General features: G+C 39.9%; 3 protein-coding genes across 4 annotated transcripts; all 3 read right to left on the reverse strand.

The window, feature by feature from the left end:
* Positions 1 to 582: 582 nt before the first annotated feature.
* On the reverse strand, positions 583 to 57,356 carry PLOD2 (procollagen-lysine,2-oxoglutarate 5-dioxygenase 2; the record flags this gene model as incomplete). The annotated part of the gene is given in 22 exon segments (XM_059822853.1): positions 583 to 1,790; positions 1,997 to 2,122; positions 2,348 to 2,494; positions 3,406 to 3,510; positions 4,388 to 4,453; positions 4,856 to 4,969; positions 6,350 to 6,412; positions 7,622 to 7,763; positions 8,962 to 9,087; positions 10,381 to 10,485; positions 18,238 to 18,359; positions 19,881 to 20,006; positions 24,358 to 24,459; positions 26,952 to 27,049; positions 27,834 to 27,897; positions 29,917 to 30,029; positions 31,217 to 31,380; positions 38,087 to 38,223; positions 39,740 to 39,831; positions 56,955 to 57,135; positions 57,137 to 57,220; positions 57,222 to 57,356. Coding segments are annotated over 22 exon segments (2,568 nt in total), but the record flags the coding sequence as incomplete, so codon positions are not given.
* Positions 57,357 to 77,397: 20,041 nt separating this feature from the next.
* Positions 77,398 to 86,914, reverse strand: PLSCR1 (phospholipid scramblase 1). 2 transcript variants are annotated; one of them, XM_059822430.1, is made up of 8 exons: positions 86,886 to 86,914; positions 85,956 to 86,057; positions 83,703 to 83,872; positions 82,591 to 82,633; positions 81,277 to 81,425; positions 80,285 to 80,446; positions 79,063 to 79,224; positions 77,398 to 77,838 (listed from the first exon to the last, which is right to left on the reverse strand). In XM_059822430.1, exons 1-8 carry the CDS (start codon positions 86,890 to 86,892, stop codon positions 77,779 to 77,781), a joined length of 855 nt encoding a protein of 284 aa, XP_059678413.1. In that variant the 5' UTR covers positions 86,893 to 86,914; the 3' UTR covers positions 77,398 to 77,778. The 2 variants fall into 2 exon arrangements, with proteins under 2 accessions (XP_059678413.1, XP_059678414.1); XM_059822431.1 differs by lacking the exon at positions 86,886 to 86,914 and having other exon boundaries at positions 81,277 to 81,497; positions 85,956 to 86,062.
* A 21,714-nt stretch (positions 86,915 to 108,628) lies between these two features.
* LOC104261423 (phospholipid scramblase family member 5) lies at positions 108,629 to 120,411 on the reverse strand. The gene is made up of 7 exons (XM_059822638.1): positions 120,399 to 120,411; positions 117,647 to 117,798; positions 113,057 to 113,099; positions 112,002 to 112,222; positions 110,839 to 111,000; positions 109,621 to 109,782; positions 108,629 to 108,667 (listed from the first exon to the last, which is right to left on the reverse strand). The coding sequence occupies exons 1-7, from the start codon at positions 120,409 to 120,411 to the stop codon at positions 108,629 to 108,631; spliced, it is 792 nt and encodes a 263-aa protein (XP_059678621.1).
* Positions 120,412 to 144,179: the final 23,768 nt, after the last annotated feature.

Below are 144,179 nucleotides of genomic sequence, written 5' to 3' on the forward strand. Positions count from 1 at the left end.
TGGTGAAAAGCCATTCCTTTTCAAGCCAGCCCACTTCAGTACATTATTGAAGTTACCGCATTTTGATGTATTTGCTTCAGCATAACTTTAAGTACAGTTACAACCCACTTCTCAAAACAGCAGAACAGGGAAATAAGCAGACATGCTTATTTTCAGTAACAGAATAATCTTTAAATCCTCTCCCTATCCTTTCAGCTCCAAATAAAGCTTCTGTTTAGGAAATGTGGTATCAAGTTTCTTCAAATATTAGCAGGTAAAAAGTGAACTACTGTTTAGATCATAAAAAAGCCTCTATATAAAAAAGGAAGGTTGGTATAGAAAACAAGAAACAACCACCCTGCTGGGGTTGTTCTGAAAGTGCAATGCACTTTCTGTAATGTACACAGGCACCAACTCACATGAGAAATAATTTCAATAGTAACAAAGTAAATAATCCACAAACCTCGCTTAGAGAAACCTCCAATCTACATATATCTACAATTCCTTTTAAAATATTCATCAAAAAATATAATTTCTGTAAGAACAATGGCAACATGCAAAGAAACTACCTAATACAGTCAAGTAAAAGCTGTTAAATTAATTTAAAATTACCTTTTATTTTTCACAAGTTTTTCCAACACGTTGTGCATTTTGGCATGGTAGACTTCGAGAGAGTTTGCTTCAAGTTTCTTTAAATTACAAACAGTAGATACAGTAGGAATATTTTAAACCAATCTCTTTAAAATAAATGGCAAGTTAAGACCCTTAGCTTTAAAAGAAAGACTGCCACAATTTCATTTTCCTGATACAAAATTCAAGTAATTTTAAGTAAGAGTAGAAAATTGTCTTTATAAAACAACCTATTATTAAAATTTACCAGCATTCTGAAAACAAACATTAATTTTCCAGTATCAGTTGGGTGCAATTACACATTTAGAAAAATAACTCATTTTAAATGAAGGTCACTTGGTGAAGAAAAGTAAATTTTCAACAGGATGAGCTTTTAAAACAAATGATAAACCATTTTTTCATAGCTAAATTATTTAATCCTTGCTCCATCTCTGTGATTAATTTGTTTTTTCTTCTAAAGGTGTACATTTCAGTATTGAAAATGAATTAAGAAAACAGGCTTCTGAGATGTTTTCCCTTCAGTATATACCAACATATGGAATTATTGCTTATCCCCAACAACTGTATACAAGATTCACTTGATTTTGCTTTTATGCTGTGGTTTTTAATTGGTTGGTACCAAATATACACACCACAAAAACTTTAGCTGTGTCACTTTAATGGATGAAAACCACAACAAATTTTTCAGATAATTTTGTATCTAGGGTTGTTTGGGCTTTTTTCAACAAAGAAATGGATTTATTATAAAATGCTTTTCCATTTTCCCTCCTTACCTACTCTTTAAGACAGCAGAATGGAAAAACAAGCAGGACGTTTACTTTGTGACTCAAGGCTCAGCGCAGATATTGAGAAATCTCAACATTTTTTGAACATTTTCTTTTTTTCATTCTTTTAGCCCAAAGTAACTTTGCTGTCTAGGAACAGTAACTTAAAGTTTCTTTTGTCACCATCTTCCAGAAGAGATCTATAAATAAATGTTTACATAAAGAATCAAACACTGCTGAAGAGGGAAAAAAAAAATAAAATTAAGGATCAATAAATGATACTGCAATGTATCTTGTGCCATTCAAGATAGGAAGTCCTTCATGTAAATGAGTAAGTCTTCCTGGGTGCATGAAACTCCATCCTTTCCTGGGAGACTCAATGGAGCAGTTGTACCTAAGAAATTTACATCCACCTCCCTGCAGCAAAAACACAAACAAAACAAATACTCAATTAAAATACAAGGTAAATGTTTGGGTAAGTTCCTGTTTACTTATCCACAACTTAAAATATTAAAGGCCATATTTTCAACATGGTCTTTAAGTATATCCATTTGGGCTCTAGTTTGGAAACAATATTAGACACTCAAAGGACATTTTTTTAAGTCAGTAAGTTGTCAACTTACTTGAAAGTCCTCCCCTACTTTGTTGAGAGCGATGTTGATTGTGAATGTAGAGGAGTCATGATGAGGTCTGAGCGACCGTTGTCTGTCGGGGCTATATTTTACAACAAAATTCAATAAAGCATACCCCTGAAACAAAATATACAGTCGGACTTCAACACGTGAACTTCCAAGTCATACACATGGTTCTTGGGGTTTTTTTTGTTTGAAGTGGAGTTAACAACAACATTCATCTATTACTACTGCTACATCACGTATAAACTCCCCAACCAAACCATATAGGGTATATTGAATAAAATACTAAGAATTACTCGTGCCATGCAGTAATTATCTGCAAAAATTTTAAACACATACCTTGGTATAATAGCCAGCAAACACTTTTAGCGTTACTGGTGCAATGAACTCTCTGATGAAATGCAGCCATTCATTATCCAGTCCGATTTGCTTCATATGAATATCATCAGTTGGGACATTTTCATAACCTCCAGAAATACGGCTGTCCTAATGAAAACACCATCAATAGCCTTGAAATATGGACATGGAACACTTCGGACACTTCTACAAATATTTATTTGACATCTGCAGAATCACAAAACTGCAACAAAGCAATGCTTTAGTGGGCATATGTGAGCTTGCTGTACAGCAATTTCACAGCTAACTAGCACGGAAAAATAAACTGCTGAGCTATCAATGAGCAAAAATTGGAAATTTTTTTTAAAAGATGAGTCAATATTTGCATGTGTTGCCTGTAAATAAGGGCTTCCTGGGGTAATAGTTTTACTTATTGAGATGTAGATGCAACTGAAATTACACCAGATCAAGAGAGTACAGACCTCGACTTGACATAGTAATAAATGTTGAAATAATTTGAAGATAAAAGTATGTTAAAATCCTTTCTGGAGGCTCCTTCCTGCAGTAAAATAAGGACTGTAATTTATCTCGTTTCCAAAGTACCACATTTGTGAATATGACAAACACTCTGATTTTAGCAGCAGTTAATGAATACCTGGAACTTTCTGCAAACACAAACACAACAGCTCATAACATTTGTGGGTAACTGCTTAGGGGGACAAATCTGACAAATTAGTACTGAAAAGGTAAATGAGTAAAACTTCTCTGTACACTTATCAACAGCTCTCCAAGATCAGCCTTGGATAACTGTCGGATAGCTACTACAGCAACTGCACCACTGTTAGTGTCTGGATTTGCTAGTTCAAGGTTAATTGAGGAATGTCTCTAAATCTACTGGACAACAAGCTACGTGGTAGACTAAACTCAGCATTTTATAGCATGAAGCAGATGTCTCCAGTCATTGGCAATTGTTGGAATGTTTGTTTGTTGCAGTACGCTGTGACTTATTATCATAAAGGTGCTCACTCATTAAGGTCATGTTTATATAGGCTGACACTTACTTGGTGTTTTCCACCAGACCATTGTCCAAAATGTTCCATTTCTTCTACCAATTCATCACAGGCAGTGTCAGAAAATATGGGAAACCAAAACACATCTGGACATGGCTACAAAAGCAAAAAAAAAAAAAAAAATTAATCTCTTTCAGTGGAGTTAAACTTTAACAGCTATTTTTTATTTTTAACTGCTAAAAAAGTACATCTCCACTTTTCTTGGTCACTAAATTATTAATATCAGTTGTTCTCATCTGAGCCATAATTTAGATACATTTAAATAATTAAGTTTTGTCTTGATCCACAAGCACATTCCCAAAGAATGAAGCAAAAACTACAAGCTAGCTTGTAAGCCATGACCCAGCATTAACAGCTGCATCAGTGTACCCACATATCCTGGCCAATTTATCCTGGCTTCTTAAAGAAGCAAAGTTCATTAAATCACTGTCCCCAATTGTCACAGAACTGATCATCCAACACTGGTACAACAATTATCATCTTAGAAGTGCTCTGTGCAGATCAGTTACATGAAAGCAAGCAGCCAGGCAGAGAAAAACAAAACAAAACAAAAAAACCCACCTCTTCGTATCCAGCAAAAGGCTTTACCTTGGATTCATGGTTGTCAGACCTTAGGAATCCATAGGGAAATGCACACCCCAGGGAAAGTGTCTCAATAAGCTTGCCTTTACTAGATACCAGAAAACACAGCAGTCTGCTACGGAAATTTTATTAGGCCTTCTGCTAGTGGTACTAGCTAGTTCAAATAAATAAGCTAAATACATCTGTATTTTGCAGAAGGCAATTACTTGGACAACTGCATTATTCTGAGCAATCTAGCAATTATTTTTTTGATTCCTCATCTAGCTTTCAAAATGGCAAATATTCAGTTCTGATCCAAAACATCAAAAAGCTGTTCAGCCACAGACCAAAACAGCATTTGCATGGAAATAGTTACTGTATGCCAAATTTTAAGAAAACTACTTATACCCACCTGTTCTACTATATTATCAGTGAAAATCTTTGAGTAGTTGGGATTTATATAGGTTTCCTTCCAGTCCTAAAAAACATGATTTTAAAACATTAAAACAGAACAAATGAATTTATAAGTGACAAAAAATAATTTCTATTCTACTCTTTTGCTCTACTGAAAGCACTGGAAACAATTAAACAATTTCTTATACCCATAAATAAACTGGTTCTCATCATGTCAAAAATCATGAAACCTATTACATCATGGCCATATCTACAACTCCTTACTTTGGTTATCATCTGGCTTCTTGATATGATATATTGTCATTTGCTTAATGGGTGGTAGAGAACACCTTTCAGCACACAACCAATATTTAGTGCATAATAAACAAATGTTCTCCATGTAAAGTCTTTAAATCCCAAGTCCTTTATAATACATAAACTTTACAATTTTTTCAAATAACTGTTTCATCAATAATTAGATGCATACCACAGGATTTTCAAATATCTGCCAGAGGTCATTGTTGTAGTGGGAGGTATTATAATTGGCTGTAGAAATAAGTCTTCCAAATTCATGTCTGTTGGTAATATACATGAAAACACCCTATACCAAGTAGAGAAAATGTCATTAGCAAAACTGTCCATCTTAACAAAAATGTTTTTTAAAAGTCTGTTTGTTTATGCCTGCACTTTCATAAAAGATATCACACAATTGTACATACATATTACACACGTGCTGTTCCTTTAGCATCTTTAGTTTTCGAATGGTTGATTCTAGTCAACCATTCGAAACCAACCAGTGTTCATAATTTCTTCTTTGCAAGCATTTGTAAATTTATTTTCTAAACACATTAAACCAAAACATATATTGTTCATAACATAAACCCACATACAGTTATAGAAAGGAAAAAACAGAGAAGTGGATGGTTGATTTGTTTTCCAGAAAACCTAAGCAGACATATTGGAAGCACCTGTTCTCAAACCGAAAATACTCATACCAGAAAACCAACATCTAGGGTTTAGTTTCCGATTAAAAACTGAAAGAATAAGCTAACAATAAAAGGGCTAACGGAAGTCAGAACAAGAAACTTATTTCAGCATGTTCACTACATTATCCTCTGGTGAATTGGCCTGAAATAAAAAGATATTGGCAAATAACAGCATAAAAGAATATTCAGATCAGGGTACAAAACAGCTGAGCACTGTGAAGTACGTTCATCTAAGCAAACACTGTAAAATATGTGCAAGATATCAAGTGTGGTAAGATACAGCTTTATTATCAAGCTATTAACAGAAGATATTAACAAAACTCTTGATTAGAAACAGTAGCAGAAAATAGTTCTTTTTAAAGAAATTCAGGTTTTGTTGGGGTTTTTTTCTTAGTTTACTGTTTTTCAGACTAAAACCTCACTTCAAAAGTGTTTGTGACTTTTAGATTTGCAGCAGATGAAGACATTCTTGTTTAGATATTTTGGTATTTCTGTCTATGTTTCTGTCTGAAAAAGAGTTAAAAGAAAGACGAGAATTATGTTAAACATGTGCCCAGTTTTGGGCACATACCGAATCATAAAATAGCTGCAGCAGGGAGAATAAGGAGGGTCTGGGTCAAGAAAAACAGCTTAAAATGACACTGATTTCACATCTACCCTGTGTGGTCACCAAGGTGGCCTGGCCGACCTGCTAGTGATTTGAGCTTTAGTCCTTCCTAGAACTGCTGAAACAATTTTAGCTAGGGAAGCACAGCTTCAGCACACCTTGACCTCAGAAGCACTGAGAAACCTCCCTGAGGAAACAACGAGCCTCTCTAAGATGTTTTGAGCTGGTCATGAAGAACCTGTCCCTGGCAAAAACTTGAACTGTAGAAGTCTGAAGAGAAGGCTAGAGCAGTATTTCATTAGAGCAAGTGGACAGAGGAGAAGTGTCTTCCTGTGGTAGAATAATACTGCACGTAATAACTAATGAATAAAAAAAAATAAAGCAACACCTTTGGGGGTCTGAGCATATGGAATGTTTCCGAAGAAGGGGAGTCTTTTTCCCTTTGTAAAGTCTAAAATGAAGGAGAATCATCACATCAGTTTTCTGATACATAATCTCTTTCTCTTTTTTCCGCCTACTATTAGGTTTCCACAGTTACATTAGGGAAATAGCAGCCTTTGATCAAAAGCTGATATGCCTTTACAGACAACATGCATCTCCAAGCAAAGCTCATAATACACATGTCAAAGCTGTTTCCACCAGCCCCTTCTTATCTGCTGCAATACGAAACAAGCACGTACCAGACCATCTTACAGCACAGACTGAGAAAAAGGAAAAGAAAAAGCCATTTTCTGATGAGCCAGTCAGATTAGTTTAATGAGCGCATGAGAAGCACAGGTTTGCAATAACTGATGCTGAGAAGATTTGAATACAACAGAATTGGACGGGGATGTTCTGAAGAATCAGTACAAACAAAGGAGATCATGCCTTGTTATGAGGAAATAAAAAAAATTAATACTTGCCAACTTTTCTTGTTCAATTCAGCAAAATTATTTTTCAATGCTATAGTGTCTGGAAATAGGTCTGGTTTAGGTCTTATTTGTTTCTGTGCTGAAACTAGCGTAAATATCAGTAGAAATGTGGATTTACATATTCATATTTTACAGTACAAGTAAGTTTTCTCTCATTACTTACAGCTTAATGCAAGTAACAAATTTCTGATACAGTTTTAATCTACCTGGAAAAATTAATGAGTAATTCATGCTCCCCAAGAAGATTTGTACAATTTCATAAATCACTTAGGCTTTTTATATCAACATCATCACTAGTTCAAATATGTATCTATTTAAGTATAAAATTGCAAAATATTCCAACTTAGTCTGCTAGAAGTTTCACAGTGTATAAAAAAATGCATAATAGAGCTGCTCTAAATGCACTGATAATTTTACAGTCATACACAGCAGAGAAGTTGAGCCCTCTTTCATCCTGTTGAGGTTGTGCCAACGAGAAAGGTATTTTAACCTCAATAGGTATTTTCAGTGCATTTAAATAAAAACCATCATGCAATCAGTGCACCAGTGCACTGGCCCTGCAAAAACCTCTGTTTTCAACAATTTAAAGAAATACACCTAAAATGTTGTATGTCACAAAAATTGGCCAGTACTTTGAATTAGAAGTAAAAATATAATATCCAAGATCAATCAAGTAAAGCAGTCAAGTGTAGGAGGACACAAAGAAGTCTGTGTGAATTTAAAAGCAAGCTGTTATAGATACACCTTACCATTTCTCTGGCATTCCTGCAGAGAGCCATATCGGGATCCAACTTATCACGCATAAAGTAGTTCTTTTCTTTCATCTCTGATCTGAGAGTTTGTCCCTTAATTAAGTATATATTAGCCATATAAGGAATATTCCATACTCCTCTGTAAAAAAAAAAAACAAACAAAAAACAAAACCACACACACACACCAAATAGTTTAAAGCCATGAAAACTAATTTGTTGCCTATTCTCTCAAATCAGCATCTCTGTATTTGCTGACACGACTAAGCAAGTCTCAAGGAAATGAAGCTGAAAGGTTCCCAAGACATTTGAAAAACTACAGCTGGACATTGTGGACATCTCAAATGTAGGCGTAGGCAGTAATTCAACTTTTATGAAGTATTGTTATAAAAAATAGAAAGGTCAAATTCTCTAAAGAGTTTTAACTGCAATGTACTTCATGTTTCCATAGTTAAGTCAAAAACTCTTTTATAATATTATTCTACACTACCAGATGGAGAAAGTAGTTCTAAAACAGATTTTTAAGTGAGTTGAAAGACTTCACTGAGGCTTCACACAGCTGGTCTGACCTCCTCACACAAATACCCATGGACCACAGCAGGCCACGTATTTATGTCAGTTGGGCCAATATCAACAAAAAAGCATTGGTGTCACAATGCTCGCTCCGCATATTTCCTCCCTCCCAGCGCCACGAGCACATCTTTCAGTGCGATTGAAAATGAGCCAGTCCTATTCAAGCAGCCAATCTGTTTCAGACCTTTATGTCCTTCCAGGGCAATGAAAAGGCATCACCGCGTGGGAAAGTCAAGCTTAGAACAACTTACATCACATTCCTTTAGGGGAAGGACAAACCCAAAAGGCTATGTGACAAAAGTATTTCTCAAGAGCTCCTCAGGATATATCTGACATAATATACAGAAAGAAACAAATGAAGAAGTTATAGCTGTTCAGTTGATTAAACATTTGCCCTAAAGAGATGAAGAAGTCATTTGTCGAATACAAAAATAACTTCTTTTGACTGAGGTCCCTGGGATACAGAGTTTTGGGTTTTCTATTTGTTTTTCTTGCCATTTTCTGTATTATCCACTGCTACAGTAATCAGACAGGTACTAGCAATGGCTATGCCCATTACTAATACCAGCTCATCGTGTTAAACACTTTTCTTTTTTTTCAAGCTACGAATGGGAAAAAAAAAATGCATTCCTATGAAACAGAAAAAGCTAAACAATAAAACTAACTGAAGCTCTTCAGGAGCAGTAGATTGCATGAAAATGTAAGAATATGTTGCTAATAATCATACTGGGTGCCTCGACTTTAAATATTAGCTTACAGTTACTTACACTCTGTTCCCTTGGACAATATCAACATAATCTTCTGAGCGAGCATAATAGCCATCTGGGCTCAAAGCACCCCAGAAATTGGACCAAAGCTTCCCATGACGAGTTACGAGCGGAGCAATTATCTTTCTGTGAAGTGACATATTGAATAAGAAAATATGAACATAGACTATACATCAAAATATACCACCTTTCCTCAGTTTGGAGTATAGTGTAGTTAAAACACCAATGATGTCAAATCTCGGAACAGCGATTCTGAACTTAAGCTGGAAGAAACAGCATCCAACTACTCACTGCCCAGAAACAACATCAGTGTAACAGAAGCAAAGATTCCTACAAATCAGAGGTGGCTTGATTTTCAGTCAAGCAAAAAAATACTGCCCATAGTATAATGACAAAAAGAATCACAAAGTCAAAGAAAGGGGGGGGGGGGGGGCAAACCAAAAAACCCACAGTGAGACTTCACTTACCCAAAATTTAATAGAATCAAAAGGGGAAATCTAAGTTGACCGGAATAAAAAGAATGAAATGGCACTTTGTTTCAGAGGGTGCCTACTGGTAGATATATTTTGCAAAGCTTCTGTTTCTTCCACCTAGGGTATCTGGCTTTTAGCCTCTTTCTACAACAGCAAATATTACAAGGAATATAATGCAAAGGACCAACAGCCACATCTTTACTTAAGCTCCATCCCTTCTCACTAGTAGGTCAAAACAGACATTTATAATTTATCTTTCTGTGATACACCTGAGATTCCCAGATTTGTTATGAAGAGGCAAACACCACCTACCTACCCTACATGGGAAGTTACAAATTGGCAGGAGTGAAGTGCACAGTATTCACAGCGGGCCCAGTGTGCTGAAGGCTGCTGCTGATAAAGTCACAGCTTTGTATAACTTACGAGATCATATTAATACAAGGAGAAACTGGTCATTACAGCTGCTTCATCTCCAATACCTTTCCACTATTTTACTGCATCTATGAGTTAAAAAGAAAGTAATAATACTACAATACTAGAGTAATAAACCCTACGGAGTTTTTGTTTGATTTTGTTTTGGGGGTTTTGTTGTTGTTGTTTGGGGTTGTTTGGGGTTTTTTAACTTTTTTTTTTGTGACCAACTTTGAAATCATTAGTCAGTGAAATCTTAATTCATTTCATAAAACCTGCTTACACCATACCATACTTTTCAGAGGAACTTTGAAGCATTTGAAATTCACACCAGGAATTGTTGCTTGACAGGAGCAAAATGCTTTGTGAATTGTTGGCCTCTGAGCCTATTATGAACTATGGCAATCAAACACCACAGGTAAACAAAGGGGATCTAACTCTGCAAGAACAGACAGGATCTTATTTTCTCTGGATGAGCCCCAGAGAATACCTTCAAGTTGGAAAAAATTCTGTAAAATCAAGAGATATACTACACCTGTTCTGTTCTATCAGTATTCTTAAAGTTTTCGGGTTTGTCAGCACAACATCTGCATCTATGCTGAAGTAATATTCACACGCTTTATCCTGGCGACAAAGGTCCCTAAAAAGACAAAAAGGAATGGTTAACTCACATGTCCAGAAAAGCTTCACAAAAAACAAAACAAAACCATGCAAAAAACCTAAACCACAACCAAGTGCTCTACTCAAACATTGCGGCAAAAGCCTTCTGCAGTGTAGTACAGTAAAAGAAAGGTCCCTTTAGATTACAGTAGTGTGATAAACTAAACAGAGATTTAAAAACATGGATCAGATGCCTTATATTTTTCTTTTAATAAACTAAGCGATCTTCACCAACTTCAGTAAGAGCTACTATGTGCTGTCCTAATGGAAAATGGGTGGGAGGGTGGGGGGGGTGTGGAAATCAAGCCACTAATTTATATCATTGGATATCAGTACAGTCACTTAATAATGAAGTATAAGCTTATTAAGTAAGCCTCTCTAGTAAGTAACTGCATGTGGCTATAACACTGTCTTTGGGCAAAGATGCTACAGATGTGATCTGCTGATCTGAATAGTAATTGAAACCTTATGGAGAGTGTAAGACAAAAAGTATAAAGAAATTAAAGAAATATATATTTAAAGACCTTTTCTTAGTCTTTTTGTGACCTACAAGAATAACACAGTTGATAAAGAGAAATATAAAACCATTGCACAGGCGGTGAATGGAAATTAGAAAAAGGAATTGAATTTGTCCCACACACTATTTCTATCAGAATAAATTACTTGCATAGATTCCCACGCCTTCAAGAGAAAGCTTCAATCAAGCAGAAGACACATTCTACTATAAATATAAAAGTAAGATACACAGACTACATTTGTATGTTTCTGGCAGGGTACACTTGCTAGGCTAAGATCCGGTATAGTGAATTCAGCTTTCCTATGTGAAGAAAATAGTAGGAGATTATAGTAAATCAAATATACTTTTAGAGGAATTAGAACAAGCAGCAGCTTTCCTATCATGCAGGTGGTATTATTGATGTTGTCTATTTTCCCCACTATTATCACCAGAACTTGCACTAATTCCATCTTAACAGCTTGAAACATTATTTTACTTTCTTGCTTTAAAATGCCTATAAACAGTGTTTTAGTTTAAGTTCTACATGATCTGATTGTTTGTGACTGTTTTCAGCAAATGAAAAGATCTCTGTCACTTCAGAAGATCTCATACATGGTGGATGTGACAGGCTACATACAAGTCAAGGCAACTGCTGGCATGGCTTCCTGCCCGCTCCTCCTCCGTTCCCCTGCACTACCTAACACAGCACTTCACTCAAGAGTTTAGTCTGTCTCCCATAAGGATTACTACTGACCAACACCTTTTGGGTCTTTTTGTTCAAACTTTCTTCTGCTCAAAGGACTTTAGACATATGACTTTACTGGAATCACAGTAGAAGGCAGAGCTTTTTTATTCCATAAATTTAAGCAATCTTTCCTCTTCAAACTTGACCACTAAAGATGTAGTAATGATTTGAGCCAATTTTTAAAATACCAAAATAACAGAAACGGTCTTCCCACTGCTGCTGAAGTCACCATATTTGGACACACACCCATAGTTTAAATCTTTGGTCAGTCTCTGGTTTTGCTTTAACCGACACCTCCCTCACTGACAGTCTTCTATGTTTTTATGACAGCAATTCCTTAATCAGCACTTTCTCGCATAATTGCCCCAATTGAAACCAGCAGGTTTTCTTTTGGGCATAACACAGCCCAGCAATTAAGTCTTTATGGCATTTTCCATTACTAGCCTATCCTGTTCAAAGCTTAACAGCTACTGAACACAATTCACATGTAGCTTTATCATTAGCATAATTACAATTATTAATAGTAACCTGACTTTTCTATTGCACTTGACACTAGATGTTAAGTTTCTTCCAAAAATATTCAGTTCCTTTATCCTCATTCTACTAATGAGGAAACTAAACCTGAGAGACCAACAGACTTGATGCCACTCCAGGGTCCCAACCACAACACTGGCCAGCACCTCCCCAAAAGCAGCTAAACCTTTTGCTGCTAACAAAAATATTAACGGAATTAATGTTTTTAATTATGAAAATGTAAAAAAACAAATGGAACACATTTATATTTAGTTGTAGGCAAACATGACTGGAAAACTGACTACATAATTTCAAAATGTATGGTCCTTCAACTTTTGCCTTTTTTTTTCCCCCCCTTTAAATCCAGAGCCAGAGAATTCTATTAAAACTGGTCCAATGTTTTTAGTGTTGAAAAACTTTCTGTTCTTCATTCACATAGTAATCCAAAACACAAAATAATAAATTAAAACTTTTGGTCTAAGTCACACTCAGTCATTCAATAATCTATTGAGATCTCTTTGAAATCATTACTGCCTTAAATAGTCAGGAAATTCAGCTGTAGCACAAATCACCTACAATGTGAAACCTCCAATTTCAACCTCTGTAACCAAGAATATTAAATTTATTTATATTACATATATATTTATATATGCGTGCTTATACATATATATAAAAAGGCCAAAAAATCAAGGCTACTATTCTGACCTGACTTTGACTCATTTTTCCCCCCATTTCTTTCTATACAGCATTGAAGACTGGATAACCAAAAGGCAAAACTTCATGTTTAAAGCGTAATTCTCTTTGCATTTCCAGGTACAAGTCACTATGTCAAATGTGAAGTGTAAGTTTTTCCTTTGCACTTTAAGGTCACTAGCAAAAAGCCTCCACAAAACACTTTCTGTATATCTGAAACTGGAAAAGAGTTGTAAAAGTTATGTCAAAATCAATAAAGCAAGCCTACTCTTAAAATTCATGCATCTTCTCTTTAGGCTTTCAGTGTTGCCAAGTAGCTTTCACAAGGAAATAAAAGTAATCCTGGATATTCTCATGCTTTAAAGAATTACCTTCTTACAGTGTATGCTAACCTCTCCAGATGTATAAATTCCAGATTATATGTGAAACTATTTACTATGTATATCCAGGTCGCAGCAAGGAACAAATGGAAAGTGCTTTCTAGCGATACTCATATTTATAGTAATATACTTCCTAATCTAAATTCAATGGCTAAAACCTTTAATCTACTTGCTTTACACTCCACATGCTTATAAACTAAGACCAACCATTGAAAAGAAAGCTATATTTTTGTACAGAACTTAAAGCCATTTCAGTGTAACAATTAACAAAAACTTAGTAGAAGGGCAAGATTTTTTGCTGGAAGCGTGAAGCTCAGCAGATCAGTTTACAATATTTTGCAATCAGAGAGATGTTGAACTTTGCTTACAAACCGCGAGCCCATCTGGAACAGTGACCTCATCTGAAAAGGCAAAGTGTCACTGCTCTTCTCTTCATCAAACTTTCCACTGAGATATTCCAAGGAGCTACTTCTTTATAGGGCTAAGCCATACAGTCTACTCAATTTCTTTACCATTGAGTAACATACTTTTTTTTTTTGACATAATTTGAATTTGCAATTAATCAATAGATCATTTTTATACCCCTCAGAGTTTGGAAATACAATTCCAAATGTGGACTGTGAGCCCAAAGGGAGAGCACATACACCATTTGACAGACCTCTGAAATAAAAGGTGCCCCAGATACAAGTCTGCAACACTCACTGAAAGACTGGGAGACATTGCCTGCCATTTAGGATTGCATTTTGCATCTCTCCAGATAGCCACAACAGTATAAAGAAGCTCTTATCACCCATCAGCAAAAAACCCAAATGCAGCCACGAAACAGATAAAGCACTAACGTTTAGTTTTGCATCTCAGGCTGAAGTATTGTTAGCACAGTTACCACACCTGGAAGCTACTGAAATCAGATATAGGTGGGAAAGTTGTTTTTCCTCTGCAACACTCAAAGTTCAAAATGTTCCTCCTCCATCTGAGGCTGAAACCCAAAATGGCCGAAGTCTTCAGGAAAAGCAGTTCCAGAAAATCCAAGTCTCCAACAGAAATCCCTTGACATCTGGGAGACAGAGATACAATCCCTGCTCTTCTTTTAACCACAGCCAAGACACTTGCCCGACTCGCAGGACTGAAAGGGAGGCCTCCTGCGTCCATGTCATTTATTAATACCAACGGGAGCTCGGAGACATTGACTTAGTATCTTCGGACTTTCAAAAAGCACATAGGAGACCCCAAGTTCAGCTCAAAACTGAATAGTGAGGTCGATGAACTCTAACTGATACTGATCTCTCTACTATTCTACCTGAAACTTGAAAGCTTTCAATGTAAAATTTCATTAAAGTGTGCACATTCCCACTAAAAGTTGAGGTAAATCACATTTTTAAAAACGTTCAGGAAAAACCCTAGCTAGTTCTATTACTAATATTTTTGAGGGAGGAAAAAAACCAACCCCCCAAAAACGAAACCCTGAAGTCTGTAAGTACTGGGGAAAAAAAAGATTATAGAAAATAAGCTTTTCATAAATAAAACCTCAGAGAAGAAAAGGAGATAAATTCCCGTATTTCCTCTCCACTTTCTGTTATTGCTTGAACATATTTCATATTGTTATTTTACATTTTCTGTCATAACAAGTTCTGTAACAGCTGGCTGAAATCTCATCTCCAAACAAGGCAAAACCACAAATGAGTTTTGTCTTAAAGAAAAAAAGAACCAACTGTAAGAACTCTAATATATTCCTTGTAGACAAAGGCTTAAAAAAAAAAAAAAAAAAAAAAGGGACATGGAAATGCTATTTTAGGGTTTCAAGGGATGTACGGGCAGAGAAAATACTCAGACAACATGCAGCTGAACTTTCCTTCTCTTTATTCTACTTTATTTTCCTCCCTTTTTATTCTGTTTCAGCCCACGATAAGGAAAGCTGTGCACTCCTGTTTGCCAATATTGTTGAATTGTAACAAGTCTTTGCTGACTGCACAATTTTGGGTCCTTTCCAACACCTATCCAAATTTCACAAGCGCAGGAGAGGGCTTTCCATGTCAATTATTCTTTATTATGTGAATAAGAAAAGTAGACAGATGTTTGCTGCATGGCTATGAGTGAAATTAAAAAACGTTATTTTCTCACATTTATATTGACATAAGAGTCTCATTTACTGAGAACCTCACTGTGATTTATCACCATTTTTTACTGAGCCAAAAAGGGAAGAAAAGAGGTAAGGAGAAAACTGACCCAACCGCATTATATACTCAAAAGTATTCTGCTGAAAACAAACCAGACCTTAAATGCTTAAGTTCACTCTCTTTTTTTTTTATTCTATCACTACACACTGAACTGTATTAATTGAAGCCTGTTTTGCTGCTTCAGATAAATAGACTTTTTGTGTGAAACATGCAAGTGAGGAGAACAAATTAATTCTAAATCTACTGGAAATTAACAGAGAGATACTAAAATCAGCTAATTTGGAAAAAGAGAGAAAGCAAGTGTTCGAGGCAGATAGAACAAAACTATCAGTCAATAATGCAGACAGAGGCAGGAGAAAATTAATCAGAAGACTGACTATATCAATCTCTGTAAATCAAGCCATTAAACAGGTTTGAAGAATCACTCTTTTCAAGTTATTCTCATTGCAGTATTAGTGAGAAACAAATGAGGTTATTATGTTGGAAGCCAGCTGAAGGGTTGAAAGCAAGTAGGTTTTTTACAGTATCTGCCTTTGCCATGAATATACCGTACTTCTGAGCTAGATTTTTTTGAGGAAGAGTAAAATGCAGTTGTTGCAGAGGAGTTGGCGACGTTCACAAGAGCAGCCAAGCAGACCAGGAGTGCAAAGGAAGCCGCAGATGAATTGAACCTGCTTCAGTCAAACTGAAAGGAGCCATCAAATTCTATCTACATTGTTCACATGAAAGATCCTACTACTTACACTCACACTTTCTGAATGTTTCAGTATTTTGGCACGGTCTCACTCCACATGCATTATACTTCACGTTTTCTCTCCATGCTATGTATCTCTTCAGGTCAGAATCTTTGTCAAAGAGGCCTTTCAAAGCAGGAGCAACATCGGTCAAGTTATATCCAGACAATGGCTAACACAGTGTAGTGTATCCAGTGGTACACATCACAAGTATGATTATCTCCCTGCCTCACATAACAGAATTTGAAATGATTTTGTGCAAATATACATTTAAATTACTACTTTTTATTCACAGATCAAGCGAAGACCATATATCATACTAAAACCTCTGTCATATTGTAAGTCAGCAGGTTCTATCAAAAGATGACAGATTTAAAGATCTTTGGGTGAGATTTAGTAACAGTATAGAAATTGTTTACACTAAAGATTCTGCCTTATGGTGTCTATATAACACCATAGAGGAAAAGGCAACTCCAGAAATTCCACCCCATTTACACCTAACATTACTTTGAAAAGTTTGCAAACATAGTACATTTGCTTTAGAGACTATTGGAAATAAAGCAAGAATGATTTAGAAACATGTGAATGGCTGCTCACACTACCAGTGGACACCTGTAGTGTTTCCTAGGAAGGCTACAGGAGAGGCTTGGACCTCACCCAAATACCAGTTTCCCAGGGGCTTCAGCACAACAAAACCCCATTCAAACCAATTTCCAAGAACACCACGGAGACTCAGGACTAGTCCTTCATTCTTTCAGTTGATGCCATGAACAGCCTATGCTATGCTCTGAATACAAAAGAAAAGCGCCTTTTGGAAATAATTTCCCTGATACTCATGGAAGATTTGGGAGAAAACAGAGTGGAAGAATTATGCAAGAATGAAGCCTGCTCAAGGGCCACAGCAAGGTCTTGGTGGGATCCTGGTCTGTAAAACTCCATAAGCTGACTGATGGACATACTGGGAGAGCCACAAGCAACTCTGTGGTAGTAGCCAGTGCTGCAGTCACTAAAGAGATGCCTTGACAGGCAGGTCTGACACGGAACACAAAGTTCAGATTTAGGCCTGGCAAGTGCCAGGTTTAAAAGCTGAAGAGTTGGATTCCCTAGTAAGAATGAAAGGAAAAAAAAGAAAAAAAAAGCAAGACCAAGGATAAGATAAAGTCAGTTGCCTTTGCAAGTCCTTTTGGTTTTTTTATCCTGAAAGCAGAAACTTCTGCTAGAGCTCTTCTAAAGGGAGAAATATAATTCTGTCACCTGTATGCTCAGGTCAAGCTTTAATGATATTTTCACTTAAATGTAATGTCATTTAAAGAAAAAAAAAAAAGTAGTCAGGACTAGGACAACAAACATGCAATTGTTAAATGCATATCCAATGCAAGAGGTACTTCTATTCTGTGAAATCACTCCGTGATAAGTTAGCTTGAAAAGGTTTTGGATAAAAAAATAAAACCAAATACATTTTTAGAAGATACACTGCAACTAAAATTTTTATTTATATTTGAACCTGCTTCCACCTACTTTTTTTTTAATTACTGCTACATATAATTTGCTGCACAAACTTTTTATTAGTTTGTTGTATTGTACCATCTATTTTATTTCAATAGCATTTTTTTAAAAAATTTAAACTTTACAGTTTATGCTCATGTTTTAATATATACCCATGTTTGAGATAACTATGATGTAAAAATAATCTGACACCTCTTATTTCTTTGTAGTCTACTATTGTCTATGCCTTCATTAGAAGATGACAGTCTATCAAAGTAGTCCAAACCAGAGAGATGTTTTCACAATGATCAACAGCTTTTTATATTAGACAGAAACCATAAAATACTGAGCAGTTATATCTTTTATCTAGATCTTGTTCTACCACAAAACCTCCCACTTCTCTATCTTAAGATGTAAAGTGTTAGTGTTTAAGATGCAAAATAATACACATAAAAGATGAAAAAAATGTTAGTGTATGCATTATTATAACAGATTTATAAATTAGAATTTACATTCCCATGTTCCGGGCTTCTGCTTGACTCAGATTTTCTTCAGGTCCAACAATTTTAATATTCCTGATAATGTTCTTGGCTTTTTCCCAGAATTTCTTGATGTGCTTTTCATGGTAAACCTCCTGCAATCATGTTAACATTGTTTATAGTGAATTAGAAGTACAAGTTGCTGTGAAATCATAAACATAGTGTCCAAGAACACATTGTATTCTATCCTAAACAAACAGATGGCAAACAGCATTTGAAGATATTCCAGTATATCTGTCATTAAAATGAAGGTCTTCTGTCCAAAATTTTAGCATAAGAATCCAACACATCAGCAATATAAATCAAAGCTGTACCTCCAGACCAATGATGCAAGATTCACAGACTGTTCATGCAGTATTTTTTCAGGATATTTATTTTACGATCTTCAAAACCCATCCTACAACCTCAGTGGCACACAGGAGTTTTTTATGCCACTCCAGAATGGCTTTAGAAGGGGAGCTGCCACCTGTACCCCGGTGTACAGTCACAGTTATCATTTCTTTAAAATGTAGTCACAGTGATTGTCTCTGTAATTTCTAATTACCCTTCCTCTGATTTAAGAAATCTCAGCTGCATGCAATGGTTCCAACCCCGTGCCCTCATTTATAGCTTTTGCGTATTATGGCTGACAGTAGAATAATTAAAATATTGGGTAGGTTTTCCCCCCTCTATGATAAAAAAGCTTTTCAGTCTTTTATATTCATTTCAAATACCATATGACTTCTGGCTGAAGCAGTGAACCTAGCATAACCTACAATTCCTATGTGCATATCACATTTATACCTTTTAATATCCCCTTACAAAAGCACACTGAAGACTTTAAAGATAAGCTCTCCTTCTATTACTCAGGCTTTTTGTGCTATGATATCAACAGTAATGCACGCCAAGTGAAAAAGGGCAGAATTATATTGTCCTCCCATTCCTCTTGCAGCCCAATTTTTTTCCAAAAGACTTACACACATCTGTCACCTCACTCATGAAAATAGCAATACTGAAGTCACTGGTGGAGTATCAGCAACACCAGATCATTAGGTAATTAGCAAAAAGTATTAAAAATATATTCAAAAAAGCAACTTATCTGTACTGCCACTCAAAACATACCAGGACACACCAGTCTTTCCCATGGCACCCAGCAGGAGCACCAAGACAAACATAAACGCACTGGGGTATCAACAAGATGAAAAGCAAATCCAACATCAACCATAGTTACTAATAACATGCTATAACTTTTGGTCAGTCCTGAAGTGGTCAGGCAGTTGGCCTAGATGATTGCTGTAGGTCCCTTCCAACTGAAACTATTCTATTCTTACTCTACTCTATTGTTTTATGTCAATCAGTACTTCCCCCAGAAGCACACACTTTAAAATAGAATCTTTTTCATTACTAAAAGAGAAAGAACCTAAGCCGTATCTTTAAATAGACTTCAGCAAGCACTGCCACAATTTCATTTAATTTGTGTATTTTTTTGGCTTCTGAATACTAAATTCTGAAAGATTTTCTCTTCCTACGCAGTTTAACTATGTACATGTATAGAATCCATATGCTCCCTCACACACTTTCATTCACACCATAATTTCCAAAATTGAAGCTTTGCACAATAGTAACATCATACTTACATTATTATGAATGAAGATACCAAGTGCCTCCTTTGGGTACTCCAGTGTCAACAGTCTGTCTAAAAATTTAGGTAGGAAAGGAGTGGGTTGTTCAATGAAAACACCAATTTTTACTCTTGGATATTCCTTTTAAAAAAAAAAAAAAAAAAAGGTATTTTGACACAACCAGTAAGACTTGCCTCCTTTCTAAGATTAGTTATATTAAAAAGCAACTAATGTCATGTTGTAGTAACATAGGCTGCACAGCTTTCAATCAAAACCAACTAGCTCAAAAGTACTATGCCCCCTGTTTATTTTCACTGACTTCACTAAATAAGCAAAGATAATGGATTCAATATTCCTAGAAAACTCTTTGAGTTCCAATAACAGAAACTGGAAGTAAAAAATAATGTGTTATGGGTTTTTAAATTCTTACTTTAAAAAAAATTTAAATAGCAAAAAAGTATTTAAGGAAATACACCTAGAACTGCGTAACAAATTCATTTTTTGAAAGTAACAGACATATTTATGCTAAATTTACAAGAAAATATAGGGAAGAACAGTTTTTTAAAAGGAGTTAAAGAATAAATACCACAAAATATTTTACTCATCTGTACTTTAAGCCAAAGACTGCAATACCCTTCCATATACTTACATGCACTATTTCTCCCTGACCATTATAAGTGGGCTCCGTATTAATTTTCTATTCACTGATTTTATCAAGACCCTTAATGAACTAACTAGAGCTTCTCTCCTTGCATCCAAGGATACTGAAGTTTTATCCACCTTATTTTAATGTGAATTCACATCTTTTGAACAGTGGTATTAATGCCTGGTTTGTATGTGCTTGATATAGAGATCATGACCACTAAAACAAACCTAGATAGCATTTTTGTGTATTTCTAGAATATATTATTACATTATGCAAGACAAAGAAATTTAACCTTCAAAGGCCTAGACTGCTACACAAAGAAATGCACTGATTAAACAAAAATTTTTTCCACCTCTAAAACAGGCAGTATAAACGTCTAACCCACTACAAGGCTCAGAGAGAAACCTTATATCAGTATAAAAGGCTGCAAGTTAGCTTTCCTTAAGCAAGCCAACACCAACTTGAAAAGCATCTGGATAAAGCATATGTTGAGATTGCAGTGTCACTGTCTACATCAGAAATCCAGAAACATACTGTCAAGTGCACCAGATCAGAAACATTAGGCACCAATGTTTACCCTGACTACCTCCTATTCACAACTTCATCTGCAAACCTAATACACGCTCATGCAGACATCCTAATGACTTCAAAACAGCTGATGAAGACAAAGTACACCGATGTGTCTTGAAAAAAGCAACTGTCATATTCTCTGGCAACCACTCCATTGAGGCTGGCGTATGGTAGCTGGTACCACTGACCGCGAGCGATGAGGAAAGCAGCTTGTGCCATCGGGCTTGGTAAGCTGAACATGCACGTGTGCTACCAACAATAGAACTGCTGCAATAATTTACTCTGCGTATTTTTCTAATTCTAAGGCATTTTCCCCTTATTCTCCAGGACAAAGAGAAGCCAGTTCAGGCTGTATCTGCAAAGGTTATAGGGACAATCAGGAATTACCAACACTCCTTCAATACACCGATGTGTGAACAGCATGGCTCTAATGTCTACACTAAAATCTCAGGAGCGTGACCAAAGCAAAAAACTAAGAATAAAAATTCCTGCAAACTGCATCTCCTCAAAGCAGAGAGTTCATTGATCTAGACCCTGCTTTACCATACTATAAAAAGTTGTCACTGCATAATCTAAATCTAGGTCGGAATGAACAATTTTAATACCCAGCATTTTAAGTATATGAAGTCTGAAGTTTTGGTTCTTCCCAATTATGCTTCAGCAAAACCACTTTGGGAATACCCAGTCTGCACCAGGATGTTACATTTTCTCTGACAAATTTTCTCATTTTCACTAAGGTCATATGTTTGCCTTTTTAAGTTTCCTTTTTCACAACTAGTAAGTAAGCGTATGACAATTTTTGGAAAAAATACAGGACAATGCTCTGTGTAGTTGTCTGAAACAAAGTCCAGGAACCCTTGCCACAAGGGGCACCAGTGAAGCGAGAGGATGAGCGAGGACATCCTTTCCAGCTGCACTGGGAAGTCTCTGTACCAGTAACAAACTTTAGGATTCAAGAAGTAGCTTTAGGGTCATTAAGTTTGTTGTCCAATCTAATTTAGGTTTTAGCAAAAAACCCTTAAGAAAAATGGCAAAAATTTACACTTATTGAGCCAAAGTGTGTTCTTCAACTTATTTACCATTACCCTGCTTTGACTTGGGCAGGCAGCTAATTTGGGGGTGGCATGGGCTGCTGACAGCAGAGAAGAAAGCAGTTACTGAGTGTTTCCACACCTCAGCAATGGTCAGAGCACGGGAGGTCTTGCTCCTGTGAACAGGACAAGGACCGAACAAAAGACTCTTGGGTTTGTGGCTCTCAGCTCCTTCTCAGGAAACCCCGAAGCACAGCTTTTCACAGGCCATGCTCCCAGCACCTGCTCACACCAACCCCAGCAGTACCTCGGGCTCTTCTGCTCATCCATCACAGAACAACCTGCACAGCCCACGGCAATGCTTCCACCCACCTCTGCCTTGCATACACCTACCCCGACCTTCACAGAAGGAATGCTATCCTTGTGCCCATGATGGAAAGCAGTATTCTTTCACCTCCTTGTTCTATGCTGGAGTTTTGTACTGCTAAAGTCAAGGTCTATAAGTAAGCCCAGCCCAAAACATTGAAAGCACAACACCTAAGCATATCGAGTCAAGGACCCATTGATGCCAGAATTCATCTAAAGTATCTCAAAGCCAAAACATAGTTGGTATCAACAAATCTGATTCTCTACTTGCTTATGAGAAGAACAAGCAAAATCCTCAGAAGGTATGAGTGCATCAATGCAGACAGTTAAATAAAACAATATTGGACGAATGATTAGAGGCACAGAGTTGGTAATGCTGTTTTCAGTGAAGACTTCTTGTTAAGCAGCAACCGGCCAGGCCAGAACAGAAAGCACATTCAGAAAATGAAATATTGCTTGTACTCAGAAATGCCTGAAGTAAACACTTCCACTGAGGCCAAGAAAAAGTCTTGTTATTTCTGCTGGCAGAGTGAGTGAGGTATGAAGTCCAAAGAATGAATTACAGTAAGGAAGACACGTTCCAAGTAGATGTACGTACACTATAGGAAGCTATCCAGTAAATCATTGCAAGTTACTCCCCATTACTAGCTTTAAGATTTAACTGCTCCCCAACCATGTTTTAATTGCCAATGCCATTAGGAAAAACTTAGACAACTTCTTTTCCTCAGGTAAACTTCATGTTGAGAGGGCAAACACTATGTCAGTAGAACACCATTCGAATGTTGCATTTCCAAAGCAGAATTAAAATTATAAAAAAAAGATATAAAAAGAATCTGAAAGTTATTACAATTCCAATAATAAACTTTTTAAATTTATATTCCAGTCAGTAAGCTGCTTATTGTCCAGAAATTCTTTCACTTTGTCCTTTTACTGCAAAGGTAACAAGCCACTACTTCTTTCATGCTATCCTCAATATGACCCTCTAAGACCTTTTCTCATTCAAACCTTCAATACAGAACAGAAATTAAACAGCTGCTGGAAACAGCCTGTTAAGAATAATCAGAATGTTCTTTTAAGTACAAGCCTTATGTTTCCACATGGTAGATCTTAGCATTTACTTGGCCTAAAATTTACTGAGTACAAGCTGAAATATTTGTAAAGACACTAAAGACATCATGCTTGCAGCAAAAAAGCCAAAATAAGTTCCCAAATATTTGATATACACGTACACATGCATGTGTCCGTGTATGTTTGTCCTACGAGAATTCTGAAGACTGAACTGATACCCAATCTCAGTTACATCAGATTTATTCTACAGATACACATTTGCATATACAATAGAGATATCTGTACCATCTTTTACAAGGTGAAGCAGTTTTGACTATTTCTCTATATCTCTCAGAAAATAGTAACTGTAACCACGTTACAGTTAACTATTAACATCTATTTGTAACAGAAATTATTAAACTGATGCATATTCAAGTTTTTTTGTAGGTCTGCAGTTAAAAATCTGAAATATCTAAGGAGTTTTTCTACCTTCCAAAAATTCTAATTATTCACTTGAATCTTGCATGATTCAGAAATTATTCATTCACCCTCAGTGAACAGAAGTAAGGATCTGGAGGGCTTTTGGGGATGGGATCATCTTCAGTAATAGTGGGGAAACCTATATTAAAATGCACGCATAAAAACATTTCTAGAAGTATTGATATTTCCAGTAAATTAAAATTCCATCTTCACAGTTTCATATACCAGGAAAAATATCCTGAGGTGTCTGCAGAACATAGTATTGCATACTGAAGATGCTTTGCCTCAGAAATCACTATGCACCTATCAAATGCATTCAAAGGTGTTTTGTTCTTGTGAGAAGTATTCTTACCGTTACTGTTGACAGATCTAGCAAGTCTAAATCACAAATACTGCAACCAGTTTCCCGTGTCCAAGCATTGGGGATATAGTTTCCCAAATAATTCAAGTGAATCTGGTAAATAAATGAACAATTCAGATTAATGAAACGTGCATGCAAATGGTGATTTGTACCTTTTAAAGAATTCAGGATTACTCATAAAATCCCTTATACCTAACAGGCAATTGATTGTGGTTTTTATTAAAAATAAAAACAACCCCAGAAAAACACAAACCCAAACATACAAAAATAGCTGGTCAAAGCTTTTTCTTCTTTGTCTCATTTACAAAACAGAGATTTCATTCTCCTAGCATCTACGTTTATTGCTTCAGCTAAACCAAAAAGTTGTTGCAAGCACAACTACCAACTAAATGCTTGTATGACTTCCAAGACACAAACTATAGATCATTTAGCTCTCCAAAGCTGCTAGGCATGATTTCAAGCAAAAAAAAAGTGATTGTAATTTAATTCTTTTCCCAAATCTGAGAATCATCAACACTTTACACAAAACACAAAGAGTGACCATATGAAAACACATAGAAAATGTAGAAGATAGGTGCCCAGACGATGTATTTTTGACAATCTATGCCAAGATTCAGAAGCCAGCCAGTGGGATACGTTTTAAAGGAGCATCTGCCTTCTTAACACATTTTGCGTTGGCACTGAACAAAATAGGTACTTTTTCTGTTGATGGGCTGCCTGGGCTGCCCTGTCCTCCTGGATTCCACGGAAGTTTGTGCAGAACTTCACTCTTCTCTACTGCCATTTGCAACGGTTAAGGGATCTCTTACACCAGGGAAAGTCTGCCTGAGTGAAGGCTGCTATTCATTCCTGCTCTACTGCCCTCATCAAAAACCAGAAGGACAGAATATAATTTTGCATAGAAAACACACTCCAGCCCAATACTCAATCTGCATTTTATCATGTCTTGGGCATTTGTTTACGCATATTGAAAATCATTCTAGACAGATTATAAATAGAATTGCTTGAACTTAATTTCAGAGATGTACAATAAAGTCTACAAAAATGAATATTTCACAGAAAAGCCATTGCGCTTGAGCAAAACAAAAAAATTACATGTTAGGATATCAGGATGATTTAGTATCCATTTCAAAGAAGTGTCTCTGACCAATGCTACTTACTAATCTGCAAACTGAAGAGATTAAATACAAAACAGAATGTTCTTATAAACAAAAAACTTTTACTATTTGGAGTTAATTCTGGGAATTACTTTCATGATAGTTTATTTACTAACTAGTGAAAACTTTTTCCAATCCCATTATATTATCGTCCTCTTTATTCTATGTTTAAAACAGAATCATATAATCACACTGACAAAGCGAAATACAGCAAGAGTTTCCTCTGTTTTTAAAACTACATTACTACATGCAGAGATTGAGTTTTGTTTAATGTAGCATAACTTGTGGATTAGTATAAGGAGTTCCAACCTAAAACTGCTTGCCCAACTGTAAAATACAGTACCTTCTTTTCATTGGCAAAGTGGCAGCAAAGCCAGTTGGTGACAGATAATTTGAGGATTTAATTGAGGCAAAAATAACTGTAGCAATATTGAAGAAATTGGTCACATATTTCATCACTACTGAGTAGTTAGAAGCCAAACAAATAATGGCATTATATTCACTAATTCCAAAGATGAAATACAGTGCAAAAACTAAGAAGCAGTCATCGGGATATTAATGAGTTTCAAGCTTTATTTTGTTCTCCTGGGAGGCATTTTTCTGAAAAGAAGACGCTACAGTAAGGATCATGTATTCAGAAGAACTTAGAAATTGGCTGTGCCCAATCCTTCAGCAAACAGAGGCTATTAGAAATGATATACCTTTATGCTGCTTTGCCATGTAAAAAAAAAACATGCAACTGCCATATGACCAAAACATAGACATTTCTCCCAGAGAAACTTGTGCCAAGTCTTCTGAACCACTGAATCCTTACACATGGACAGAAGCTGCTGAAACAGCTGTTTCACCGGGCAGACAGTGCTCTACCATGAACCCAAAGCTCATGAGCCATGGGTACATTGCAGGCAGTGACCAATGACACCGAAGATGCAACAACAAAAGCCAGGCTGGTGTGTGTGTGTATAAACACACACACTTTTACCTACATACAATTTTTTTTATATGTGTATACAAACACACACACCAAGGTCTGCAGTAGGATCAGATGTGTTACTGTTTTGTACCCCAGCCTGTGACTCAGTTAGATTTTTCTCCCCCTGAAAACCTATTCTTCTGATTACCGTTTAATAACCAGATAGACATTATTCAATAGCTTCAAGAATTTTTTTGTGATGGGGAACAAATGAACATAAGCTTACTCGCTTTTACAATGAATTGGGAGCAGACTGAGTTGTTTCAGCAGTGATATCAAGTTACAGTGATAGCAGAATAACATGATGGAGAGTTTTATCCTTGCAATTCTTATTAACATTAATTGGAAATAAGCAGTGGTGGTGCGCTATGACTGTTTCAGACTCTTCCACCATAGTTTTTGCCTCTATTAAAATTGCCGTATTTGCACAAAAATAAAAACAAACTGTCACTCACTTTAGTTGGACCATTTCCATGAATGGTGATTGGTAATGTGTCATACACTGAATTCCTTGCTCTTACTCTTCCTTCTTCAAATTTCAAAAGGACTTCATCTGAAAATCAACAAAGATCGTACAGTAATAACAGTTTATAAATAAAAGCCAAAATTTCAGAGTTCTTTAAGTCCTTGCTGATACAATATACCCTGCTGTTGCTATCATTGTCAATGTTACTTATTTGGAAGCTTTTGGGCTTTTTAACTAGATCTTGAATTTGAAGCTCTTTATGCTAAATAAGGTTACATCAAACTTCACAGTTTGCCATCAGCAGCCTTCAGTACTTGAATAAGATGTGCTTTAAAAATAAAACTAATTTTGTGCAAATGCTATTTATAGAGAAATCATAGTTATTTCAGATATGATCTGACTATAAAAAGTTGTTCCATAATTAGAGGTTAAAGGTAAGAAAGGAAGTTTGCACAGATGTTATTTTTCAATTTAAATTCATGACAATTAAAGGAAATTCCACATTATTCCACATTCCATTTCATTATGTATAGCCATTTGCTTAAGAACATCTAAAATGCAATTTTAATTACCAGTCTTTGTCCTGTAACTAAGTTTGTGGAAGGCAGATGGGAAAATGGTTCTTAATTTGTATTTATTGCTAACTTTATTTATTGAAAACTATTTTTTCTATTTTTAAGTCAAGTATTTTATCAATGGGAGAAATCAATTAATGTTAAACCCAAAAGATCTGTAACTAATCTGGTAATCAGGTTTACTCATCCAAATATTTGTTTAAAACAAGCATATGTTTAGGGAATTATATTCATGGTTAAAAAAATAAAGTGTTAGTAACAGTTAATAAAACACACAACGTGCAAATCATACTTACCAACAGCTCCATTTAGGGTCTGGAAAATTGTACATTTGTGGTCCAAAGTAATGTTAATGCGTTCCTGAAATAAATGTAGAAAAGATGTTAACGCATTCTAAAAGCCAATGTTTTTACAGTAATGTTACAGTTACACTGCAGTGGCACCAAGTAATCAGGCAAAATGTATTCAGCTCTTAGATATAATTCTTAATTTTATACTGTTAAGTTTTTCTATATTCCTGAGTTGCGCAGCTGTATAGCAATCAGTTTTCTATATGCAAAAACTTTATCTAAACTTGAAGGATAAAGATCATAACTCTCCAGAGAAACTTCAATTTGGCAGTAGAAGCCAAAGAAAATTTGTGTCTTATCTTGAAGAAAAAATTAACAAGTCTTGGCCAAGCAACAAAACATACTGTGTTTCACAATCCAAATCTAAGTATCGTGTCAGAATAGAACACACCACTGGTTTTAAAACATGTTCTTAATATTGTATTATTAATACTACTTCGATTCTTATTTAAAGTACCTTGGTTTAAAGTTTTAACATGTTGATCAAAGTATATAACCTTTAAAACACACTTAAAAACCCTTATACCGATCACATACTCCGTTTCGGTCTTCCAAAGATTTTTGTTACATATTCTACAGCACTGGACATTGCCATACAGAAAAATTAGCACTGATGTATAATACAGTATCCCAAGCTAAGCACCATGGACATGTTTTGAATCACAGCGCAGTAGCACACTGTGCAGAGGTATGCATTTTTTTCTAGAAGACAATCTGCTCAGACAGCTAATGATATTACTTCCGACTTGGTGCAGAGTCAGCTTTAATGTCTCTATGCCCTGTCCTTTCAGTTGCATACCTAGCATCTGACTTAACTTGCGTAAAATCAATTCAAACATTAAGGGCTGGAAGGAATGGCCTACGAGGAGAGGTTAAGGACTTTGGGCTTGTCTACTCTGGAGCAACGGAGGCTGAGGGACGACCTCATTGCTCTCTACAGCTTCCTGAGGAAAGGGAATTGGAGAGGGAGGTGCTGATCTCTTCTCTCTCAGATCCAGTGATAGGATGAGTAGGAACGGTTCAAAGCTACGCCAAGGGAGGTTTAGACTGGACTTTAGGAAGCATTTCTTTACTGAGAGAGTGGTCAAACACTGGAACAGGCTTCCTAGAGACACGGTCGCTGTCCCAAGCATGTCAAGTGCTTAAGAAGCATTTGGACAATGCCCTTAATAACATGCTTTAACTTTTGGTCAGCCCTGTACTGGTCAGGCAGTTGGACTAGATGATCACTGTAGGTCCCTTCCAACTGAAATATTCTACTCTATTCTATTTCTGTACCTGTATCTAAACATGCCTGATTTTTCAGGCATAACTTAATAGAAATACATATATGTATTTCAGAAACTTCACATCTGCTTTAAGCATACAAATCCTCAAAATTAACCTCAAAATTCTGCAATATCAGCTTCTAAAAGTCTTTTTGCATCAATACATTGTTAACTTTCCTTAGCCCTCTTTTTCCAGCATCAGGACCATGCCTCTGACATCTATCATGCTTTAATGCTGCTACTCAGCAAAGTAGTTTGTTAAGCTAGGGCACGGAGAAGTCTTCACCAAAAATTTATGATGCAGCTTTATTGAACATATCTGCACAAAAAGCTGAAGAGTGAGAGGCAGCTGCAGACAGGATCTGAAATGGCAGCAAGCCAAAATATAAAACACTGGATCAGCAAGTAGTTCAGTGACACCCTGGAAAAATGCCACATTCTCTGGCCATCAAACTGCCAAATACATGGGACCCTCATTCAGATGAATGTGTCCAATCATATACCTCAGAGCTATTATTTCTAACAACGAAGCACAACCTGCCTGTGTGTGCAGACAGCCTGAAATAATATATCAAGTCATGACCCTTTGGAAGCCTGTTCATCACTCTGACAGTAGGAACCTCCAGAGAACAAACACAACCATCAACATGGCACTCAGGAATAAAGAGACAGCATTCCTTTTATTTTTATCTCCTGATGTTTTACGAGGAGCAGCATGTTATTTCAAGCAGAAAGAAATGAGAAAGCCAGTCACTACCTACCCTTGCCAATGGGTCAACATAGATTTTGGTGTAAAACAGCTGGTCATCGTCATTATCCTGCAGATTCCATTGCTGCACAATACGATTTATATATGGAGCATAACCAATAAATCCTGCAATATCACACACACATAAGTTATTTCCATAAAAAGCACTACTCTGCCAATGCTGTCCACCAGTCAGGGACTTCATTCTGACTATTTGGTGCCAGCAAAGGAAAAGTATGAAATTCATACAACTTGGCTCAAAATCCAGTTTTCTTCCTGTGATATGTACCAGTTCTGTTTAAAGAGTTCATAACCAAGGGCTATTTTTATACTAATGCTATTTTAAGGAAAAAAAACAGAGAACAGACATCTGTTTAGGATGGTCCTGAGAACTCCAAAGCATGACATTAGACTACTACTGTTCCCAAGAAGCCCATCTGTGGAAAAGGTTTCATTTTCATCCATCACTTCTTGCTGGCAGAGAAGCCTGAATCTAATACTGCCAGAACTACAAAGAGAATTCTGCTCAAAACGAATATACGTTACGTTTAAGCCAAAACAAAAAAAGATAGGGCAGACAGATGAGGTAAAGAAGGGAGGGAAAAGAACAGGGACACTCCCAGATCTACATGCTGCCCAGCATCATGTACCTAGGAGAAGTAACATACTGTGCTCTGTAGCAGTTAAATGATATCAGTGTAAACGCATGTATTAATCAACTGCAAAATTATTACCAAAGCTGGAATTTAAAGGACTCCAGAATTAACATGTCATTGAGATTAAAAGGAGTAACTCACACCTCTCTTGGAATGAGCTGCCTAAACCACGCTGACGGGCCAGGCAGAGCTACCAGCATGTCTACACTGTATGCAGAGATCCCCAAGAACAAGGTAGCCAGGTCAGGAAATTCTCTGACCCAGCTAAACTGTGCCTATAAATAGCATGTTCTGCTTTGACTGGGCTTGTACACTAGATTGTTTCTGAAGTAGATTCAGTCGGTGGCAATTGGGCCACCCCTGCACAGCATTTCATCGCAAGGCATAGTTGCTTGCTAGCCTGTTACTTTATTTACCTGCTTTTTACAAGTTACTGCCAACAAATACTATGTAAGTTTGAATGAAAACTATTCTTGAACACAGAAGAGGACCTATTCAAGTGGGGAGGGAGAGGGGAAGAGGAGGACAGGATGTCCAGTCCTTGATTTTATACTTGGTGAATTCAGGGACAGTTCCACATACAAATACATAAAACAGATAACAGAAGTGAGCCATGCTCAAGATCAAGAGTTTCATGTGTTCAAGAATCACACTTGCCTCCTGAATTCAGGAATCGTTTTCCACTCCGGACAACAGGATACTTGTCAGCTAGCCTTTTATCTGGCCAAATTAATCCATCGGCTGCAAACACCACTTTATGATTAGTTTCCTGAAATTTCTTTAGCAGTTCTTCAGGGCCCCCCGCAAAGATAACATCATAGCTGAAAATAAAGATATCCATTAGATTAGTTTAATTTTAATGCTTCTGTGTTCAAAACAAGTAGTTGGACTATTCAGATTTCAAAAGCATACAGACAGTTCTTATATTCTGAAAAATTACTCATTAAATCATGCTTTACCACCCTACAAAAATCCTATAACCTTCTAGGAGAAAAACTTCAATCAATACTATTTATCCAATACAGTTTCCCCTTCTATTTACATTCATTTTTTTTTTAACCTTCTACATTTTGGACATGCTTCTTCCTGCAGATTTTGTCTACCTGGAATTGATTTTCAGATTTCATGTATTTTGAGTAAAAAAATTTATTTTCCCCTTTAGAAAACTGTTTATGTGTTTAAGAAAAAAAAAAAAACACCAAATCAAAACTTAGCAGATGAAATAGAGTAAGACTGAAAGATTATTTAGGTGACTCTGACTGGGAAACTCTAGATGATCTTGTTCCAAAACATAACGACACTGACTTTCTTCTGAGAAGTCTTCTCAAGAAGGTACTTAGATATTTCTCAATGAAGTCTAGTCGCCCATAAATTGTATTGCATCCTGACAATATATAAACTTCTCCTTCAACCTCTTAAATGTGCCAAAGACTTCAGAAGGCTCTAAACTTCACAATATCTATTTATTAAAAACTTCACCTGCCTTTATGCGTTCATCAGATTTGACTCCCAACTGCTACTGAGGACAAAGGCCTAAAGGTGGAAGGCTCATCTCTAAAAACAGCCATTACCCACAGCCGAAGGTCAGCACTACCCCAAAACAAAAAGGAACATGCACAGGTTTCGCAAAGGTCATGTACAAATGTAGTCACAGAATCACAGAATCAGTACGGTTGGAAAAGACCTGTAAGATCATCGAGTCCAACCTGGAAAAAAAAAAAAAAAAAAAAAAAAAAACACCACCACCAAAAAACCCACAAAAAAAAAAAAAAAAAAACAAACCACAAAACCCACGCCACACAACAACAATAACAAGCCACAACCCACCCAACACCACACAGCACCATGTCCATCAAGCTACATCCCACAATGCCACATCCACACGCTCCTTGAATACCTCCAGGGAGGGTGACTCTACCACCTCCCTGGGCAGCCTATTCCAATGTTTCACCACTCTCTCAGTAAAGAACTTTTTCCTAATGTCTAGCCTGAACCTCCCCTGTCGCAACTTGAGGCCATTTCCTCTAGTCCTGTCACTAGTCACTTGGGAGAAGAGACCAACACCCACCTCTCTGCAACCCCCTTTCAGGTAGTTGTAGAGAGCGATAAGGTCTCCCCTCAGCCTCCTCTTCTCCAGGCTAAACAACCCCAGCTCCCTCAGCCGCTCCTCATAAGACTTGTGTTCCAGACCCCTCACCAGCTTCGTCACCCTTCTCTGGACACACTCCAGCACCTCAATGTCCTTCTTGTAGTGAGGGGCCCAAAACTGAACACAGTATTCGAGGTGCAGCCTCACCAGCACCGAGTACAGGGGCACGATCACCTCCCTGCTCCTGCTGGCCACACCATTTCTGACACAGGCCAGGATGCCGTTGGCCTTCTTGGCCACCTGGGCACACTGCTCGCTCATATTCAGCCGGGTGTCGATCAACACCCCCAGGTCCTTTTCTGCAGGGGAACTTTCCAGCCACTCATCCCCAAGCCTGTAGTGTTGCATGGGGTTGTTGTGGCCGAAGTGCAGAACCCGGCACTTGGCCTTATTGAACTTCATCCGGTTGGCCTCAGCCCATCGATCCAGCCTGTCCAGATCCCTCTGCAGAGCCTTCCTACCCTCAAGCAGATCAACACTCCCTCCCAACTTGGTGTCGTCTGCAAACTTGCTGAGGGACCAGGGACCTCTAGTATCACAAGCCTAGTGGTTTCTTCTTTTGAACCATATATAAATCAATGCCTCGGGGGGGGGAACAAAACAAAACCCAACCCAAAACCTCAAAACACGTATAATTTATTAAATTATTCAGAGTATAAGGTTCCTTCGTTTCTACTTGAGATCTACATATAAAAGCATTAATGTGCAAACCACTTCAAGGTTCATTTTACACAGCATGAATCCATGACACAGTAATATTGGAATCATGTCATAGATTAGTCTCTGGCTGAACAAGCAGAATATTTGGATTTAATGGCAGCATCTCTGCCTCACAGCCTTCTCATGTGAATGCAGGTATATTCTTATTCCACACATCTACCTTAGTAACTGACAATCATCAGCCCTGACATAGGGCAAAGGAATGGTACAGCTACGAAAAATCAGAAGGTCTAACCTTGACCAAGATTTTGTTCTTGCAAAGTCTTTTAGCTGGGCTAAGAAGGAGGACAGCAGTGCCCCCACCTGCAGTACACAGAACTTTTTGCATTGAAATGTATTACTCGGCAATAGTGCCAACAGCTCAACCGTTACTGACTTCTGGTACTTCTTTATTACAGTTTTGAAATTATTTTAAACATCCTTTCCTCAAAGGGGATTTCATGCAATTGGCCTAAGAGAACTGAACAACAGCTGGCTTACAAATGCAAAAGAAGATTTCCACCGCAGAGCAAAGTATGAACCCTGGAGAGGAAGTGTGTTGTGTAGCCTATATAAAGTAAGCAGGTTTCCGAAAACTCTCACTGTTTTTTTTTTCTGTAACTTTGGCAGAAGAATGTACGAAAAAAAATATTGTACATTTTGGAGCTTCCCCCGTTTTGCAAAAACTGCCTGTTTCTGCCCAAATAAACAGGAATACACTTCCCTCCCTTTTCCATTCAATTGGTGTAGCCCAATTCAAAGCCAGAATGAGCCTGAAGAACAAGCAAGAAACAGGAGACAAGTTGAAGACAGACAAAACCAGAGATTTGTCTGAGGCTTTAACTTAATAGCTTATGGCAGGCTGTGCTTCTCCTCTTTGATCAGGTTAGCGCTGCTGCTACAATGACTTACAGCTGCAGGAAGGAACCAAACACCCCTGGAACATTGCTTCCAAGGACTGTCATTCTAGAAAAGAAAGCCAAAGTTGAGCAACATGCTGGGCTAGCCACAGGCTCTGCTTCTGAAAGGGATATGCTACTTAATACAGCACAGTTTATAATACAAAGCCCAGTACAGAGCTGCTCAACTGCATTACCAATTATTGTAAACTTTACATACTAATGGATATTATGCAGGAGTATGAATCCAGCACAGAGCTATATTTTCCACTAATTTTCATGGCCCTCTGTTTTGTCAAGAGGTGACTTACTGCCACCACACCTCCTCCCAGGCAGGACCTCCACCAGCCTTCCGCCCCTCGCTGCCACTCTCCCCATCAGCTGCTTTATGAGGCTCCTGCTTTTCTCCCCAGGCAAAAGGAAAACTTCCAGAGTCAAACTAAAACCTATAAATCCATTATTTACCTTGCTTACCTGCTATGTCAGATGATGTTCAGTCTATCTAGCATTCAACTCCTACTGTAAGGGAGGATTCACCTCTAGGTCCACACCTAAGGTCCACCACTAAGACCATCACAAAACAGATCCCAGGACTACCCTTGGCAGTTTATACTGTTATTATGGGTGAGGCACATGACTTACTTTAAACAGGGCTTCAAAATTTGACAGGGGAGAAAAAGCGTGGATGTATCCAGGAAAAAGCAGGCTGCCTTGGCAAGCTGGAAAAGCTCAGATACTCTTTTATTCTTTATAAATCCTTCCGATTAAGTAGAAAGCAAGAGGAAAGAGAAGAAAAAAGAAAACCAAAACAGAAAGTTTCCAATCCCATTTCCTGAAGCTCCCAGATGGCAGATGCTTGGAGCTGGAATCCACCCATCCCTCCTCCTCTTTTGCAGCAGCAAAGCACCCTGGCTACGCATCCAGAGCTCCTGGCAACACAGGGAAACAGCAACGGTGGCTCCTGTCCTCTAGAATTGAAAATGCAACTTTTGCATCCACAACTTTTACAACAACAAGGACATGTTACTATTGGAGCTGCAGGTTAAGAGCTCAAAATACAAACAAGAGAGGGCTTACTAGTAACCTACAATTCAAGGCCCGTATTTCATCCTATTTGATGGGACTGTTCAGCCACACAGCCATTTTGTCATTTACACTGTATGCCCACCAGGATCACACTTTAACCATTTTGAGATATGTAGAAAATGTAATTATCCCTCACTTTCTGACAAATATTTGGAAAAAACCTGAGAGGCTTCAGAAGTCTTCCACGATACAAATAGATGGCCATGGGAGTCTGGATGAACAATCACAGCATCAACTATTTTAGCCAGTCTAAGCTGGCCATTAGCCAGTTCAATCTGAAATGGTCCAAAGTAAACCAGAGGTTAACCCTCGCAAAAACAAGCCTAATTTAAATAGCGTTCCATCTGCAGGCAAAGCATTTTGCTATCTGCACCTAGACACAGGCTGTCCACAGAAGAAGTTCAAACTCTATCCAGAATTGCGAGCCATATGAAAAAACTGCTCAAAAGAAAAAAAAAAAAAAGGCAAGAAGCTAAGTTTAAGTAAACAGTTCACTAGAAATTATTTGCCTGGTTACAGTAAGTAAACCAGACATTTCCGCCCCCCCACACCCCCAAGATTAATATTCCAAATGCTTCAGAATGAATATAATGAAAAACACTTGAAAAAGAAAGGAAGTTCACTATATTTGTCTTTTCCAAACTTACTGCTACATTGATTAACATTTAAATTGCAAACCAGGATTCCTGGAAATTAAAAAGCTCTTCAGAATTAAAACATAATGCTAGAATCAGCAAACTATTTTTTTTTTTTTCCTCCTATTTGGAATCAGTTCCACTGGCTTTAAGTCAACATGTACTTGGGATTATGGTCCTCAAGAACTTGGGAGGCCTTAAATCCTGTGATTTTTCATGGAGAGAAAGATTATGGTATCTCCACTTCAATACACATGGTCCTCTGTACTCTCTCACCCATGCCAGCAGACAGCCTGCCCCTCAAGAGAATAAATTATGTTGGAGAAGAATTTGAACAATACCCAAATCTGATAACAAATTTGCATATTTTACCGTATAGGGAGAAAAAACAGTGATGAATCAGGATAATAAATTTGAAAACAAAGAAATTCAATCTGAGTAGCAAATATTTGGGAAACACTTGATTCATCCAAGTGTTTAGTAAAGAACAAAATAATCTTCCAAATTAATCTTAAAAAGTTTCGGTTATTGCACGATCAGTAGAACAACACTATGAACAAACATGTAATATATTTACTTTTAGCAAGATACTTTTTCCACTTACCGAATGCAAAACTGATCAAGTCAGTAAGAAAAAAAATTCAAAAAACTGAACACGTACCTCCAAACTCTTACTTTTACTGTCAATTAAGTGTACAAAGAAAATATTCAGTGTAATAAGTTTCCTTTATAAAGCTTGTTCATAAATTGGTTAAGATGAATTAGACTTTGGCTTTCTAGCTCTATCTTCTATTTATCTCTAGAGGTAAAATTAAAAAAGAAAACTGAGTAGTATCTTTAAATTTGCTACCAGTTTACCAGGCAACTCCAACTTTCCTAAACTCTTAACATATACTTTCCAGCAAATACCACTGTCAGACCACTTTCTCTCTTGTGACGTCAGCTGTAAAAATCCTGCTGAATCTCTAACCTGCAAAAGGGTCCCTAAAATTCTTCAGCTATCAAATTTTAAAAAAATTAATAAATTTAAAGAGCAGGTTAAAAGATAAAAGAAAATTCTGGAGTGGACATTCCAACATAACTCAGTAACAGCAGCATGAACCCATGCACAAACCTCTCCAAGCTTGCACTCAGCTACCTCCCCGAGGCTGCCTGTCTGCAATCGGGGCCTCATGTCCCCAAATTCAGGACTTGGTCCTGTACCTTCCTTGCAGAGGTTCTTTTAGAACTGTGAGCCTGCTCTGGTTAATGCTAGCATGGAAGAGCTTGGCAGCTGCTGTGAGGTGGATTCTTCGCTGCTCTGATCATGCTCTTGTCACCAGGAGCAAGAGAACAGGGTGGGGGGGGCAGTGCGGGAAGCAATGGAAAAAGTGGGATTTGAACATGTTTGAGCTCCTTGTTCTCTGTGACAGGGAGAAACCTATCTGGCCTCCACGAGGATGTTCAAGCATAGCTGTGCTATGAGCTATAATCTGGCACCTGCAGCAGCACTGTCCGTCCATCCTTCCATCGCACAGACGGCACAGGCACCAGGGGTGTATCTGGCACCAAGCCTCTTGTTTCAGTTCTCTAATATGTAAAAGAAGTTTCTCTGTTAAGTGCTTTCCTCAGGGGCCCATTTTCCAGCTTCCTCCATATCACTGTTACTCCATGGAACAAGATCACGCTCTGGTCCCTGCTGGCCACTTTATTTCTGGAACTGCTTCTGCTCCACCTCCCATTCCACCCTCCCAGCCCACAGCCACGTCCTGCCCTCACCACAGCTGAACAGGGAGAGGATGAACGCTTGCCTAAAAACCTGTCAGCTCCCAATAACATTTTTTTACCCCCTCGAGGCAGCAGAACTATGAACAACTCTTACATCTGTAAATCCGTTTAAAAAGTAACAATTGCTCCAAGAGCAATCTACTATTTTTATGAATGGAGAAAAATGGAAGCAAAGTCTCTCAAATAAACAGTGAGGGGGAAAAGCAGCATGCAACTTTCAGCATGTCACAGCAGCTACTTTTGCATGTCTACCCAGACTAAAATGTAAAGGCAACAAGCCAGGTTTGCTCACCATTCAACAAACATTACAACCAAGTCCTCTTGATCAGCATAGCTTTCCATGCCTTCTTTCAGCAGTCGAACTTTTTGCCCTCCACCAATAGAGTTAGGCAGCTCACCACCTTTCCACTCTTCACCTTTTCCAAGTACCTGGAATAAGAAAAAAAGCACTTTTTGCTAGTACCCAAAAACAAGAGGCTTTTCAAAGCAGACCCTTATTAAAAACAGATGTTAAAGCAGAAGCAACACATTAAAGCATAGCAAGCCAGCATTTCCAGCATCATAAGTTTTCCATGTCTGAAGCAGCATTCAGCACAATGACATCACTGCAAAAACATGAGAGAGACATTTCTCAACCAAATAAGAATCGAGCAATTGCCTGCTACCACCATTTATTCAAATGTGTCTGCTTCAGGGGGGAAAAAAAAAAAAAAGGAAAAGAAAAAAGCTAATAATTGTTTCAAAATTTATGTTAGAAAAACACTCTGAATAAGACCTTTAAAAGTCAATATAACCACTTTTGGAACAGGAAGTGTAGGAGACCTTGGTGGATCAGGGTATTACTAACACAAATTGCAAGCTCCTGTCTTTCCCAAATCCCTCCAGAACACTTTTGTACAAGGAAGGGATAGGTTCCCCAATATGCAGCTGGCTGCTAAAATAAGTTAAACAAAATTCCTCCCTAGCCAAGCATTATGGTGAATTACATCTCAAAACCAGAAAAAACCCTTAAACTTTTTGTGGGTTTTGAGCATAATATTTTTGGAACTTATAAAACCTGGAAGAACTACGCTGCACGACGTTTTGGACAAATCTGCAAAGCTAATAGATGCGTCCAGAGCTCAGGCTTCTCGGGTGCTTTAGTACAGCATTATCACATTAGGAAAGGTTCTCTCAGTCTTCCAAGTTCAGTGGCAGAAGTCAAACTTCAGATATCCAAATAATTTCCTATGTATAGTGTAGACACTGTGGTAAGTAAGCAGAAAAATTTCGTAACACTATCTGAATTCCTGGATTTTGTCTTGCAGAACCAATTTGTGGGGAAAAGTTTAGAAGAAGGTTAGTGCCTCCCTTTTTCCCAAGGTCACATGGAGGCCAACCTCAGTACGTGACATACGGAGACGTGGAGCAAGGCAGAAAAAGCTGGCAAGAATGATAGAAACTTTTTGTCCTCTCAAAGAATTACAGGTTCCTGGGAAACATAGTGAAACTATCAGTTGTGACCCTCCCTCCTTTCCCGCAGCAGGCATCCAGCCTTGTTTAAGGAGGAAGGAGACATCCAAAGCCCTCCGAGTGCAGTGCAGCTTCCAGAAGTATTCATGCTAACAAAATTAGCTCCACTGAAAAGCAAGGCTCTATGCTAAATCATGACAGAACCTGCAAGTGACTGAGGACACTGATCACAATAGCTACTAATCTGTAAAAACAGTTCCTCAGGCAGTGGATGGAAGAAGCACCCTCCGGTGCTGGTTCAGAGGGGGACCAGCAGGTAAGCAACAGGGACAGCAGCAGGGCCACGGGCAAGTGCCCTACCCGCCCCCAAGCTCTGGAATTGTTTTACTTTGCCCCAGCACGCAAGGAAGCTCATGCAACTTCAGTTGCTATTGCACTGTTTCTGTCTTAAAGGCTGTATAGTATGAATATTTGCTATGAGAACATACAATACCTTTATTGTGTAGTTGAAGTACTTTGCAGTTTGCATGAACCGGTGAAAGCCATCGGTTTCTTTAGTTGCTACAGTAAAAACTAGTAGTTTATCTGAGGGAGAAAAAGAAGGAACATGTCTTAATAAGTTTTTAGGCCACAGTTTATAACAGAAAAATGCACTGAACAGCACTGGATCAGGGGGCTTTATGGCTTGCCTGCACCTCATTCAAAGAGAGGAGACAAATACACTGTCATATTATAAGCGTGAGACATTATCAAACAAGAATTGCTACGGACAAGGGTGCTGTATTTAAAATTATCCTCAGGAAGAGGAAGCAAAGAAATCTATCTACTCTTTAAACAACTAGCTCAAGACATGAAAACAAAGCTAGTATGACTACTGGACAGGAAGGAATCTTCAAAACAAAAATAACTTACTACTTTTCAGTCTGAGCTAATCTTTTGACCTCTTATCACAGGACGGAATGGTACCAGAGAACTTCACTGAACCTCAGTAAGTCCCCTGAAACCAAGTGGTTCATATTCTTCATGAAAACAGGGTGAAAAAAATCCACCATGGAAACCAGTCCCACAACAGGCAGCATTTAGTGCTTTTAAGTCCTTGGGCAGAGAAAAAAGAGTAACGTTGGGGTTTTTATTTTATTCAGAGCCTCTGCAAATTATGGCAGTGCTAATTTTGCCCTCTTACTGCATGCAAGCAAATGACCATGCAACCAATTTCCTTTTCATATCCCAGGGCTTCTGACATAGTTCAAATGAGGCCACGAATTCCCACTAAACAGCTTCCCAATTAAACTATTGAACAACATTCAGCAGCCTATGCAATATGCTACACAATCGACGTACATAATTCAAAGCTATGAGAAAGACTGTACCCCTATCAAACATCAAGTATTCAATCAGACCAGCCTGGATCCTGGAGCACATTGCAGTTCCCCAATTTGGTCTGAGTTCAAGCAACAGCTGCCCTCTAAACAGAGCCCATGAGATCAATCCTCACAAGAAAGTAAAATTAATCACCTCTAATGAGCATTCCAGTGCCTGTTGTTGCTTCACTTTCCCAAAAAACATCCTCTGGGTTTATCTTTACCAGCACAGTAACATGTGTTAGAAGTGGCTACCATGAAAAACATTCCTAGTAATCCTTAAGCCTTGTCCACCACCACAGACTTAGCAGTACTCAGACACCCAAGATGTCATCCTGAGTGTATTCAAATCAATCACCACTTGCCATTTTGTTTTATCTGACACCAGCAAAATTAGCACACAAGATGATGATCCACTTCCCACTTTGCAGAAGGAATGCACCTTGCTAGTTACTCACGCAATGCTCTGCAGCCAAGTACCAGGGTACTTGAAGTATACCTCTGCTCAGTCAAGCAAAAATACCTGTAGGAGCACAAACATAGTTTGCAGAGCAACATAGGAAAAAAACAGATGTTCTAAAGAAATTCAAGTCTGTCTAAAATAGCCACGGCAGGCAAACTATGGAGACTAGTCTCAGGAGTCACTGATATTTATTCCACAGAAGTAAGGCTTAGATCCAGCACTAGTCAACAGGTCACTTCCAAGAACACTCCTACCAAGTCAGACAGTGGTCTGGCTAATGCATCCTCAACAGCAGCTATAACAGCATACATGAGCATACATGACAAGCATATATGATGCTTTCTCTGCTTTTTCTACCAGTCTCGGTTTATGGGTCTTCCTGACCTGGATGGGGTTGCTGTATCTTCCAAAACACACGGTCCGCTTTGTGACCTTGCTCTTACCTAGTCGCTCCTTGAACTGATGTAACCTTTAAGCAGTGACAGCACCATGTACCCAGTACCTACTCCAAAAAAAAAAAAAAAAATCTGTGCCTTGAGCAGGGCTCCTACAGTTTTTATCTGACACAGCCCAAGTTCTTTAACTACAGACAACATCTCTACCTGCCCTCCCCACCATGCACAATTTTGAGAATTTCCTCTCACATCCTGCCACAGCTTTTTTTTTTTGGCTCCTTTTGCTCAACAGTCCTAGTGAAGATTTTTACTGCTGGCTCTACTGAACCAGACTGATACTCCTGCAACAAAACACAGCAAAGAAGGAACTGAAAATACTTGAAATGTTTCAATCAGTTCAACTTGAACACCCAAAAAACTTGGGAAAACAGTTTTAGAAGATTGATTGCTCCATCTTTTTCTCATTTAAATGCTAGCAGTCTTTTGTAGGAAAGAATCAGAAGAAAATCGCATGAGTACATCTCAGAAGGGCAGGAGGACCTCCACAGAGGATTCCAGTGCAATGCATTCACAGACACACTGACTCACCAATAGACATAAACACAGCAATAATGGTTCAATACCTTCAAAAAACATTTATTCTAAAGGCCATGCAATCTAAAGTAATTCTACAGGAGTCACCACAGAATGAATAAAGAACATGGTATCTTAGACTATGACTAAAACAGAACCGAAGACAGAGGATAGGATTTTTCTCTATGGAACAGATTAAGTTATGATTAATTTTTTGTTCAAGCGGTGCATTTTCAAATTAGGGGGAACTGGAAAAATCCCATCATACCAGATGCATCGCCAAGCCAAGTGAATCCATTATTGAAAGTTTCCTAGGTGACCAGTCCAGCACTGACTATAACCGTGGAATTTGGTTTGGGGTAGACATTTTTCACACCTACCCCTTCCCGAGGAATGCTAACAGCAAGGATTTCAAAATCTGTACTTGTCAACGTGATGTAAATGAAAAAGTGTGGGCTGCATCAGATGCCTCCCATAGTCACTAAGTCAAAGAAAGTATTAAATCAACGTACAAAAGTACAGTTTGGCAAGCAAAAAATAATCTACTGTTCTTTATGGGATATCGTTACTCTCTCTTAATGGAACCCACAGTAATTCCACCCACACATTGCTCATGTATTTCAAGATTCACTATGGAGCCTGGTATGTTACTTGAGTTTTATGGAACAGGAGGAAAGAGAATGATGTGCCAAATCATACGGGATTTCAACCTCAGCTATGTAAAATGGAGAAAGCTGAGTAGACAAATAATGCAGTTTATATTGACATGAAACCGCAAGAGAATCTGTATTACATTCACAGCCAATGAAGCAATCTAGTGTAGGCTGCCTGAGTCAGGTTTGCAAACAGTCACAGAACAAACAGGAAGCTATTTTTATAAAGGTATTATTCACATTGGAAAAGTTTTCTTTTTAACATACTTGCCAATGGTCAATTTTTTTTAAATTGCAGATAAAGAGGTTTAAAAGGCTTTATTTCCATGTCTCTGCTGCACCACAGAATTTTAAGTGCATGGGGTATTTAAATAATTTTTAAGTGCAGCAGAAGTGTAATTATAGCATTTAGAGTCCTTTTTTTTGTTCGTTTGGGTTTGTTGTGCAGGGTTTTTTTAAAGTAATCCGTGTCTGACCAAAGAGCAGAGAAACATGCTTTTATTCTGTCTATAGTGTGTATGGAGAGACAATGCAAAGTGCGGTAAATGACAGTTACCTTGGCACATTATAGAGGATATTATTAACCAAATGAGGAAAGCAACACCATTCTCTTCTAGCTAGCAAGATGTTACAAAAATATTAATGTAATTCCTGTAGGCTCCTGTGACTTTATTTAGATGTAACGACAACTTGCACCAGTTTTATTGGCAGAGTTCCACTAAGCATAGCATGGAAGATACTTGTTTCTTCCTGTGGAAGTGAGTGAAGAGAATGCTTCTGACCACCAAATACTTCTGCTAATTTATTTTTAACCTTTTAACTTCATTCATTTTGAAAAAATCTATTCCTTGTTTGCTACATTTAGGTACAACAACCCCTTAAAACACCTGTCCCATTTGCGTCTAGTAACACAAATCCAAAGTGATTTTCATGAACTTACAAGAGCGTAAATGTGCAAGTACAACACAGATCCCAAGGGAGTAAGTTTATCCAAGTGCGGTTTCCATTTCAGGATGTGCTCGGCTACATCTATTTTAGCTGCAGCCACCCACAGTGGCCCTGCTGTGCGGAGCAGGTTTGGTCCCATGAAGAGCCCTGCCAGGGCAGAGGTTCAGTGCGGCACCAGAGCCCTTACCGCAGGCCGAGTCGCATGCTAACGTCACACGGAGAGGTTGAGTGACTGGCCCAGAGTCCCCAGCAGCATCGCTGTGCCGGCTCCAGGGCTCCAGCTGGGCAATGAAGACCTAGGCGTAGCAGCGGAAAGCTGACTGCAATTACTCAGACCCCAAGTTACCACTGTGGCCCGGTACTCCCCAGCAAGCAAGCCGCAAAATTCTCAAGTCTTTGCAAAATCCCCACGATGAATTGTAGCTGCAGCAACACTACTCCTGCTTCACCACCTGCTTTGGCACAAGTCCCTGCCCTGCCCTCCACCCAGGTGTCTGCCCTAAGGAGCTCTGCTGTATGGTCTTACATGTAGATTTGAGCTATCCAGTTTCTTAAGTCTGACTTTCCCCCTCACACGAGGGGACAAATACACACTCTTAGTAATATTTCCCAAGGAACAGTAACAGCATCCTCAAAATGCAAACATATATGAAACCAAGAACACAGCAGGTGGTCACAGCCCTCCACACTTGCAGGGTACTGGGACACCGCAGCGGGTCCGGGCTGCCCGGCAGGGCTGGGCTCCCCCGGCACGCAGCCGGCCAGAGGCATCTTGGCAGTCACTGGAGGGGATTACCAAGCTTGGCATTTATTTCCACAAGTAAAGTCAGTTTGTGTAAAAAGGAAATATAAACCCTATACTGAAGTTCAACAGGAATGCATGGAAAGAAAAAATAATCTCTGAAGAGCTTCATTGCAGGTATAAGGTTGCTGAAGTTACTGGAGTGCAATTATGCCAGAAGACAGCTTTCCGATAGTTATGTTCACAGAACAGCTGTTCTGTTTTGAAAACAAGCCTGAGAGAGCACGTGTTTGGCCAAGAAAAGTATATCCAGTGACAAACAGAATTCATTCTTACATGCAAATTAGGAAACCCTTTAGCACTCAAGTTGTGAAAGACAGCACTGCATATAGAGCACACATGACATATTAGGAAATCTAATGAAGGTTTATCAAAATATCTCACTCTCTTACTCAATCTTGTGCTGCTACCATCAGGGATCTGAATGCATCATAAATATTTATTTCCAGAAATAAGAACTATAAACCAGAGCCTTTGTCTTCAGTGAACTGCCTGGCAAGGTCTCAGCCAGGAATTGCCATGGCAGGACTGCTTTAAGCAGCAGTGACCTCTCTCCGTGTACCTTGGCAAAGTAGTATGCAAAGAACTGCAGTCATTCCTCACACACCCACATGGTTCTTATTTATCTTGAGTGAACACTGACAGAGATTACTACATAATTTCTACCAGGGGTTGCGGGCACCAGTACAGTAGCTTCAGAGCAGCCAAAACTGAGGATATTGCTCACAGCCACACAGGAGCTGTGAGCTCCTGTGAGGATTCAAGTACCGTGGACTTCTCCGGAGTAGGAGTGAGCTGTAAGATCAAAGGACATCTGTGCATGGTACCCCATTACGCCATTAAAATCTATCTATCTTTAAAACGAGTGGCTTATAATGGTAAACAAATGATGTTTGGTTCCTGGAATACAGTTTTACCCATGTTCTAGTGTCTACATAAAACACTGTCTACTTTCCCATTTGCAGATTACGTCGCACCCAGAACCGCTCAACGGAGTAACAACTGTGCATCAACCTCTCCGTTAAATGAAAAGAGATGTACAATTGCAAAATAATTCACCAAAGGTTTCCAGCAAGCGAATAAACAAGTTGCTAGAGATCATGGAAAAAGCTTGGGAACTGGAAGCATACTAGGAATACCTCTGTGGATTTTAAAAAAATAAATAAATAAAAGAATACATACGCACTGTCAAAGAAAGGTCAGGTAGTAACCCTGGCAGTGATCTGCATAACCTTAATCTAAGGCATAGACTGGGCAGATACCTGGAAGAGAAGATGGATGAGAGGGATACCTGGAAGAGGCACATGGATGTAACCAAGCCCATTAGCTAAGCTATGTAATTGTGCCTATTACTATGTCTCCCCCATCTCTGGAGATGTGGGAGACCAACAGGGTACAGTTTCCTCCCAAAAAAAACCCACACCACACCCCCCAAAAAAAAACCCCACAAACAAAACAAAAAACCAACCAACCCACAGACTGGATTTAGCTTGCCTTTACACCACACAGGAGCATGCATCTCCATCATGGGAGAGATGCACTAAAGCACAAAACAACTGAAAAAGTGTTTTCAGCCTGGATTCCTCCCATCACACTTCAAGAGCACAATAATGAGGAATGTTCAAAAGTAAACTGAACTGAGAAGTAGCTGTCAGAGGGACAGTAAACAGCCCCAACTAACTGCAGATTTCGGATGGCATTTGAGATATTATTTACTGTTTCCACAGATTAACTGTTCAAAAAAAAAGAAAGAAAAGGGGGAAAAAAGGTTGTTTGGTTTTGGATTAACATTTTCAATATGCCTGTTTATTTCCAAGAGAGACAACCTACCCATGTATAATCTTCTCAAATTTATGAGTCCTGACTTGGCCATGCCACTTCCCATTCCAACTCCTGTACTCAGCCAGTAACGGGAAGGTGAACTAGAGGAACTCTCCTCAAGTTCTATTTTCCTTCCTTATGCACCTCACCTAAAGCACATACTCCATCAACAAAATCCATGTTCTGAAACTTCTAAAGTAGTCTGAGTTAGAAACAAAATGTAATTAGCAGTTTCCTTGACCTTCCTATCCACTCGGCTCCCCTAAAAGGGGAGTATTTCTGTGCCTGAAGGAGAAATCACAGTCCTCGGCTCTGCCCTCAGTGTAGCTGCTTGCACACCAGAAGCTCCTGGTGGGTGCTTTCCAGCACGTCACCAGCCCTGTTTGGAGAACATGCCATTTTAATATCATTGCCCTGATAAGCATATTGAGTACAACATGTTTGAGTCAGCAAATAAAAGGATAATACTGCAGGTTGAGCTGTGGGCAGGTCAGCTTACAGTATGTGAAGGCATGACCCGTATCTAGGATTCAAGATCTACAGTTTCTCATAACTTCATAATAAAACTGATAAATTTTGGAAGAACGAAACTTTAAATTCTATTTAGGAATACAGTGCCACTACACAACTAACTGCCTATAATTTCTCTAACAGATAAGTTTATTTCTGGAAGATATCCTGGAAAATGTAAAATACTCTACAATATCTTCTGAACAAGATGAAACTTCCTGAGATCCAAAAAAAATGGCTGACATAAAGCCTGTTGGAAATTATCTTATTTATAGGCTCAATTGCCATTTCCTCCATAAAACTGAACAACATAACAGTCTGAGTTCCCATTTAATTGCAAAACTGAAAGAGCTTTTAAAAGAGAATGCAGCACGAGGTTTAAGCCCACAATAAAGAAAGCATTCAAAAAACTGAAATGGATCATTGGGCTACACAATTACTGTACGAAGTCAATACAGTCATGAAAACCAATTCTCTTCCCACACAGTTTTGATAACTTTACTAAAACCAATTCTTCCATATGTTTCCAAGCTGTGTTGAAGCTCTGCAGACAGCTAGAGGGTCACCAATGGTGCCAACAGCAAGTTCCTTTTCCTATTTATATAGACTCAGACCGTATGTTCAAAACCCAAAAAACTGTTAAGCCAACTAAAAACCTGAAATATCAAAGAGCACTTTCAAAATCCAGATTTTTAGCACAACATGATCTTCCACTTATCACTCAAGAAGGCAATATTAGACTTCTCAAAAAGGAAAATTGATTTATCTTGCCCTCTATGAATAGGGGTTACAGCCTAAACTTAAGATTCTACGTCAAATGGAACTTTTGAAAATCCTCATACTCTGAGAAGATGTCAAACAGCTGGAGACAGGAGAAACCCATCATATAATCATGGTTACATTGCATAAGTTATACCTACATACATATACTTGGTTCATGTAATGCAGCAGCAAACAAAGACAATCTTAAGTACACAATGTGAAAAACATATATATCTACCCAGTGTCAGTTTATATGACGTACATATGGTCAAAGAAAGTAGTAAGCCAACAGAAGAATTTCTGGTCAAATAAAACTTTTGGCATGAAGAGGGGAAAAAGACAGAGCCATTGGACAGCTGTTTATTTTCCCCCAGAATTCTTTAGAAACACGACAATGTGTTGAAATAGCAAACATGGTCATCTTCTTTTCTCAGAAAAGAAATGTGCATTACACTCCAGGAGTGGGAAAGATGACTGGTGCATAAACAGTACTACTTCATATTTCGAAGTTCTGGGGTTTTTTTAATCTGATCTTTATATTATACAGTCAACTTCTGTTCCACACAGAACACTTTGCTGCATGCCTCCATTCATCCCACAGCTTATTGAGGCAGTCTGGTTTCAAAGTCCCATTAACCGTAGCCATGATCACCTTGTAAGATCGGATCCTCTGCAATTTAATAGCATGGTTGGATTGCTGTTAAGAAGTGTCCTTGGAGGGGAGACAAAATATGCTTGAAAAACTCATGTAAGATTGGAAAATGATAAGATTTAAAATAAAAGATTAAATTAGAATTAACAGATAGCAAGTTAAGAACAGTCATGGGTTACCAAACACATAGTACATACTGATTTCCTATACCAATACCCATTCTTGTGTGACAGAGAGGGATTTCTAAGAACCAATGCTTCAAATAAATTTTAAAAGGCCAGATTTTGAAGAAGCAGACCTTCCTGTACAGACCTCTTCTGAAAGTTTGGTCTGTTTTCTTCTGTATCACAAACCTCCTGTTAATCACTGCACTTCAATACTTATATGTCTCACTGCAAAATACAAAGAGCAGCACTAACTTTATTTATGTAATTTCCAAAAAAGTACGAGATTCTTCTTGGCTAGCTATTAGCAGACTTGTACCTTCTCTACTTTAAACCAGACATATTAAAGCAAACTAAATAGAAGTTTGTCTTTTGATGGTATAAGCATAGTTATCGCAGAACTAATGTAGGTACACAGGTATCACCTCTGCTACCATGTGATCCTCAAAATGGTTCAACCTGCAGGGAAAAAAAAAATACTGCTGCCAACAGTTTATGACCACAGCTTGCATTTATGATTATCAGGGATCACTCAGTGCATGTGCTGTCCATGCATAATCCTTCCTGTGATCCTCCAGGTTACTTGCAGACCTTGCTGAAATGACAGAGCAATAGCTATTGGTATCAAAACTCCCAACACTGTCCCGAGCCAGGGAACAGAACTAGTTAAGGCAGGAAGTTTTCAGAAGCGGGCTAGGGAAAGAAATATAAAATGTATAATTTCCCCATTTTGGCTACTTTTGAATAGCTGGTACTGTTGCAACTTCCTCAGCCACAATAAATGATGCCTGTTACAGGGTTCTCCCTCTTCTCAGGTCTTTTAAAGGAACAAAGAAGCTGTGTTAGCAGAAATGTCTGCTTATATGAAGCAAGAGCTGCTCTGAATTTTCTCATAATATAGAATTTATGCTAGATTAGCACTTGCTAACATACAGCCCCTGGACAGGACACTAAAATTTTCTTCTCATTTTTTCTCTTTTCTACTAACTGAATCCAAACTGAAGTTTTCCAAGACTTAGACTTACCATTCAAGAGTCCCATTACTGTTAAATGCCATCTGCAATCTAAATCCATTTATGAAGAGTTGAACAGTGCTGTAGCAACTGCGCATTTCAGAATCTAAAGTTTGTTATAAAAATACTGAAGATTTCTCATGCAAAGAAATTCTCCCGTGCTTTAATTCACAGCCCACAGGGATGTGAACAGGCATTTCCCTCTTCCATGCATACTGACTCAAACAGCAAGCCTGCTGAGCTGCTGCTCTTTTATCACATCATTTCTGATGTCACATAGATACAGCGTCTAAAATGTTTACATGGAAATCATCAACTGTTGAACAGAGGCAGTTCTAAAAAAAATAAGAAACCACCACCCACAAACTATCTCTCTGTAACTATTTTTCTGTATATAAACATATACGTACACACACTTTCAGACAAAGATTAGCAGTTACTCCCAATATTAATACACAACTGATTTCAGAAAACATTTGAAAGCTGATTCTGTCTCAAGTCCTAATCTACTTTCTTTTAATTTAGTAGTATTGAATATAGAGTCAACAATAGCTCATTAAGACCTGTATGTGCACTCATCAATCACCCACGTCAGTCCCGAGTGCAGTGCTGGCGGGTGCTCAGGCCCGCACTCATTCTAAAGCAAGATTTCCTCCTTTTGATAGCTGAACAAAACCAGATACAAGCAGCAGTAGTCAAGAGTTTTTCCATCAGCTTCAGTGGACTTGGACGAGACCCTGTTTACTGAATCAGTTATTCTGTAGTAAAGCAAAGATAAGACGCATTCCTTAGTTCCCAGATAAGAAAAAAATTAAAATCAACTGCTTGTAAATGACATCACTGCCATGCATGAAGCAACTCCTCCAACAGGAGCTGCCTAACTTCCTGACAAGTGGGGAACAGATCAGGTTACAGCTGTTTATTAGTGCCCAGATAGCAATCAAACCGCAAAAATCTTCTTGAGAGTAGGAGAGGACGGAGTCACGGCACAGGCTGGGTCTTGCTTGAACACGCCGATTGGATGGCCCTGCTGTAAACTGTCATCGGGCTGTGCAGCTGAGAGCAGGACACAATTAACATCAGCTGTCTAAGTGAGAAAGTTTACTCAGCTTCTGCCTTTTAGTAGCCTTGCCCTCTCTGTCTCTCTCATAAATATGTATCTAGAGAAGAGCATGCTTCTTCTTAAGCCGTTGTTTAGCAAATCCAGCTGTTTAAACAGAAGCAGTCACACACAGCACCAGGCATTGTTAAACTCTGTTTTCTGACAGCTAATCAATGAAACTCAGCAGTTAAGACTTGAAATAACAGTTTCTCCCTAGACTAGTCTTTGCCTAAAAAAGGAGAAATTGGAGCTGGAACTGAAGCCGTCCTGAAGATGCACAACTGTCCTTCATGCCTGCACCATGGTTCATGTTGTCAGCGGACGCTACCACCCTGATCAGTCAGTTGTTTTGAAAAAGCTGCCCTACAGCTTCACATCTGGCCCAATGTCCAGACACTGGACATGTAAAATTCTCCAAACAGAAACACGGGCCACGTAACCCTGGAAGGAGAAAAAACCATACTTTTCAAAGATGCCTTTTCTGTGTGAACAAGCAACTTAAACTCCACACTTGTGAGGTACAGGGAGTGCCCTGCCTCGAACGATTCAGTCCTTCAAATCATGAAATAGCATCAAAAACTTCTGTCCTACTTCTGACACAAAACATCATGACATGTCATGTATGACATATATTTCAAGATGCTTTTAACATCAAAAACCTGGGCCAGCGACTTCAATTATTAAGTTTATGGACCTGGTTCTGCTCTCACACCAACACGTGTACAATTGGTTTACAGTGATCTTAAACAGAATTAGTAAACTGCTTACGAGGATAGCCTACGGAAACACTTTGCTGTATTAAAGTTTCATGTGAACTACAAAACTAAAAGGTAAACAATCCATTTTTACTTTAAAAAAAAAAGTAAAAAAATTTACAAAAGTAATTCTATCAGATACTGATTATTTTCTGCAGAGCTGATTTCAGTGAGAACCCCTAATAGGCTCGTTCAGTACATTAACACTTAGACCCACAGGTACAGAATTAACTCTCAGAGGAACGGCACTTAAATGCCAAACCGACTTTTGTAAAAGATTTTCTGTCTTTTTTCCTTACAGTTTGTTTGCATTAATTACAAATACTGCATATGTCAGCTTTAAAAACATACTTGGAGTTACATTGCAAGAATCAGTACTACCATCAAAAAGGACTCCCCACCCTGCCATTTCCCCCCCCCCCCCATATGTATTTTCTAAGAAAATCCACAGTGGATCAATAAATTTGCAACTTGTCCAACAAGGAACCCTGGAATACTTTCAAAGGGCAGACCATAAGTGCTGGTGAGCCAACCACTAAAATAAAGGGGCGTTCTTCAGAATTGACCTATAAATTTGAACGTATGTTTTAAGCCAAGGCAGAGTTCTACTGTTTAGCCTTAAACTATTAAGGAAATTGGTCTGTAATTACTTTGTACTCCATTACAAAAATAGTAATGTCGTTTAAAAGAAGTTATACAGTAATCCACAGTATCTTTAATTTTGGTTCAAGCAAAACCAGAATGAAGTGATCGAATATGTCAACTATATAATTTGTCAATAATTTAAATATTTCAACAATTAGTAAGTACCTAAGCTTCTGCTGTCTCAATGCTCAGTTGGAACCAGTATCATTAAAATATTAGATAAAAAAAAGGCACACAGGCATGCACACACACTGAGAACATGAAGAAGCCAGATTACTCTGATCATGAAATAAAAGATTTACTCTGTTTCTTTAGTGGACTTGTCATTTGTTTGTTTTTCCTTCTACTACAAATTGTAAAAGGAGTTCTAGCGCCTGGAAGAAAAGATATCTGGGATGAAACAGTAACTTTACATATTTAGTCTCCTCGTGACCAGTATAATCCATAGTTTGAAAACTGAATTCACCTTAAGGAAATACTCCAGAAGCAGTTCTATTAAACCACCTAAAGCCACTGTGCGTGCAAGCACGTATTCTTTGTTGGTTAAGTGTCATTTATTCTCTAGAGCTACAACATTCCCACACATACAGACACATTCCTGCTCCTGATCTGTTTGGTCAAGTTGTGTTTTGTGCTGGAGGGAACCACGCTCTATGTTTAAATGAAGAGGGAAAAAAATATTCTTCACTTTCAAACTTGTTCGCCTTGCAACTGGTCCCTCAAAAACTATAAAAAACTGACATTATAAATGAACACAAAAATGCCCTTATTGTGACCATACTTACTCTTCATGACAAAGGAATTCACTTGAGCAGCATGTCAGGTAATTTGTATTTCAGACTAGCAGCTCTACACAAATTGAAAGATACTGCTTTTGATTACACAATGTGATAGTACTAATTCAACAGACAAATAAGACATTTCCCCATGAAGAGACTGAGTCACTTTTGCTTAAGTAAGCAGCAGTGAGGGGAAAAGCCAAGAACTTGGGCATAAATCATGACTCTCCAGAATATGCCACCAACATAAAGAAAACTTCAAGAAATAATCTCTTAGTTTAGATCCTTGACAGGAACACATTTCACACAAAGTCGCCCTAGCTTAGATAACCACGGTGGTCATTTCACTGTATGTTTACGCTGCAATTTACAGCATCATATATGATGATAAATGTCACAACTGTTTTATTTTTTCCTGTTTTAATTAGAAATGCATTTTACAGTCAAGGCAGCAGTGATTCTATCCAACCCCACTGCATATCGCAGAGGGAAGCAATGTCACATCCACCACTGTGGTCTGCCTCCACAGCCTAATTATTCCCTCCACCTTATGAAAGAAAAGCCTGGTCAAAAAAACCTCTAAAATATTTTTCTTTTATTTTGCAACAGAGACTGGCATTGTGCAGCCTCTAAACCAGATGCTACAAAGAACTCAGACTGCCAACTTTGGGTGTCTTCAAGGATGAGTATTTTCAAGGGAAAAATACGTGGCAGAAGAAAAACTTTGCCATTTTGCACCTCCACTGCCACGTTCACTTAACTTTAACTAATTCCCAAACACACACCCCCACCCCCCCCCAATTTATTATTCACCATTTATTTCAAAGCTGGAGCCTGAAGGTATCTACGCAAGTGATCATTACCCATCTGAAGTGGTGCACACTGATGCTGCACGAATTCCTAAATACCTCCCGGGGAGTCGGGATGATGGTGTCCCCGGGACACGGGTAACCCACACACTGTCTCCTGCTGGGTTGGGTCCTGGGTACATCACTCTGCGCCTTTACCCTTCACCCGTAAGGGGCATGGCAGCTTTTTCGTACAGCCCTCACCAAAAGGGCACAAAACTCCCAAGAGACCTAGAGGAGGTTTTTTCCCCAACACAGGTTTACGTAGCAGTTTTAGATACTGTAGTGACAAGATGGGACACAAGTAGCATCAGTGGAGAAGCAAGAAACAGAAGATCAGGCAGAGAGACAGAGGCAGGCATAGAGCGCTGTACTTACGGCCTCTCCTCCACCAAGCAGGCTGTCTCTCAGTACTTCTAGTAAGTATGTCAAGATGCTTCAATGACCAAATTCCCTTGTTTGTGCACCGCAGGTGCCTCAGAGCAAAAGGCCTATCAATCGCTCACTGTCACTCACAGTGACCATTTTGGCTGAGCCCAAAAAAGTCAACAGAAATGGCAATAGCGCATGCTGTATCTCCAAGTGAGTCCTTGCGCAGCCAGACCAGTCAGCAGTTACTGGTTGAAGCATTTGTGAGCAGCACCTGATGGGCGGAGGAGAGCCCGCTGACTCAGAGCACTCCCACAGCCCGCCCGGCTGCCCGCGCCTCGGGGACGGGCTGGCTCTGGAAAGCCACCCACACTGCCAGGGCCCTCTCCGTGACAAACCCCCTCCCACCCCTCACGTTTCAGGAGCGCATACAGACAGCAAATAACCACGGGACCCACCTCAAAACCTGCCTGTTTGACGCAGTTACAAGCTGCGGCCCCAACACCTCAGTGCAGCCTCGCTCCAGCCGGCCAAGTCCCCACAGCTGCTCTGGGGAGCAGACTCAAGGTGTCGAAGCCATTTCCCGTGCAAACAGCTGATTAATAAAACATTTTTGGTGGGAACATCATTTACATCTGTTGCCAAGAGCAGTGCCTGCTTCTAGCACAATAACAAATGTCTTTTCCACTCGCTCTCTGCGCGTTCTGGACTGCATTACATGATAAGCAACACGCATGCAGCAAGTATGGAGCAATGGAAATACTTTAACGCTGTTGTTTTAACACAGCAACTTTTGTATCTTCACCATACAGGAGTCAGTGTTTCAGAGCTCAACAGTGCTCTTCTCTGTGACTGCTTGAAACACAAAGCTGAGGCAAAGGAGCGCAGGAGGGATTTCTGCAAACATGGTTTGCCACAGGGCCGTGCTGACTGCTCGTTGCTCAAGTAACCACTGCTGTGCAACAGGCAGTTCTCTTGCTATAACTTTTCCAAGCCTTTCCCAGTAAAGCAGTTAAGTCTTATTAAGAAATAAAGATGCAGTTCAGCAATCAGTTTTAGACACTCTTGTTACAACTTATTTCTGAAGCAAGCAACATTAGCAGATCTCTAAAATCTGACAGTGGGTCTTTGCATGCTGCTTTACACCACATTGCACAAAGTATCAAGAGACCAGAAATTAAAAACCCCACCTCTAGAACTGGAGGCACCCTAAGGTCTGCCCCTCTTCAAGTAATACAGCACAGAGTCAGGGAAAACATTTAAGGGTTAAAACTGGAATAAAAACAAGTAACAGCAGGCAGCGTCTGGGGTCATGGAACTACTCAAGGAGCGGTTTCAACTCAGCAGAGCCTGCTACAATTCAGGCTACTAATGTTTAAATTAAAAAGAATTAAGATTTTCCTGTGTGAACACCTATATATAAACATATCAGTGCTTTCTACCATTGTAATTTGTGTAGCATCATTTTTATTATTTATATAGATGTAGCAGTCTGGTTTTGGTTTGCTGAATCATACAGTGCTGTCTGGACTACACACTCTTTGCCTCTCGCACCTCTGAACACCAGCAGGATTAAAGAAAAATCCTTACCATGGCAGCTATTAGCTTACATCAGCTTGAGATCCCACAACTCAAGCACATAGTTAAAAAAAAGCATTATTTGAATGGATATTTTTGAGAACTGCGATTGCGATAACTGATTTCCAAGGGAGCCTGACTTACAATCCCACTGCCCTGACTACAGACACAGGAGCCCAACATTTTACTCCAAACATGCCCCGGTAGGCTGCACCTCCGAGGGACAGTGAAGGCTCAACGGTAACGCTCACATGCCCCTGACAGACTGCGAACTACAGTGCACACCACAACCTTCAGAGAAATCCTCTGAACGACTAAAAGCAGCAAAGCATTAAGAAAACTGGAAATGAGAAGCGTATCGAGTAGAGTCTGGTATTCATTAACACCTTTTTTTTTTATTTAAACACTAGTTATCAAGCAAGTCAGCAGTTTTCCTATCAAAATTAGAACTTGCTGACAAAACTTGCTTCTCAAAAAAAGGAACTTCCTTCTGCACAACAGAAGAAAATTAAGCTAGATATTAAAAGTAACTTGATTACACTCTTGAGTAAACAAGCCAAGAAATGAAACTATTTTGGATTTCATGTGGTAATAATCTAGTGGGATGAAATACCTTTGTATGCCTAAAATAGAAATCACAAGTACAGATTCCAAAACAGTATTAGAGCAAGAAATATGTTTTGGCATATCGTTGGACATACATGTGCTTGGACACCTCTCCCTGAGGGAATTTCCTGTACACATTCTTTTGTTTTACATGCCGAAGATAGAAATAAATTTTATCTTCTGGTTCCGTGAAACTAAAGTGACTACAAAAGGCAACGAGCAAAAAGCAAGCAAGCCTCTGAGGGACGGGAAGGGGCACTGAAGTCTCCAGCTGACTTTTGCATGAAGTAGGAAACTTCATCAGCGGTTGCTACAGTTTAGGGAAGAAGCAAGTGGCGCTATGCTTTTCCCAGCTTTGGAAAAACATGTTCATCCACACCTTGTCTCAGGGAAAGGGAAGAAAGGGGGGGGAGGGAAGGAGAAAGTCAGGGAGACTCACTTCCCAGAATCTTTTTCAAGGGGAGTTATGCATCTATTTCTGTATGACTCACTCCGGCGGGTTAAAGCACTTTCAACCAAGCACTTCCAGCTTCCTCTCGAGAGCAACCTGGGGAGCCCTGCCCCGGCCGGGGCCGCTGCCCCCGCCCGCACCGCCGAGCCCCCTCCGGCGCCCAGAGCGGCGTTTTAAAGTGCGGGGCGGAGGAGGGGGATGGGAAGGAAAAAAAAAAAAATCAATAAATCGGGAAAGCGGCGGTTCCCAGCCTCCGCGCAGGGGACGGGAGGGTTCTCCCTTCCTGGCGGACGAGGCACAAAGGCGCCGGTACCGCCCGGCCGGCAGCGCATCCCCGCCGCGGCCACCCTCACCGCGCCCGAACGCACCTCCCGCAGGCGGCGGGACCGCGGGGGACCGCGCCGCGGGGCTCCGCCATCGCACCCCCAACCCCCGCACTGCCCCGCTCCGCTCCTCACCTGCGGGGCCGGGGCCGGGCCCGGGGCGCCGCTCCGCCGCCACCGCCGGCAGCGCCAGGGCCAGCAGCAGCGGCAGGAGGAGGCGCGGCGGCCGGGCGCCGCTCCACGCCATCTTCCCCCACCGCACCCGCCGGCCTGCCGCCGCTCCCCGCGCCGCCAGCCCCCGAGAGCAGGGGGGAAAGGGGGCGGGGATGGAAAACGAGGGGGAAAAACCGGTGGCTGGGGATCGGCCGCGCCCGGGGTGCCGCTCCTCCTCCGCTGCGGGCAGGAGCGAAGGGCGCTGCCGCCCGCCCCAGGCTTTATACGACGGTGGGAGGACCCGGGCAGTGAGGGCGCCCGGCGGCGCAACAGGAGCCGCTGGTGGCCGCTGCGCCCGGGCGCACGCTGCTGCTGCTGCTGCTGCTGCCGCCGCCGCCGCCGCTGCTGCTGCTGCTGCTGCTGCTGCTGCTGCTGCTGCCGCCGCCGCCGCCGCCGGGGGAGGGGCGGGAGGCCAAGACCCGCCTCGGCCTCCGCCTCCCGGGCCGCCGTCGTAGGTGCGCGGCGCTGCAGGCGGCCGCCCGCCGCCGCGGGGATGGAGCGGGCCGGGCCGGGCGGCGCGCCCGGGAGTGCGGACCCAGCAGCCGCCCCGGGTCGGGTCTGGCTCGGCTAGCGCCGTGCCTCCGCTCTCCGCACCTGCTGGGGTGCGGGGCCGAGTTGGCGTTAGCGACCCGCGGCTGGAGGCGTTCTCGACGGAGCACGGGGAATTGTGCTCACCTCCCCCTCAAAACATTTTGTCAGTGGTTTCGTTGGCCGCCATTACGTCCCCATAAACGTATTCCTGAAAATGTAATGATTGTGAGCAGCTGAAGCCGTTACTCCACGAGCCGGCCGAAAACAAGCTCACCTTTTGCACATGGGCATAGCACTGTTGGCATCGGGAGCGCGCTGCGCGTCCGATCTGCTTGTGAATGGCAGACCTGTCAAACACTCCATCATTTTATCATTCCGATTTCCATAAAGGGACACAGTTCATTTGCCTGATCTTAACACACAGAACTGTTGCACTTTAATCGTTCAAGAAACACCCAACAAATCACCAAATTACTGAAAGCAAGCATGGTGATGATGAGGGAGATGCACTGGCCCACCTCCCCACTTTTTCCTACTGCGATACAAAGTATATTTGAAAAAATACTGTAAACAATATCATAAACGTTGAAAACTCACGTAAAATTATAAAAGCAGATGGCAGTCTATTGGAATCAGTGTAGATGTACACCTTGGAAATATTATTTGAGGACCAAAGGCATAATCCAAAACAAAAATTAGTGCTGAGAGCAGGATTCATGTATTTGACATCCACCTATATAATCTTCAAACAGACACCTCATTTTTTATCCTAAATGTCTCTATGGGCCTAACAGATGTGGTTTTTTGGAGCCACACTGGAAAGAAAAAAAGGGGGAAAGAAGGGAAAGCTTGACCTTGGCTACTGCAACCATAAGAACTGCATGCTTTTCTTTGGAACCCAGAGCAGAAATCAGAGCCTGCATTACGTGCCCAGATGCTTTTATGGTTAATCGGGAGAGCTCATTCATTCTGGACCAGGCAGCACAGACAGCAGGGAGGGAGGTAGAGTAAACCAAAGAAAAAGATGGGGTCCTCAGTCCCGAGGAGCTCCTAGAAGAGAGAAGGCCCAGGAAAGTAGCAATTGGGAAATATGAAAATGCATTCATGCAATGATGAAGCTGCAGTTGCCAACTATAGGAGAAACAGAAAAGACCCTCCAGTTCTTGGGCAATTACTCATGACCTACTTTCTCCTGCCACCTCTGTCAGGCACGCACAGATTCACCAGAGAACAAATATCTTTTGAACGCAGACACTATGACCACATTTATGCACACATCCATGAACGGCCTCTGCTCACTCTTCCAAGAACCTGCCCTGCTGCCGCTAATCAACTTACGTCGGTACATAGACTGCATTAGCTGAAGCGAGCAATGCCATCACTGGGATGATACTGCAAGTACTTCTGTCTTCATTTTTTTAAAAAACAGGTTCAAGATTTCAAGTAAGAAATTGGACCTATGAAAAATGAAGGTGGAAAAAAGAGTTACTACGTTACAACTATAGTTTTAAGGTAGAAAACAGGTAAACAAGCATTTCAAAAGAGGTCCTCAACAGATCGAACCTCACCTCAGATCCAAACCAGCTTAACAGTAACACTTCTACTTGGAGATACAAAGAAAGTGTAATTACAAACCTGAAAAAATAAGAACTCATCAAGAAGGAAGGAAATCACAAGAGACACGTAGAACACACTTAATACCATCAAGCATGCAAGAAATGACAGACTACTTCAATAAAGTCTGAGGGGAAAAAGACAGGACTGTTGGGCACCATTTCAGAATACCATGGAGATGATGTCATGGCTCCCACGGACAGGACGGGAAGCAGACGATGGTTCAGCCCTGAGAATTGAGAGTAAAATCAGCAGCTGAGTGTCACGTACATACACAGTGCTCAGAGAAATCACAGCCTGGCACCTCAACTCTGTCAGAAGCAGCAGCTAGTTTCACCAGAGACTAATGCACAGGTCCTAAAACAGCACCGGTAGGTGGAAGCCAACGGCAGTGAAGAGGAGGGAGCATCCAAGAGAAATCTTAAGAGGCATTTTGTTATCAAAAAGTACATGTAAACAATAGCAAGGAAGAATGAAAAGAATTAGTGAAAGAAGGCTGTAAATATGCAATAATGAAAGAAAAGGAAATAGCTGGCAAAGACAGATTTCTAATGTATGAGGAAAATGGTTTGAGAGAACTGTGATACAAACACAGCTCCTACCTGTAAGTGCAAGCCCAGACTTTGACTAGAAACTTCTACACTTTCTTGTCATTTTCCTTGGTCTCTTGAAAGCTAATTTAATTTTCGACTGTTCTTAGGAAATGCAAGCTTTGCCCCCCGAGAGAAAACAGAGCTGAAAGCTACCCAAAACACTGCTTTCAGTGACAGATGTGGCCAAGACATCTCCTATCCCCAGAGGCTTCACTCAGACGCTGGCCGATGGAAGGGAAAATGCTTGTGAAACTTAAGAACTGAGCTCTGCCAGCTGCACAGTGCCCAAGGGCTCTGTCTCGCCCTGCCTCCACAGACACTTGGGTTAGAAATGCTACTTTTGTCAAGAAATACCAACTTCAAGGCTTGAACTGGGAGCTGGTGGTCACCAGGGTCTTCATCTCTCCTGGTGCTGTTGCAAACTGCTTCAGTACTGTATTACTGTTATGCTGTACTCAACATTTAAATCTCTGAACTGCTAAGTAGGAACTTACCCTCAAATCAAAATAATTTTAAATAACAACATAGACCATGTGTAATAGAATGTGCAATTATGCACATTATACTACAGAGGTTAACTCCAGAAATAATTCCTACAAAAGTCCCAAGAAACAGTCTGACATTTTTGCTGTTGTCACTATTTGCTCCTTGGACTTTTGACTTTATCAAACCTTCTTCATAAGAATAAAACTTTCCTTTTCCTCTGCAACAAGGCAATTTCTTCATGAGAAATGACTCAGTTCGGTTAAACAGGGATGGAGGAGGGGAGAGAGTTCATTACTGTTAGTTGTGGGGCTCTGAACATGGGAGCCCAAGGAGTTTTCTTGTTCTACAACTCCAGCAATAGTGAGCAAAACCAGAAAGGGAGCAACTGCAAGCAGTCCTTACTTCAGAAAGTCACTATGAAAAGTGATTTACTGTAACCTCACAATCAGTTGCCAAACTAATTCCCCCCCCCCCCCTCCCCCAAGACCTAGTGCATTTTCAACAGTTCAGCAGCAATACCTAGAATTCAGCTGGCAGATATTTGGACAAAATTCTACAGGACCTCTGCAGGAGACAACAGCTTCCTGAATTGTTAGTAATCTCCATTCCTTCAGGACGTCTGTATAGTTCTTTTGCAGTCTCAGTAACTCCCTGTCTGTACCTGCCTATCCCTACCTCTTTTTCCCCGCCTCTTTCCTAATTGTCTGTAAGAAATCATCATGGGGTTGGCAACTTCCATCTTCCCCAAACCACCAACAATTTTATATTTCAACATGCATATAGCTGGTGCCACATGGACTGCAAACATAGTCCATGGCACGGCCCGTCACTGCAGCCAGAAGGAGCTAGGTCCCGTCGTAGGAATCTGCCTTCTAAACTACAGAAGCTTCTTACAAGAGACCTTTTTCACATCCTCTAACTACTCTTTGTTTCACTGTCTTTAAGAAGAACACAGTCTGTGCTCCTGCTGTGCTTTGCCTGTCCTTGAACTCACCTCACCTTGCATCTAGGCCTCAAAATCTCTTCTTTTAGTCTGGAGCCCCACTAGAATACCTTTTCCACAGATGCTAAAATGGAGCAGTGTTGGTCACATGAACTTCCTTCCCTGATCTTGCAACACTGAAATTGTTCATTATACAGTAATAAAATCAAAAGAAAAGAAAAGAAAAATAACAAGATTGGTCTGTGGAAAGCCATGAGACAGAAGAAATTGTTGACGACTCACCAGCAGCAGTATTCGAAGAATTAAAAAAAAAATCATCATGCAAGGATCCCAAGTCCCCTACCTCAATAAAGAACATAGAGTTTTCTAACAGATAATGAATTTGACGTATAACAGTCAAAAGTCTATTTTGTCTGGGCAAAAGTCAGTCATTCCCCATGTATTTTCAATAGCAGCAGTTATTAGTCATTTGTTCTGAAGAACAAATTAATTCCTCTCCCATTCTATCTTAGCTTGTCCCCTCAAATATCTTCCTAGTTTCATAAAATTAGTCCTCTCTTTGTGTTACAGAAGATATTCCATAGCCCTGTGATTTCACTGCCTGGGTCAAGTGTATACAAACTATAGAATTAAACAGAAGTTTTTGGCTTCATGTGGTTGTATCAGTGATCTAATTTATTATATCAAAGTAGTAACCCTGAGTTTAGCTTTGAGATTAGATTAGTAAAACACCTTTGAGTTAGTAAGTCATGCTTATTTTTTCCAGTTAAATGATTTACCTTGTGTAATTCCTAAAAAGAAAATACTGATTTTGAATTGTAACTTCAACGTATCTCACTATTTTACACGAGTCGGGGGTAGCTGAAAATAAAAGTTTGTTATTATAGAAAAACACTAACAGAAATTAACATTCCAAAGTAATAGAAAGCTTAAAAATCCCTTTTCAGTCATAGGAAAAAATGTTCTTCAGATATATTTTGTTTAGATGCTCATGGCTGTTTTAATTTGACCTCAAGCCAATGAAACACTAGAACTAAACTAGAATTAAAAAAAAGAAGTATGCCTATTTTTTGCAAAAATACACCAACATTAATGTAAAGGCCCATCTGGCAATAATACGGCATTAAAATGGGCATCATATTGCCTGACTTAGTATGTATATGCGAGCCTTTAATAAGGGCCTCTTAAGTACTTCAACCCTAATAAGAAATCTTCCATAGACATTTTATTTCCAAGGAATCAGGCTAAATGTTACTGAAATTCTACTCTCACTGTCTGAAAATAGTTTCTCTTTGGTTGCCTCCCTTTAATTTTTCCTCAACTTCAATAAAAACATTTCTTTGAGTTGCCGCCCCAGTCTTGTTATTATGGGTGTGATCCAGCCTGTTGCCAAGACGTGCTGAGCACTCCTCAGGGGTGCTGACAACCCACTGATTTCAGCTGATGCTCAGCACCTTTCGCTATTCAGCGCAGAGTGAATCCTTTGGGCTGTAGTCATAGTTTCTTTCCCAAGCCACCCAGCCAGAAATTACTTTGCTTCATTCAGTCATTTACAGTTACAGCTATAAACAGCCCATATGAGCAAAAGATTAATACTGTTAGCAAGCATTTCCAGGGTATAATCAGCTGTCATCCCATAATTGCTCAAAAGATTGAATGAGTGGCTTTGAAGTTACAAGGAGAGTTACATTCCTTTACTGAGACTGAGCAGCAAGACACGGATGCCCATGAAAAGACGTGCTAATTTTTTGTCTGTGGTCCATCCTTGGGTATTTATGACATGATTGCTCCAGCCTCAAGGTCCTATCCTGCACTGCAGAAGTCATTGAATGTCGTAAGAGAATAAATCCTGCTGACCTGGACTTAAAACAGATGTTTTAGACCTCCGTCACTGCTTCTGGTGGACACAACGGTCTGATCCCTATTTTTTGCTTTCATTGCATTCACTTTTACGTGATTTATATAGGCACAAGAAACTGAGAATTAAATCCTGCAGAGTGTAGCTTGTAAACCCTGCTGATCAGGGCTGATCTTGTAAAGATTTCAGTCCCATCACCCAATAAACTATAAAATGCTTCCCAGAGCTTCAAATGAGAGGTGTTGAAATGGACAATTAATCATAATGACTTAATTTAAAGTCTTGCTTTTGTTATAGTTTAGGGATGCAGGAAAGAATATAATGGAAAAGGAACTGACATTCAAGAAAACTGGCTGAAAGAAAAATAATTTTAAACATTTACTGTGGAATTAATAAGAACTAGTGGAAAAATGCGTTTATTAAATTGTCCGAAGCTGGGAGTCTATGTGAGTGTTTGTGTCTATATCAACAAACCATCGTAATGTAAAAAATGTTCCTCTGAAGTAAGCCTGTGGTGTTAAACAGACTGAAGTGTGTCACATGCATGACCAATAGAGGAGGGGAGGTCAGTATGTGTTTTACAATAGTTACCCTAAAGCCTACTTTTTTTGGTGATTTCAGAAGCCTAGTGGAGACTTCTAGAGTGGCAATTTGGGAAAACCGCTGGAGCAGAGAAGCATGTCCCACAAGTATTCCCCTACGGGAAGACATCAGGTTTCATATTCTCTGTTACTGGAATGGTTTTGGTCGAATTTTCTTTTCCCGCCCCTGCTCTGGGAGTTTTATGACTCTTCTGCCTGTCCACAATGATCTCATTCGCTTCAGCTGACCTGTATAAGGTAAATAGAAACTGCTGCCTGACAAAACCTAATTTTGACAGGTAGGTCTTTTTAGTAATTTAGTTTGATTTATAACAAAATTGCCATTAAATTAGTCTTATGTCCTACTTCCTGTATGATCTAAATGAGGAATCCCAGATGGCCCCAGAACAACTTCTGGCAGCATTTCTGGAGCGCTGGTTTCGAGAGAGAAAGAAAGTGGATGGGCTGGCCGTTCGTTTGCTGCTGCTAAAGTTCCCTTGCACAGAGCCTTTCAACTGCCACTTTTCAGCAGGCATTGTGTGAAAGAGCGACCACAGGAAAGGTGAGGAAAAGTTAAGAGCCACAGATCTTACTTAATATACTGCCTCTCTAGTTGGTCAAAATATTATATGGCTTTGCAATACCTAACTATTCTGCCTCTTGACAAGAAAACCTTTTACAGGGGAAAAAGAGGTGGCAGCCAATAAAAACAAGGTGTGGAAAGTAAAAATACTATCTTTAAATGAACAGTTAAATACAGTTACCAGGAAAGTTGAGGTTGTGAGCAGTGTCCCTGACACGAGCAAAAAAGCAAGAAAATCTCATGACCGAATTAGTAGCAGAATGTGCTTCTAAGCACACATTAGGAGCTAAACAGTGCCTTTGAGGTTTTTTTCCTCATCCTCTTCTCCATCTTGCATTGCATGTGCACACGGTTTTATTTGGTTAAAAGGGATATGAAGGGAGGTTACGTTCAGACCACTACTAGAAAAGTTCCTCTGCAGAGCAGGGGTCACAACCGTTAACCCACACTAGTGTACTTAACCACTTAACTCAGTGACTGGTAGGGCAAGTGTGAGAGCAGAACAGATTCAGACCTTTAACACTAAAATGGCCAGGAGTTACTGAAGCAATGAAAAAGTTTTAGGTTTCGGGCTGTGTACTGTGAAAGTAAAATGCATTCAGTCTGGATGCTTCTTCTTGATTGTACTTCGTAGGCCAGTGAGCAAAAGCACGCATGCCTTTTTTTAAAGCTGGAAGCTTGACTGTTCTCAGCTTACTCGGGAAGGGGCACAGAGGAGGCAAGCTTTGAATAGCAGCATAGTTTTGATAAATGTGATCCACTCTGCATTCAAGACAACTCACCTACCTGCTCTTCAGGGAATGACTGGAATAAATTGAGAGCTTCCAATAGATCCTCAAGAGGGCTCTTTTCAAAAGATTTGGAAATTTAATTATTTTTTAGCATATCACTCAACAGAAGCCAGAAGGATGGCTACTTTGAATCTTTAAAAGAATTCCTCAGAGACTGCAGCTTATGCTTCTTTAGTTTGGATGCTCAGGAAGATGAAGTCTCTAGCTAAGATAATTCTGATGACTTGTCAAGGTTGGCAAAACCTGACATTGGCAGTACATCTTGCTCCTGTAGTCTGGGCTTTAGGAGGGTAGTTTCAGAGGTGATCTGGCTGCTTCACTTCCAGATAATCTGAAGCCTGTACTGTTCAAGTCAACATACAGATTGATTCTACATTAGGCAATGTGATGGAATGAAAGTCCTTCCTATTTAAAGAAAACTAAACAAACTTACTTTATGTATCGGAAGGAGGCAGCAACCTCCTCCAGAATGGGGAGGAACATAGTGATGAATAAATAGCAGGAGTCACAGGTAGCCCAGCAGTGCTCCAGCACTGTGAATGGCCATTCATAAAATCCCAAGCAGAATTAAGAAAGTGGCCAAAATTGCACATAGCCTGAGCATCACATGCTGACAAGCCTGGGTCACTGTTGTCTTCGGCTCTTCCCTCTTCCTCAGTCTTTCTTCACTCCATCAAGAGTAGTATATAAGGCTGTAGCCAAAATCACTTTCGTAGGGTTTAGGAGAGTAGAAATCACAATACTCAACCTAATAGTGTCCTCAGATAAACTGTGCAGGCAGCTTCTATTCCAGGGTACCTAAAGGAGGAGGGAAACTTGGTAAGCACAGAGCACGCATCCCCAGGACACTCCTAGTAAATGGCCAGGTAAAAGCCATCGTATTGTCATAGCAAGGAAAAGGGGTAGACACAAGTCCCCTTTCCTTGTATCCCTGTACCAAGGTAAGGATATTCTTGCCTTTGAGATATTTACATGTTCTTTGATGTAGCCAGAAAGAAATAAGGAAAACCTTATAGACTTTATATCTGACTCTGGCAGGCAGCTACCTAGCAAATTATCACCTCTGCAAAGCCCTTAATCACAGCAAAGGCTTATTAATGTGGCCGTCTCATTGTGCTTACATTCTGCCTGCTAGAATTCAGAATTCTGCTGAAATGAAGGCCTGCACAACTCACTGTGGCTCAGCTGTAATGCTCCCCACATGTAGTGGGGAATATCAGTATTACTTATCCTTGCATTTGAGTTGCCAGAGTGGGATTTGTACACCTGATTAAAAAAAAAATAGTAATACTACTCTTGTTACTCTGCTTGGAAAGGCTATGTAAACATTTGCGTTAAGCTACTAAGTTGTTTCTAACCAGGTAGATTTGATGCAAATTATTAACAAAAAATATCCTTTATGCCTGTCATTTTCATATTATTTCCCTTTCATGTATCCTGATTTTCAGGATGCTGCTTCTTCACTTTTTCTACCAAAATATGTTCATGCAATGTAGCCAGAGCTGTTTTAGTACTGTATTAGCTTAGTCTCCATATAAAAGCTATGCAGGTCCATACATATTTCATTCGCTGTGTTTCATGACAGGGACATGTGACTGTCTTTAGCTCAGTCCCCTTTTTTTGTGCATAATCTTTTGTTCCGCCAGCTCTGTGAGGAGATGACTCAAGTGTCTCTAAGTCCGTCAGTCTGCTCCAACCTGGAACAGTGCTCAGAAACATCAACACGCCTTTCCAGCCCTTTGGTAAACGCATTCAGCCATGAGTACGTCATTCCCAGTCATGTGGCCTTCATCTTTTTTCCAAGATCCTTTTGAAGTTGTTGGTTCATGAGATGCAAGAATCAGATCCCAAGACTGTCAATCACTTAAACCTCTCACTTTGGCATGTATTTTTATGCTAGCCAGTTGGAGTGTTTGTACCTAAACTGAACACAGATTGAGGGAGTTGTTGGATCAGGCTCCTGGAGGTTAGTGCCATCTGAAAGATTTAAAGCTGCCAGATATCACAAAAGCCATGGTTTCCAGTTCTCAGAATACTGTCCATGAAAGTAATTTTGAAATTGTACTGTGTGCAAGAAACTAGGAACTACTACAAATGTTATTAGTTTCTCATCCAAAGGCAAGGCAATTTTTTTTTTCAACCTTGCCTTCCTAAATAGCACATCCATATTATAAACACCTTTGGAAGTTTTTCAAGATAAGAAGTGTTTAGTGAATGTCTTTCCTCAGACAGGAACATTAAGTAATCCCAGTAGATAATCACTAATTTGATTTTATTGTTGTTATCAGTTTGATAAATTTGGTATTGTTTGACTCCAGAGGAGCGTCAGACACACTGTGCACAGCATTGTAGTGACAGTCTGCAAAAGCCTACCGAGTCCTACCTGTGCTAGCAGGGGACTAGCAATCTGAATGATGATGTTGAGACTATTATTAAATATTTACTGAGCCATCAGGACTCCTCAAATCACTATATAAAGCTGTTGTGAGATATTAGTATTGCCACAGGCTATTCGTGTTACCCAGTTTTAAGGGTCACCCACCTAAAGATAATAGTGGTAACCTCCCCAGCTTTCTAATCCAAAGAATAAAAAGCACTTGCTCCCAAAACAAATATAATCTTTAAATTGGACCATGCTTGAAGTAGCTACCAAAGCCAGAGAGAGCACTATGATGCAATTTCCAAAGCAAAATGAAGACAAGATAAAGGCAGAAAAATTCCCCTCTAAATCACAGAAATTAAAGAAAACCCATACACCGCTAAAGCCAGGCTTCTGCAAAATCTCAATTGCAGCGTCTTTCTCTTTTTGGTACCTTGTGTATCTTTTTCCAAATCAGTGTCAGAGAGGATGAAGATTCTTGTTGTTTTAGTAAGAGTAGGCCATTTAATCCTGCTCTTCCTATCTTCCTTCTGCTGTTCGTGAGCAGCCCAGCTTGCTGTATATCAATATGGATTTGTTCTGTTGAATTATTACAAATAATTCTCTAGTTCTCAAACATAATTCTACCATTTTATCCCCCTTGTGCTCTAGGACTATAATTGAGATGGCTGATGTTGCAGCTGAATATAAGCTTCCATAAACAACTCAACTGCACGTAGGCCATCCACACACTTTTTCCACTCTGGCTGTTTCTCCCTGCAGCCAATTGGGGAAGATGTTTTGTCCATGACTCTGCTGCAGATTACTCCACATCAGACCAACATCTGATTGGAGTAAGGAAAAAGCTACTGGTTAAATATCCATGATTTTCAGCTGGCATGCCAAGAGCCTCAGACGAGATGCACTCCCTGTCTCTTTTGAAACGGATCAGCGCTCCCAGGCTGACCTTCAAAGCTGAGCTCCGTTTGTGGGAGTGTGTACTCTTCACCTCTCAAAGACAGGGAACTTATTGTAGCACTTGAAATTTTACTGGCTGTGTTTGCTTTTCACACAGTGCAGACAGGGGATATTAGGCAAGGATTTGCTTTACAATCACCGTTTATATCATTTACTCTTTTTCTTTTCACCCCAGAGAAAGCCTAATCTTTTTCCCATGGAATTTCTCTTAAGTGAGTCACAGAAGTCAACTGCTGCCCAGGCACTTACAGGGAAGATGGATTTACATTTTATGCGCATTTTTAGGAACGCTCTTCTGTCACACCATACATCTCAACGACTAAATTAGGTCATTCCTTTGCTTTTTTCCTCTTTGCATTGTAGAGGAAAATAGATGTGATTTATTGTCATTATGGACTGTCATTATGGAGGAGGCTTGATTCCGAGTTTGTCCATTCACTTCTAACTCCACACAAACCTCAATCTGTGTTTCCCATCATTTTGGGGCTCCATAACCAGAGAGCATGACTGGGCAGAGAAAGGCTTTGACACTTTGGTGATTAAACATTTAAAAAACACCTAATTTAGATGATGGTGGATGACAGCAAGGAAGCAGCATCCCTCTGTGACGTGGTCTCCCCCACCCCACTGAAAAATATTTGGCAGTCAGCAAAGATTCAGAAAACAGGTACTAGCAAATATGCTTTGTTTCTCCACATATGCTGTGCCTGAGACGGCTGTTCATGACAAGTGACTGGGGGACAGCTTATGTCACTGGCAACAGGACCTACAGCCACTCTGCACAATACCTTGGTCCTTCCCAGCTGCCACAAGATTGCGCCATATAGCAGTGCTACAGGGAACCCTGTGCTTTTTCAGAGGTGATGGAGGAAGCAAATACTGCTTTTAAGGAGATGATTCATGTGAATGCTTTTCAGCCTTCTACAGATTTTAAACTTATGGAAAAAATTCTTAATCTTGCACTAAAACTCATTCAGGAGTTCATATGCAAACTTTTAAACCAAAGTAACCTTTTGCACTAGTCATCTGCTCCATTATTACCAAGGAACTGACAGGACTTAGAAGAAACTTAGTTACTGCTCCACAGGCACAGAGATCTCCAATAAACAGGGCACTGTCTAACTAAATCTAATACAATCAATAATTCAAGTATCTTAATTTAGAGAATTCCATCATATATGAAAATATAAAAACCTTAAGCACAAAATTGCTAGATTAACAGGAGCATCTCCATAATTCTATCTGGCTGCTTTTTTTTCTTTCTTTTGGGAGAAAAAAAATATAGTTTGTGTATTTTAATGTGAGAAGAGACATTTGATCAGCTGTTCTGACCAGAATGTCACACTCGTTGTATTCGTCTTAGGTACCCTGTTATTACAGCCAAGAACATGAGTTAGATTAAAACATTTTGGTCCTCAGCAGAGTAAACTGCTGACGCCATGCTGACAGCCTGTTAACAGCAACCAGCTATTAGTGGAATTGCTGTGGGAGTTTGTAGGAGGGCATTTGCAAATGCTTTATTAATACAATTTACCTCAGCAGCAAAAAGGACAGACAGGATCAGTTGTTGTGGCCTAGGTGGATATGCCATATTCTTCCTCCTAGCTGAAGAAAAAACACTTGAATCAATACGAATTGCAGGTAGATAGCTCAGGCGGAGCGGAAGGTGACAGTCTCAGGGAAGGGATGAAGTTTCAGGAATTGCAACAGTTTTCAATGTACCTGTAATCAGGCAGCACCAAAGCACATCTCCAAGGCAGGTGCTCATCACACTCTTTTATCCCATCACTCCAGGCTGCTGCTTGATTATGCTGAGATTTCAAGCCCTGATTTTTTTAGCAACCTTCTCTTGCTTTTTTCCATTGTCAGCAGGTATATTTGTATTTTTAAATGGTCAAATTCTAATCTTAAATGTACATTAACCAAAAAACCCCTCTACTGTACCTGGATAGAAATACTGGTGTGGCCGGATGTGAGCTGAAACGCAGAGATTTACCAGTGGTGCTAGGTGCCCTCTGGACCAGACAGCTAATTGCCTTTGACTTCACTGAACTTTGGCTCAATAAGATTTTGAAGTCAAATGTATTTCACAGATGTTTACACCTCATTACATCTTTTGAAAAGATAAAAACTTGACTACTGCATATTTCTGTTTGCAAATTTGGCTTGAGTTTACCTGATAGTGAAAGCTTTTCCTAAATTTCACCACATAATTGCTGAAGTGCACATCAGGAAAAACAATTTGCTGTAAAGATTTTGTATTTGCAGCTTAAGAGGCGTTGATGAGTTGATGTTTTACTCTGGTACCGCACTGTAGTATCTCACTTAAAGCATACAAAACCACTGACATTTTTATAATTTATTTTTTATTAGTTTTCTTTAATATGCATTTTTGGACAAATATTTCCTTCAACTAAACTTACTGCTTAGAAAGTTAAACACTGTAAATGGAGCACAAACAACATACATAAATTTAGTTGATTTATTCAACAGAGATTTTACCTTCCTCTCTCTTGCTGTCTTCTCTACCACTGAAACATTAACTATTTGCTCTTTTCCTCTTTTTTTTTTCCCATGGAAAAATGTGTGCTGCAACACACAGGTAAGTTCTTGTTCATTTCAATGGCTGGCTTTAATTCTTGGGGCATTTTAATATTAGCTCACTACCTCTCATGGCCTTTCCAAAGTTTGTTCATTGGAAAAAGAGGACAGGGCACAGTGAGCCCTTGTTTGTGTTGAACAACTTTGCTTGTATTTCTTTTCTATCCTAATCTGGCAACAAGCAGAATACGGACATAAACAGAGTGCTGGCAAGCTCAGCCTCTGTCCACTGAAAGACCTATATTTTCCAGGAACCACAAATTCTACTCCCTGAAAACTGAGAAATTTGCTGACACAATAAAGCAGTGTGCCTTGGTTCTATTGTACAGCCGTGCTCAGTGGGATTAAAAATAGTGTTATACCAGTTAAAAAGTTGTATACCAGTTAGAAAGCAGGACTGGCTGCAGGAATAAAAGAAGACAGGATTTAGCTGCTAAAGTGTAGGTCTAGGGCAAATGTACACAACGCTGGCAGTATTAGGATTCATTTTGTTCAAATTCCCCAGGGCAAGTGTTGCTCCGTGTCATACTACGTGGCTGGAGAGAGCCACAGTAAAACCAGGAGACAGAGCCTGAGCTGAATTATCAGCTGGGGGGATTGGGAAAGATCATAAAGAACTGAAGCAACAACTTACAGAATGTAAAGACTGTTGGAGTGAGCTCATCAGTGATGTACATGACAGCCTGGTTGTATAGCAGGGTATAACTAAATAGAAAGTGGACCAGCACAAAGCACTGCTTGTGCAAGCTCAGACACTTTGGGAGGTTGTGCTCTTCAAATTGTGCCAAAAAAAGTCCCAACACTCAGGAGGAACTGTACACTTACACAAGAGGGACTATACTTCAGAGTAAGAACATGCAACCAGGATCTCTAGTACAGAATGCTGTTGCACTGATGTGCTCCTTATACATAATACCAGCAGAACGTTGCTGTAAGCCACAAAGTCAAGGCAGCACCAAGGTCTTTAGTTCTTCAGGGTCAAAACATGTTTAAATTAGCGTGTTACCTTTTGTTTATACTTTTCTTCTTATGAATATCTTTAATTATAGCCTTCACCATAAACCCCAGCTTTCCCAGTTTGTGTAGGAGTTGCCACACAGCATTCACCACCCACCGCTCACTTTTGGGGCGCAGTGCCAGCTCACAGCATCACCACAATGCCAGCACCGTCTCCCAGCTTTGTATGCAGTGCTGTGGCAGCATTGCAGCATCTGACCACTTACCTTTGAAATACCCCTTTGTCCATGCTCCTTGCAGTCGTGATGAAGGGTTGCATGGGAATTTTCCTTTGCTGATTGTTGCTGATTGTCTTCGTGTCACTCCCGCTCTGTAGTGCACGCAACAAGGAACTGGAGGCTCCTGGCCAGAAGGCCAGGCCAGTGGTTCCTGCATTGCACTAGCCCACTCCCCCATTTTTTTTGGCATGCATTTGTAATCAGGGACTGAAGCTGGTTGCGCAGCCGGGGTGTCGTCGCTGAGGTCCTGGTGCGTACAGCCCCAGCACAGGCTCCCCTCTGCACGTGTTGCCCAGCCTTGTACCAGTTTCTGTTTGCTCCTCAGTAAATGGCAAAACAGGAGAAATACTGACTTCCTCAGCTGCTACCAGCTGCCCTGGTTCAATAACTAGGTCAGCTAAAGGTTAAACCAGCCGAGGCAAGTTTAAATGAATAAAAAGGAAAAAAAAAGGAAAACACAACCAAAGCCTGGAGCAGAGTCCCAAGCCCGCCTAGCCGTAGCTCTCCCATCCCTTGCCTTCTCCTCCGTCCCTCGCCCTCTCCTCCGCTGCCCTGCAGTGCTTGCAGTCCACGTCACGGCCATGCACACTGAAGCCATCTCATGTCTAGGGGGCTAAATACACCTCAGTGACATTAAACCAGCAATGAAATTAGCCTGTTTGCTTTGACATACCCTGCTGTGATATATTAATAACTTTTTGTGTTATGTAGTAAATTATGGCAGAAATCATAGTCCAATTCCAAATTCTGTATTTACCAAGCCTAATGCAACTTTAAGGACGTTACACAGTATTTCCCTGGGTTTTTTTAAATCAGTCATGGTTTAACGTACTTTCACACACATTTTTTTCATTTTCCTAGTGGCACGTAATGGCATTTGAAGCTTAAGATTTTGCAGCTTTGGTGGGAAAGACACATCTAGCTTTCCACACTCATGTAGGGAATACATACTTTGGAGATAGTGTAATCTGAAATTCTTCCACTGAGAAAATCAGAGTGACAGCTAACAAAACCACCGGTGAATCGCAGAGCAAGGTTTTAAGCAGAGAAAAAATAATTCCTGTGCTAACACTGCCACCTATTGCCACCCATTGAAAAATAGGAGACACAGTCATCGTAAATCCCTGTTCTCATCTCTTCTCCTTCTTTGGTACTCATTGCAATGCTTTCATGTATATTTTCTCCTCACTGCTGTCTTTAATAACATAGTCTTATCAGGAAAAAAATGCAAATAAACCAAAATCAAGTGATATGTCAAATACATCTGTAGAACAGAGGATAGTCTTTCCAGAACAACACCAGCAATGTATGGAAGTCTCCCTGTGAGTGGTGACAGGGAGCTACTAGAGTCCCAGAGCAATCTGATCCAGTACCTAAGCATAGCATATATAAGTGTGTGTGTGTGTGTATATATATATATCATTAAAGCACATATAGAGCCCTGATCCAATACAACAGAATTTTCCACTAGCTGGGCTCTTCCTTCCACCCTGGGACAGCTGCACCTTTTTCTTTGTTACTCTTTCCCTCTGACCTCTTGCTATTTTCTGTGGGGTTTTTATACCTTTTTTACCTCCTGCCTTACTAATTTTAAGATCAAATCTTACCACATGATTGCTTTTTGCTTGACATGGCTTCTTCATCTTGTGGTGTAGTGGTGGTTTCCCCTCCATGCAACCTTTATCTGTTTCCTTGCTCTGGTTGTGAGAGATTCCCTTATCTGCAAGTTCCTCTGATTCCACAACTTCCTCCCTGCATCATCCTTTTACCTTTACCATTTATCAATTTCGTAAGTATTCCTGTCACAAATTATTAACATTCCTATCATACAATGCCCATTAGTAGTCAAACACTTAAGCCATGCAATTTTACAATACATTCCCTTGAACAAAGACTTGATTTTCTTCATTACCCCTAGCATTTCCAATGAGTTACCGCTGCACATACAGTAAATGAGCTAAATTCAGTTCAGGAGACTAGTTGCTTTCTCCTTCCCTGACTCGCCTTTTGTTGTGCAGTCCTTGCTCCCTCTCAGCTTTTGGTCAAAGCTACTCTCATTAGCAAAACCAAGATGAAGTACGTGAGGGATGTAAGGGCTGTCCCTGGGTCTGCAAAAAGACCCATGAAGGCCTTTTTATGAACTTTGCTAATATGAATTAAAATGTTTTTAGAACACCAACTGTAATACAATATCCTTTAAAACAATGCTCCTCCTCTTCTCCAATTAGTAAAATTATTCTCTCTCCTCAATTACCAAAACCCCAGTCTTGCTTAAGACTAAAGAAGGAGTAAATTACTTTCTTTTTTCTTTTCTTTTTTTTTTACACTTACAATTTTGGTTTCTGGAAACTGGAATTAACTATGCTTTTCTACTGAGAAACTTCATATAAATTATGCCTTTCTGTGCCATATAGACCCTAGGGTTTCATTAAGTGACTGCATCTCCTGTACAGCTGGAGATGGAAAAACTTACAGGGATGATACAGATGGAAAGGTCATTAACAGAACTAGAGAAATCCATCTGCAAATCTCACTCTGTAGAGGTTTTATGTAACAGCTCTATCTAACTGAGATGGTACTGAATAACAGGTGGCATGCTGAAAGTCTTCTAATGCTTTACAAAGCCTGGATTTATGGATAGGGGGATAAATCATTGTATTGCTTATAGTCTGATGGATGAAGAGTGGAGAGTTCTGGAGTATGGTGATTTATTAAATATGGATGCTGTTATGGGTTCTTTCAAAATGAAGACAGACAGCTCAAAATATGATTTATTCTGCATTTAGCACAATCAGTTTCAGAAATGACCAAGTAAATACAGCTGTCTCCAGAAGTTCTTGAAAAATTTAAGGAATAAGCATTTTTCAATTAAATATCATTATGAGAAAGTGAAAGAGATTACAAAGGTGATAAGATATTGTTTGGTTAACTAAAGAGCTACCCCGTGATAGCTTTAGTTAGGGCTTCTCCTGCAGTATTTTTACTTTCATGAGAGATTGTGAACCGTTTCACAAGACAAAAGTTTATGAGCTGTGTAACCAGTATCGGAGCTATCCAGTTACCCAACTGATGGAAAGTTCCCCTAGTCCAATGCTCTCTCTGTCCTTTTATGATCTGAGGTTGTGGAATTTCTTTCCTGTTCTTACCACAATTCTGGCAAACCTAAAAGGCTTAGCTTGAACTTCTTACACCTTACTATGTAGCTGGATTCACATACTGATTCCCTTGAGCTATCTAATTCTTCACCTTATTTACTAATTTTGCTAAATACATGGTAAAGGAATAAGCTGCAGCAATTTGACCACTAGACTCAAACAGCACAAAATCAAAAAATCTAAATGACAACAGCACAACTTACACAACTTCATTCTTGGGTTTCACTGTATTTGAGAAACCTGTTTGTAAGCAAAGATGTCTTTGCTTTGATTACCCTTTGCAGAATTGTTACTGCTTGCAACTGCAATTCTGCTTACGAGACAAGAGTTGCAACATTTTTCCTACACATCTTGATGTGAAGCAGATCATTCTTGACTTTATTCTCACATTTTTCCCTCACTGCTCTACAAAGATGTATGTGAATTTTTCCTACATAATTTTGTATGTGAGGTTTTTGGGACAATGGTGCTTCCAGGACTTACGGTGAATACCTAAGCACAACATCTGAACATGAAATTTTGGATTACTTGGAGGAATGAAAATAAAGTCTCCTGGTTATGTCCCATTAGCCCAAGGTCCTAATACCTTACTTAAATTTGCATACACTCCTCATTTTATTGTCAAGTGATGATGCAAGATGCTTGTCAGCATTGGCAAAGGTGTCAGTGTTTTGCCTACTTGCAAAATATTATTCCACCCATTCTTCAAACAGCCACAAACAGACCTCACTCTAATACAAAAAGTAAATTTAAATTCTATGCAGGACCTGCCATGGAATTAAACAGGTATTTTCAAATATCTCCAAAAAAATTTTTATGGAATATCTGAGTAACTCTGCTCTCTGTTGAAAGTGCAGCTATTGAACATGCTTGAGGGACTTCAGAGCTATAGGCAGAACTGAAGCTGTGTGTCACCCTTGCAGGAAAAATAATACTGATGGGCTTAGCCACATGAATGCCTACAGGACAGGTCTGGTCCTGGATGTGTTACTTTGGTTTCTATCCATGTAGCATCTATTCCTAACTGAGACAATCAGAAACTTTTAGCTGAGTTTAGCAAGACTGAATTTCTGGTATCTCATGAATAGGTGGTCAATAAATCACAAAAATATTTTCAAAATAATAATAATTTCATTCCCTAAGAATAGTGCTGATGAATCAGAAATGCACCTCCAGCAATCCCTATTATTAAAGACACCATATTCAAGGAATTTTGTCTTTAGCACCAGAACCTAACTTTAACAAGGCATAATATACGATTTTAAAGACTTTCAGAAGAATATAGATTGTTCTCACAAGTTTGTACAATTCTTACAACGTCAAAGAGAGTCCAGGTACATAGCAGCAATGGCACTCCTCTTTTCCTCTGCTTTTTGACTGGCCAGGAACAATCAACAAATGGAAAATACTGAACAAAAGGAATCTTTAGCAGAATTAGAATACAACTGAAAATATTGGCAAGGACCTCTCACCATAGCTGGATCCCAAGAACCACTATATGCATATGTTTGTGTGAAGCTGGGGTAAGAAATTGCAACTTTATCCATTGCTTGCACATTTAAATAAAGCTATAAATGCTAAGAAATAGACCTGCCATTTCATGCGTCTGCTTTTGAAGTGGAATTGTTGTTTATTATTCCTGCGCCCTCGCACCTACAGACAGACTTACAATCTGTGAAAACATGGACTAAATGAAGAGGAAAGAGAACTGGAGAAACTGAAAAGTAACTAACTAGTTTTTCCTTGCCTCAGGAAAAAACACGCTTATGCACAAAGCAGTTACTAAAGGATTATTAAACAGAAGCAACCACAGGCATTCATATTTCCTGTCTCCTCTAAACTTCTGTTGGTGAAAATCAAAGCCTTAAGTTTCAAAACAACACAAATTATGAAACTAAGTTACACTAAAGGAGCCATTTATCACTAGATTAATACAATTCTACAGTCATTTCTGATAGTTCTGTCCACTTAGATTACGTTGATTTGAACATATATATTTGATAAGAAGTTGGAAACAACAGAATGTGAACACCAAGGCAAACTACCAAAGAAGGATACGCAGGAAAAGATCAGGACCTCTTTATTAGGCTCACTGCTTATATTAATATTGAATGTAGAAGTAGTCCTCTTTTTTAGGAATTAAAGTAACTATAAGTAGTTATTTTACAATTCCAAATTTCTTGGGAAAAAAAGGTTGCTATATATTTCTGTAAATTTCAGTATTGATCTGTACAGACAAAGAATTCTTATTTGAATACTACAAATTATTTTATCAGATTACACACACAAAAAAAAAAAAGACCATAAAGCTTTTAGTTTCTAGAAATATAACTACAAGCACAGGATGTATATTTCTCACATTCTTACTGGAGCTCTGCAATCCACTGGAAAGTTGAAAGATTCATGTTCTTCTTCCTTCTTTATAAAAGTTCTAGATTTCATTGCCAAACTCCTGTTCGCTGTTGGTTATCACCAGCATGCTCAAAAAACATGAAGTCCTAAAAAAGAAACAAAAAGCAAACAAAACAAATACTTCTTAAATGCTGTTCTTAGTTCAGAGATCTCCCTGTTGCTTCCCAAGGTATTCAAAGCACCTTCCTCTCAGAAACCTCAAATGATGAGAAGAAGGTGTGGGCAGCTCTCTCCATCCCCCCATCAGCTGGGTCTCTCAGAACAGGACACCCACAGAGAGAGAAAGAGGTGGTGAAAGACCTACATGGAAACTTTAAATTATCCCTAGCCGAAGCTATGCTTCCTTTACTCAGGATTCCTGCCCTGGCTGTTCAACCTGACTCAGTCCCTTCAATGTTACCTTGAACTAGAGTCCATCATAATGGTGACTATCTCCAGTTTACACCTGGGGGCCCCATTTTCCTGGGCTGCTCCCAGTCACTAACGCTGTACTTCATGAACATGGTAGCGCATGAGCACACACAGCTAAGGAAAACCTGGTTCGTGCACAGGGCTGTTAGAGGCTGCTGAGAACTTTCCAAACTCAAGGTGCTTCACCTGCCCCTTTCCTCCCCCTCTGCAGCCCTGCCAGCACAGAAGCAGTGCACTTTTTGAAATGGTACCTGATGCTGAATTGCACAGGTAAGTGGAAACACGAGTGTGTCGCACATTGTTTTCAAAGAGCGAAGTGAGCTGTGCTGCAGTATTTGATGTGGCAGAGTCAGAGCAGCTGAAAAGCGCTGTATCAAGTTATTTGTGTTTGCCTCCACAGAAGTCCCTCCCATTGGAAATTACTCCTCTGAGAGCATTTAATCCCGCTTAGCTCAGTGCTTCACATACTTCCAAGAAGAAGAGTCGGGAGGAACTGACTGCAGCATTCAGCTGTCCAGTTCACCAGCTCAGCAGGCTGCTCTGGCTTTGGATGGGTCTCTTGGCTATTGCTGATCTGCACTTTTCTGGTTTCACCATCCACATAAACATGCTTGCCTCTACCAATGTGTCTGTAAGGAGTCTTCCCTTTACAGTTTTTCTCAGTCCCATCACATATGAGGCTTTCCTTAAATACAGTTAGCACTTCATGTAGTCTAGAATAAGCTTATTATCTGAAATAATTCTTTCTTGCCCTCCATGGTTAGTTTCACACAGAGGAAGTTCACAACAAGCTGTCGCCCACTTCAAGGAGCTCAGAGTCAAATCCTTTACCAGCACAATTTGAACTTGGAGATGAAAAAGTCAGTTCATATTCAAGTATTAGTGAATGACAGACTTACAATAAGGAAGCAAGCACCAATCATGACAGCTTTCATTTTTACATCAAGGTCCATTGGGAATGTGATTCCAAAGTTATCTGCATCTGTAAAGGCTTCTTTCAAAAACCCAGTCCACTGCTTAGAAATCCTCCCAACAGTAGAAGTCTCATCCACAGACTTCACCTAGTTTAATATAAAATTAAAAAAACAACATCAAATCTGTCATTCATAATATTCCCAAATCCTTTTCATGATAGATCCATTTGAAAGCTTCAGATTGTGTTATTTGAATTAATACAGTCATTGAATACAACTGTTTGTACCAAAAGGCAACCCTGACTATCAGAAAGTCAGTCTTAAGTAGCGCAGACATGAACTTAATTCTAAATCTGACTGCAGAGTTCAATGCTTTAATGGTGTTGGAAGACAGCTACCGCAAGCACACACACATGCTGCTGGAAGTGGTGTCTTTTAGCCAACAGAGTGAATTAGTTTCTCCTGCCATGTATCAGGAACTGCTCATGTGAAAATTAAACAAATTACATTCTTCTGTTCCAAAGCAGAGATTAGCCCTTTGTCAACATTATGTTTCCTAAAGGTAGATCCAGTCTTCAGGGTCATGTGGAAGACTAGTCCCTAAAATAAAATTATACTAAATTTGCTTTAGCAACTATTTGCAACATAATTTTAAATATTAAATGGTAGACTAGTGTATCTACTACTTAATGTGTACGAAAATAATGATGCATTAATCACTATTATTTTTAAGTGACAGCTGTAACTTTTCAGTCATACAAATCTATATTTTAGGTCTAAATTATCTTGATTTACTTAGTCATTGAATGATTATTAAATGATTAAATGAGTGGTTGTAGGAAATCATTTTGATAAATACCTGATACAGCTGAGAATAACATTTTTTTGTGAGGACCTAACATAATAGATTCAAAAAGATTTTGCTGCTAAATATTTCAATTAAGAGATTTGTGTGCAACCACAGGAATCAGTCTCACTGATCACTGATGAGTGGCTTTAAGAAGTAATTTCTGGAAGTTTGTCTGGCTTATCTAGAGTAATCTAGATATCTAGAGAAGTGAGTTGGTTATACTAGCATTAAAAGATTGTGTACTAATTACTTAATATATACTGCAGTTCAGTTGACAGGTAATAAGTCGAGCAACGAACTACTGTCAAACTACTATATGAAAGAAGATACGTACAAACAATTTTTAGCATTGCATACCTCAAAATGAATGTCCTCACAACAGCTGCAGACAACACATGGGCCAGTAATTTTCAGTATATCCATTCTTTTCTCATCTTGAATGGTAAACTTTGGCAGGCAGGCATGCCAGTTCTGGACAACGTAACCAACTGGCGTTCCTGGAGGTGCCTGAACTTCCAGCTTCACAGGAGAAAGAAAACCTCCACGTGAATGTTCATGCTTTGATATGCTTGTTAGACAAAACCCACACTAGCACAGAAACTAAACACAACTTATTTTTCCACAACAATCTGGCTCCCCCATGCATGAAGCTGCATGGGGTTTTCTGTGAACGGTTTCAGAAAACTGCACACAAATTGCAAACCACACATGCAACTTTTGCCTTCACTGAAAACAGTAAGATACTCCTAAGGCTGTGGAGCACACAAGCTATGCATCTACAGTATAAAGATTGAAGTCTAGTGAAAGAAATGCTGTGAGCATCCTGAAAGCATTCAGTGAAGACATTACAGGGTGCAACTACTACAAATCCCTCAGTAAGAGCTCTGAGTAGGCTCAGATTTGAGGTTTCAGAATTTGCATCACCCCATGATTATTTTAATATTAAAAAAGCCCATCGTCTCATGTGTTGAATTTCTCTATAGCTTTCACAGCTGTAAAGTGAAAACTCTAGCTGTTCTTTCACGAAAGCCATTGCCTAACTCTTACATTGCAAGTCCCTCTCCAGCGTAGATTTCGGTGCTAGCCACAAGTTCCCTGACATGCTGTTGAACCAGGTTTTTCACTACCATGACCAGAAGTGGCCAGAGGGAATCTAAGTGTTGCAGCACACTTGCTTCTTCCCAGACCAAGGACCCCATGCGCAAATCCCACAGATCTCTCTCCCCACAACTTACAGGCAAAACCAGACTTTTTTCACCTCGCCTCCTGATTCAAGACAACCCCATCTTAAAACTGCACAGGTGGACCACGTCCCACGTGAAGGAAGACGGTGAGAGGGAGCCGCTCACCTCCTGTAAGCAGCAGGGAAAACAGCAGGAAGAACACCGGAGGGGTCTTTGCAGCGTTATCACCTCGTGGCCCAGGTTGTCTATGATCCGGAGGGTGAAGGGTCGTGATGGCCCACAGCAATTCCTGGTACAGCAGTCAGTGTCCTCTGCTGCAAAGTACACCCTTTGCCCCAGCGTATTCTTGATTTCATATTTGTTGTTTGTTTCAAAGCCAGTCAAAACTGAAAAATAGGAACAGAACTGTTACATTTCTGAGGTGCGTCTGGTCAGAAAAGTCACCGTGCTAACACTAAAGCTACCCTTTGGGAAGGCAGGCCTCCATCAAAGCCTGTCAGAGGCAGCTGCTGGCAAAGGGACGTGGTGGGGAAGGACCCTCAAGCACAGCAGCCTGACAGAGAAGTTCAGAGAGGAGAAGCCACCATGAACATGGCAACGCAGAAAGAGCATGGAGATGTCCATCAGTCCCCTCCCACCAGACACGGACACCACTGCCAAAGCAAGCACCAGAGTTGTAAATAACACAGCATGGAAGATTCCCAGGGAAGAGCTGAAGGGATGAAAATTAAAGAAACTTGTGAATTTGGGGATGAAGCAAGAAAAGGGCTCTAGAGGGCACAAATACATTCAGAATGAGAAGGCCACAAAAAAAGATTCGCAGTCAAGATTCACAACAGCACAAACAGAAAACAACAAGAACCAGGACAGAAATTTTTAATAGTTTTTCTAAAAAATGAAAGTACTCTTTGAAGCATTATGGAAAGAAAATGCAGATGTATTAGGTGTCAACCAAGATTGATGGTCCATTTTATTTCTTCTATTTGAAAGACACTGATAACATGACTTTGATATTCTTAAAGTGAACAGAACGAGGGGAGCAGAAGGAAAGCACTTCCATTCACTAAAACAACAGGATTGCCCGGAAACAGGATTGGAGCCACATGCCAGTCTATGGAATTAGACGGAGTAAGAGAGGACAGAGAAGATGATCTTTGAGTAGCAAAAAGAGGCAAGTAGAAATCATGTGAATTAATAACATGGGAAATGTGTGATTTCAGCTATAACTAGCTACCAAGATTATTCAGTCGCATTGCTATGTATCTTTTAAGATATAGAACCTGCCTAAAATCCTCTGCCCTCCTATTTTCTCCTTCCTCTCCCCCACAACTTCAGCAGGAATTGAGACAGGTAACAGAGGCAGGAAAGAGAAAGGTGGTGATCCACCTTAAATATGTAGTGTCAAAGAAAGTCTAAATTTTACCATTCTTGGGATTATTAGAGTTAAACATTTCTCTACTATAAATACATTGCACTTACTCTCAAGAAGTTCAATTTGCTGATGAATTAATATCTGGTCAATCTGTTCGTGGTTGAAAAATTACACAGAATAAATAGTTAACGAGTTGTAACTAAGAGAAATCTAATTTTAAGAAGCATTGCTGTTTCATTTCAGAATACAGATTTATGGATCAATAGATTGTCTAGAGGCAGATCATCTACTGGCAAAGCTGTGGAAGTAGCTCACATCCCCCCTGTCCTGTCCTCTGTCAGTTTAGCAGAACAGTGTTTCAGAGCCCCGGAGCAGATGGCAGAAGTTGTACCCAAGCTGGTCTGGTCACAAGCACGCAGGGCTAACGTGCCTGTGCTCCTTTCAGGGCTCGGGGTAGCTCAGCTGCAGAGCCTGACAGAGCCTCTGACACCACATATCCCAGGTGCCTACATCAGGAGTCCAGACAGACAAGAGCAGGAAACTGAGAAATTTTAGAGCAGAAGCTCAGCTACTGCTCAGCTCTGACTGAAACTCAGGAAAAATCAGCCTCTCCTCACTGATGCTGGTTTTTTCGGCTTTGAGCAATTTGCAAAGCTGGCAACAATACATCAGTATTAAGCCTTGACATTTGCTCCCAGTGATGAGTTGAACTGTACTTGTACAGTACAAGGACATATTCTGTAATGTGGAAACAATTCTTATTTTGCTATTAGCTTTCTCTACATTATGAAGTCTCACTAGCACCTCTCCTAACAACATTATGAAGAGGTGTGAAGAAAGCATCATGTAGAAAATTAAGCACCTCTAATGTGCTACAGTTGCCCATATTATATATGTTTATTATATACACCTTGCCAAATCACATTACATCTCACAAACAGTAGCTTCAGAAATGGGAAAGACGTACAATAGCCCTGTGCCCCCAGTCCTCTAGTACCTCACTTGGCAGGAGAGTACTCCATGGAGTGCTGCAGTTAGAACAGACACCTCTGCATTCGAGCATGCATCAATCACATTACAAAAGGCTTCACTTAGCGGCCCAAAACCAGCAACCCATGCAGCTGCAACAAAGCCAGATGCTTTTTTTAGCTTTTTCACAGATGCAGGCTGCTTCTCAGGTGATACCTGTTCTCTGGGGAAGGAGGAAGGGTGCAAGTACCTGCGTGAGGTATTCCAGTCCAGGAGGGCAGTTGGGAAGAGGAGGAGGGACAGGCATCCAGATCGTCCCCTCCTTCACGATGGGCTGGTTCTGGATGGGTGGAACAGCAAGTCCAGCTGGGACTCCCATAGCCTGTACCTGGAAGCCATAGCTCCCCGCACCTGCGACACCTGGTGTGGTAGAAGACATGCAGTTGTGAAACTTAGATGTTGGAAAAGAATTGCCCTATGGATCTTCAAAAGATTAATTTGTTCACTATTTTGAACTATGAAGATCCTTATACCTACAATATATTTCAGTTATGAATACTACAACTTTCATGAAGGAAGTTACACTGGATTGAGATGTTCTAATCCCCCCAGACAAAACCAAACAAAATAAATGCATCATTCTTGAAAATAGCAGAAATTTTATTCACTTAAAGATAGGCAATTCAAAATTTAGAAATAAATAAACGAAGGTTATTTCTAAGCAGAGAAGACAGAATGCCTTAAAATACATGAAAAGTGTTGGCATTTACAAGTTGTCAGTTGAGCAAATTTTAAGACCAAGTTTTCCTGGAATTACACCTTCTACCTATGTGATAGGAAATGTCCTTTTAGCAAAAAGTTCATCTGCAGTTTTCAAACCAGATGAGTGTGATCTAAAAACTGCATTTTCCCATTTGTTTAATGGATTCTCTTTCAAAACTCAGGAAATCCACAACTCCTTCATGGAGGAGGTGCATAGTAAAGGAGGAAACAGTTCCACTTTGTGAGTGCCAAGTAAGTCTTCTCCAGTTAGCACTCAATGGCAGACACAAGCTCTCATGAAGCACTTCACGGTCTAAATGCTCAGCACCTCACCAGATGGCACACGCAGCACTGCCTTAGCGCTCACAACCCATCCCAGAGCCCTGCCTTGCCTGAGTACTGTCCGGCAGCAACGTGGGCTTTGCTACAGAGATGCTTCATGACCTTGCAGCTGAAGCTGCTGAAGTTGCTACTGAAAGTTACAGTACAAGAACTACATTTTTTCCCTCATTTAATACTTTCCTGGTAGGTAGATAGGCTTTCAATCTGATGCAGAGGAATTTTATGTTTTACTCAGAAGCAAGCGCAATGCAGAAGCCACAAAAAGTGTTTTTGTAGAGCTGTACAAAGTCAAATAGTTCAAGATACTGACTTGTAGACTTACCTTCAGCCCAAATCAGTTCAGCACCAATGTTTCACATTATGTTACAATACATGGACTGTTACATGTGAATGCTCATGCTGTGGCCATAAGCAGGACAGTACCTCAGGTGATGTAACCACCTGTGGCTTAAAACTCATAGGTGGCAGGATCACTCACCCCAGATGGGGTGAGTGATCCCCAGATCCACCCTTACAGAATATAAAATCACTTTTATGTCTGAGCACAGGCTTAGCACACAAACTGAAGATCTACTGCTACTGTGTGTAAGTGTGTGCGCACACAATTATTCAAAACGAAAAACGCTCCCCTCACCTTCATCGCACAGGCAGCACGTTCTCACTCCCCGCTGAAGCTAACTGTACTTGCAGACCTCAGATTGCCTTGCCACAAGATGCACAAGCTTTAACTTATGAACAGCACAGTAACTTAGGCCAAACTTTTTGTATGTTATCTGTAACTTATGCTTTGAGCCTGATTGTTAGCTATTGCTCATTGTGATTTGGTTCTTCAGAAAGCAATTAGTTGCCAGAACATAAGAAGCTATTTAGGAGTCCTGCATTTTGAATGTGGAGCAGAAAATGAGACAGAAGAGGAGAAAAGCAAATGAGTGAAACTGTAAGGTATAACCACATGTAAAGTACAGCAACAGAAACAGGAACAGAATACATGGACCAGCAGAACTGCGAGAGGTAAACTATACTTTCTTCAGTTCTGGATTTCTAGAGAAAAATAAGTGAAATACTGAAATAACATGCTAATTAAAAAATCTGATCATCAGCAAGAAGCTGCCACACATTAATCGCTTTGCATCAATAACACCTCCCTAACAAAGTCCCCACAGTGACCACTGAGGAACATCCAACATTTTTAACTCCTACCACTGTTGGTACTGCTCAGCACATACTAATATGTAGCACCAAGTAGGAAAGAAGCTGACTTTTCAGCAAAACAAATTAACAGAAACTTTACAGAATTAACAAGCAGAAAAGTAAATCGGAGATGGCCACCCTTGTGAAACCTCCTATTTCCCATGCTTATTTCCTGATGGTATAGCAGATCCGTAGCCAAGCAGCCTACCTTGGTAAGTCCCAGGTGCATGCTGAGGGTAGTCAGCAGGGACTTGATTTCCTGGTGCGTAGGTAGTGTTTGAAAATCCAGGTGCTGGTGCAGGTTTATGTGCTGGAAGAATGGAACAAATGCTCTGAGTATTGCTCACTTCCTCCTACCTTAGGGTGAAAGATCCCCAGCACTGCCTCTTTTTTCAGAGTAGACACACAACAAAATTAAGCAGCTGTTTTCTGTACAGCAAAAACTGTGAAACAAGCTCATATTTATGCACAATATGTATATTAAACATCAGTATAACTTAAAGGAATTCTGATCCTTAAAGTGCAGAAAAAAGGCAGGTATTGCACATGATGTCATGAAGATGTCACAGAATCACAGAATTATTTAGCTCAGAAGGGACCGCTTGAGATCACCTAGTCCAACCCCTGCTCAAGCAGGATCAGTTCACTCTCTGTCTGGACCAGAGGTGCCTTTGTTCATTTATATTTATAAGGAGGCTTTAATTCAAAGAACTGCCAGTGAAGTGACAGGCTGCCCTCCTGTACAGAACAGACAGGTAATGAGCCGTTCTCCACTACACAAAACATTTTCTCCCAGTCTCTTCAAGTTAGGACTATACTAATGCCTCACCGGCAGACTCAGAGGGTTATGGATTTAAAAACATTTACCAAGTTCAGTTTCTAAGCAGAAATAACTTGAATTTCAAGATTATTTGTTTATTTTGTTTAACTTCAGAAATCAAGATCTGAAAATGTAAGCTATATGTTTTGTAAATGATTCCATTTTAAAATGTAAACTATTTCAATTTAAAACATTCATACATATTTCATAAAATTAGAAGGTAAACTAATAGCTAAGCTAGAATTGCTTGAACACCTCAGAAGGACCCATGTTATCTTTGACAGTAACAAAAGATGACTTTTTTTATATTTTACTCACCTTGCATTGCCGTGGATCTGCTTATAACTGTTCTGCAAAACAACATTTTTATTTCGTGGTTTATTTAATATATAATTTCACACAAGAGTTATTCAGAGTTCTCTATTTATTATCGATAAAAGATACTTGCCTGTCTGAACTGTATGGGAAAGCTGAATTACAAATACAAGCTAAAATAACTTTAAATATCTCAGCTTCCTTCTAGGCTATGTCTCCACCACAGCCTAAGTCTGAATTATCTATGCTTTGAGTATCCTGAAATCATCCTCAACTTGGAGGAAAGCATGGGGATGTGCAGTTATTTCACTGCAGTGCAGGACTCCATTGTGCAGCCATTCAGAAACATCATGCAATTCACATGAACAAATTACTGCAGTAATTTCAGAGCAACTGGTTTAGTGTATTGATGTTGACTACAAAACCTGCTTGGGTAAATCCTGGAGCAGCCGTGACACCATGCTACCACCTAGTTCTTCGTGCTATTCCACTTCTGAAGTGGTACTACTAAATATCACGTATCCAATTTTTGTCTCCACAAGATAATAAAGGGTGGGCTTGCACCGGCAAGTGGGCTTCCACAGCAGAATATCATGAGTGAAAGGGCCAACTGCTTGTCTTTTTCTTTCTACTCTTCTAGGGTTGCTAAAAGGAATTTAAAAAAAGCAGAAAGAACATTTACTGATGCCAGCATCAACCTTTAGAGACCCTCCTTCCAGTCTCTGGGGTAATGACAGAAGCAAGACAATAGCAGCAACTTCTATTAAAGACAGAGGTCCAAAATAGCCAGGAGATCCATAAGTAGAAATATAAAAAAGAACAGCATAGCAGCTCCTTTTTATAGGATCCAAAGCTTTAAACAACAAACCTAGTTATTCTTTTAAAAGAATGAAGGTCAAGTTAAACTAGTAATATATTTTGTCTGCTACGGTTCTTCCAACTAGTTCTGTTCAATGACGGTCATTCAAAGCTGGGAAATGAAATTGAAACGGAAAGCTGTTCCTTCCTGTTTTTTCACTCCCAGAGTAAAAGCAGATGTCACATGAGGATGTTTAATGGTTCTGAGATGACATGGCATCTAGCTCACTTCCCAACTCATACACAACAACTCTTTGTTTAATAAAGTCGTCTTAAAGTGTTCCTTTTTTAATATATTTTTTCTTCTACTTTATTAATTTTACTGACAAAAGCACCATCCTGTTTTACATACTTTAATTGGATTCTTGTCCCCGTATGAATACAGGTTAAAAAAAGTAATAAATAATTTAAAATTATATATCTAATTTAAAAATCTGCAAGAACACATTTGAACTATATAACTTAAACCCTGTTCTCGCAGTTGATAATATAGACTGGCAAGTTTAATATATGACCATATTAAAGTATGTTGACAAAACTACCAGCTTGAAGGAACAGCACAAATTAAAGATGAATAAAAAAGCATTACTTAAACTAGCAAAGGATCAGTTTATATTGTGAGACGTTCCAGCTACCTGAACTTCAGTGAAATACTGAGAATTACAACTGAACACTTTGGTAAAGGGAGAGTAGATCTATTTAAAAGAAAGGCTTTATAGTAGCCCAGAATCCTTTTTCTCCCTATAACCACACATATACGCCACTGTGCAATCCAGGATTTAGAAAACATTGATATGCTCTACAGTTAGAAAAGCAATAAAGACTGTACAAAGTTCAACTCCCGTTTCACCAGACATGATGCTAAAGAGAATAGTTAAGATTATTTCTTTTATTAAAATTATCTCTTTTCTTCCGTTGCTTTTCATCTGGACTCCTTTTACCACCTCCAATTCAGTCACCAAGATTAACACATTGTCAGTCATGCCCTGCTTTTCATCTGAATAATTTATAAAGATTGTAAAATAACATAAAATTCTGAATTACCAAAGGAATGAGGAAGAAAACCTCACTTTTTTCAACCTTTATATTGCACAATACATTGTTCAGCCATGTTGTTATGCATGGGGAAATACCCATCTGGTGAAACCTGAGTCAAGAAATAGAGGTAATGGGAAGACCAGTCACTTAGAAACGTGTTGGTTCCAGCTGCCTGAGTTACACAAAGCAATGATTTGAAGTCTACGTTTTCATTTCAGTTTAATAAAATGAGGCTTTACATGCTGCCAGGTGTTACTAGTTCTAGTAACAGTTTTAAAATAAATATAGGGAACAATCATTGGAATGTTAATTACTTAGCAGGGAAAAGTAAAGGTATTTGCATTTAGCTCCCACTAATACAAAAGAAGGAGAATGCTATTTCTTTGTAATGGAGTTAAAATTCCACAGAATTAAAGAAAAAAAGAAAGTGCTTCAGCAAGAAGTCCATTACTGAATTAACTTTGGTTCAACAAAACCAATAGCTGCATGAATCCCTTGGGCTGCGCTGGCCACATGCTGCAACCCGAATTCACAACATAAATCGAGAGTAAGTTGTGTTGGAGTGAATAAGCTGGCCATGGTCTTCCAGAAGAAGGAGCTGTATATCTTTGCGTACATCTTATAAAAAGCTTTACAAGGCCCTGAGCAATCTGATCTAAATTTAAATTTAGGCTGGCTTTAAGCAGAGGAATGGACCAAATGACCTCCAAAGGTTATCGTTTCCAACCTAAATTATACTAGGATTATAAGGGTCCTTCACATTTTATTACATTACCTGAGATATTTGCTGATCAAACATTCCCCAAAATCCCCCAGCTGGAGTGCCAAAGGGTGAGAGGAGGGTGGGGACCAGGCTCAGGATCCCAGCACCTCACCCCTCCCTGGGGCAATTTTGGGTTAGGGTGCCAGGGAACCTGTGCAGGAAAAGCTGCCAAGTTTTGCCCTTTCCTGACAGATTCCAGAGTAACTCTGGGTCCACTCTCCCAAAGGGAGTAGAGATGGGATAAAAATATCCGCTCTTTTCTGGGTTCAGCTTTACACCAGGGAAAGCAGAAGCAATTTTGCTGGCAGAAAGGAAACAGTGGGGCAACTAGGAACCCTTCATGCAAAGCAGCTCTCTGGTGATGAATGACCCTTATGAAATACAGTCTCTGGGTGGTCTGAGGTCCTCCCGCTGCGCCTGCACACTGCAAGTGGGAAAGGCGGGCGCTGCCAGCCACCCCTCCTGAAACACACAACTTGAACCCCCAGCCTCAACCATTGCAACGCTGAGAGGAAATGAAAGGCAAAAGAACCATGCCCCCCGCTCCCCCTCCCCAAACCATCCTTCAGCTGCCAAGAGCGGCCGTTCAGCTGCGGGTTAGCAAGCTGACAGCAGGCCCCCACACCTCGCTTGCTGTACTGCTCACGAGAGAAAGGAACTCACATCAAGTCTCATCCTTCATACCCTGTCCCTGTATCTTGGAACTATGGAGAACCCATATTGCCAGCATTTCTCTCATCCATAGGAGTTCCCAGACTTTTTCCCTTTGCTCTCAGAAGTAGCAATCAACTGCTGCGATAGCCTAAACCCTCTCCCCCAGCACCAGCACACCCAACTGGTTCCTCACTTTCTCCTTACTTTCTTGAATCGTTACTCAAATGGGTAACATGGAAGCAATGCTCAGAGGCATCCAGGTGCCCAGGCACAGTGGGTTTTCCCATCCAGGAGTTCGGAGCCCAGGCACTTAAGGACAGCCAAAAACTTTTGGAAAGGAAAACGAGGAAATACTGGTTCCAAAGGAAGTCAGAACAAAACTGTTCTAGTTCAGAGAACAGTAAGGAAATAACATCCCTAGATTGTTCCTTTTTAAGGAATGGCAGAATGTCCATGTTTCTTTCCAGTCATTTTCTCATTTTCAGAACTGCGTAACACAGCTACATCACCCTTACCCTGAGGCATGTCAGTAGATACACTGCAGCTGATTTAGAAAGGTCTTAATTCAGTTAACTAGAGAGGTTCTGGTTTCTATCAGAAAAACAGCATACTAGCGTGAGAGTCAGTTTCGTTTCTTACCCAGCTCACTAAAATACTGCCAAGAGCATATTAACATAAGCTCCCAAGCACAACTATCACGCATGATGCCATTTAAATACCAAGCCAGGACCCTTCCGGGAAGGTTTACGATTCAAAAAACAGACTAAGAAAGCCAAATAGCTGTGAGGCACGCATTAGTTCACCCTAGCTAGCTTTATTGCACTTTTCAAGATCACATTGTATTAGACTACTCAGCCACTGGATTTTAACCTTGACTGCTAGAGAAACAGTATACTTCATCTAGTTGATCTAGTTAAACAGGTTATTTTCTGCTAAAGTTAACAAAATAGCCTTCAGAGAAGGAATGAAACGAGCTACAAGTTGACGTAAAACTATTTTGTTCTGATGCGGTAAGGTACCCTCTCCCCTTACACAGACATCTCTCCTGAAACCTTGGGAGTCCCGACACCTGAGAGTCAAGAGAACAGGTCACTCTGGGGATCCAGCCTCGCTGGGACGAGGGCACAACTCTAACGCTGCTCGCCTCGCTGCTGGCTGTCAGGACCACCACTGCCTCACCTGTGCCTGCTGCTGTCGGCTCTCTCGAGCAGGGCTCTCCCAGGACAGCCTCGGCAGCAAGATCTTGCTTAAACCAGTCTTTGCCAGCGAGTTACTTTGCCACCTCTAATAACTAACTGTTGCTAAAGAATGACATTTTCTAACTTCATGCACAACCCCAAATCGGAAAATGTGGCCCTTCTAATCATTAAGCATCCCTGTGATGAAAAAAAATACCTGAAGAGATAAAGGAAATCATATACGGCAAAGAATACCCGTTCCCAAAGCCGAGGCGGCGCTCCGCACGGAACCCCGCTGCCAGCCGCGCCGGATCCCGCCGCCGCCGCCCGCCGCTGCGCAGCGCCCGGCCCCGGCCCCGCGCCTCCGGCACGGCAGCGCTGCGGGGCGGGAGCGGCCCGGGGCCGCCCCGGGGGAGGCCGCGCTGAGGGGCCGGGCCGCCTCCCGCGGCGGGGCGGGGCGGGAGCGAGCGCCGTTTCGTGTTTCCAGTAAGAAAGCGCCGTTTGGTAATCGTACCGACACCAGGGCTGAGACGTCCCCGCAGGCTTCCTGCCGCGCCTTTCCGCCGCAAAGGGCTCTGCCGCTGCGGGGGGCACCGCATGTGGGGACACTGTTGTCTCATGTCACCGCTTTCTTTCGCAGTGGCAGTGGAACAGAAGGGCAGATATTTCCTTCAGATGAAGTCATGCAGTATCCCTGGAAGGTTTTCTTGCAAAGCCAGAAATTTAAGGTAGTAACGTCTCTCTCAGTACGACTTCTACAACTAAAATAACCCTGGTGTTCTTTCGTTAAGGAGGTATTGCCGTTCAGACTTGCCTGTGTAACTGTTGTCTTCTATATGTATATCAAATGATTATTCACAGTAAAGTATAATCCTATTAAAAAAAAAAATTTACGTTTCCTATAATCTTTACACTATCACCTTCTCCTGTCTGAAGAAGTTTCCACTGTGAGAAAAAGCTTCCACTGTAACCTAAATGTTCAGCAAAGACGGCTGGTTTCTGCGAAATACCTGTCAACAGAAGGAAAAGAAAAAAAAATAACCAACCCTAAACCTTTGATTGGTGCTTACCCTGATGCACCAGTTCTGAAAGACGTCCTGAAAGCACAGGTGATTTGAGGAAATGATTAGCTTGTCTTTGGTTCATTCTAATGTCTGATACTACATTAATACTTATCGGTATGATACTATTTGGAGAAATACAGACAGTGCAGGGCATTCATATTGCTTGAGGAAACAGTTTTTAAGTCTGAAAAGGTCCAAAGTTTCTAAAAGTTTCCTGTAACTTTTAAAGCTTTTTTATTTCAAAAACATTTGCCTCTAGACAGCTGCCCCGAAAATGAGTCTTCAGTTTCATGACGCAGAATCTAGACATACGTGATTGTGAGAACTGGGGTAAGAGATGAGAGCATCTATTAATTTGTTTACTCTTTTGATAACAAATTTAACCGTACAAGGTGAAGCCCAAGAAGGACAGACAATACTTTAGTTTCAAACCTGACTGTATGCAAATACTTTTGTGCATGGTCCCAAGTTTACTGTACTTCCCTGGTTCCATGTAGGCTCTGTGGAGCCACTCACGATCCTTAATCCATTAGCAGCCCTTTAGTGATGAAGAACGAGGAGGCCCAAAAAAAGAGTACCAGGAGAGCTACTGAAGGTCTTTTACGTAAAAGCAGATGGAGTTTTGGACCCAGATGATCACTCTAAAACAAAGGCTCATCAAGGTTTCTGTTAAATAAGGTTTACCATAAACTTTTTTTTTTAAAAAAAAGACATACTGCTATATCTCAAAGTGCCCCATTTGTTGGTGGTTTTGTTGTTGGATCATGTAAAATTAAGACAGAGAGGTGTTAAATCCCTCACTTTCAGCTCAGCTTTTTAAGAAAGAAGCTACTTTATAATAAAACGTTGTATATTCCAAATATTTTCAGGTTAAAGACGATCAAAAGATACAGTTAACATCAATGTTACATAGATAAGCTATGAATATATTGAACTGAAATGCCTGATTTTATAAGGGTCATTGTAGATTTACGCAATGCTTCTTAATGATCATCATAAAACGTTACAGGGTTACAGAGAAACTGGTATAACGTATTGCCGAGGATTGGCTTGCGGAGACATTTCTTTAAATGTCACTGTTAAGATTCACGTGGAGGTCCTATTGTCTACAAATGTGTAGTCTATATTTTTACTGTAATGAATTGTCATTTACGTATTAATGAATTTTTAATCTTTAGATTCTATAAAACCAATTACATTCTAGATTTTTTCCTAACACATTACAGTGAATAACAAAATATTTTCCTAAGTTTTAAATCTAATACTTAATTCTTCTGCTAGTTTCTTCAATGTTTTTGGTTCCCAGACCATTCAATAAACATGAGAAACTGAGCTTTAAAAATAAATTAATTAATTAATAAGTTAATGTCTTTTAAACTTCCATTCATATTGTTGAAAGTCATTCTTCAGAAGCCTTTGGGTATTATTACATGTACAATGTGTACAGGTGCAGATAAAACCTAATGAGATGGAAGATGCAAGCCTTATTTTCAGGATAGCAGAATTATAAAACATAGAAAAGAACAGTTCTGTTCTGTCAAAGGATCTAAATAATGGATCTATGGCAGTAAAATGCACTTTTGCTATTTTCATCTCTAGGCTGCCACTATCCTTTTCTTTCATCATACATTCCTACTCCTCAGGGTTTAGGACTACTTTCAGAGAAGTACCAGTTACCTGTGAAGAAGGTAATCCTGTTTAATAGATGAGTAGAAACAAAAATGTGTGATATTTTCACGAGAGGGGAGAAAGATAGTCTTGTCCTTCTGTGTTAGGTACTAGCTAGCTAATTCTTAAAACCAGTAGATCATAGTGTCAAGACAGCTATAATAAGTACTATCATGCTGAAACGTAAGATATGTCAGATGGCATCAGATATAAGCCCATTGCTCAGACAGCACAACAAATAGAGTTACCTCTTTGCCAGATCCCACAGCTTTGAATACCTTTGCAGCAAGGTATTAACTGCCGTTCACCTTGGATTGCTTGTTATGTACCTTCAGGTAATAGATGAAGAATTTGACGCTCAGAAGTTATAGAGCCTAAATCAGAGACTTACAGTAGGGGAGACAGCACCAGTCCTGACAGCTTCTCCAGGAATATCAGGGGCACAGGGAACTCCTGATGGATAACTCTGAAAGATGAAATTACCTTGTCCTCAGGAAAGAACAGTTCTGAAAATTAAATACGAATCTCACTCCACTCCAAGATAGGATACTAGAAAACAGTATGAAAGCCTGCCCCAACTATCATCTCTTACAACCTACCAAATTAATAGCCCAGTTTTCGTGGCCTTTAGTCTGACCGGGATTGCACTCAGCTACACTGAGGGCTGAAAGTTTGACAGATTGCTTCCTGAGTGTGGGGTTTTGAACTGCCATAGACACAGCTGAGAGCAGCCTTGGCAGGAAATAAAGCCAAATTGCTGAGGGGTTTGATGAGCTGCACATCAGAGGTCCGCTGCAATCCCAAGTTAGTGTTGTATCACATGAAATCATCCAAACTGCACCGCTGATGGAGCCGCTTGGTGTGCTGTGTGCGTTGCAAATCCTCCCTGCTGTCATCAGGGAGCTGGCCCACGATGCCGACACTAGGTGTTTGAAAACTTGTATGCATCTGGAAAACTTGTAACAACCTTTCTGGATTGTCGTAAAGTCAACCTTCTAATAAAATTCAGCAGAAAAGATGCAGTGTGCAGCCTCCCCTTGCCGGCAGCCAGCCAGCTTGCTTTCCCAGCTCTGCTTCCCCAGGTTGGAGCCGCGCATTTGAACGGGTGCCAGGGCAGGAACAGCGCTTCAGCTCGTTCCTGTAGCGAAGTCAAGCCCTCAGAAGGACGTTATGATGTTGTTGATACTCAAGCCTGTGCTGTTTACAGATCCACATGTTTAACATCCACTCAAAAAAAACCCCAACCCTCTATCAAAATGTATTACTCTGTTTCAGTGGAAAAAACCCAACCCAAAACCAACCAACACTTTCTTTATTAGGGCCTTTTTTTCCCTCTCCTGGAGTGGAAAGACAGAAAGGACATTGTGTATCTGATTGTAAAATGCAAAAAATTTCTGAAGATTACTTAGCTTTTCTCCTTATCATATTTACTTTTTCCATCTCCAAACTTAGAATATAATATAATGTATATAATATATAAATTATAGAATAGAATATAGAATAGAATAGAATATAGAATAGAATAGAATGTTTTTGCCTCCCCGTCTATCAAAAGATTCGGGCTACACAAAATTCAAAGCAGTACAATAAATGTTTAAATTGTGACGTGAAGTACACTGGGCTTTTTCAGTAATTATACTTCTTACTTACAAGACATTAATTTTTATCTACGGAATACCTGGTTACATACCTACATACAGGTGATAACTCCAAGCTGTATGTCCACCTTGAAAGGGAAATAAATGATATTTGAAACAGTTTTACCTTGCTTATAAAGCACCATTTCAGGGAAAAAAATATATTCACGTGGACTCCGTAGTTACAGGAACAAGAACAAACAAATACTAAATTCTTTGGGAAAGAAAGCACTTTGAGCGACTTGGCTCATGTCCTGATTGCAGTGTTGGTGAGCAAACCTTCTGCATCCTTTTCTGTACATTCACCTAGTCCATACTGGAGCTGCTGCTGTCCATGTACGTCTCTGCAAAGTAAGCTGTACTTAATCTAAACCAGACAAATCTGATCACGGTCATTTGTGCATGTATAAATCCCAACACTGGGAATTAAATTTGAAGCCCTAATAAAGAAAACAGAAATGAGTAAGGGCAGGTCACTTTATAGATTTACATACTCTGTAGTCTTTTCTAACTCCCAAAATAAGGTCTCTATTTCGAATATTCAACTTTCCATAAACAAAAAACCCTATTATTCTAGCACTGTACTGAATTTCACCTAGACACCAGATATGACAAGGATTTGGGGATTTTATTTTGCTAGTTTCCTCAGGTACATAAGAATCTAATCTAAAGCTGACTAGCATTTTTCCACACATCTGCATTGAGTCCACTAAGAGGATTAATACCATACACCAAGAAATAGGTTTTAAACATTTCTTAAGAAATAGGTATAGAAGTATTTTGACATGGTTGGGAAATTAGAAATACATGGTAGTATTTGATACTACCTCTCCTTTTTAACAGGAATGAAACAGTTATATTTAGCTCAGTTCAGACTTATACCCAGAAATTTAGATTCTATTGCCCAGCAAACATGGCTTTTTGACATAAGGATGAATGTTATTTCTTCAGTGAGGATATCTTCATCTTATCAAAGAGAACAGAGATAGCAGCTTATCTCTTCCTCTTCCTTTCAGTGGCAGAAAAAAAGATGCCATGATTCAAACAATACAAAGTAAATTATTGGTCTTTGCCATATCAAATAATGCTCCACTTCTTTCCTTATCCAACTAGGATCACTGGTGTTATGACTGACAGTCTGTGTTTTTTTGTTAGATCAGTGGGCTGAAATGCTCAGTACCTTTTTATTTTCTCCAGTTAGCAGATATAATCAATGCCACAGGGGAAGCCCTTAAACATTTGGAAGAGAAGTTGGAATTGCTTCAAGAGAAGTGAATTTATAAATTTATATATATAAATTTATTAATATAAATTATATATATAATACACTTTTAGTAATTTATTCTTTAGGTTTAAGCACATTTAAATGAAAAGAAACATTATTTGTAGATTCTTGACCCCATTTTCTAGGTACATTTCTTACGGTCTGCATATTCAGAACATTACTTACTACCACTTTAGCTTCTGATCCCCCTGACCCCAGTACCTCGTCTGATCCAGTGGTACCCAACACCAGAAATGGGATCAGTTCCTCCACCAGGTTCTGACATAGAGGACTCAGTAACCTGATTTGATGGATGGAGTTGTGTTGACCAAAGTAGCTCTTGTCTTTCTTCCTGACACCACCTAACAGCTCCGTTTCCCTTAGCGCTCAGGCAGATCGCAATATTGGCAGCTCTGCACGGTACAGGTTTTGCTGGCAAAGACCACACAATTTATAGTCACACAAAAATGCACTTTTAAAATCTGACTAAAGTGACAATTGCCTGATACGATTTTCACAATAGAACTTGCTGGGAGAGTTTGGGTTTTAAAAGGCTAGCCCCACCCCCAATTATTCACATTTTAGGAATCTTATCCAGAATCAATAAATTATTTTCCTTTTGGCATTTATACTACTTGTTGTATCCAATCTAGTAGTGGTTTTGAAAGCAGATAGGCAAATAATGAAATGTTCCAGTAGGCAAAATCCACAGTTTGGTAAAACATGACAGTCTAATATCAGATCACCACCAGTGTGTCAGACATTATGTACACGCAGTAAAAGGCAGTTTAAATCCAAACATTTTTAAAAGTAGATAAATTACTCTTCTTACTATTATTTCTTTGATGTGGAACTGGGGCAAATAGATTCCAATCCACTAACAGCTGACAGGCATCCAACATCTCCCAAGTCCCAGTGTAGCTCTCTTTTTGGTTTACTAATTAGGCCTTCACTAAGATAATAAAAAATATACTCATGAAACCAGAAGAGGCAGCTCACACATTATCTCTGTATTAAAAATTTGTAACTGTGGTAACAGGACTGTTAGCTTATTTGACTTCATTTACAATGTCAAGTCAGTCATCAAGCCTGCAGTCTAACAAATGAGTTTTAGGTTCTTCTTTGAGAGGGAAACTGGGTGAAAACAGTTTTAGTCTTGTAATAGCTTTGTTAATTCAGCATCCAGATAGCAGGATTGTACAGTTAGGAGTTCCAAACCCCATAAAGCAGCAGTCCTCATATTTTTACATATGCTGCCCAGCAATGTCTCTTCAGGCTGTCACTAACAATTGTGATAATCATTTAAACAAGAAAAGCAATTCCCAGTAAAATGTCAGCCATTATGATCAGTCCTTCCTCAAGATATTTGAACACAAGGGGAAAACAACAACTAAACAACTATAGAAACAATACAACGTATTTGATTTTGCTACTAAACGTTTTTGTGCCAAAACCATGTCTTGCTTAGACTGAGAAGGAGGCTAAATAAAGTTTTACTGCTGCTAGTCATGCATATTTTTGAATGTCAGCACTGCAGATGAACCAGTATAAGCCGCTTTAGAGTCAGAAACCAGGATATAGGGAGGAAAAGAACAACTCGACATAAAGAAATAGGCCATTACAGTTTACAGCATTTAGGATTAACTGTGATACCAAGAGTTTAAAATACAGCTTGTGTAAATCCTGTTTTCTGCTAAAGGGATGCTGATACTGCAAACAGATATTTATAGGCAACATTTTCCTAGGCATGTTTTTTTTTTTTTTCCTAAAAAGCATAATTAATACGAGCTTCATTAATACAATACACCAGGAAAGCCAACTCAGGCCAGTTCCACATGCCCCATCCTGCGGATGTCCAGCTCTGCATGTCAAAGTTGGCACTGAATTTCCAGAGTGATCTGGGTTTGGGGGGTTTTGTTTGTTTGTTTGGGCTTTTTTTAATTTTTTTGCAAAGCCAAGTTCTTTCATTGAAGCACTGCTGCAGGCAACATTAGCTCACACAGCAGCAACGAAGTGTTAGCAGGCCGGGAAGACTCCCCTTCCTGCAGCACGCTTCCTCAGGAGCGAGGAACGTAAGTGGGTGGGACTCACTGGCCAAACCCTCTAGAGCTGACGTTTCTGTGCTGCTACAGAACTGGAATCACATAAAGCGGTTATGTTAGGACACCTGGGGCCTTGAATTGAAATCTCCCCTTTTAAAAAGTACATAAAATAAAAAAGCGGGTAAGTATCTTTGGCTCGAGGGGAGGAGTCCCCTCCGCTGCCTTAGCCCATCCTTCGGAGCCCCACTCCCCAGCCCCACCTCTGTCCTAGCACAGCAAAGAGTATCCAGCAGCACCCAAGCCCACATCTGCTTTCATCTACAATATTATAGTCTTTTGGATACCAGCATTGGTTTTGAATTCACTATCATGAAAAAATAACGCCCTTTAACTTTACTATTCTTGATTAGGCACCCTAGGCTTGTTAGGGAGCTGCTGATAAAGGAAAAGCTGTAAATGGGGTGTTTCTGATTTTGCTGTGACATACATTGGCACTCACTTCTTTTGCCAACCTGAGGATGAATAGTGCAATACCTAAACACATAACCAGGCTGAGAACAGAATGTTACTAAAGCCAATGACGTCCAAGTTAATGTGTTTCATAACCAATTTGTCTGATAAAAACATACTGGGGACATTGAGGATTTCATTAATTAAGAAGATAACTAAGAGGCTGTAAAAGTACAAGGGCCACTATAGCTGCAAGAGTTTATGAGGTGAATTTACAGGTCAATTAAGAATGAGAATCGAGGAAACTCAGCACCAGGCACTGCTGCTCACACAGAGAGCTGGGGGATTTGGGGAGGCTTGGAAGCTGGGAAGGGGGAAACATAGGAAAAGGAAAATGGAGCTTTACATCACACATAAACCCTATTCACTATTAAGACCTAGCCACCAATGTCAGGTACAGTGAACTCTTATCTCATACAGATTACCTTGGGTGTGGAATAATTACACATGAAGAAATTGCTCATCAAATCAGTGACCTCACACTCAGGCCACGACCATTCCTAGAAATCCTGAGCACAGCTTTCAGGAGATTCACATGTAGTCCTATTATTTCTTAAACCAGGTTTGTCAGATTTGTTACTCACAGCCTAGGAGATATTTCTCTCTGGTTGCTGTATTATATGGTATTATAAATTGTATTTGCCATCCAATCCTTGATTCAATTGTTTAATGTAATTGAGCTGCTGGTTGCTACTGATCGAGGAGGTGCCCTCTCCTCTCCACCACGTCTCACAGCTGTCAAGGCGAAAGCAGGATACAGCCACCATGGCTGCACAAGGACAGGTCCTGGTGGGAGCTCCTGGCCGAAGACTGCAGTTTCTCTTCCAGCTGCAGCAGGTTTGTGGTGTGCTGCCAGAGGGGACCACACCGGCTGGAGGCACGCAGAGAGCCAGCCCTGCCAAGACACACGTTGCTCCTCCTGCATTGCTGCGGGAGGAGGCTTAGTGCCCCCCAGCCCCTGACCCTGGGAAATGGCCACTCTCTCCTGCTGGAGGCGGGACGTCCAACCCCCTGGACTTGCAGCTTCTGCAAGTTGGGTGGGATGTGTTGGCCTACAAGACTACGCAGGTAGGCTCTGCAGGTTTCTGGAACCACTAAGCTCCTTAGGCAGGTCTCCAAAATTGAGGTAAAAGTCTTTTTTGCACTGGCATTTACAATTATTCTATATGGTTCTCTTTTAAAGATCTTTTCCAGAATTTCAAAGCATGTGATTTCTGCCTAAGTAGATCTATATTAGCATTAATCAGTATTTTCTATGGCTTTAGAACTGGAACACGTGTTTTACAGCATTTACTAGTTATTTTCTCCGAGTTAATATAAAATACTTGCTGGTAGAGCTGCATACAATTACTCTGGACCCATCTGACAAAAGACCTTAATGACCTGATCCAAAGGCTAACCTTTATTTCCTCGGGCTTTGAACAAAGCCCTGTGGTTTTAATGCTTCACTGTAGTGTTGGAACTCTAAACCCTTCTACATCAACCAAGACTGCAGTTAAGATGATGTTGCTTTATAAACAACCAACTGAATAAAGCTATTGACAAAATTTAATTTCCGGGACAGCATGGGGGAAGAGAGGAGTCTGATCTCTTTTGCACAGGTTTGGTTGTTTGTTTTTTTTTTTACTTCATCTGCTATGATATAACTCCTTTAGGAAAGGCTTCTATTTTAGTTTTTTACAGTTAAGTGATTTAAAGTAAAAAGTTCACCGAGAAAGCTAACACATATTTGTAGTAATAAATGTATATGATGCCAAGCACATCCATGCTGCATGATGTATTTTGCATCTCTGCAGATTTTCTTAGAACATTTTTCCTTCTTAATCATCATCTATCAGTGATATACCTGAAGTCCAAGATAAGAGCACATTATAGCTTGAACAGATAAGCAGTGCATTAGATAACAGTTACTTCACCAAGCAGATGTTTATTTTGTAATGAAGATCCATCATACTTTTTCCGCTGAGCACATACTTGTAAAGACCATATTAGATTTCACAGCTAGTTGAAAGCATTAATTTACTTTTGACAGAAATATTTTGTTCTCCTTGTGTCCTCCTCCGCCCCCTGCTCATTTTGTTCTCATGACACCCTCATTCTTTCCTTCAGCTCAAGTTACCATGTGGCTTTGCAGGGATTCATCTTGGTCAGACTCTTCCTCTTCCTAAGCTCCACAATCATTCAACCTTTCCCTGACATCAGGGCCAGTAGCCTTACCCAGAGTGGTGACAGTTCAACTACAACACTGTGTTCCCTGTAACATGTCAAACCCAGTACCGGCAAGAAAGGACTGAGCAAAGAATTGAGACAAATCATTTTATGAGACTGCTTATACAAACAGGTTAGTCTGAAGCCAGGTCACACATATCTTTCCCCCCCCACTCCCCTTTTCAAAGCCTTCTTTTCAAGGGAAACTTATGGTTCCAGATGTGGTGTTGCTGCCCTGATGCTGGGCAAAGCTGAAGGACAGAGAAAGCATCGCTTGTGGCTCTTTCTTAGTTCCCAGGTGCTCTGAGCCTTAATCTACAGCTATATGAAACCAGAGATAGGAGGGAAGCTAAAATAAATAAATAAAAACCATCTTTTTCACTCCTATCCTATACACTCAGCAAACTATCCTGTATAATAGCCAAAATACCTCTCCTGAATTTGCAAAGCAAATAGGATTTTTCTTTTTTAAATAAAACAGTGTTTTGACACTTTGGGTTCTTCCTGAAACCCAGAAGTAATTTAAAAAAATGCTCAAAACTTTCCTTTGAATTCTAGAGAAGTGTGAAGCAGACGAGGTATTTCTAGTAGTGATCCTTATTTTGATCCCAGGCTGCATTTCTTATTTCAGTGCTGGCTGATATGTAGGAGCATTATTATTAAAGACAGACACCCAAAATGATTCCTGATGCCAAAACATAATTATTCATGTGTCTAGAACTAACATGTGGATAGAATAATAACAGTCATTAGCCTTGTCCAAAAAATTCCCCAAGTTTCTGCAAGCAATCCATAAACAACTAAGAAAAGACTTACAAATCAATACTGGACCTTGACACTGTGACATTTTCTTTCTCTAAATGTGCTCATCTGAAACAACAACCAAAAAAGTGTCCACGGTCATTTCTAGATAGAAACAAGTATTTCTAGAGACAGCAGTGGCTGCCAACAGTAGCTTGTAGGGTTTTGTTGTTGTATGTTGGGGGTTTTTTTAATACAAAAAATCAGTAATGTAAATAGAGCACTTAACTAATGTTGTTGGCACAGCGGAAAAAAGTCCCTCAAATTAATATCTTAAGGTGGAAAACCACATCAAGCTAATGAGTCCTGTTGAAATGACTTACAGGAAGAATTTTCCCTCAGTACTCACCCAGTTGCCAGAATAAAAACATTATTAGACATACTATGACTGGCCTATAGAAACCTAAAGATGGAAAACACATCGTGTGTGCTTCCCTGTTTTCCAGACACGCGTACCTGAAGTGCAACTTTCCCTGTAAGCGAGGGAGGAGAGGATGCGCCAGCCCCGGGATGGCTGTGAGGCAGCGCAGCTCTCACGGTGCCACCCTGTAGCTCTTGGTCCTCTCTTGCGTTTTTCCATAACACTCTTTTATTTTATTGCACACTAAGCCTAATCTATCAGCCTTTAACAGAAAGTACTCCTACTTTAGATAAACAAGCAGAGTTAACGAGGTCACTCAAGTAAGTGGAGACTTTCCTCCCAATTAGGATTTTATGTGAGAACTCAGGAGTTCTCATCAACATTTTTTTATTACATAGTAATTTGAGGATTAAACCTGGGAGGTGATGGGTTCTTTAGAAATAAGAGCACACAAAGTGCTCGCTTATCTTTAAGCATTTGAGCAGTCTCCATGCTTTTCTGCTTGCCACTATCCAGGTTTTAGGAGCTAGTGCGTGCCAGAGCCCATGTAATAAGTAGTACACGGAACTGAACCCGCAGCCTGTGAAAGCACTGAATTTGGGTCTATACAAGATTGCTTAACTTATTCATTCCTCATGAATGAGAATAATAAATGGAAGAGATAGATTTAATCCCTGCAATACAGTAACGTACATTTATTTCAAAACCAAGACTGACAAACCAGCCGGGTAAGTACCAGTGCTGCATGGCTTCACAGCTGACCCCAGGACTCCATACCAGAAACATAGTCCATCAACATGAACTTCACTGTGTGCCTTTTCAATAATCAGTGAGACCTGAAGTTCATTGGATTGAATAGTCCTGGGTACCTTAATGCAGAAGGTTTAATATGAAATCTGTAGCTTTCAAGTAGGTCTGCTGGGTATCAAGGCAGATGAGGTCAAGACTCTGATTCCTGCAGCAATGCTGTAATAACTATGTTTATATTCCTTTGCCAGAAGGAAATGAAAGTGAGAATAGGGATGCGAAGTCTCTGTATTGTTTTTTGTGAAGAGAGACTGGAGAATAAGACTTAATTGTGAATTGAGATGAATTTTCAGTAGCAATCTAGGAGATGTACAACAGTGTGAGGTCACCTACAGGTCTCCTTTTCACAGTGGCAGGAATCTACTGTCTTTCGGGATGAAGGAGTGAACACACTTCGGGGGCAAGTCACTGAGCACACATCAGTCCCTGTCCTTCTGACCTTTCTTTTGTAAAAGGTTAGTAGGCTTTTGTAAGCATAATACTAACACAGAAAGAAAGCAGAAAGTTGTATCTGGCCTGGGCTGTCTTACTCCAAAAAGTAGGTATTAGTTACCTCAGAATTTTTTGTTGACTTCATTTCAGAGGAGTGAACTAATAAAATGCTGACAAATCATGAATAAACTGCTGTCTCATGGCAGGTGCTAATAGCGTACTTCAATAACGATTTGGCATTAAGGAAGCTATTCTTAAGAGGGATTGAGTTTAGAAAAACATCTAGGATTCCAGAAAAAAAAAAACCACCAAATCTCCTTTCACAGGATATGGAGTAATTTTCCCTAAGGAACTAAAGTCTTTTTTGCCCCCTAAGGAAGCCATTTTTAGGGAAGAAAAAAGCACATTTAAAAACCTAAAGTTGCTCTTTGAATTAAACTAGTATGTGTCATTCTAACATAGAACATAGCATTCTAATTGAAAAGAAATCAATACAACTAAGAGGAGAGTCAGGAGGAGGAAATTGCATTTTTTTTTTTCCAAACAGGTACCACTTAGATAACTCCATTAGAAAATGTGTATTTTGGATAATTTCTAGGTTTGTCTAATCCTAAAACAAATAACCCAATTGAAACAAAAAGAGATTTTTTTCAATACATACATCAAAGTCTACAAAGAGAAGTACTTTTGCATCCACCAAATTATTAGATGGCCAAAAGATCTCAGGACTTACGGAGATGCTGTGGTTGCCACTCTTACAAAAAGTGGTTGACCTTCCCATGGACAAACCAGCTCCTTCCCAGGTAGTGGCGTCATCTGGGTTTGTGGCATTACAGCAGGTTTCCATCCCTCTGCCCCAGGACAGCACATAGTGATGGACCATGATGACCCAAGATGGGTCAAAGTTATTTTACCCATAAAAACCTTCCATGTTTCTAGGGACCCCACCACAAAGCAATGTCCTTTAGACACAGCACTTTTTGTTTCTGCAAAAGGTGGGGAATGTCCTGGGGCTGGGGCTTCTCCTCTGTCCACCTGTGGAAGCTGGAGAGATGTTCCAGGTGCAAAAAAAAAGGTTTTGGGCTGACCAGAACAGCTCACTTTGTAGTAGACTGGGTTCTGCTCATGCATCTACCATATCTCATATCAGTCACCAATAATTCAGCTGTAAGTTGCAGGCAATAAAGATAACCCAGCATCATGTGACAAAGGTTAAATATCAGACAAAGAAAATAAAACCCTCCAGTTAAGGGTAGGAATCAGTTAGAGGTTAAAGGTATGTTAATCTTTAATCAGCATCTGGGGTACAGCTTGTGATCTGTGGAAAGTTAAATATTGTAATAATAAACTGTTGCTGCCATCTACTGAACACGGGAATTATGTACTACACAGCTTTACAATTTGGCTAGTGATCAAGTGTGAAACTATTTACTTGGCTGGATTAAGTAAAATTTCTGTTTCATTAGAACAATCATGTTTTTTTCTAGAAGATGTTCAGGACATGAATCTGCTTCAGAGAATATCTGTCCTCCTTTGGGGAATACTGAATTCTCCTTTGGAGAGCCACTCCTAGCCCACAGGGGAATCGTGAAAGGTGAGGTTTGTAAAGAGCATACATACGTACCTCCTGTAATGTGAAACACATTGCTATTAAAAAGAAAGATTTACTAGTTAGAGCTACAGGTTTTTAAAAATCTTAGTACATGTTAGCTTTTCTTTAGTAACATGATGCAGAACTCCATCATCTTTGCTAAGGATGGCAGCTATGGTTTATGAGTTGATGAAGGAGTTTCCAGTTGAAAAATTGCTGGCCTTGGCACTGAATTTCTACCAGCATGTTGAAGAGTGGGACCAAGGTCAAACAGGCTGCTGAGGAAGTTCTAGCCAGCAAGAGCTATCCCAGCCTCAGTGCTTTGTTTTGTCCAGGGACTGAACCTGTGCCTGTATGTCCCAGAAGCTGCTGCTGGGGATAAACAGGCATTCAAACATACTCATACACGTATGCAAGCATTACACTTAAAAAAAAAAAAGTTAAAAAAAAGTTGTACTAACACTCTAAACAGCAACAAAGTCACTAAGTGCAAGAAATACAGTACTATCATCTGGTTACAATATATAAAAAAATACATGCATATATTGCTTACCTACAAGGTATATATGTGGGCACTCACAGCCAAATTCAGCCCTGCAGGTAAATAAGACTCTATTTCATATTGACTTCAGCAGTGGTTGGACACGTTTGCTTCAAAGATGTCTTTGGCTTGTTAAGGGTCATAAGAGGGCTGGAAATTGCAGAGGAAGAGTGGCAGATAGCACGGGAGCCTGCCGATCTCACCTGGCGCTGCATTCAGCCGAGTGTTCAGACACACACAGCTCAACAACAGCGCAAGAGCATGGTTTTGCATGGGACCCAAGACTGTTGGCTACAATAATAGTCACTTCTGTCTAAGATGGCAAAGGGATTTAAAGAGATAAATTAATAAAAAAATCTGTCTCTCAATCTGCATTAGAATAAATCAGGAGTGAAAGGACTGAATTTAATTGAATGACACCAACGTGAAACTAGTGAGAATAGCAAATTGGCATCAGTCATCTGTATTCTTCTGCATAACTATAAATTTCCACACGAGGGAGCTTCTTGTCCACGAAGCTCACAGCTACAGCACAGGGTGCTTCCTCCTGGGAAAGGTGACAGCAATGGTTTGCTGTGAGTTCATAACTTCTGTGGCTTGCAGCCCGATTGCACTGCTGAGAGTCACAGCGAGAGCCAGTAATGAAATGGTTAACAGATGATTGTCAGAGCTTGTTAACCACAATTATTTTCAAGACATGTAAATCTGTATAAATACCTAAGCATGGTATAGAACCTAAAACATACTGTTTAAATCTATAAGCGTTCCTGAGTTAATTTCACTGTGGGAACATCAGTTGCAACTTCCTGACTTCACTGTGTTTGAATTCATATCCATGAACATTAATTTAAAATTAGTCTAAATATTTGTTGAGAATTAATCACCTGATAAATTTAGCTCTTTTTCATTTTTATGAATTATTCATTATCTCCTCTCTTTTCCGTTGATGTGTTGGTTATTTGCAAGAATTGAATTACTAGTTCATGCTAAAAAAATCCAGCATTCACGGTGATTTGTAAAATGTTGCCCTTGGAAACTTGACTGCTGACTATGATAGCATTTGTTTTTACCACCAATATTGTATGGTAATGGTTTGCTTCTTGAGGAGTCATTGGAGTTTTTAAGAAAGGCATAAGCAAGATCATACAACAAATATTTTGCAGCAAAAAATTTTCTGTTTATGTCTTGCATATATATCATGGATGTTCCTACAATGAAGCTTACATTAGTAAAAGCTGTTTGATGGGACTGTTTGGGAATGGTACGATGAGGTATGACTACAGGAATGTACAGCTATGTAAAACTGCTATCTGAAATAGAAAAAGCTCCTATTGCACAGCCCTATCATAGAAAATTCCTGAGCTTACCAAAGGAAAATAATTCTGTTCTAGCGTGGCCTCAGGCAAGGCTGAATGAAAAGTTATCAACCACCAGATATTATTAAAAGGAACAAACTTTTTAAGGAAAGTCTTGAGTGGATTGGAGCAAGAATCCTAAACACTAGACAGTTCAAATGTGATTTGTGCACCTCTAGCACATAGACGACCATCTCTCAAACCTTATGGCCTACATTCAAAAGCAGTGGAAGACCAGATTTTCTGAATAGAACTTATGTTCCCAAGTCTAGTTCTGGAAGCCTAATTTCTGGCTGCCACTCATTAAACAAATCTTTACCATAAAATTAATTCACTAAGCAAACATCACTTCCCTTCTTTCAACTCACTGAAACAGATAACATCTTGAACTTCCCATCGGGTGATGTCTTTATATTTGTTACTTTCAATCTCAGTTTGTTACTATTAATTAAATAACAAATCAGAAAATGACTTCTAAAATTATGAAAAAGCAAAACCCCCAGAACACACCCTCATGTGGTTAGTAACTGGTACCAGCACTTGCAAAACATCAAAGGCTTCTCTAAACATAGACTTTCATCAGTGACGCTGCAAGCCTTCATCTAATCTTTCATGATTTCCCATGCAGGAACATCAAAAGAGAAAGAGGAGAATAGCACTGTTCCAAAGCAACAGTGCTCTGTGTGAAAAGTATGTGTTTAGACACAACACACACAAAATGTAAGTGGGAAATTATTAGTTACATGAGACATATTTTAATAAACATCATCATTATCTCCCTTTCTTTTCCTGTAAGGAACAAGGATTTGTGCAGTTCAAAATCATGTCCAAAGCTCAAGGGATTTCTGGAAGAAAATGAAAAAGAATTAGAAAGTATCTAACGTCTAAGTCTTCAAAGCAAGAAGATCAATTTATTTTCATTTTCATTTTTTACTTACTGAAACACATTCTGCATATTTTATTGTTTCATCTTGTTATAATCCATCCAAAGAGTTTTCAAAGAACATTAAGTCCTACAAATAAACAAACTGTGAACGGTAAGGAAGGTACAAAAATGCAAAAATTACTATCAAAAATCTTACTTGCAGGCTTTTTTTTACATAAAATAATTAGATTAGTCAATCGTCAATTAGTCAGTTCCACCACTGAGCAACAGGAGTTTTGGAGGACACAATCCAAAAATCTTAAATGTCATGGGAGTTACATTTCTAACCTAATAAAAGCAAAATAGCTGAATTGTTGTTGCTATTTTAAAGCAAACACTTTCCAGTGAATAATTTAAATAGTTCTGTTCTTTTGTTTTGTATTCTCTGATATAAATATCACAGATGATTTTGAAACCGCTGCATGTTAATATTAACACATTAGTGTTGGCAAAAGACATACACAGCAAATATCAATTTGTAATTGTAGAAAACATGCATCTTAACTTCATCCTTACCCCTAGCAGTGAGTATTCTCCTTTTCATATAATTCTTCTCTTATGATTATCTTCACAAGGGAATTTTTGTAGGAAATTTCATATGACCTGAAGGTCTTACATGCAATACTCGACAGAACTATTGAAGTGGCACTCACCGTTTGAAATTACCATTAGAAATAACATAACTTTTGTTTTGGTTCATATACCTGTTCAAACACAACAGATAACGGGTTTGCGGGAGTCTGGTAGGTTTGACACATATGTTGATGTTTGATCCTGCCATGCAAGTTATTGACTTACATGTGGAATACTATTTAAACAGTTTAATAAACAAAAATGTTAGGAACCTAAAGATGCTCAGCAAATAACAAAACAAAAGCAGCCATAAAAAATTAAAAGGGTTTCAGTTATCTTAACCTTTAGGTAGCGGGTTTGGCTTTCCACTGCAGCTATGCCTTTGTAGGATCACAGCTGACAGCAAAGGCCCCTTTGGTCCCAGTCTGCCCACCTCTGTAGGTCTACCTCTTGGTTTTGCATACTTACAATGAGGAAACAAGCACCAATCATTACTGCCTTGATTCTCACATCAAGATCTACAGGGACCTGGATCCCGAAGTTGGCAGTGTTGGTAAAGACATTGTTTACAAATCCAGACCAGTACTTGGAAATTTTGCCAATTGTTGACATCTCATTGAGAGCTTTTACCTGCACAAATAAAAAATAGGAATACGCGTAACTGTAAATAAATCAAGTACACACTGATTATATCTCCACAGAATTAATGACTGTGCCCTGACACACAGAGTATGCTATAGTTGTCAGGTTCTTCTTTTATTCTTATCATTGAGATGCTCTATTAGTGTCAGATTTGCCTTTAGGAGTGGCACACAAGAAAGGATCTCAAGTTTGGAAACATCAGCCTCTTTAGAGCTGACAGAAAAGCGAAGGAAAGCAATTGTGAAAGTTTATACCACTTTTGCTCTTCTTTCACAATGATCTTTTTTTCCTGTCTTGTGTTTCTGATATGCTCCAAGTCACAGCAGTACCATTGCTGTGGACCACTGTCCCCTACAACTGACAGATATGTTCTCAATTATGTAGCTCTCCCCATGTTTCTCACACTATACTGAAATTTTGGACAGTACCCGCTGAGGTCTTCTGATTTGGCTAACGAGTTGATCAACACAGAAGCTCTCCTATGATTCCTTAACTAAGGCAAAGTGCTTTGTTTACATCAGAAAACTCTGTCCAGGGTTTCTTTGAGCATCTCCCATTCTCCCTCTCATCCCTTAAATATCTCAATGGCTCCCCAGAATTAGTTTTCTCCTGATGGATGTTGTCAAATGGATGTAGACGTGTTGGACAGTAATCCTGCCTGTGTTCTCAGCCTGAGAGTAATGAAGGCAGCAGATTCAATGCCACAGGCTTCAAGGGACTGTGTGTCAGGTAACAGTGAATGCATGTGGGGTGAAACCCTGAGCCTGTCAAAATCAACCGCTGAGTGCTCATGGACTGCAGAGGACCAGGACTTCACTTAGCGACATGTTTGTTTTCTTGAAGGAATTGTCACTCCTGTCCAGAAAACATCTGTAGCAATTTGAGTGTACAAGTCTGGAACTCCAATGCACATTGTTTCACTTCTGTTCCATAAATATAGCAACATACATAGTATTTTTAAGAGTAAAATAACTGGATTTTTGAGTGAGAAATTTAGTCAAAGTAGTAAAACTTTAAAATTCTTATCACTAGTAAGAAACATACCTCAAAGTCAACATCTTCAAAACAGCCACAAGTTGCATATGGGCCAATTATTTTTAGTACATCTTCTTTGCTTTCATTCTGTACAGTAAACTTTGGCAGAAAAGGGTCCCAGTTCTGTACAACATACCCAGCTATTGTACCTGGTGGGGACTGAACTTCTAACTAGCAAACAAAAGAAAACAAAAAAATCTTATAAACCAATTTTATATTAGTATGTTTTGCCCTAATAGTGTATTGTCTATATAATGACAAAATATTTATTTATTGAAAATAATTTGATATAATTTTACCAAACTGTGAGCTGGTTATTACAAGGCTGTCTAATAGTGTTTTTAAATGTAGTGGACAATATGAAGCTCAAAATCTGCACCAGAATCTAACATCTTACATACATTATAAGATTTGCTAAAAGCCATACACTGTGAAAAGTCTTTGTTATTGTAATCAGTGAGTATCCTATAAGCTTTTTTTATACAGTACCTGTGCTACCAAAGGACCTTTTTTTTTAAATCCTGATGGAGTATTGAGAAATTAGGTAGAGGAGTTAACCTATAAAATATTTCCATAAACCAAGAAAGATGTCTGAATAAAGGAGAGTCAAAAATAAGGAAAAAAGATCTGATACTCGACAGGATCTGCATTTTTCACTCAAAGCAGCTTATTTCCATGTTCTGCAATTTCCCAGAGATATATGACCTTGAAGAGGCAGAGCCATGGAGCGAAGCATCGGCCTCCTCGGAGAGTTGCTTCCCAGTCGTACCCACACGCACTAATGGTCTCCAGGGATTTTCCATCCTTCACACTCTGGGAAGTACAGTGGGTAATTTCCATCTGTAGCACTAACAGACATTAGTCTGTGTCAGGGCAAGCAGTGTTTTGGGGTGTTACCTGACTGGAGAGATATCTGTACCATCAGACCAATTATTTGGGATGTCAGGAAAGTAAGGTCCCATGAAAGGGAGGAGGCCTGCTGGGAACGTAGCTCATAAAAGGGCCTCGTTCATCAATAGTTACTTCTAAAGGAAGGCCTCCACGCAGTCCCCCAGGCTGAGAGGTGGGTGTGAATTCCTTCCTGCCACCCTTGCGGAGGTGGCGTGAGGCTTCATTAATGCTGTGCACACACAGCGAGACGCTGGGACAAAAGGCAATTAGGATTCGCTCACCTCTTGCAGGAAGCAGGGGAACCAGCAGCTGTTGCATCTCAAGGGTCTGTTCACTGTAATCACTTCTCGGCCCATGTTATCAGCGATCCTTATGGTGAAAGACCTTATAGGTGAACACAAGTTACGATCAAAGCAATCATTTTCTTCTACTGCGAAGTAAACTCTTTGTCCCAAATGGTTTTTGATCTCGTATTTGCTGGAGGTCTCTGTGCCAAGTATGGCTAATAAAGCAAAATAAGTAGAACATTATCTTAGTATAACGCTAGTATCTATATATTAGTATATATTCTAAAAATCCGTGGAAGAGAAACCGTTTAAAAAAATAGTTTTGAAATAATGACACAAAGAAAATTGCAATTATAAGGAAATAATGATGTCAGGTCTGTATTTTGAAGGAACGCTTAGTTCAAAGACTTTGATTTGCTGTACACTAAAGTACATATCATAAAACAGAATTCAGATCCTGAGTTTTGCTTTGGGCTTTTTCTTAATGTATCATCTGTGACAAGCAATAATATGAGGCTGTCCCACTTCAGTGACAAAACTTTCACCCAGCAAGGTATCCAAGAAAACATTTTGAACGGGAGAAATACATTAGACAATGTTTTACTTGCAGAACTTAATACTTGTTCAGTACTTTGAAATTCTGAGAAACTATGTAAATAGAAGCTCTTATGCTTCATTTTGCGTCTTCTGACCTTCCTTCATTCGCTTTGTTTCTCATAGCATGTGAATTATTGTTAAAGACAATAAATTATTCCATGGATTGGAAAGATGGTTAAACTCTAATAACTTTGAGAGAGAGGTGTCTGAGGGAGAGAATTTAGGACTGGTGTAGAGATTACTCAATTGTAACCTTTCTCTCCTCATTGGTTTGCTGCAGAACAGGCATGAAAAAAGTGAGTTTTCACCACAGTAACACCACATTACAGGCCTGACGCAAGGTCAGCGGGAGGCTTCGCAATGACTTCAACAAGTTGGGGGCAAGACATGGAAGCCTTTTGGAGACATCTGTGTACCAGCACAGTTAAAGAGTGACAAGGATTGCACCATACCTTCAAGAAGCTCCACTTGCTGATGAATAATTATCTGGTCCAGCTGTTTAAAAAAAGTCAACAAGATGGTGGGTGTTTGAAAGGTCTGGGCCAGTGATCACCTGTCTATTTTTATTGCTCATCTCAGAATCACAGAATCACTAAGGTTGGAAAAGACCTGTTAGATCATGAAGTCCAACCATCAACCAAAAAAACACCACCATGCCCATTAAACCATGTCCCACTTACTAGGTTTTATTTCCTTCTAGAGGTACACAAGCTGGGTACATCTCTCTGAAGTGATGAATGAAGAGTGTGACATTGGGTGCTGTGTAATGTAATTCATGTAATTCATCCACGCATTTGAAGAAAAATAATCTTCACTGGGGGAATGAGGAGGACAACAGCAATGGAAAGATGTATGTGAGAAGCAGGACACTTCTCGCTCCTGTTGCTCCCTCCTGGTCTCAGCAGAGGGAAGCCGCTTACTCCAAAGCTAAGGTTAGTGCTGGGCACCATGGCAGTGCAGGGGTGAATGAGTTTGGGCTCAAGCTCAAAATGAGCTGCAGCCACATCACAAAGGGCTCCAGTGGAGCAGCCCAGCAGGGCTATGGGGTGCTGCCAACAACGGCACACACGAGCTTTAACACTCTGATCTCACGCAACGAGAGTTCTGCACCCTGAATCTGGCAAACAGTCACGCCCGAGTGCCAGAATGAGCAAAACAACAGATCCCCAGAGAAACCCCTGGCTGCCTGAAACTGTCTTCCCCTGTGAGCTGGTTACAAATGCAGGAGAAAAACCATTTGCCATGACACCCAGCTTTGCTGTGCTTATCGTCCCTCCAACATTATTCTTTTTTAGAGAACAGTCATTAGTATTCTAAAACCAGCAAGACTTAATTTCAGTCTACCTGAACTTTTTATGCCTGTTTTATGGGGTAGTTTAGGCTTTGCTAATCTCTTTTCCTTAAATTCCTGATGGGCAAACGTTTGGCACAGGATTTTGCCGTTACTCACAGCTGCAGACAGAAATCACACAGCAACCTTCTGAGACCAGCAGATCACAGCTCTCCAGCATCTGTGTATTTCACAATTGATAAATCTTGCCTGGTACGTATTCAAACTGTTGCTGCCATTTGTCAGTTCTAGTTATTTCCTGCAGCTACTTCAGGCTGCAAAGAAAAGCTGGTAAAAGATAAACTTCTTTATCCCTTTCATTAATCTCCGAAATGTGCATGCCAGTAATTGAAATAATAAAAAATATTTGGACTTAAAAATTTTCTCCCAAGAACCTTTGCTGTTTGTTGTTTAGGTTTCATGAGAGATGTGAACTCTTGGAGCTTATGAGGGGTGCTCTGCTGATGAAAAAAGAATAAATAAGTTAAAGGTGGTAGGCCTATTTTAATATTTTAGCATTGATTTTAATACGGATTTCTTTGCCCCACATAGACTTTCACAGGGAAAAGAGAATTAATGAGCCTGAACTGTTAAAAGCTTTGAGTGGTTTTGGTCTGTGTATTGGTTTATTGTGAACAATGTATAAACAATGTTGAGACAACGTGGCAGTACCACTTGCTAGGCTTGTTTTGCCTTTCACTGGTTTCTGCAAGGCAGCTGTTCTGATGCATCTTTTAGTGGGGCACTTGTGGGTTGAGGAAATTCTGCACTTGCATTTGAAAGCATCTAAAGCCCTTCGGTTTACAAGGGTCTGAGTCCTCTTGAGCTCAGATGTGTTAAAATTCCTTCTACACAGCTAATTCTCAGTATTCAGTTTTGTGGGCATTAAATTTACATCTGATCAATCTAACCAAGTATAAACTAAGAAGCTTCTTACAAAATTGGGTAAGCCTGAATGGTGGCACAACATGCTCTTGAGTTACTTGGAAAATTCTTCTCCAAAGGTCTTGTCTGTCTATTCCTGCTGTGGGCACAAGTTCCCTTGATTTTTGTGATGGGCACTGGCCAATTCCTCGAACTATGGCTGTGATCCGGAAGATAATAATGAGGTTTGGGTAACCTGTTTTGTAGGAAATTGTTTAAAGAGTGTCACTTTTGTGATCATGATGGAAAGCATGGTATCAGTCTGCCAGGGCAGAAGCAGTTTATTGCCCTTCTCTGGTGCACCTTGAACAGCCGAGTGAATCGCTCCTCAGCCTGACTGACTCCGGGTGTGTATTTGCAGAGTGAAATATTGCTGCCTGGCCATAACATACACAACAGATATTTTCTGTTCCTCTTATCCAACACTATAGGCTGTGTCCTTGAGTTGCTGTTTAGAATAAGACTGTAGGGATCTCTCCGAGATTCACTAAATTTGGATCCCCATTTCAGAGTCAAAAAATGTCATGGTCTTATGAAGAAATATATTCAGCTTTCTCAAATCTATCCAGCTATCTTCCCTGCTCCTGCTGGAGATAATCCCAGGACCTCATTTCTATTTTTTATTCTGTATATATTCACAACGACTTTCTATACAATCTTTCTTCTGGTAATATCATTCCATAAATTAAATTACTCTTTTTCCCCACAGGTTGTTTACTCTTTTAGGGGTGAGAGCTGTCACAGTTCCCTCTCTGGTAGCATTTTATTGGTCTAAAGATGAAACACTTGCAGTCTTGTTTTAAAGCAGGTTCTCTATTCCCCGTGTCATTCCAGAGGCACCTGTCTGTGCCTGTTTCAATTTGGACCCACCTTTCCCCAATACACAAACAATCAGAAGGATACACAGTATTCCAATATCTCCCAATGGCATCAAAAATTCCCAATTCTGCTAGAAACATCTTCATTCATTTGAGAATTTCATTACGTGAAAATCTCTTAGTCCGTCAGGATAAATCCCAAGGGATCACCCTGGCAGCTGTGAATCCCACATTCATTCTGCAGGCAGCCCTCTCCCTGCTGGTCGGGTCTCCTTTCTGCTGCAATCTATCCTGTATGAGCTTGTTTCATTAGTCACACAGCCAGTATGACTTCAGCATCGCACACCAAAATGTTCTGCAACGCATGGAATCTCTAGCTGTAGGTATATGCCAATAATCAGCGTTGCACACATGCTTTCCACTTTTCAGACTGCAGAGAAAATCGAAAATAATTAGCGAGGGCTGCAGCACAGACGCATGGTTATTGGGCCGAGAACAAGCATGAATGAGGTCTTGAGTTCTAGTTATAGCTCTGACAGCCACTTGTTCTTTTGTCTTTATGTCAGATGTAAAGCTTCTATAAAATGGAGTAATAGAATTTGCTTGCCCCCATTGTATGGGTAAATCTGAGGTATAATTCATGTTCATACAGGAGACTGAATATGTAACCTGCCAAGTATTTACTATCACAATCACTTTTAGACTAAAAAATGTAGCTCCCGCAGTCTGTGAGCAAATGCTCCTGTAATTGACAACACATATCATTTCGTGCATGGGCACCATGAAATGAAAATCATAACTCCACATGAAAGATTGTTTCTGAAGGGTGTCCCAGTTTCATTAGCTATCTAGCTAACTCAGCTCCAAATATAAAATACATTCAATTTCTGCTTCTGTACAAAACTATTAGAAATGTATATCTAAAATACAGACCTCCAGTGAAATAAACATTTCCCAGCACCACCAAAATACAAACACAGCAGAGGCATGTGTATCAGAATCACAACCTGCCTACACTGGGGGCCTGGTTCTGTCCCTGCCCATGCCGGGGGCAGGGCATATGAAGTGTTACTCAGCATGTATAAGAGTGGCAGAATCCAGCCACATGTGAAATGCAAACTGGAGTCAGTGTCAAAGCAGTCGCAGCAGTGACCCTCCAAGTAAAAAAATGCAGGAAGAGATGACACTTCTGGAACAGAGCTGCAGACCGTCACCAGCCTGAGCTCCAGGAGCCGAGAGGTTTCACGGAGCGAGATGGACAGCTGCACGTTTAGCAGTAGGTCTGAGAAGACTTTAGCATTCCCTTCCCCTCCCCTGCCTCTGACCTACTCATCTGCTTCCATTTGCAGGCACTTCCCTCTCGGGCACTGGCGCTTTCCTGCCCCACAGCCCGACACAGAGTGGGTGCGGGTTTGTAGCCACCCAGGCTCACGCTCACAAAGTTGTCTCCATGAGCTTGTCTCCCCAGGACCTTACCTCTAACCTGGAGAGCACTGTCCTTAGCAGAAGGAATTTGTTCAGAAGACCTTCATGTTCCTCAAAGGATGGGTTATAAGGAGGTGACAATTCCTTCGCACACTGGCTGTTTTAGTCTTTTTGAGGTCAGCTGGAGTTTGATAGCCATTTCCCTGAGGGTGAGCTCTTAAGGAGCTGGAAGGAAACTGGGGGACAAGGAGAGGAATAATACTATAACCTAGAAAAAGTCCTAGAGGAAAGTAAACCATGGGTTTTGTGCAAGGAGAGCTGCATGCACAACAAATGGATTTCTATAGAAATGAATGGCAGCAATGAAGGAAGAGCTTGTCATTCCTACGCTCCTTATTTCATAGTAATATCAAATAGAAAAAAAAGCCTCTCCATGTCTACCTGCCATTCCCCAGGAAAAAACCCAAACAACCCCATCCCCCAAGATATCAAAGAAGTCTATGAGGAAAACAAAGCAATTCTAACATTTGGAAAAGATTCAGGACCTGGTTCAGGTACTCCAGACCAGGTGGCAAGTTATGAGTGTGTGATGTTTGCTTCCAGAGATTTGTTGGTTCAACAGGCTTATTCTGTTCAGGAAGGTCTGAAGAACCGGGGAGGTAATCCTTAAAGATTGGGTTGGTTTGTCCCTGAGACTCTGCAGGAAGAGAAGAAAAAAACCAGAAATGAACAGGGCCAAACTGCAGCTAACTGCTTGGATCAAAACTGGAACAATAATGTCACATTCTGCCTGTGACTGTATCAGCACCTTGGTTTAGATCAGGAGCCAGGGTCTGAAACAGATCTCCTGATGGCCCCACACTTCGGGCACGTCGGTTCATTTTATAAAGCAGTCTTGGAGTATGCAAAGTGGGATCACTTTAGATGAAACTAAACCAGGAGATGTGGTCTTGGAGGACACCTAATCCACTCTGACACCTTGTGAGCACTCAGTCTGTGGGACCAGCCTGGGGCTGGTCTGGACTCACACACAGGGTGGCCACAAGCTCCTCAGCACAGGTTGCTCAGCTCTACTCCCTGTGAGCTGCCCTGCATGCTAACGTGCACCGAGCTGCTGAGGGCTTGCTTCTCACAAGACGCTTTCTAGCATCTTGAGGGCACGCATATTTTCTCTTAATTAGAGATGACCTTTCCAGGGATCTCAGATTCCCCAAGCTGGATGTTACAGCCCTAGTAACAAAGTCTACAGCCTCTTACAGTGTTAAAGATAATTCATTACTATCTTAGTGAAAAGATCAGATATGGTTAAGCTGTGTTTTCTGGTTTGCTATTGCAAACACGTCCTTTGGGACACAGTGATGGTTACCTTGGCTAGTGCTGTGAAGGTAACGAGAGTGTTTACTCTTACAGGCACCTGTATGCCCACACCCCTTCATACGCAAAGGCACCGTCTCCCACAGTGCAGTGATCACCTCAGCCATTTGATTCTCAACAAACTCCTACTGGTTTTACTACAAGCATCTTTCCACAGCCTTCAGTAACACTGGCTCTGCCGGAACGAGAGAGAGCAAGCTGAAGCTCTCCACATGTAAAAATGGCAAATCCTCGTATTAAGCTGAGCCCCTGCGCTTTGGCAGTAAAGCAGTCCCCAAACCGATTATTTTTGTCTCATGTGTGACAATACTTCGGCACGGTGGGGTTTAAGGTCCAGAAGGAATTTTGGCTCTACGTCTGAAGCTCTCTTTTGCTGTTGTGGGTTTAAATGAGATCCTTTAGCATTATTTGAAGTCACTGTGGCTGATTCATCATTTAATCATATTTTGATCTTAATTTGTCTTTGCAGCCACTGCTTTCCTTCAAAGTCTGAGACCACAGGAAGAAGAAGTAACCCCTTTGAATTTGTAGCTGGCTTTTAAAAATGTATAACTGGGTAATAAATATTTTATATGCTCTTCTGCATCATTTTACCTCTCAGGGTTCTGTTACTGCCGTAACTCTTGTTGTTACACGAAACGCCATGAAGTGGCCGAGTGTTAGTGTTATTCTTGAATAATAAAGAGAAAAAAAGACAACAAATTGCAGCTCTACCTGTCAAATTTTAAGCTATACAAAAATCAAACAGTAAATACATTAAATATTGATGACAATCTGAGTTACTCTGACACTTTGTCTATTTTTGTGGATGTTTCCCATTTCATTTATGGTATGGGAAAACATAAAACTTGCGGTATGATACAGTGAGCATTCTGTACAATCATAATTTGTAGAACTACTTGTTCCCAAAAGAAGTATGTTATCAAGTTCCTTCATTATGAAAACCATATTATACAACATGACTATTTTGCTGCTTCTGTTAACTACCATGCATTAAAAAATATACAAAACCGGATCTCTCTTACATGGCGAAAGGTAAGCAAATTGCATACCCCTCAGGGTAAAAAATGTATATTCCAAGAGCACAACAATGCTGTAAAACCTGCTTGCTGCTATATAAAGTTTAGTACTGTAAATGCAGAATGTCTTGAGTATTATTTGGGACAAAGAAAGAGGGGTGAACATTTGGCAAACATAAATAGACATTGCTGAAACTCCCTGGGCCAACATCTGTCTCTGTACGTCACAACAGGGTGACCTCTGTGGAGTTGCATTCATGTTAAGAAAAAACAGATTTGTGTCCTTCTACTTAGTTTAAGTATTTGTAAGCATGAAAAAAATGAATTTAGAAGGTTTGTTACATCAGCATACTGCAATGTTTGCCTATAGCCCTGAGTACCCAACTGGCTGCAGCTGAAAGACAGTATGTGACAAAGATGAATCCAGATAGGAGTAATCTGATTAAATTCAGTTATTCTTCAGATATTCATTTTTTCTTATGTGGTTATATCAAGACTCTGGCCAGTTTTGAGAGTGAAAAGCATTTGCTGATTTGCTATTTTCAAAGTGGAATAGGGAAGAAGTGTGCAAAAGTAGGGGTATCCTTGGCTCAGTACCTGCCCTTCCCACACATTCTGTACCGACAGGTTTAAGCAGAAAGATACAAACACTAAATTTTCTGCTTGAATGCAGATGCTAACATTTTGTAACATATTTTAGTTAAATAACATTCTAGTATAGATTTTAGTCTCCTTAGGAGCCTCCTGAATGCTGAAAAATTAAAGGAAGCCAAACAACTGTGCTTTGGCTGATGTGGTTTTAGCCTGAAACTCTCATTTCATCAGACTGCTGATTGCTGGAAATGTACAAGACTGTAGTTTTCTGTAAACATGATCTAAAAATACAGACTATAGATGCACTTACCTCGAGAGGCCATGAAGCTTCCTGAGTTACTTCTTCAAAGGCAGCCAGGTTAAAAGAGAAGGCTTTTCTTGTTGCAGCAAAGAAAAAAAGAGCACAGCATGCACAAAACTTCAGAAGGTGTCTGTCTACTTCATATCAGCTTACAAAGAACTGGAGGAAATGTATTGCCTTTCTCATGTTCCAGAACACTGCATTTTATGTCGATGGACAACAGGGGGAGATGATGCTAACAAACGAGAAAAACATTATTCATTTCAAGTTGTTTGCACCAACAGAAAGAGGAGAAAGTGTTTTGTGAATACAAAGAGGCAAAACTTCAACGTACCCACTGGCTAACTGAACACATTAGACCTAAAATTCTGCTGTATAATGTATGTATATGTTCTGAGACTACACAAATTCTATCTTTATAATTCAATATTTATGTTTCCGTTTCTTCAGGGCATCCAGCAAAGACAGAGGAGCTAATTACCTGCATTTCCCTATGGCTGGCCCCCAGTCAACATTTCCCGTGCACAGAGCAGGAAAAGCTACCTTGGATTTCTCACTGTATTCCATCTGCGTAGCATCAGCCTCCCCTTCAAGGGATGTCATGCCTGCACCCAGACCCAGAAAATGATCCCCTACCCCCTGCCCTGCATATACGTGCACCCCCATGCTGATTCGTGTGTGGTGTTTAAACTGGATTTGGAGAATTAAAACAGATTGGCTCTGCTTTGCTCCAGACAAGCACCATCCATACCAAAATGTAACACATGTAATTACCCGCATTGCACTGAGAGGAAAGGAGGAGGAGGAGAGAGAGTAACCTTGACTTACCAGCTCATATTTCTGCCTCAAGTGCCCAAGTCGCCATGGAGATCATCACACACATGCGATCTGCAGACAGCTATGATGCATGGCTGCAAAAATGGCAGAGTCTGTGCACAGAGCCTGGCGGAGCAGACTGAGGTGTTGGGGACCATTTTCTGTTCTCTCTGCTACTCCAAGTCCTACTGATTTGACACGGTCTGTAGGAGCATGACCGAGCAGATTTAATTCCAGAGTTTACAATTCAGGAAGATGCTGACAAGGATCTCTGAAGGAAGAATACAAAAAACTCCTCAAAAAAAAAAAAATTATATGCAAGCTGATTTTTATTAACTCTATTAGTCCATGCAAAGGCCACCTATGGAACATGTAAAAATTTGGCTATGCAAAACTTCCCAGGAGTTTATCAGTGCCCGCTTGAGAAGTCCCTGGATGCAGTGGCAGCGCAGCCCGACCCAGCAGCTGGTCCCTGTTGTGCTCACCCCCGGAAACAATACGTGAAGGGAGAAGGCAGCCCACAAACAAAAACTTTGGTTGCTAAAAAATGGGCGTTAAACGAATCCTTCTGGACTGGGAAGAAGTTTGACATCACTGGAAATAAAGATTAAGAATGACTAAAATTTTTTGCTTCCTTTCTCCCCATCAAAGATGTGCTTCTTTGGAGCAGGGGATCTAACCTGGAGAGCAGACACAAAGCCTAAACAAAGAAGAAAAAAGGAAAGGGAAAGCTCTGGATAAATACAGTAAACCTAACTTTGAAAATGATGGATGAAAACTCAGATGAGATGGCACCCACCTACCTTTAAAAATGAGTAAAGACTTACTTTGGCTCCCGGAAAACCAACCAAAAAAAATCCCGATAATTCTGTCAATGCATAAAGCAAGTGTAGTACAGCAAGAAAAATGTGCCCAAAATAGACAACACACATATATCCTGAATGATGATGTTTCAAACATTTATAAACAGCATTTTTGAGAAGTCCAGGAAGCTCACTTGCTGACCTGGAGGAACACACGGACACTGATGCAGCCTGTCTGTGCTATACTCAGTACCTGCAGGGCCAGTCCCAGCCATTCCCACAGCGTTTGCCGGCTCTGGGACAGGACAGCCTGGTGGTGCTGGGAGCTGCTGGCACCGTGGACAGGCTCCTGGGCAAGAGCCGCCACGGTGGCACGGGCAGGTCCACGCGTCTGCAGGAGCCAGGTTTCATCATCCTGCCGCTCACGAAATAAACATTTCCCTGAAGCAGTTCTGCCCCAAAGAACTAGTTTTCTGGCATTATTTACAAAATTGCACTAAATAGGTAATAGAAAGATATAAAACCTGGCTTGAAGTACATTTTATGCTTTTCCTTTTTTTTTCACAATTTTCCATATCTTTTAAAATGTCCCCTCTTACCCTATTCTTATTGCTTTATTCTGAAGCAATAATTTTAGTAGATTACCTCACTAGATTCCTGCAGGATTTGTAAACAATAGTCTTGCATTGGCATAGGTTTCTTTAATTTGAATATTTGACTTTTTTATTCTTTTTTTTTTTTAAATGAGTACTCTCATATTGGTCAAAATCTACTCCAGCCATGATTAAAAGCAGCCTCACTAAGGACCTCAGGAGCAGAAGACTTGATCATGTTTGTGCAGGCACAAATGCAGCCATCCTTTGGTGCTATTTAGAAATGTACAGGAAAAACTACTCCAGAAATCAGGGCAAATATTTAAAGAATTGTGTACAGCTATTTCTGGCCAACTGTTGAGGACTTCAGGAAGCAGAGCGGCAGCACCCAAAGTGGGATTCTGCCAAGACGCCAACCTCGCTGCCTTTGTCCCTTGCAGAAGGCTCCCAGGGATCACTGCCTACCTTCACTCTATCGTTAGAAGTCTGAGCATGCTCTCTTCCTCTGTATGAATGTGCTGAACATCTGTAATGCATTCGCAGGTATAAATAAAATAAAACAATTTAAAAAATAAAATAAAAGAAACTGTGTGTGTGTACATGTATTTCCTCTAGCTACAAAATATAGTCATTCCATCCCATGCTGTAAAGCTTATAAAAAGAGATGGGCAAATCCTAAAAAGATTCAAGTTAGCATGGATCCATTAAAGTCAATGGGACTATTCAGATAAGGGCAAGCAGTGCTTGGCTGGAGGAGTTTATACATCTAGAACCTTCCTTTTTTTTTTTTTAAAGAACAGTTACATTGCATCTTTTCTATAACTACCACTTCTCCAAAAGCACAGTGATCCATCCCTGCTAAGCTGACGTACAAACATCATTGTAGTTAAATGGCTGTTCCACAAGCTACTGCAGCCTGTAGGAAACCCATCCATGTACTAAGGCATCATTGTCCCAGACGGCACAGAGCCAAAACACAGATTTTCCTCCAGAAAGCATATAGTATTAGTCAACCAGGTGGATCAATAGAGCAAAGATACCATATGGCTCAGCATAGGTGCTGCTTTTCTGGAGCCTAGTCACTCTCTATTTTCTACAGGCACCACAGCCAGAGTATGGCAATGGTTTCACAAAAAACACCTTCACTAGTGGCCAGAGGCACCAAGAAAAAAACAGGAGACAGCAACAAAATTCAAAGTCTTAGGAAAAGCTGTTTGATTTCTTGTCCTGCTCCCTGCTGCTCAGAAAACTGCCCTGTAAACCTGGTGCAAGAGACTTGCCCTTTTACTCAGCAGGGAAAAGGTAACGCTGCCCTTTCCCCACTGTACCGCTATCGGCTCCCCCAGGTAAGCAGGAACTGCCTCTCCCCTTGTCCCCACAGTCTAGACAAGTTCATGTGAGAGAGCTCAGCTCCTCCCCACCTGCCCTTCCTGAGGTCCAAGCAGCCAGGCATGCGCTGTGCCACCCAGCAGGCAGGTGAAGGAGAGCATGCAGGCACCATGAAATGCACCTGAGACCTCACTGAGCAATGCCTGAGCTTCCCTGCTGCTAAGCGGGGTGATCACTAATGCCCATTTCCTTTTAAAATTTCCTTTCCTCAAAATGTCAGTTGTCAACAGCATTAAAATGCGTTGTTATTGTCATTTTTTTAATAGGAGATTACACAGCCTTCCTCCCCTTCCTAGACTTGCCTTTAGCACAGGGAGAAATGCTGAGCGTGAGCGTAAGTATGAAACTGTGACCCTGTGCAATAAGAAGTTCAAAGTAGCGGATTTTTACCCAGTATTGCTTTCTGCACTGGAAAAAAAAATCAATTTCTTAAATCATCTACTGTCTAGTATGGATCTCACCTTGAACTTTGGTTCGTGAGGCATCTCGCTTCAGCTCGTGTCTACAGTAACTCCTCGCCCTCTGAAGACCTCTGCAATCATGTTGAAATACTGCAGCCAGCACCCCAGCATCGGCAGGGCTGACCAGCTGGCTCACCAGTCCATTCCTGTGCTGACAGCACACGTATCGCACACAGCGCTGCAGAACAGGCATCTCCCGTTTGCCTGTCGACGGCAGGTTTACCATCGCCATTCCACAAGGTGACTGTTGTGCGTGAATTAATAGAAAAATGCAACCTTTAAAACAAAAACTGTTCAGCAATCTGCTCTTTATTTTGCATTTAACTGAACTGGGGGAAATGGGATCAAAACAGCAATCTTGATCTTTTCTTACACAATCATTTTGAGAAAGAAACCTTTCAAGCACTTGTATTTAGGAATGGTACATGGGTACTGAATACGTATCAGAAATTTTAACGCTACCCCCAGCAAGTATTGATATGGGTCAGAGCCTAAATACAGATGTCAGCAAAATAGAGCAATCAACTGGAAATTCATAAACCAGCTTCCATACCCAATTTTGACACAGTAGATGGAGAAGGGTTTTGTTTCATTGGTTGTTTTTTGGGGTGGGGGTGTTTGTTTTTTGGGCTTGTCAGGGTTTTTTGGGGGGCGGATTTTTGTTGGCTTGGTTTATTTTGTTTGTTTTTTAAATCACCTATAAAACCTTGTTCTCATGAAAATACAGCACACCAAGGGGCTGTGGGCACTGCTGGTGAGCACTGTCTGACGCACATTCTGGTTTCCTAGCAGTTCTGAAACAGCTGCGTGAAATGATCAGTCCAAAATACTGAATTCAACCCCAGATCCAAATACTTCCATTTGAATAATTTTAACCAGGTATCAGGACAAAAGCAGAGGAAATGTGACCATGAAGAGGTTGATTTAGGTAAGCAGACCAAAGTGATTTCAGCAAAAATCTGTCAAGAAAGGAGCAGCGTGCAAGACCTGAATGTATCTTGCACCAAACCATGTACCAAACTTCACTTTGTTCATGAAGAAGTTTTGAAACTGGTCTCTCACCTCTGAGTGAATTTGCCCTAATTAATGAGCACTCTGGGGGAATTTTTTTAAATCTATCCTGAAGCTATTCTGCTCCAGGTAAGTATCCTTTAATATTCATTAGGTTTGAGTGTCAGAGAGAATGACTTTATAGCTCTGTGGCAAGAACGCTCCACAGGTAGAGATACCAAAGTTCAGTCCTTTGACTATGTATTGGAAACGAAGACATTTTATGGCCCTTTTCTGCTTACTTTAGTAAACAGTACTGTGATCAGTCTGCTTTGAGAAGCTGCAGTGAATTTTACCTGATCTTATTTTTATTTTGGCTTGAAACCATTTGCCAAGTTCAACTGAAACTCACAAACCATCTCAGCTTCTTTTTGCTTATTAAACACAGACTCACCAGTAAGAGAACTGCATCTTGCACTTCCTTACATGTAACGAAATCCCTTTGAACACTTTTCAGGCTGAAAGCAAACAGTAGGCATTCTTCCTGGGAAGTCATAAACTTTTACAAGACTAACCAAACTGCAACTGCTGAGCAGCCTCTAACAAGTAGATCTAAGTGCTTATCTCTAATTAAATTATACTCATCTAATCCAGTGATAAAATGAAATAAAGTACTCAAACAATATGCACCGGTATATTATTTCTGTCTTCTAGTACATTGAATGACAGAAGTTTTGGATACAAACGCAATTAACACTCTCGGTGATGATGCAGAATTTTTTTGCTGGCCTTGAAAGTTCATCAAGTAAAATTAGAACAATTGTGCTTGGCTGTAGAAGGAAAACTAGTACTTCCCTCATACTTGTCCCTCCTTTTCTCTTTCTCTACACTGTAAAACATCTACATTGGAAGAAAGTGTACTGGAAAGTCAGAGTATCAGAAAACACTGAGTATATTTTAGGTGCTTTTCCTTCTGTAAAAATAACTTAAATTGAAATCAACATTTGCATCAACTGTCACATCAACAGTCTGATCTCTTGTCAAGGCACTAGGTAAGATCTGGACAGCCCTAGCTATGTCCACATTAGCCAACTGCACCGTGCAACAGCAGCAGACCTGTACAAAGAAAAGACAGGCACTGAGAATTCACCCACGCTCGGTGGCTCTGGTTTTTGCTTCAGCTCTCTTCGGTCGAGCACCATTGGTGGCTCTCAGTGTGCTCCTGGAGCACATCTTCCAGTTTGGTCCCACCCAACAGTGCAATCAGTCTGCACACTCTGGGACTGCTCCAAAACTACACTCAAGCACAGCAAGTGGGGATGACCGGGAGATCCCCTTAAAAAACTCTGTATGAACTAAATCACTGACATGGACAGACCCAGCTGACCACAGTATTTGCTGTCACATGACACCTTCCATCCATGAAAAACATTTCATTAAGGTGCAATACATTTGCTAGTTCCAACTCTGGAAAATAGAAGCCAACATTACTAAGTTACTCTAGCAGGCTACTGGAGTGACTGCTTACAAGTTAATTCCTAGTAACTCAGATCCGGTGACCCGGAGGTGAACAGTTTTGTGCCCATTCAGAGCATGAGGTGAACAGTCCTGACACTCCCAAGAGGGCTACAGCTATTCCAAGATTATCAACTGATCTCCTCCACATCTTCAGAAAGTCACCGTTCAATATTCTAATTCTAAATTCAAACTAAATAAAATATTTTTCACTTTTTGAGGGAAGAAAAAGAAGAGAAAAGGATAAGACATCCACAAGATTTAATGACATAATGGTAACTCTATTAGGACATCAAAATTAATTTCAGTTTCCCTGAGGTATCTTATTTTAATTAACAAATCTATGATCCTGCTCTATTAATTAGCATACTGAAAGAATAATAACTTTCACATGAGCTTAATTCTAATAAAGCTTTTCATCCCTTAAAAAAATATAATAAAAGGAATTAAGGATCTCAATCCAATTTGTTTTCTACATTTAGTAGCGATGTTTAGAAATTCTACCCAATACTATAGCACAACTATTAGTCAATTCTTTTAATTTGAAAATGTTTGGTTTTGCACTTACTGCATTTCAGACAATTCTACCTATCGAAGGGATGGCAGTGGCCCATTAAGAAAAGTAATTATTGCAGGATACCAGGTAATTTTATTTTTCGTACTATTTCGTACTATTAAAACTGATAACTAATAGGGATAACACATGGATTTTTTTAAATCCTTATCCACTGCTGATTTTCCAACAAACCCACAAAACAGTAGTTACCCGTTAGCATCCCAACTAGATCAAATATAATTCTGTGATTCTATCTGAGACACCAAGCTGCACAGCATGTGTTTTGTGCCTTGGTTTACCTGCACCATCCAGCGGTCACCAAGTGGCTGCTATACTACTGGTCAAATCACACATTTTTATAGAATCACAGAATCACTAAGGTTGGAAAAGACCTGTAAGATCATCAAGTCCAACCATTAAAAAAAAAAAAAAAACAAAACACCACTCACAAACCACAAAATACACCACAACCCACACCAAAACAACCCACCCACACCACACAGCACCATGCCCATCAAGCCACATCCCACAATGCCACATCCACACGCTCCTTGAATACATGCTAATTCATTACTCTGCTCAAAGCAGATCTGCAAAACTGATTCTCTTTTCCCAAGTTTGTTTTATGTTCTGCTCTCCTTGTATTACAGTTCATTTACTGGTGAAAAATCACAGCAATTTTTTTCCATTTGTTTTTGATTCCCAAAAGCAACAAATATGTATTTTATATTCCTACAAAGCACTTTGCAGATTCCCTGTTATATGAAGTAAAAGGAGAGAAGAAAATATTAGCAAACCACGAAAGTCTTAGGTTAGCAAAAAAAGCTAAGGAGAAAACTTTTGCATGGATGAAAATGTATCGATGCTCGTAATTTCAGAACCACTTGTCCTGTAAAGACAGCCTGCTGCTTTGACCTAGCACCATCTGTAAAACAAGCAAGAACAAAAGAGGACACTAGGAAGTTATGCATGCACAAATTTTCTAATTAGTATATTTTGACAGCGTTTTGCTTATATATTTCAAACTCCCAGGTTAAATATTTTCAATGCTTTACTAAAGAACAAAAGTCAAAACAGTTACTGTGTAACAAAAAAAAATAGCACTAATAGAACACATAGAAAGAGTTGAAAAATTTAAAAACATGGGTTATAACAGAAAATGCACATGAACTTCACTAATACTTCTGCCAGCTCTGTCGCCGCACAGTCCCTCTCTCTTCCAGCACTCGCAGAGGGGGGAATGGCAGGAACTGCTCTATGCCCACAACAAGATGCTCTTATAGTTAAAGTTGGTCCTGCTGTCTCCCCATCTCAGCTCCCTTGGGTTTGACCTGGACTGTTGTACAAGCCAGGAGATCCCTAAGTGAAAGGCCTGTGCTACATTGCCACTGATGTATGCAGGAAAATGACATCTAGTCTCTCTAAAGATACTAAGAGCATGGAGAGTTCATTATCAGAGGGAACAACTTTTTGCAAGAATATCTAAAGGCCTTAGCTATGTTTGCTTTATTTTTATTTTCAGCTCCTTTCCATCTCCATGTGGTCCGCTGAGGAAGCCTAATTAATAGGTCCCTCTCATACCTGTGGTTTTTCCTCAGACACCTAACAGCAATCATTCTTTGTGTTTATTTTCAACTCTGTGTCCCAGGCACGTTAAAGGAGGGGGATGTTTCTCAGCAAAATGATTAACACACTATCACCTTATCATTTGTCTTTTCTAAAGGCTTTGTAAAGTGTTTGGTAGTTTACTCAGAAGAAACACAACAGTAGAAACAAAATTTTCCTCAAGAAAACAGTGCAGTCCTTTCAGAGACTCATTGCTCTAATAATTTATCTTCTCAGAACAACCTTAATTGTGGAAGACTGAGACCACGGAGGCAGTGAACATCCTTATCTCTTGCTTTATGTTTTTGAATGAGGGTTCCAACATCTCAGGGTTGAGATTTTTGCTGTAGTGGGGATTGGCACAGATGGAACCATTCATTTTCTAAAAAAAAAAAAATAATATTTCCTTAATGGGGCTCATAAATTAATGCTTAATAATAGACTAAATAGCATCTTCATTATCCTGTGCTTGCCAGCTCTCATACTTAATTGCCTATCAGGTAAAAGTACAGAACTCCAGGTTCCAGATTTGTTCAAAAGAATGGGAAGTTAAAAGAAGATTCCCCCCCTGCTAAACAGACACACCATTTTCATGTGGTAATTATACTAATTTACTCTAATACTTACAGTTTAAATACAGTAGACAGACAGATGAAGAGTTGGTATACCAAAACCAGAAAATGTAAAGAATTATAGCAGCAAGAAATGAGAATAATCAAATATTGGATGAAATTCTGCTTTCATTTATTCCTGCATAATAGTTTATTCTGGTGACTGGTACGTGAATGTGGCCTCTCCTATATTTTTTTTTATACAAAGAATTATACATTTTATAGACTCCAACATTTGGTTAATGGTTACTAAATCTGGCATTTACAGAGACATTAGGAAAGATGGTATTTATTTGCAATTTTATTTCCCTCATAGTGAAATGTGGAATCCATACAGTTGTACAATGAAGATGATTAGAACTGCTAGAAATGAAGGCCTCCTGGGAAAAAAAAATATCAATAGCATAGTTTAACTACATGAACCATAATTGCATTATTAGCTCTGCTGTGCACTACCACAGGAAAGCTAATGACATCATTCTGAAGAAGCTTTATAGATTATGGAAAACTATACAACCTCTTGCGCTCCCATTGACAACACAACTCATTTGAGAACCCTGCCATTATGGGGAGGAAAACGGCCTCATTTTTCACAACCCTTGTGAATATATCTTTTCATGGATTTTAAATATTAACTGTATATATGCCCACAGACCAGTAGCTGGAATAGCAAATAACCATTTGTTTAACCTTAGCTGTGGCAAATTGAGCAGTGAATTGTGTTGTCAGTCCCAGTCCAACAAAGAAAATGACAGTTGCAGAAGGAGCTGCAAGAGGAAGAAGAGGCGCTCCCCACTCCGGGCAGGCGCTGGCTGTATCTGAGAAGTAGAAAGAGGATTACTATCATAAACTGTCAGTGAAATGAAATGTCTAATTTTTTCAGAGTTATAAATGTACTTACTGCTAAATCAATCTGCCTACAGTTTACTAGCGGGATTCCAGCTTAAAAGCAGAAGACCAAAATAATTTTCATTACATTCTGACAACATGCAATAGTCATTCCCATTGAGTCACTCCTGCTTGGTCCCTGTATTTTCCCCTCCCACCCAGTCCCCAGGTTGCAAAGACGTAAATGTATGAAAGCCATTACTTTTTCAGTAGTTACTGGAATAGAAGAAATGCGTAATCAAGATTATTAAGTCTCAAAACACAAAACTACCCAAGACACAATCCTAAAACATTGGGCCTCGGAGACAGCCCATCTCCTCCATCACATTACACATAGCCAACTTGCACACATTTGCTCTTTAGCTCCTTGATGACCTGCAACAGCCAATAAATGTTTGTTCTTACTTTATGTGTGCGCTCAAAGGCACCTGTGGGTCTGCCCTGACTGCTGCCAGTTCACCACCATACAAGGATCAGTGACTTCTTTTTTCACCAGGAAAGCTTAAAAGTGAATTTATGGGCTCCAGGGGAACTGAAAGAGAACTGACCCCAGAGTGTTTCCCCATCCACAGCTCCAGCTCAAAGGTGGGCATAATTCATTTCATCTGTTTTAGCTCTTGGATCACTTCAGCGCTCTGCACCGAGCGCCCCTGGGTATTCCTTCGTGGTTCCTGGGCAGGTTCAGAGCAGGGCAGCCCGGCTTGCCGGTGCTTTCAGATGACAGCTCTCGGTAAGCGGGCAGGTTTGCTCCTTCTCCCGGGTGCAGTAGTGCTCCTGCCCTCATTGACACCATGAGACCATAAAGGAGCTGAGAGTACAAGGGGGAAGACTTGCCTTTAAACTGGATGGGGGGAAGCAGGGTAAAAATCTCTGAATAGAAAACGCTCTAATCTACCAGCAAAATGTCCTGTCATTATTTACGCATTATCTTCTGTATAACTTACCGCTGAGGCAACTTACCACTCTGCAAACCTATTAATACGTTATGTCCGCTTCTGCTTGAAAGGGTTAGCTTACTGAAGGAAGCGCTAACTTGCTAAATAAAGTCCTGTAACAAGGGAATTCCTAAATGGACATACAGTTGTGATAAAAGTCTTATTTGCAGAGGTTATTGGAAAACAACGTTGTATGAATGTCTGGAGCATTTTTAGCTGGATCCTGAGGAAACGTGCATGTTTCCAGGTTTACAGTTTCTACTGTCAAATTCTGCTGGGTTTACTTATGTGTGGTAAAATGTTGCCATCAAGTGGCCATTTATTCAATTACAGAGCACCCTCTCCCCCCTGGGGCAGGCTGCTCGCCGTTCCTTAGGTGATGACTTACTGCATTAAACCGTCTGGTATGTAAATTTATTAACTCTGCTGCTACTAGTTCTGCAATTACATTACTCAAAACCACTTCGGATCGCAATTGTTTTGAATATCCAAAAAGAATGAGGAGATTTAGAGCATGTAAGTGAGCAGCATCTGACCTCTTTATTAAGAAAATCCAGCCAGATATTTTTCCTCTGTCGCTGAGTAGGGAAGCATTCCTCTTAATGTATTGTACATACTCCCTTACAAACCATAGGGGGCATTATGTTACCATGGTTTGTTCTTCTAATTTATCAATTTAGAATTATGATCTGCTATTGTCATATTCCTCAAGCTCTCAAAAGCCCTGTATTTACACCAGCTCAAGAAATAAATCAGAAAACTATGTTCTACATATTTTGCTGTTTCAAAAGTCCTGTTCAGGACATCCAAAGCATGGGATATGCACCCTTTCTTATTATCTGCAACTTAATTTAGATCCATTTACATACTCTGAAATGTGCAGATTAATCTGTAAAGTGCCAAAAATCTGTTGTTGAGTGAATGTACAAGGAAAACAAGGTACTAACCTTGGGGAAGAGATGAGAAAGGCAATATAACTTTAGAGTGCTGGGCTCTGCACAGCCTGAGAGTATTCCCTCACTGTTGAAATGCAACCACAGGGGTGATGGGAGAGGGTAGGATGGCTCTGGTCCAGCTCTGGTCCACCTGTGCCTTCGCACGGCACATCAGGCACGCGCAGGAGAACCTGCGATCTGCAATAGTCAGCCAAATTACTTTGGCTTTGCCACCAAGTCTCAGCCTGTCTCCTGGTCCCCTGTGATGTTGCGTGTAAATACCCCCTCACAGCCAGCAAAAGCTCCAGGGACTGACGGCGGGGCTGTGCCCTGGGTGCCACCACGCCAGAGCCTTTGGGCAGAGCCACACATTTGTTTCTACAACTGCAGTGATTTAAAACATCAATATCCCTGTTCACCTCTCACGTGGCTGTGTAACTGCCAACATGAGGACAGGTCTGTAAAATGGTGGTTTCCCTAAACCTTTTTTGAGTCTGCTCTCCCGTTTACTAGCACAGCTCACACAGCCGGGTGCTGGGTGGCTGCGGAGGGAGGGTTAACATGATAATCGTTACAGCTGCTTCCGAAGGCCAATTTAATAATCTTTGCATGCTTTCTGCAGAAAGAAGGTTTGAGGATCTTGTAAACAGCAGAATTAAAGGCAATTTCAAAATTGGCTCACAATTTTTGTTTACAAGAATTATCTTTAAGGCAGCCAGAAGGAAGCCTTTCAAATGGAAAATTCACTCTGACTTAGCCCAAATTTAGGTTGAAAAGCAGGTACTAATTAGCAACCTTGGTGTTGAATCTAAACTTATTTTAAACTTTAGTCTAACAGGAAAAGGTTAATTGAAGAACAGATCCTCATCTTGCGTAACTGACTTTCCTTAGGTTAAGAAATATAGAAAAAAACTAAAATGGGCAGATTTTGTAGATTGCTTTAACGATAAATATTTAGACAACTTCAGAATGAATGCCACCTCTTGAAGATGAGGTTTGATACCCCGTATGGCATCAAGAGATCTCCACAGTTTCTTGTTCAAATAAAGACTTGCAGAAACAAAATACAGGACAAACGGACAAAATCGAAAGTACTAGAGTGTAAAATGGCAACTGAGGCTTGGTTCTGCGGGGCGGGGGGGGAATGGAATATCAGCCATTTTTATTAACAATCTTTAGGAAAATTCAAGCTTTTAGTATTCATAAACTCACTGCTAATTATAGACTGGCATCCTGAGGGGAGAAAAAGGAGACTATAATGAGAAAGGTAGAAACATTTTGTAATAAAATATGCTTTTCTGAACAACTTCAAGAACAAACTAACCATTTTCTACTAAGATGGTTCCCCCAGCTGAGAAGTGTACTCTATTTTTTTACTTTTGAAAAAGTTGGCTTTGCTTCATACCATCCAGTTTCTCTTCCATTCCTTTTAGTACAAAGATCCTTCAAATGCATGAAGAATGCAATGATACCTTTTGCTCCATCTCCCACATCACACTTCAGCCACCAGATATTTGCAAGAAGCTTCTGCTGAATAAAACAAAGCCAGCTGCATCTTTCTATCAGCCAACACGGCCTGATATCTCTAATAAAGGTAAGGTATAGCTGTTTACTGACTGTTATCCTCATGGTTTTTGCTGTCTCACAATGCAAAAATCTAATACAATACTGAAAATGCAGCAGAAGACAACCTTTGGTATAGGAAGAGCGCCAGCTCCAGGAGCATCAGAAAAGTGCTGGTTGTATTGCACGGAGACATAAGTGATTGAACAAGGAGAGAGTTCAGTGCTCTTGACACCTACAAAAACATTATCAAGAGAAAGAAAGGGAGATGGGGCCATCTAATTGTATAATATTAGAAGAATACTTGCATAATTACAGAGCTACAGTGACAGCTGCTTACAATGTCCGTTATCACGCGCTGCAGGTGGTAATTTATCCATAGGTTTCCCATTCATCTGAATGGAAAACGGCAGGGGGTGGCCTCTTGGCATCCCACATAATGGCAGACACTTTAAGCAACTACCATGCGCTAGGTCCCCATTTTAATTTGGGGGAAAAGATATGGACTCGCCTATTGCTAAGTGCCAATTTTAGGGCTGTACTGTTTATTGTCAGAGATGTCACAGGCCAAATCAGAGACGAGCAGGGAACTCAAGTAAAGTTCCAGGACTGTTTATTAGAGACCTGATTTCTGGAAATTTCCCTTAAGATGTATTCTCTATTGAGTGCATTTTACAGGAGATGGTAAAGGAGAGCTCTGCCATTTAAAATTCAGGACTCTAAAATACCAGCAAGTGTGAAGACAACTGTTGGTAGTTTGAAATAATAATATATATCTAGAAAAGCCTTCTTTGTTATTTTATTTATACCTCAATTATGTCACTTCTAAAAAACAGTTTGGAAAGAAGGGCATATCTCAGTGCATATCCTTTCACCTCCTTCATGCATATGAGTATACAAAATTCACCTCAGGGTCAGAAATCAAATGGTTATTATGGCTTCAGAAGGAACATCACACACGCAGTGCTCTGTGGTGTCTCACAATACAGTCTCTTCATCTCTTCAGTTACCATCCACTCTTTATTAACAAGCAGTGAGCTCAAAACAGAGCAAAGCTTTAATCCTATACTACTTTGGAGCAGGAAGGTGTGCTATCCTCCCTTGCTTATAGCCTTCTCTTAGTGGTATCCACATACCATATACTTATAGTGGTATTTGCTTTATTTTTACTTCCATTTAAAAGTATATGTTTTCATGTTTTCCATAGTGTATTTTAATGACTTGTTGAGCAATGCTCTCACAGGCTTATTGCCTTGGTCTTACCACGCTTGGTGAGCTGCCGGAGTTTCCAGCAATACCAATAGCCAGCTGCAGCCATGCCTATTATTCTTGATGCCGTTAGGAAAAGCTGGCAGACTCGCTTTGTCACCTCTGCAGCTGGGTGGCATTTATGAGGTGTGTTTCATGTTCTCACAGCACTAACTTGCATCACAGAAAAGCACAAAACTATCATTTTAATTGGAGTAATCATAGGTATCATTCCTGCCACTGTATATTACATTAAGTTAATGAACTTTGGGAGATATACTTGAACACATCATCGTGATCTGCCCAATTCATTATAAACTGTATGCCTCATTTACATGGGTTCCTAGTTTATTTTACTGGGGATGGGGAATATGCATCTTTTGCAATCAGCTCAACTTTTTTTCTTCCACACGCAAATTATTACTTCTGAGAGACAGGCTGAAGTGATAGAGGAAACAAAACAAGCATAAAAGCAATATATACTTACCCTAAACTGGTGCTGTATTCAAGATTGGACTGCTAAATATGAAAGAGGCATAAAATAAGATTTTGAAAAGCTGTACTCTATTTTTTTTTAATCATTTTACTTACATACTTGTCATGGGGAAAGTGAGGCGGGTTTTCCTACCATCCACCAATACTCTCCTCTGGAACTGTGCTCTCCAGCAGACTGCATGCAGGAAGGATCCCACCTTGCAGCTTTTGGTTCTTGTTTCCCTGTCCCCCGTCCCCTTAAAGCTCAACTTGATTTAAAAAGAAAATAATTGCAGCTGGTTTAGAGTTAAAATTAGCTTGAAGGAAAAGGGAGCTTCTCAAAAAGAAAAAAATACAGAAAAGTCACTCTTCACTACAGCTTTCTCTGAACAATCCTGACCAACAGTTGACTAAGGAACTCTCCTATCTGTGCTCCCTTCTCATTTTACTTGCTGTGCCATATATATGACATGTTATTTCTGAACCGGAACCCACTTGTGCATTTTTATGTAACATATCTGACACTACTATTGATAGAGACTTCTTCAGAGCTCTGTAAGGACATCTCAGAGACAGAAGCAATGCTTTCTCTATCTGCTGCTTTTTCTTGGAGTTGTCAGCCAGGCCACCTAGAAACTCTTCTGCTGTATCATATCTTGTGTTTCTTTATCTGACACATTTGTCTTTTTTTATGACGCCAGAAAGTAGCAAAGATTTTGCAGCTTTCATAATTTCTATAAATGCTTATTAAATGTAAATATTTAGAAAATACAACTGTGTTTTAGCTCACAGCTCCAAGGGGAGATTTTTTTTAGCAGGTCAATTCCAGGGAAATGGACACGTACAAAGTATGAAAACCTCAGATAATTTCAAGTGCTTTTCCATCAGAAAGCCTGACTCAAGGCCGCCATGTCACAGAATTAGCAAGCAGCTGTAGCCGTCATGCCCACACACTACTCCTTGATAAGACTGTCTGTGAAGATGATGAGAAGAACATACAGGTCATGATGACAACATGCATCTGCTAACTAGCTCACATGTTAACTAAAGCTAACAACCTTCAATCAGCCAATGAAGTTTTTTGTTCCCAAAACCAAGGATATTTTTTCTAGTTTTGTCAATGCTTCCACAAACATTAAAGAACATATTCAATTTTTTTTTTCCTAAAAGTGCAAACAAGGAAAGTTAAAGGTGTTGTCTTCTGATTTGCACATGCCCGTGTTGTATCTCTTTCTCCTCAGTAGCCATTAATACATGAAAGAATGGACAATTGTAATTGAAAGCAAAATTCCCATTACGGTATGGATCACATCCTCCTGTTCTAAGGATGAACTGCAAAACCCAGAAGCATTAAATGACCTCAAGCTCTTATCCCAACTCCCAAGTTATATGAACGCTGAAAAATTTGTCAAGTAATGGGAGAAAAATACCCTCGGTGGGGGAAAGGAGTGCAGCCTTGGGAAAGAGGGCACAGCCTGTAACACCGTAGTTTTGAAGAGAGCACGTACCCTCCTATGCAGGAGGTATTTTGGGGTATCCAAGGATTGATGCAGGGAGTGAGTGCCGTGTAGAGCAAGCCTTACACCAGCACTGTCGTGCTAAGACCAGAAGCATAGTTAGGATTGCTTATTATGATTATGATTAGAGCTCCCTTTTAAGCATCTTGGACTTTAAATCTTATTTTCCCACTAATTATTTCTGGTACATTTTTTGCCTCAAAATCCAAGTGCTAGATTAAGTCTGTTTACTGTTCTCTTTCCAAACAACTGCTTACACCAGGGCTGTAGGTTTTTGTAATCATCTAGCAAAGACGGGGGGAACAGGGATTGCAACAGCGGCAAGTATTTGTTTTTATACATAGAAGCCGTGATACTCTACAAATACAGGTCACACATAAATACAAGCAAAACACCAGAGAAATTGTGGCAATACCCAAATCTCGGTTGCCGTCAAGTGCTCTGTCATCCTGAAGGTGACCCAAACAGACAGCCTTGTAGGGTGGAGATTTCAGCATATCTTGACTTCTGCTAATCTTACCAGTGAGGCAGCATCAGCTTTTGTATTCTCAAAAATTTGTTATCTATCTGCCCACTCTCGGCCCCTTTGCACGTTTTATACTGTAATCAGAAGATGAGAATATTACTTTGTTATAAGACAGTGGGTGGATAAGAGTAAAAAAAGATATTAAAATGGATGATGTGAATAATTAAAACCACTTTTCTATCTACTGAAGGAACAGAAACCACAAAGATGAAAGTGAGGTCGCTTGTTTTATGAGTTGCCTAGCCAATCAATACCAGCCGTCAGCAGCAACTGTATAAACACATCCCCTCAGCAAAGCCTTTGTAGAGCCACCTGCACCCTGATCCAGACTGAACCTCGGTGACATTTTAAACATTCTCACGAGAAGTTTTCTTCATTCAGTGAGTACAACATACTGCATGGCTGAGCAAATTACTGGAACATATGCAGTGGTAGTTCAGGATTTTCAAGCAGCGGTTTAAGTCATTGGGGTTTTTTTAAGCAATTCTTTGTTTTAAGATTTGAAACCCCCATATTCATTTCCGTCCATGTTCCAACCGGATTTGTCAAAACTTTTGCATACTTTGCAGTTTGAGTCACAACAGGCTAATTCCCCAACCACTGTAAATCAGTTTAGCTGCATTGAACTCAGTGGAGAGAGGTAGATTCAATCTAGCTGAGGATTTAGGCTATTGCATTTTAAAGTTAAAAAAAAGCATCTTGAGCAGTTATTTATTATTGAGCTATCAGGTTTATTTATTTTTTGCAATGTTTGACAGAGTCGTAGGAGTGAATCGCCGTTGCAGGAAGCAGGGGGTTATACACACAATTCTCATTAACAGTAGTATTTTTCTTGGGATTTTGCAATGCCAATGCCATCTAATCAGTCCTAACTTTCATGCTTCTGCATGCACAAACCAGAAGGGATAGGACTTAACGAAGGTGAAGTGAAATTACTATGCAAAAAAAAACCCAACCTGATTTCATCGCTGAACTTCACAATCCCCAAGCAATGTGAACCACAATACTTAACAACATTTCACACAGAATTCAAGGCAGTCATTACCTTATCCAGTGTGCTCTGAGTCTCCAGGTTTGCCCTACAGAGTCTTCCCTTTGATATAAAGATAGACTTTAATATAAAAGGTCTATCTTAAAAATCTATTAAAAAGTCTCTCTTTGTATTAAAGGTAAATTTCTGCCAAAAGAAAACTTATTTAGTAAAGATACTGTCTAGTTTTCTGTTTAGGCCTGAAATCAGCAGGTGTTTTTCCATTTCTTTAATGACAGAAAAACAATAACCCACAACCGCTTAATGCATGTGCATAAAAGGGAAAAAACACATTGCATCAGAGTTTCCTCCTTCTACTATTTTTCCGGAGCGCTGTTTAATTTTGCAGCTCCGTTCTCACATTGTGTAGCGGTTCTCTAGAATCAGGGTAATTCAGTGCACAAAGGAAGAACAGAAATTAGAAAAGCTGCGCGAGCAATATAGGAAGTATTTTCTGTTAGTCTTTTTATTTTCCTTCTCTGTCCAGTCATGCACATGAGAATACTGGTGCCATGGACTCAACAACATTCAACTTTTTCTTCCTGCACAACATGGGCAGATTCCTCACCAAAACTTTTACAATTGGCATATATGCTTGATTCTCAGATACTAAATGGCATCGTCATTCATAGGTGGTTCGCCATAGCTGGTCTTTAAAGTAGGTGACATTACAATACCAACAGTGACACTGGGACATAGAAAGGGCAGAAATCCAAGAAGAGAACACAGGCGGATGTACCAAGCTTTTCCTCTAGCTCAGTCAAGAGACAGCATTCATTAGCAATTCTTCTTTTTGCCATCAAGGCCAGAAGAAAGAAAAAAACAAGCAGAACCAAACTGTGAAAGCATTACTTCAGGATACATTTTGGCAAAGGAAAGGTCCAAATTTCTTCACCTGCCTTGAAAGTGAAATAAGCAACGAAGTGCGACTTCAAAGTTCTGTAGATGAGATCCATTGGTACGATAGAAACTACTGTAGTTGCACAAAACATTCAAAATATTTGTTAAAACTTCTTTTGCTTCCTTAAAAAGTGTAGTTTTCATGAAATTGAAATATTTCAAACAAATGCGTGCACAAAGCAATATACAGTGCATCCCATAAACCTCCATAGGAAATATTAAAGGAGGAAAGCCGGTTGAAGCATGAAAAGCATGTCAGAAAACTTGTTTTTCTAATAAATGTCAAAGGAATTAATTGCCAATATAGTGAGATTATCAGGCTCCACACTGACTGGTTGAGCAACCCTATGTGCTTGCCTACACAAAACTTCCAGTGCAGTAACCACTTAATAATTCATTGGTAGATGTGTCAAAAAACCAAACCAAAACAAAACACCCTATAGGCAGAACATGCAAAATCTCCTCATAAATCACTAATTATCTTTTTCAGTGTGCTTCCCAGAACAGAAAAGCATTACTGGAAGCAGTGGCTAAGCAAATACCTCAAATTCCAGCCTCTTTCTGACCTTACCGAAAGTATAAGACAACATAACCGTTTTCTTTTTTTTTTTTTTAAATGTTTTGCTTGTAAAAATATTGTGGAAAGAGCTTATTTTCAAGTTTAGAACAGCTTTTTCTGGCTTGGGAATCTTTGTTCCAATGGGCACATTTTGGCATCAGACTCCGCGTTGATCTGGGCAGAGCACGCACCGGCTCATGCACAGAGCCTGGATTGTTTTGGTGTTAGGTCAGATGGCATAAACGTCGCTGGCTTGAGGGGAGTGTTTTCCTGCAAAAACTATCATTAACTTTCCACTGCATAGCTGAGAATAGTGTTCAAAAATCTTACATTCTCCTAATGAAATAAAATAAACATCAGGAGAAAGCACTAAAAGCTATTTTTAAACTGAAACAAATTCAAAGACGCTGCTGCCAAGATCATATACCGCACAATAGAAAAACATGTCTTAACTGATCACATCCCACTGTAGTATAAAATCATTTTTTAAAAGCACCTTTTTCTGTCACCTTGTCTGACAAGCTTTATGTATTTTATTTATACGCAAGTGAATGGCAGTTTATTGTGTCCCAGAGGATGAAGTATTAATGATCATTTGCTCCCTGCTGTGTGGCCTGTCATAATTTTGCAGAAAGACTGGCAGAAGTAACAACCAATCAGTCTCTAAATACTCGCCTGACAGTGGCCACTCAGTCTATTTTAACCAAGGTCCTTTGCCAAATCCTTAGGTAATTTTCATTTTAAAAAATGCAATTTTTCATAGCATCTGCAAATTGCTAGATAGAAGCAGACTAAACAAACCGTATATTTCTTTTGTGTAGCAGTCAGACTTCTATCTCAGCAGGTGTTTTCTGGAAAAAAAGACTTCCAATCTGAAAGCCCATTTTGGTCAGCGAGAATCAATCTCTAAAACATTCAGCAATTTGTTATATTAATATCTTAACATGGCAAATTCCTTGCAGCATATAAGAATTAAATCCAGTTCTGACAAGTAAATAGAAGGCAGAATTTTTTAAAATGATAGTTGAAAGTCAAATGTCAAAAAATCCCACAGATATGGACAATGTGATGTCATTCATTTCTCTCTTCTCTGCAATGCTGCCTGCTTCATTTTACCTTGAGGCTTGTGGAAAAACCCAGATAAAGACAGTTGTTACCAACTCTGACACACAAATAAGCTCACATTTTATTAGTCATTTTCTATCGTACAGCCCCACAGTAGATGTACTCTGAGCTATTAAAAAAAAGTTCAGAAAATTATTTCTGAGTGTTTGCCGAGCACAAGGTACAGATGATTACAGAGGAGATTAGCAGATGTCGGTATCGACAGCCAGTTGCCATGCCCCCCCAAGAAGCACTGTGTTTCTTGTTTCTTTCCAAGCAACTGCATTTTATTCTTATTCACACAGAAACAATACAGTGTCCCAATATCCCTGTAATTAGTCCAAAAGCGAAATCCTGACGTGAATGATCCTGGTGAACAAATGATATTGGGGGGAGGGAAACAAAAAAAAAAGAAAAAAGAAAGAAAAAGCCCGTGACAGGTGCACATCAGCTTGAGACAAACCCTGCCTCCTGGGTGACAGATAGGTTGTGACAAGGTGCGACACGCCTGACGCACCCTACCTGAAGGAAACAGCATTACCCGTTACCTTCACAACATGGTGTGCTTCTGAGACCTAACGACACTTAATATCACTCAGGTGTTGCAGCTAGAACATTTTGATGTAAATTACATAGATCCATTGCATCAAAGGCATTTGTATAAATGGACTAAGAAAGGGAAAGATACTTGTTTGCTGCCTGCTGTTCTTTATATGCAAATCTTAGTATATTACACGGCAACATACTTGCCTTCCATAGCCACATAAATGTTTTATTGTTTTATGAGATGTTTGCAATAAATGTGATTGATGATGATTTTTTTTCCATAATTGCCTATTAGAAATACACTATTTTGGTGACAAATCCTTAAGGGATATCTGTTTCAAAACTGAAGGGAATGAGAGGTACCTGTACCAGGAACTGGGTGGTGCTGCTAACAAATGTCAAAATGCACATTCAATCTGCTGGTTAATTTTACTCATACATTTCTTTAAGCTTGTTAGCATCCTTTCCAGGTTTACTGAGTTTTGCATTTCAATCAGATACAAAGATGTATAAAAATACTGCTACTGTACCTTAGGGCAGGCAAATAGCTTTAAGCTACACACACAAATAGTCACAAGGGTGAATAGCTATAATTATATTGGAGCGCATCCAAGAAATCAGCTATTCTGTTTATACTTCTTGCCTCTTTGAATTTATGTGCACTTCAAGCAAACATACTGTAAACTGATTTTAATACTGAAACTGTTGACCTTAGCACTGCAGCTTATTGACTATTTTTCATACAATTGCTGTTGAGCTGGAAAAGCTATACATCTGGGTAAAAATTTATAGCACGAAAACTCCTGGACCATTTGTAAATAATATTGGATATTGCTAATAGTCACTTTAAAATGCAAGAACATTAAAGATCTTTGGCCTACAGTTTTAAATCCAAATTCTGTCCTGAGTAATTCTGAAATTGGTAGAGATACACAAACAGAAAGAAACCAACTCTGTTATTTTGAGATATATAGTCATTTTTAAATGCTAGGTATCACTAGGATTCTTCCAGCACAAGCCACATCAGAGGGTGGAGACAGCTGCATGAATGCTCTAAAGGTCATACATGGATTTGCACTCATTAGTGGCCCTTGTAATATATTTGTCAGAGGCTTGGCTCCATTGTTTACATCAGATCTTTCCACATATAATAAATGGCAGGAAAACAGGACTATAGCTGTTGGCATGAAGAATAAGAATTACATTCCAGGAGGATATACAGCTATATCCCTCTTATCTATATCCTGTTCACACAAAATCAAAGTAGAATGCATAGGAAAACTCATGTTTTTGTGTTGCTACTGGACTATGTTCAGGACCTGCTCCCAGTCATGGTTTTGCTTTGGCTTTTGTTGGGATTTAGTGCTTTGGTTTTCCCAACATTAAGACATAAATAATGAGAATTGGTTTTGCACCGCTTCGAGATCTAGCAGTCAAAATCGCTAGGAATGTATTATTGCTGATGAAAATGCATCATCCACTCATTAGCGGTGTCCACAAAATATCGGTAACATATCAAGAAAATCAACTGGCACCTATAACATTCAATAAGTATGCAAATAATCACATAGGACAGAAAAATCTTCTGCAACATTAAACAACAAGAAGGTAATTCAGTGTCATTTATCAAACTTTTCAAATACATCTATAGTTCAATTAACTCTTTCTAGTTATATTATAGCAAACAAAAATAGCAATTGTAAAATAGTAAATGAATGGAACCAAAACCAGGACTTTCACATCTGTGAATTATTAGTCACAGATTTCCATAACAATACTTCTTTTTTTTCTTCTAGGTTAATTCAATTAAGAGTAAATTTGTCCAATTTTTTGCCAAATAAATTAGATTTAACATATTAACTTGGGAAGACATCAGAGGAAATTTACTGGGTTCATTAGGCTTAGGAAATTAAGTTACAGAAAATTGTGCTTCCTTGTAATAGATTTAAGCAGTAATATTTAGCAGTCTGCCAAAGATACACATTTCTCATACAAATGACCTGAAAGAGCCACTACTTCTTCATAGCACCTGCAATCATGATTTTGTAAAGGAAGCCCCTACTTGTGAGAGCTTCTAAAACATCTAGAGAACTCAACAGAATGGCAGATAATGTTAATAATCCACAAAAATGAACCACTTGCCCATTACCTGGGGTAATTGTAAGTGGTGATACTCTGAATAACCAGAAAACTTGGGTAACATACTGAAGAGCACAGCAGCAAGAC

The sequence above is a fragment of the Gavia stellata genome, chromosome 11 (genome assembly GCF_030936135.1).
Source record: "Gavia stellata isolate bGavSte3 chromosome 11, bGavSte3.hap2, whole genome shotgun sequence".
NCBI lineage: Eukaryota > Metazoa > Chordata > Aves > Gaviiformes > Gaviidae > Gavia > Gavia stellata.

What these genes read in the sequence shown, in the direction of transcription:
- PLSCR1 (XM_059822430.1), bottom strand. An exon ending in TTCCCTGCTGCTTACAGGAG is followed by an intron (nt 80,447 to 81,276) that starts GTGAGCGGCTCC and finishes TCTCCTGTGAAG; the next exon opens with CTGGAAGTTCAGGCACCTCC. An exon ending in GTGAGGACATTCATTTTGAG is followed by an intron (nt 79,225 to 80,284) that starts GTATGCAATGCT and finishes ATATTAAACTAG; the next exon opens with GTGAAGTCTGTGGATGAGAC.
- LOC104261423 (XM_059822638.1), bottom strand. An exon ending in TCCCCTGCTTCCTGCAAGAG is followed by an intron (nt 111,001 to 112,001) that starts GTGAGCGAATCC and finishes TTTGTTTGCTAG; the next exon opens with TTAGAAGTTCAGTCCCCACC. An exon ending in TTGGTGCTTGTTTCCTCATT is followed by an intron (nt 108,668 to 109,620) that starts GTAAGTATGCAA and finishes GTTTATTTGTAG; the next exon opens with GACTTAATGTTCTTTGAAAA.